This window comes from Buteo buteo, chromosome 16 (assembly GCF_964188355.1).
Source record: "Buteo buteo chromosome 16, bButBut1.hap1.1, whole genome shotgun sequence".
In the NCBI taxonomy this organism is placed as follows: Eukaryota; Metazoa; Chordata; class Aves; order Accipitriformes; family Accipitridae; genus Buteo; species Buteo buteo.
In genome coordinates this window covers 438,204-564,386 of record NC_134186.1, presented here as the reverse complement: position 1 = coordinate 564,386, position 126,183 = coordinate 438,204, and the positions used below count along the sequence as shown (strand labels likewise).

Sequence of the window (126,183 nt, the reverse complement as noted above, 5' to 3'; positions counted from 1 at the left end):
GCGGACGAGACACTGCAAAGAGGAAGTGAAAGGAGAACAGTCTGAAATATCTGCTGTGAATGCTAGCCCTCTATTCTTCAAAGAAATGTGGTGCTGGGCGGTATTTCTGAGATAGAAAACCCCTGCGTTTCATCCTGCTTTCACTTGCTAGGGATATGCTGACATCGCGGCCTGAAACAAACCCATGCCCCAAACCCCGTTGCTGCAGTTTCCATGCACCAGAACAGCAGGCTGGCTGAGGCTGCCCTGCAACGTGGAAGGGGCTGGCTATCTTTTCAGTGAGGCTTTTTTCATCCAGCCCCACATCCGCTGTACGACGGCTTCGCAGCCTGCGACACCTCGCAAGGGCTGGCAGAGCGAAGCCTTTCTGCTGGTGAAGGCACAAGGCTTCCGTGGGCCGGCCAGCGCTGTGCCTCAAACCAGCACACCCAGGCTCTCCCTCCACTTCCCACGAGTCGCGTCACATTCAGCCATGCTCAAAATACCATCACTGACCAGGAAACCAACACACAGATTTTTCTATTTTTGCAATCTTTTTTTTAGGGAGACAACAGCGGCAGAGGACAGCAGCATCTTTGCATGATCGACAGCGCATTGACACTGGTGAATTCTGCCCAACAAGCTACGCACCAGCTCCACATGATGCGATAACAAGCTGGGGGGAGCACCGGGTGGGTGGTTCACGTTGCAGGCTAATAGTGCTCACGTCTCCTCTACCTTTAGCAGTAGAGAATCACAGATGTGAAACAGGATCATCTAAAGCATGAGACACTTTTAGATTCATCCCATTTTCCTGCCTAAGAATCGGAGGTGAAACATGGAGTTACTAATTTTACCTACCCAGACAAGAGATATTTCAATACCAGAGCAGCTTTAAGCTAACAAGTAAGAGTATGCCCAGAAAGGCTGCGCTGCAAGCAGACTATTAACTTGAACAAACCCTGTGCCTTCAGTCAAGGCAGAATTTTCCAGTTTTTAAGCAGGCTTAACACCCTCTCCTGAGGTCACTCATTCTAGCATCTGCAGTCCCAGCAGCACAGAGGCACACACTGCAGCAGCTCTCACAAACAGTAATTTGCTTGCAAGTCTCACAGGCCTACAGGTTTTTGGCAGGGCAGGGAAGAATACCTCTTTGTGCATAGATTAAGTCTATGCACAAAGATTATGCCTTAGTGCATAGACAAAGTGCTTTTCCTGTGGATACACTGGGGGAGTCTCGGTTACAAGTATTTAAAATTCACTGAACTGTAAGACACCAAACCGGAGCCAGGACTCAGCAGTCCCAGGAAGGTGCAGGACTTACAGTGGGAGCTTAGGAACAAGGGGTGGGATTTGGGATCAGCAGCAGGGTCCTGTGCAGGGCAGCTACTAAGCCAGGCGTAGTGAACTCCAAGCAAGCGTAGCTGCCCAGGAGCAGACACGGAGGGCCAGCCAGAGGAGCAGTGGTGGTGGCCCTCTGCTAGTTGCGCAAGAGCAGCAGTCGTGCTACCACGCTGCACGAGCAGCCTCCAGGGGAAAGAAGTTTTCCTTGTGTAGGCTTCAGGAACAGCTTCAAGCAGCTCAGCCAGCCATCGGTAACCTGTACCCTGCCAGCTGGGCCAGGAGGGCCCCAGCCCTTCGGGCAGCTGCATGAGCTGCTGTCCGAAAGATGGGGGAAAACTACTGCTGCTTAAGTGTGCTAACAAAAGGGCTTTCGTGCTGAAATAGGCACCCAGGAAAGGGGCACAAGAGGAGACCTGGCTTTCGCCTCATGCTTCAGTTTCCCTCGCACACAACATTGGCTTAGGTACCAAGGGCGGCTCACAAAGCACGAGCGAGGCAGTTACAAGGCCCTGGGGCACCTGGAATGCATCCTCTCCCATTGTAACCCAGAAGAAGCTTGAACTGAGACGGGGAAGCAGGTGGAAAGGGTGGTGTAACAGTGGAAAGGGGAGAGCATCCCGCGGAGGAGGGCATCCCACAGGGCAGCGGCTCAGATCCCCCCTGCTCTGCAGGAGCTCGGGCAGGGAACCGCTGTCATCGCTGTGACCGGCCAGAGGTATGAAGCAGAGCGCCGGCTCGCCACGCCAAGCGGGAGCCCCGCATCCACCCGTGGTCAGGACCTGCCATTCACTGAGCAGCTCAAACACGGGAGGAGTCCCCGGGCAGAGCGCCGAGCAGATGCCTGCAGCCTCTTCTCGAAGCAGAGTGCGCAGGAACGTTGTGCTGCAGGACAACATGGACAGAGACTGGAGCCCATGAGCAACCTGCGGCCGCTGCCACCGCGTTTCGGCCAGAGCCGGGGGTCGCCCCGTGGGCGGGAGGCACCTGCACAGGGGGAGAAGCAGCCGTCTGCAACTGGGCCACCTTGTTCCTGGGACAGGGACGTAATAGAGGGCGTTTGATCGCGGCCTTGACTGAAGTCAGAGAGCAACAGGGATCCTAACGAGCGCTGCGGAGCTCCGCAGCAGGAGAGCAGGCTGCGGAGCACCCGGACTGCTGCTTACACCCAGAGGGAAGCGAAGACCCTGTAATTCAGGAGAGGGACCACCCCACATGCCATGAGCTTCATGAGCGGGGCCAGAGTCACCTGCCCAGCACTATTGACATGAACTTTGCCGTCCAGTTTCAGACAGCTAGCTTGCAGGGTAGCTGGGCAGCACTCCTGGTAACAGGCAGCCTTCATCCCACCAGCACAGACCGGTTTGGCAGCCTTGCAGGCTTTGCTACATCCCGCCACGTAATTCAAGCCTGTCTTCTTCATCTGGAAGGAGGAGAGAGACATTAGCCTGGGGGTCCTGCCGAGCCCTTAGTATTCGCATTACAGGAACCATGCAGGCTCCTGGGCACATCCCTGCATCTGGGCTGTCCTGCTCTTTCGCCCTAAAGCCATACCTCACAGAAGTCATGCCCGACAATGCATCTAGCAACAGTCTTCTTGCCTTTGAAACACCCGTCCCCGTGACAGGAGAATGCTGTGCACACTTTCCCCTACAAGAGATGGCCAGAGGAGAGACTGTATATTCATCAGTCTGGAGAGCAGGACTCCCAGGACGAGAACTGAAATTCAGACAGCGCTTCTTTCATGAGGGCTCCTTTCCAACCCCCCCTCTGTTCTGCGGTTTTTGGCCAGTGCTGTCTCAGGCATTTTAGATACGGAGATAAAAAGATTAACTGCGCCCCATCTGAAACTGCAGGAGACTTTAGTGAAACACCAGCGTAGCAAACAAGTTTCAAAGCCTCCTTTTCCTTCCTCTTAAGAGGGCTCTGCAAAGATAAGCACCTTCCCCTCCACATAGGCTCAGGAAAAGGCTGCAGTGCCCCATCGGTCCCCACACCCTCCCTGCGGCTGCGAGGAAGGCTCACCACGCAGACCGTTCAAACTCTTTGAACCGACGTAAGTGCTGGGCTCGGGAGCAGGCCTGTTTGACAGGGCTCCTTACGGACTCTCTTCTTTCAAAGCTCATTAAGGATTTGTTCCCCTTCCAGGGCAGCTTTTCACCCTGTAAAGCAGGTGCAGGAGGGACCTCTCCCTCTCCCCCCGCTCAGGTGGGAGCTCAGCCGTCCCAGTGGCTGCAGACCCCCGGAGAGCCCGTGGCTGCAGCAGCATCTGCCCAGCCGGTACCTACATTTCGGGGGGGAGGCCGGGGGGTGGTGGTGGTGGTCGTAGGCGGCGCAGTGGCAGCTGGCAGGTCACCTGCAGACACACGAGGAGCCCGGTGAGACTGTGCCCAGCACACAGCCTGCGCGGAGGCCTCCACAGCCGCACACGGGACAGATCACCAGCACGGCTCACGCTGCGGCCGGAGCTGCTGGGCCACCCTGTCCCCTCGCCCGGCTCCGAAGGAGAGAGAGCCCCAGGGCAGAGGAGACGCAGCGACGCAGCCGCAGCCAGCCCTCTGCAATGGGTTTTGCCCATCTGTCTCCCTCCTGTGCAGCAGGATTAACCTCAGACCGCTGCCGGGGACCCCATGGGCTGTTACCGTAGGAGCTGGCATTGAGCTGCAGGCAGAGGGGAGAGTCACAGCAGTCCAGGGCACACTGCTGCATCTTCACGCTGCTGTTGGTCCTGCACATCTCTCTGCCACACGCGCTGCTGCAGCTGGCTGTGTAGTTCGTGCTGGAGAAACGATAAAGCTGCAATAGCAGAGCCAAAGGAAAAAATGCTAGGAGTGTGAAGAGATGCCATTAGAAGGAGCAAAAATAACTGACAGACTGCCACAGAGAGAGAAGGGAAACAGGAGATTGACACAGACTTAATAGAGTACTGTGGATCCCTGATGTACAGAAAGGGAAAACAGACTTTCCCTATCACAGCCCCCTGCAACCCCATCTCAGCAAGCTCCGTACCTCACAGTAAGTCTCATTATGGCAGGTCACTGTTTTGTTGGCGTGGGCTTCATCCTGGTAACACTTCTCCCCAGAGCACTGAAAGCTCTGGCAGGTGAGCTGGAGGGAGAACACATGAGGGTGTCACCGTGCAGCAAAGCCTCCTCGCACGGCACCGTGGTGCTGTCCCCAACCACAGCCTCGCTGTCTGGAGGGGCTGCCTCCACACGTCCACCCACCATGCCCGAAGCACTCCCTTCCACCCCAGGAGATGCTCTCATGGGACTCCTGGCTCTTGCGAGAGACCAGTTGGACTAGAGACCCTGTCAGTGGGGCTGCAACAGCCCGGCCAACAGCCCTCTTTCCATTCCTTTCCTTACCAGTGTTTCTTCGGTACCATTCACAGAGGCGTTGGCGGCCACCGAGGCGTTGGCGGCCACCGAGGCGTTGGCGGCCACCGAGGCGTTGGCGGCCACCGAGGCGTTGGCGGCCACCGAGGCGTTGGCGGCCACGTTGTGCTCTGGAAGACACAAAGTTCCCCCTTGGTGAAGGAAACACCAACCTCGTGCTCAGCAAGCTCTGCATCCCTTCCCGAGCCATGACACAGCCCAAAGGGATCTGTGGGAAGCATCAGTCACATTGTGGTTGGGCTGTGGATGGCAGTCAGCGACAGGATGTCCCAAACAAGTTCCATTTGCAGCCCAACAAGCAGGTCAGAGACAACAGGCCACCACAGCAGCACTATGGAGAGATGTTACAACAGCTTCTCCCTCCCCCTTCCAGCCACATTGCATGTGAAGAACAGGCTTTTCTGGGGTCAAAACCTTGAGAAAAGGTTCCTCAGTGCAGCTCCATCCTACAGAATACAGCCTGGAGGGGACAGGGACAGAGTCCCTCTTGCATCACACTGCCTTTGCCCCGCTTCCCACAGGACCCCCAGGTTTCCCTTGGGGTGCAGAGCTCACCTGCTGTGGCAAGAGGGTCCTGGACGCAGAGGTGCAGAGCCAAGATGCAGAGCAGCAGGCCTGGAACACAGCGGGGACGACTGAAACCACCACATCTGCTGCCTGCCTTACCCACAGCCCAAAGAGCTTCCCCAGCAGTACAGGCAGGTCACCCTCAAAACACCAAATCCAGCCCCCGCCAGCCTCCCTGGAGCAGGGTGGTGGCCGGTTCCCCTCAGGGAGGTTGTGGGGAGCCCCGCAGACACACCTGAGGTCAGGGACCCATACTGGCTGCAGGGGGCCAGCCCTGCTGCGAAAAGACCCCCCCACCCGCCCAGAGCCACAGGTGACTGGTGGCCATCCCTCGCCCCAGGGAGCCTCTGGCACAGCCTCCGACAGCTGGGACAGGGATGGACAACCTGGGCACGCCGGGACAGACGCCGCTCTCCATGCTGCGGCAGACCCCCCGTTACCTTGAATGGGGGGGACGAGCCATCGGCAACCTGCCATCTTCATCCACCAGCAGCTTCACCCGGGACCTGGCAGGAAGAGGGACGGTCAGAGCTGGGGAGCAGGAGGGGACGGTCCAGCGGTCGCTGCCGCAGTTACTGTGGCACGTGGTCCCTGCGTCTGCCTGGCGCGTGGGTTGGGACGAGGTGGCAGAAACAACATCAGGACAACTTACATAAGAGATTTTTCCTGTTGAGGCTTTTTTTTTTTTAAGAAACCTTTCTCCTAAGAAATTCTACAGCCTTTATTCTGGACACCATGGGACACCAGAGGAATCCAGGTTGTTCGGCACTTCATTTTTGGTCCCCGCAGTGGCAGGACACGCTTTTCAGGTGGGATTAAGTGCCTAGCAGTAACAACACCCACCAACAGCACATCTGAAAACTGCAGTCCAGGTTTTCTCCACAGGCTCTCAATGCAGAAATCATCTAACATATAAATAACCAGATAATTCAGCACCCTCCCTTGTCACTGTGCTTGCCTAGACTGTAGGGAGCAACAGGCAGGCCCTTTCAGCGGCAACAGGGGGCCGCTGAACAAGTGCAGAAGGGGCCTGGGAGCTGCCTACCCCAGACTGAACCTCCCGAGCCACCAGCACGGTGCTGGTCAGCACAGCCCCACACCCCAGCAGCGCCGGGTGCCCACTCCCCAGGGGCAGTCGCTTCTCCCCTGCAGCTCAGCGCAGCACAACCTCTGGCTCCAGCTCTTGCGCCAGCAGCAGCGCTCCCCGCGCAGGGCACAGCCGCTCCGCCGAGCGGGAGCGGGCGCTCTCCCGGGGGTGTTTGTGCCTGGGCTGTGCAGGAGGCCCGGAGCACCCCTGGGGCACCGGCTGCAACCACCTTTGGGGAAGAGAAGGCACCTGCTGGGGGTCTCCTGGCTCCTGCCTGTGCTGCTGCTGGGTGCCGCGGTCGGCTGCTGGAGGCTGCAGGGAGCTGCCCCCCCAGAGGCACGGGGCAGACACCCCAATCCAGGTCTGCGCTCTACCTCCAGTATGAGCCCCAGGGCTGCAGCACTAGCGGCCACATGCTTGCAGGAGCGATGCTCAGCCCTGTAGGCTCAGCCCCTGGACATCCACAGTCGCTCCCTCCCAAGAGGCTCTCCAAAACCACCGAGGCTGCCACAGCCACCTGCCGCAGACGGGGCCCAGGGGTACAGCACAGCTGCTGGGGAGCAGGAGCCCCTCGGGGAGCCACCTGCTCCCGTTGGTGTGGTAACCCTTCACTGGTGCTCACAGGCAATACGCAGAGCTGCAGGCAGCTGCCAGCAGCACGAAGGCAGGGTAGTTACACGTGACAGTTCTTTGCTGATGCTGTTGCAAATGAAGATGTGACCCACCACCTGCAGCACCCATCACAGGAGAACCCAAGCCCACCAGCCCTCAGAAGTCAGGGCAGCCAGAGAACCCTCCATAGCAGTTCTTGCTGTGGATAGACAAATTCTGGTGTGAAAAATGCCTGTTTCCAGACATGCCTCTGCAACAGGCCCTCAGGACCTGGCAAAGAGCAAAACACAGACCTGTTAGTTCTGGCACACAACCCGAGGAACATAAACAGGAACACTTACAGCTAAAGTAGCTTTCACTAGCAAGACGTGGAAATGCTCTGGATCATAAAGAGCCATTGCGCTGCCAACACTCAAATATTTCTGGTTAACTTACAATAAACAGTCACATCCTTCCCACCTGTCCATCTGTGTGCGTGTATCCCCTCCCCGTCAGCCCAAACCGCAGCCCCCCAGCCCAGGACAGTGGCACAAACATCCCTTTCACACAGAATTTCCCACCTGCCTGGTCTGGGCACCACGGCCCTCAGGCTGCGAGCAGCTTGCTGCCTGGATTGAGTGAGGAAACCAGGCAGCACCGCTGCAAAAGCAACACAGGCCGGCCAGACGGGGTGGGAGGCAGGTCTGCCGTGACAAGAGAGCTGCCTGACAAAGCTGCTGCAGCAGCTTGCTCCTGAGGGTGGGCACTGCTTCATGGCAGGGAGAGCGGAGTTCTGCCAACAGTGGCTAGGCTTCATGACGGAGCACGTTCAATGGACAGAGGTTTTCTGCTGTACAGCTCCTGGTTACATCCTTGCATGTGCCTCCACACTGCTGTCAAGTCCTGACTACAAAGAGGCGTTTGCAGTTTCTCACGGCCCAGTCCCTTGTCCTGCTGCTCACCCCCATGGTTTGGGAAGTTCTACTGGCTTTGGTGCTGCTTCCCATGACGCCCAGCTCTCCGCTGTAGGAGTATCTCTGCTTTCCACTCAAAATTTTCACAAGCTTAGCTAGGCAAACAGTGGAGACGTGACTCCATACAGGCTCCAAGGCCAAGTTCTCCAAAGAGCACTGTAACACTCCCCTCCTGTCTTATGATTTAGGTCCAGTTAGCATTGCCCAAGGACCTGCAGTGGCTGAAGCTTGCATAGTGACCGCTGAGGCTGTTCAGAGTGGAAGAGAAGACAAGGCAGGCTGGCATCTCCCTCACCTTCCAAACCAGAGCAGCCACCACCCAGACCAGGTTAGGACAACCTCACTGAGCAGGGTGCCACTCCAGCACAACCCAACCCAGCTCCAGGGCAGGCTAGGAACAAATGTCCACCAGACACAGCCTCATCCCAAGGAGAGCAACTTTCCCCCAGAGCAGGGAAAGGAAAGAGCCCACAGCATTGACTCACCCTGTCCGTCTGCTTCCCGAAGCCCCAGCACACCAGCGAAAGCCTGTAGCCGCTGCTAGTGGTGGAGTGCCTCCGAGCACCAACAGCAGCTGTGGTACCTGCCGCACAGGCTCACACCCTGGTGCCAGCAACCAGCCCCATCCCTGCCAACCACCGGCCGCACAAACCATCACTCGGGGGAAGTGTTTGTTACCTGCTGCTCCATGGCATCTGGCGATGCAAACAGCTCTGCAGAGTGACAACAGAGAAAGGGGTTTTTTTGAGGATAGAGATGTCACAAAAGCCAGCTCTATGCCAAAATGAAACCCCACCTGAGGGGCTGGAGGGGGCACAGGGACTGCCACACACAATGCACATGGCCTCCACACAACGCCTCTTTTCTCCTCACTGGACTTGCAATTCATGTGACAGCATGAATATCATGGGGTTATGTACAGACATCTTTAAGCATGGCACTGAGGAGCGCAGAGAATGCTCCTGAAGTCACAACGGTCACATCTAAACACATCATGTGTTCCCATCCCAATCCTCCTGCATCACAGCTCAAGAGTCACCAAAGAAAGGATCTGCACTAGAATCTACCGCGTCTTTCAAGTCAACAACAGTGCTGGAGAAATTACCACAAACTGCCCACACAGCCCAACATAAATCAAGCTCAATTACTAATTTCCTGAAAAAAATCCCAGTGGCCAAAGCTCCACAGGGAGACAGACCTGAGGTAAAAGCAGCAATGTAAGCCAAATAAATTTGTTTCGCAAAGGAACCCAAAGAAAACCATACACTTACAGCATAGTATAGGACTGTTACTCATTGTCACCATGCAATGTTCATGTGTGATTTACAGAAAGCCAATCTGCATCATAAAAATTTCCATCAGAACAGGAATAAGAGAGAAGCAATTGTTTCTGACAATTCAAACTGCGTAAAGAGCATTTTAAAAATACCGTAATCAAATCTCTTCCTTCCAGCATATGAAAGGAGACAAGTTTCTCAGCGCTTCCTAAATTAAAATTGGTTTATTTTTCAAGGGTTTTTTTTTAATATAAAATAATGTCACAAGTCTGCTTTTCACAAGGGGCTTACTAGAAAGTGAATCTATAAAGTATCCTTGAAATCTATACTCATGCACATAGAAAATCCAGAAACTGAAGAAGAGTCAGAGCTGCTGATGCTTCTCCACTTGCTTTTCAGATGTGAAATCCTCCACTTGGGAAAAGCTACAGCAACCCTTGACGTTTCAAGTCTTCATAGGTCTTTTTATTCACCACGTTCCCACTGGAATCCTCGTATTCCTCCTAGAATGGAACAAACAGTTTAGAGACACCTCGACACAGCCTGACTCAGGTTGTACTACAGCATTTGAATTTTGGCTCCAGCAGCACCTACTGAACATGACCACCCTGCCAAGAACCTCTCCACGTGAGAGTATGCAGTGGATCTGCCAGCAGGCTCCATGAGAAGAGCATATTCAGAGTCAGAACAATTACATGCTGTACTACTGTATTTCCCACAGTTGCCCTGCATGCTGTTGAAAAATGGTTTGAGACAGAAGCTTAAGAAAAGACACTAGTAAAAGTGAACACACTGCTCACAACAGTTCCTTTTTCTTCTCACAAAACAAAGGTGACATTGGTACTGTAAAGCAGTGTATTAAAAGATTCTTACACAAGGGGCTGAGTCTGTCCTATCAGAACTCCTTTCCAATACAGCACAAGAAGTGCTTTTCATACATCACCACTAACAGGAGCTGTGCAACCAGCAACGTAGGTTCCTGCTCATCTCTCCAGCATGCAGGGGACTCTCTGATAAATACTTTTGACAGAGCCAGACAGTTCATGCAAGGTAAATCGGGGGTTCCCAGGTACACAGGACTAGACATGCAAATGCCTCTGTAATATCTCGCCTCTGTAATATCTCACCTCTGTATCAGGCTGCCATCTCTCTGAAGCCTTCTGTTGTTTCAGCTTTGCCCACACTGCAAATACAAAGTCATACAGGATCTAATGCCATTTCCCTTGAGATACTAGTTTTTCACCCAGTAAAACATACATGAGGTGTTTTGGTTTTTTGTTTTTTTTAAAAGACTGTCACTTCAACTGTCCAGCAATGTATCTACTATACATTACAAATTTATTGTTCCCCTGTACGGTTTACTGAAAGGCACAGAACAAAAGCAAACAAGGCTTTAAAATGACGATTCAGGATTGGACACAAAAGACAAAGGTCCAAAAACACTACTTCAGAGATACGGCTCCAATGGTAGTAATAGCTTGTTTGGGAAATCAAGGCTTTACCTGTTTGGTTTCTTCTAGGCAAGAATTAATTTACCTCCAGGAACCATAACCTGTATCTGTTAACCTAAGCAGGGCAGATTCAAGAAACAACCTCTGCATGAGGTAGCCTCCTCAAAACATCAGCACAGATTAGCCGCGTTAAATTACAATCACTGTAAGTCCTAAATACTGTAGGCTTTCAAAATCTGCCTATAGGCTCCACCGTTTCTGAAGTTTTTTCTGGCTTCCTCATAAAGATGTTGACGAACATCAATTAAGTAAGAGTTATACGGAATGATGTACCCACACTCTGCCTAAAGAAATGGTGGCCCATTGCACTTGGCTGAGATTTCATACACAAAGCATCACAGACAAAACAGCTGGCAACAAATGAATGCTTCACTGGGAATCTCAGCAAGCATCTACTCCTGCAGGTATCCAACAAAGAAAAAAAGCCACTCTCATTTTAAAAGCTGGGATTGATGGTCCAAGGAAGGATCACCCCACATGCACCTGTTTCTTACCCTCTTTCCTAAAAATAGTCTCTGGTCATAGGGTAAGACAAATTTTTGGCAAGAGCTAACATGAGCGTTCTTATGCCACATGTCCCCTGTTCTGCCATCACTACTTACATGAGACTGCATCCTCAATCTGCGTGACATTGGCAAAATGTGCCGTGTTGGGAATGCCCAGGCATCTCATCCCATGAGCATGTCGCCACTCCTGGGGACAAGAGGCAAGAGGTCAGTGTATGAGAGGGAATGCCACTTCATCTGCAATGCCAAAGACTAAAAAGATATATTAACATCTGGACAGGGTGAAACAAATACTATCAAAAAACAAATCTACCAGTCCTAAAAACCTCTATAAAAATATTTTTTCTGTATTTCAGATAGTAACAATACACTGGCAGTCAATAGGCACTCCGCACCAATCAGATCTGGGTACTGGAATTAAGTATTCTAACAAGAAGGGACCGTACAGAGCATGGCCCTGCAGCATCAGCCCAGACCCACATTTTAAAAGTGGAAGAAGTGCCACTCAGGCACTCCAGTGATTTACTAGTTACTTATTATAAAGATTATCTGAACGTAGTACTGATGTTTTTGTAGCAACACGTTACTTACTGCAAAGTGACGCTGAAAAGCTTTGGGCCCTCGGTAGGTGTAGTTACCACAAATCTCACAATTGTAGTTGATGTTTAAACCATGTAATTTATATAACCAGTATGGGATTGGCTGACAAGCGAAGAGAAACAAAGATTAGGCCAAATGGTAAGGCAGGTTCAAACAGAAGAGTAGTGTGGAGTCAGTGACACCTCCCACTTTTCCAGACCTGACAATCTCAGTTACCTTGCCATCCCAACCAAGAGGCAGATTTTTAGGATTATAAATAATTTCATTTTCTTCATCTTCACTCTCACTCTCACTGATCTGCTCTTCCTCCTCCTCCTCCCTCTCCTCCCCTGTCCGTGCTTGCTTACGCTGCACATTCTCGTGAGTGAGGTGTCTCTGTTCCTAGGGTGTGAGAAAAGAGAAGAAATTGTTCACACAACACGACAGCAACAGAATAAGGGCAAACTCTTGCAGTGTGAAACAATTCCTCAATGTACAGAGACAGGGTAATGGAAGACCAGTACAGAACAGAGAACTCCAATTTTGCTTAGCCTTAAGTTTTTAGTATAACTTAAGTTTTTAGTATAACATTTTGTGCTTCCAAAGCAGAATATTCTACTTACTGACAGAAAAAGCTACCTGCTAACATGCACTTTAAAACCTTATGACTCTGGACATGCAAATAACTCTTCTGGGCATGCTGCCTATGAAAGCACTGGGTAAAGATGTGGATGACCTTCCAATCACTATTTGACAGCTCTGAACTAAAAAGCTCAAAGACAAAATTAAATCCTTACCCCAAGAACTTCTACATATTCATAAATCTGAGCTTCCAGGAATGCAAGATCTTTATTTCTTTCAGTGTCTCTGGAAATAGATCAAGAAACTTTATGAAGTCCGTTCAAGAACTGCAAATATCATGCGTACACTGAACTCCTAAAGACACACTTGACTTGTATACAGCAAGAAAACAGAAACAAGTACCAAACAGCTCATGTAACCTAAACTGCACACAAACACACAAATTTAGCTCTGGTATCTTCCAGTTCATTCAGGACTATTTGGTGCAACATGAAAAGCTTCTAACACTCCAAGAATCTCTGTCACAACTATACAAGAGTAATTTCTATAGAATACTTCTCATCCAAGTGAAGAGAACACCACCAACCTCAGAATGACCTTTAGGAACTCACCTTTTGCTGCCTTTTGTCTTTGGATTCTTAGCAAACAAGGAAGGATCAAGTGCTTCTAGGGATTTGCCTTTAGTGCTAAAAAGTCTCTGAGCACGCTCTTCCAGAGTCCTATGGAGAAGCAGGGAGGAGATGAGTCCAAACCATAGTTTTACACTTCCCGAGAACTATTTGAATTCATGCAACAAAATTCTAAATTTAGCTTTTAAGAGATCATGAGATTTCCTATTATCTTTGTCTTCATTCCTTAAGCCAAATTCTTCTGTACAAAAGACTTGAGTACAGGACACTTTTCAAAACAGTATATCGCAGTATCCCCTGACTGGTTCTCAATGTTTTGTCTTTCAAACATCATTAAGGTAATTCTTGCACAATGGAGATGACAAAACAAGTATGCCATAAAGGAATGCAAAACAGGAAGACCCCAAAAACTGAAAAGGAACTATAAAAAGACTGCACCTTACCCGCCACATTTTAGTCCCAGGGCCAGTAAAGCTGATTTTAACCTGTCCAGTCCCAGGGAGGCCAATTCCTGTTCAATTAAATTAAATCACAATAAGAAAGGAGCTATTAAACAAATACAATATGGATGTATGTGTGTTTTAACTCATAAAAAAAAACAAAAACAAAAAACAAAGCACAAACAATGTACAGCACTCAAGAAAGGACTGTCAAGGGTGCACCACTCCTCACTGAAAAATGAGGAATGTGACAAATCCAACCTTTCAAGTTAATTTCTCCTATTAGGGGGATGTAAGTCATCAGCATAATCAAAGTTTTATCCACAAAGCATAGAGCCAGAGACGAAAGCTCAGCAAGTAAAATTATGAAAAGAAACAAAATTACTGAGCTTCCACACGCTCAAAATTTAGCACTAACTGCAGAGCACTGAAAACATACCTCCCAAGAGGAAAATGCTGAGAGGTCCAGGTGGGCTCCAGCATGAGTGAGTGCACTGCTGGTCTCTTTCTGCCAAGAAAAACCACATGCAAGATCTTTGTGACATCCTACAACACTTCATGCAATATAATAGTCTAACCTCAAGAAAAGCAGTTCATTAAACAGAGAAAAAAATCTCTCGCTAAACTGAGCAATGGAAAAATAGAAAAGATACAAAATAAGCAAACCTTAAAAAAAGGTTAGTTTCAAACCAGTTACATTGGTTTTCAAGTTAGCATTAAATTGCATCTTCCTGATTTTCATGGTTTAACTCCAGCCAGCAACCAAGCACCACGCAGCCATTCACTCACTCCGCCCCCCACCCAGTGGGATGCGGGAGAAAATCGGGAAAAGTAAAACTCGTGGGTTGAGATAAGAACGGTTTAATAGAATAGAAAAGAAGAAACTAATAATGATAATAATAACACTAATAAAATGGCAATAGTAATAATAAAAGGATTGGACTATACAAGTGATGCACAATGCAATTGCTCACCACCCACCGACTGACGCCCAGTTAGTCCCCAAGCAGCAACACACCCCCCCTCCCAATTTATATACTAGACATGACGTCACACAGTACGGAATATCCCTTTGGCCAGTTGGGGTCAGCTGTCCTGGCTGTGTCCCCTCCCAGCTTCTTGTGCCCCTCCAGCCTTCTTGCTGGTGGGGCATCAGAAGCTGAAAAATCCTTGACTTTAGACTAAACATTACTTAGCAACAACTGAAAACATCAGTGTTATCAACATTCTTTGCATACTGAACTCAAAAACATAGCACTGTACCAGCTACTAGGAAGACAATTAACTCTATCCCAGCCAAAACCAAGACACTGATACGCAACTGCACACCTTGCTATTAGACTTCACAACTGTACACCTTGCTATTAGACTTAACCTCAGTGATGACTTTACACATATGATTCACAGAAAACCTATCACAAATACAGAAGCATTCACACAGGCTTAACGACTGCTCACCGGCCAGCCAGGGAATGTTCCATTTTCCCACTTCTTCTCAAACTCGGTCTGAATTTTCCCAAAAAGTTCATTCTGGTCCAGTAACGGTTTCACTCGATCTGTGTAATCCTGTAGGTACTCGAGAAGCATTTCAAGGTACCTGGCAGAGTAATCATGAGCACAGGTAATTCAGTATCAATGTATTTCTCTAACCACATCTTTGGAAAGTAATTACCCTCTAGTACTTCATAGGAAAATCATCAGGATTATGAGTTTTCAACACATGTTTTCTAGATGCAGCAGTTACAAGGATGAAGTAAGATCCTTCCACAGAGTAGAATGTGGCCTTCCACATTTTTGCTGCACTGCATGTTTTCTCAGGGCTCAGACACATGACTGAGTTACTATAGCTCAGTGACCCAATTTACATGAGTTAAGTTTGACTGTTAACTATATTCTTAGCAGCTGTACACTTAAAAAGCAAATTCCTTCTCATCAACTGTCATAAAAGAAGCTGGTAGACAAAAATGCTCACCTCTTATATTCAGCATTTTTTCTCTCCTTGGGAATATCGAAGAGCTGGTCAAATGTGGATAAGTAAGTGATATAATCCAGTTTCTAAGAACAAAAAAGTTTGAGTCAGATTTTATACACATGCAGCCAAATGAACATCCAGTTTCCAGTTAGCAGACCAGAAGAAAGGCACTAGTTCATGCCATTACTCTGGACTGCAGAGGCCCGGTGTTCTCTGTGCACTAACACATTGCCTTAAACACCTATTGGTACTTGGTAGCAGAAAACAGAGGCTTTTTACAAGGCCATCATTACATAGACAATAGAGAGGTCTCAGTTGAAGACGACAAAAGAGGAGAGTCATGAAGCAGCACTCAGAATTCAGATGCTGTCAAGCTATATGTGCAACAAAGTGACTTTGAAATAGGTATTTGGAAATAAGTGTACGTATTTAAGAAAAAAAACAAATAACCATGAACCAACCAAAGAAAAACCCCTAGGCTTTAAGCACTGCAGATGCCCAGACACATGCAGCCACTTACCTCTGATGATTTTAGATTAATGTACTTGAGATAACAATCATGCAGATCTAAGTATCGTCCATACCCTTCTTCATCTGTGAACTCCACCAGATCTGTAGGAAAGATCATGTAGAGCTTTATTATGACCTTAATCTTTCCTACTTATTATACATATGTTTCAGAACTTGAAAAGGATTAACTGTGGACTAATTTATGCTTAAGGAAGATGTTTACAATGCAAGTAAGATACTCATTGATCAGACACCTGACTGCTTCTCTGTGTACCCACACTAGAACACTCCTCAAGTGAAGCACCACTACTGTGGAATATTCCAGCGGGCTGCAGTTCAGAAGAATTTAAATGACAAAAGAACAATTTTCAGAAGTCATTTAGTAAAAGGGAGTTGGAACTCTGAAACATGCAGAACAGATCAAACAACTCATTAAATAATGCCTCTCAAGCAAGCACCACATTTTCACTTAAACTGGCCTCAGAGAAAAACTACAAACTTACTTTGAGCTTCTTCACTTGGGTTGTCTCTGGCCTTCAACAGTTCCTCAAACTCCACTGACATCGGAACACAGATCTTCAAGAACAGACAGAAGTTACACAAAACCTTATGACTTCAGTTAATGTCCAAGAACAATTAATATAAAATCACAACAGGTTGTAAATAAAACTGCTAACTGAAAAGGTATCCAAAGTATATCTTCACCATTACTTTTGCACAAAGAAAAGAAGTCTGACTTCAGCCAGCATGAGAAAGGCAAGACCAAACACCAGCTCAGCAGCAGAACGTTCCTGAGCTAACACACAGCATACAGAGAACAGAGTTAGCATCTTGCATCTTCTCCTATTCATATGCTCTCACAGGAGCTTACAGACTGCCTCTGAAGCCTTACCTAACCTTGAACAACTTCTTTTCTCAAGTGACATTTTAGTGTACTTAATACTTGTGTATTAAGGGACTTAAACTGAAAAAAAAGTCTGCTTATTGCAGGGATGAGGTTCAACAGACCACAAATCACCAATTCTTACGAAGGAGATAACTACTTACCTCATTTGGGTGCTTCCGGTGAAATTCCTTAATTTGTTTCAGCCTGTTGTAGAATTCTGCAAATTCATTTGGCCCTGAAATGGCACTGAGTTCTTCTTTCCGCAAGCTGAGCTCACAAAAAAAGTCAGATTACAAGTGGAAAGGAAAACACGTTGACACTGATAGAACCTTTTTCCACATCTAGCGCTGCATTTTGATCACACAAAGCTCCAGCAAGACTGACTGCAAACCCCCAGAAAGTCACATCAGATCTCACAGTCCACCAGGCTTACAGTTTGAAGTTCCGGGTCACATCTCCCACTGAACATGCTGTAATCTCCACTGAGAAACCTTCAAGGCAACTCAGGGCCTCCCTCCCCCGACTTAAACCAAGAAAAGAACAAAATGTGTATATCCAGCATGTACATATCCAATGTGCAACCTGGGTCCTGCTCTAGCAGGTTTAGTCTCCAAAACCTGATTCCTGGTCTCACACGCCAGCACTCCTTCTCATGTATTTACGATTGAGTTAAAAGAGCCCCCAGGTTCTTTGTCTGGAAAACACGTACAGCAGACATCCAGGTGGCCACGCACCAGATGAGGTGTTTGTACAAGCACTTACCCGTCCTTGTCGTCGTACAAGTCTCTCAGGTTGCCGCTCACTTCCATGTACCTCTAAAAAAACAAAAGAAAGCCCCAGATGCCACCGAGGACGTTACCGGGGAGAAGACCGGCTCGTTCCCGGGCGCTCTGGCAGCACCAGGCAGAGGCCAGGCCCGGCCTGCGCCACGCTGCTCCCGGGGCCGCCGGCAGAGCCCGCCCCAGGCCTGCCGGGGCCCCCGGTCCCGGTCCCTCCGCACTCACGTCCTGCATGGCCCGCGTCCGGTGGTCCGAGTTGATCTGGTCGCGGAGCTGCGGGGAGAGGCGCAGCGTTAGCGCGGGCGGGCCCGGGCCGCGGCGGCCGCCCCCCCTCCCCGCGGCCCCGGACGCACCGTGGACTTCTTGGTGAGCATCTCCTTCACCATCACGTCCATGAGCCGCTCCCGCTCCTCATGGTAGCGCCGCTGCTGCTCCAGGATGGTCTCCATCCTCCCGCGCCCGCCCGGAAGCCGCCGCTCTGCCCTTCCGGTCCCGCCTCCGCCCCCGCCGGAAGCTTCCGGCCCGGCCCGTGTCCCGCCGGAAGGCTCCGGTCGCGCCCGCGCCCGGCGCGGAGGTTCCGGCCCCCCGGCGGCGCTCGGCCGCGGTGCTAGCGGGGCGGAGGGGCAGCCCCGGGGCCCGGGGCCGGGGGCAGAGGGGCCGGGGTCGGGGCCGGGGTCGGCCCGCAGCGGCGCGGCCTCGGCCGCCAGCAGAAGGCGGCTCCGGCCCGGCCGTGCCCCCCCACGCGGCCACCTCAGGCCGACGCGTCCCCGTCCCGCGGGCGGGACCGGGTCGGTTCCTCTCGGTTCCTCCGGGCACCCTCACGACGAGCCCCGGCCGTCACCGCCCGGCCCGGGCCCGGCTCGCTGCCGAGGCAGGGCTGCCTGCCGCCTGGGCCCTGCCGCTGTAGGCCCGGTGTGGGGTCCCTGCCAGCACGGTGGCTGCTGAGCGCACCCCTCCGGAGCAGGAGGCCTCGGGGGTGTCCACCTGAAAGGATTAAAGCTCCAAGGACGAGGGAGGTGTGAATTTTTTTGTTTCACGCCCTGCGTGTGAAAAACTGGCCCGGCGCCACGGGGAGCTGCCCGGGCAGAGCCGCGGTGCGGTGAGCGGGCGCTGGTGGCCCTGGCGTGGCTGTGGCGGGGACGTGTGCCACCTCTGCAGAGATGCCGCCGGGCTGCAGAGAGGCCCGCAGAGATCCGATAGCTGCCCCGGCGCTTCCTCTGCAGATGGGGAGCCGGCGGGAAGGGATTTCTGCCGTCAGCATTTCCTCCTCGCACAAGTAACCTGCGCTGCGGTTTTAGGCGCTGTGATCGGCACAGGAAGGCTGCTAACCTGACAGACACCCAAAGGAACAGCTTGCTGTTTTCTGTCCCATCTGCCCGCTCAAGAAAACAGTGGCAGGGTCTGAGGCCAGCGGGAGAGGTGGTTTGGTGCCAAGAGCAGCTGGTAGAGGAAATCACAGGCTTGAAGACCGCGGTGGTACCCACCCTGCACACTGCAGCCACGGTGGCGGGGTCAGAGGAGAGCGGGGAGGCAGAGCTTGCGCCGCAGCCCACATCAGAGGAGGCCTGAGGAGCTGGAGTCCCCTGGGAGCAGGTCCCGGGCATTTCTGTGGTCTCGGCTCCCCAGTGCCTCAGCTGCGAGCAGCTATTTAGCCGTTCTGTTGCCAGGGAGAGACGGATCATTGCGCAAGTGCCAGAAAAGCAACGACAAAACCAAAGGTGCCGACAGCATGACCTGGACAGAATCTGGGCACTGGAGCCTGCAGAAGGGCTTGCAAAGCTCCCCGGCAGCCCTTTTTCCTACCATTTCCACCAGTGCTGTTATTAACAGGCTTGACGTCCTGCTCTGGCACAGGCCTGGCGGCACACCGCGTGCCCCTCGCTGCTGAGGCCACGGGGACACGCTGGCCAGGACCCCGGAGCCCCAGCTGGGTGGGTGCATGCAGGCGGTGCCTCCGCTCCACCGCCGGACCCCTCTGCCGCAGAGCATGTGTCCCTGGGATGGTGGCTGGGGGCGAGGGTGTCTCACCGAGAGCTTGCGTGTGTCAGCCTGGGAGCAGGGGGACTAGTGGCAGACGTGGCAGCAGTGCTCAGGGCCCCCCCTCGCCTCCTGGGTGCCCCCCTGCGCTCCAGCCCAGGGCCAGGCCCTGGAGCTGCCCTCTCTGCAGGAGGGGACACAAGTCTGATGATTGAGAGAGAAAAGGGGCTGGAGTGGGAACCCCAGCAAGGGGCAGGCAGGCTCCCATGGCCAGGAGAGGGGCCCTCTGCAAACAGGTTTCAGCAGAGTGGCAACTGCTTATACTTCCTAGTCTAGTAAATCAGCATGAGAATGTTGTGTTGTATGAGGCCATTAGCTTAAATTATACTCAAATAGTTAGCAGTCACCCAGAAAATGCTGTTTTATGCAGAGCAGCTGGGCTCTGTGCTGTCCTGGCTGCACAGAGAGCCAGGGTGGGTGTGTGGCAGTCACTGCCGGGAGAGGAGGGAAAGCCTCATGCCCAGGAGAGCTGCAATGCTCCACAGCCCTGCCCATCTGCCAGGAGTCCTGCCTGTCCCTCTGTGGCAGCGGCTGGACCCCGGCACCGCAGCAGCCCAGCCCAGCCCCGCTGGGCGCAGGGCCCGGGGGGGTTCTGCAGGCAGGAGCCCTCCCGGCGGCTGCCTTGCAAGCCCCTCCAGGCCTGCCTGCAGCTCTCCCCAGCGCTGACCATATGTGGTGGCACAGACTGCCCCGAGGTGCTGGTGTTGGATTTGGGATCAGGACTGACCCCAGCCTTGGAGGCACAATGACCTTTCTCAAGAAGCATCAGCAAAGTGGAGAAGGCAAAGTTAAAAGCGGGAGATCCTTGGGAAACCATTCCCATCGCAGCAGGCAGCAGCCTCGGGGCAATCTTGAGAGGTGGGAAGGTGCTGGGCTGGTGTCAGAAGGTGGGAGAGAGGGGAATGGAGGAGGAGAAAGCTAAATAGATACCCAGAAGTCTTGTTCCAAACAGTGCTAGCACGGGTGCTTTCTGTAGTAGTATGCATGCACAAATGCAACTGCGTGCACTCTGAAACAGCCTTGGCACCTCCCGGAAACTCAGCACAGCATTCAGCCTGGTAGCACACATGCCTGAAGTCCTCCTAAACATGGACAACTGCTCCAAAACTCGCTCATATGCCCCATGCAAGCACAGGGCGTGCACACAACACACCCTCCCTGCAGCCACACAGCAACTCCACCCTGCTCAGCATCCTTCAGCCATGCACCCACACGCCACCCTCCGCATACACACGCTCTTCCTCTCTGCCACGGCATTGCTGCAGAACATGCACAATAAGGATAGAGAAAACAGGAAGAAGTACTTAGAAAATGTCATGGCTTTAATTACCCTTACCAAAATTATTGTGAGCTTGCTTAAGTAAACATTCACCCTGCCACGTTCCAGGACCCGTCTGGAAGCAGAAGGCAGCCTTCATGCAGCATTGGGGCCCCAGCCGACCTGCCTTTTGGGGAGCACTGCTCCTCAGGGCTTGCCTGGGGATGGGGTGGGCAGCACGGGCATCCAGCCTACACAGCACTGGGTGCTGAGAGCCAAGGCAGAGCGTGCAGGGACGCTGTGCTACCTGCAAGCCTGCCTCCACCTTGTCTTCCTGAGAAAACTCTTGAGCCCCAGGAAGCAGGACAGACTGGGTCACGCAGGCATGGTTGCTTAGCCCAGACGCAGTTGTTATACATAGCACTCGGCTTGTAAAATCACCTCCTGCAGCTGGGCTTGAGGTAAGGGCTGAATGCAGGGCAGGGAGGGAATGCCCAGGCTTGGCACTGCCAGGGATCCCTGCTGCCTGTGCTCATCACAGCCGCCCAGGCAGAACTCTTGGCTGCATGGCCAGCACCGTGCACCCACCCCAGTACAAGCCCCCGTGCCCCTGCAGCCAGGGGAGGAAACCCTCCCCATCCTACACAGGTGGGATGCCAGCGGCTGGCAGAGTTGACAGGCTCCAGCAGCATTACATGGTCATGAATCAGAGTCCAAACTGGAACATGCCTGAAAGAAATAAGCATGTAGGATCTGGTATGCAGCCCTCATTGTCTCTCATGGGTCAGAGCTGTTGCCCTTGGTACCTGGGAAGTGCAGACTTTTGTTGCCTGACAGGCTTTCGACAACATGACTGTGCTTGAGTGACACGATCCTGGTGGAAGTCCTCCCACAGAAACCATGGCTGCAACCTTCCACTTTCACTTGGATTTTAATTGCCTTCTTCAGATCCACCCTAAATGTCAGGGAGAGATCATGCTTTGCCCCCACTTTGCCAAATGCAAAGCTATAATTAAATTTTAACTCACAAATAAATTATTCATATTTTTCTACCATGCATGATAAATTACTTTCAGCCAAAAGCAACAACAAAAAAAATGGGCTCAATTATGGCAGACAAACATGATCCTGCCCTGGGAACAGCCAATTCATTGAGGAGAGAATGATACTGAAGGTAAGAATACTGTCTTTAATTACTCTCTTGCACTACAGGCTGCCTCAAAGTACGTCATTTCTTCTTCATGAATGCCTGTCTAAAAATAAAAATGGAGATAAGGTTCTGAACTTAGTGTTCTTCCATTTCCCTTTGCATGAAACTTCATCCCTGGAAAGGGAAGGAGCTGAAATCTAGCAATGTCCCATCCAGCCACATGGCCTCTTTATTTTGGGCTGCTGGCATTAGGAGGGTGGAGGTGGGACAAGACCAGCCCCTGTGTGGCCTCCCTCCTCCTCACCCCACGAACTGCAGCGCACCTGGGAGAAGGTTTGCTCCGGGGGTTGCCGTTCCATCCCCGGGCAGCAGCGCAGCCCCTGCAGCCCCTCGATGCCATTGTCGCAGCAGCAGCCTTTGTGCCTGTGACTGCAGGACAGACCGGGGAGGGACATCGCACAGTTTTCCTGGAAGGAAACGTGGGACGATGGGAGCAAACCTACTTGTATTGAGCTACCAGTCCTTCCCCACCTTCCCAGGACCTTCACTAGGCGCTGCCCTGGAAGGGTGGGGACAAAGCGACAATAAAAAAGACCTGGGGGAGTATTCACAGGATACCTGCAGGGTTCAGCCTGGCTATAACCACATCCCTACCTCCTAACACTAGAGACACAGGAGAGCTATTCACCCTTTAACACTGGCTCTCCCACCAGCCCTGCGACCTGCAGCGATTGCCCTGGAGACCTGCCTGTACCATTGTGGGGTCAAGCCCGAGCCTCCAGCTTCACCCAGCACCAGCGCAGCCTCCTCACCGGTCACCTGGAGGGACGCAGGAGCAGCTAAGGCAGGTCCGTGCTCGGTTTGGGGAGCTCAGACGAGGCATTACCGGCACAGTAATCTGACACGCTGTCTGAACCTGTGTGCAGCTACAGCTGGAAAAGGGGCAAACGCCGGCAGGCAGCTGGGAGCTGAAATTAGTCCTTCCCTCCTGCCCAACCGCAGGCAGGAGCAGGCAGAGCTCGCTCCCCAGCCATGCAGCTCTGGGACACCAGCACACGTCACTGCCGTGCAGACTGTATCCGACATGCCGGTGGCTCAGCTCTTCTCCGGGGGAAACTCTGGCTGGAAAGAGAACAAGCCTCTGGGAAGCGAAACCGCTGCCTGCAGCGAGCCCGAGCCCAGGGCAGCCGTGCCCGTCTCCAGGGGAGGAAAGCACACAGCCGGCACGTGCCCAGCGCGGGCACCACTGCGCAGGCAGCAGCGAGCAGCCATCGTCACCGTTGTGCTAAGCTGCTGCTGGTGCCTTGGGCCGTGACACAAGGCTGCTTCCAGGCACCGGGGAGCATCATGTCCCGGTCCACGTCCAAGCCCTGTGGCTGCACCAGCCAGCCCACGGCAGGGCTCTGCTCTCACCCCGACACGTGCCCTGGCCCAGAGCAAGCAGCCCTTTTGGGACACCTCGCTGGGGTCAGTGCGGGCAGCGGCTTGGACCTGGCTCTGCCCATCGGGGCTGCAGACGCGGTCCCCAGTCCCGTGCTGGCGGTGCAGGGGAGCACAGCTCGGGCACGTTTGGTTACTGCCGGGGCCTCTTTCTACACCCCCAGTGCTGCCCTGGACTCCCAGCGAGTTTCCCTTCTCCCACCTCACCCCACGCAGCAGCCCCAGCCCTGCCCCCCCGCCCCGCACTGTTCGCCTGTGCTTAATAACATTTTCACGACTGTTTTAGACCCGCACTCTGGGAGTCTCGGGGGATGTTTGTGCATGACATCACCCTCCCCCTCCCGTAAATCAGGCACTGGGCCGTGCACAGCCATGACCCATTCATGACAGGGATAAAATCCAGATGTTCCAGTGCTACGTGCAGCTGGGTCATTTCCTTTTTTGGCTGAAAACGTGAGGCTCTTGAGGCTGACTGAAAGAGGAGCCCGGGGGCCCTTTGTACAGAAACCTTTTGTGGTTAATCCCTGGAAACAGCGCTGCAGAAACAAGGGTTTGTGGTGCTCCTGTGGAGGACAGGCTCAGCTGGAAACCTCCAGGGCTGGAGCTGCTCGCTCACCCTTTGAGGCTGAGCAGCAGCAAAACCAGAGCCCGGCACAGGTCACAGGGCAGCAACAGCAACAAAAATCTTACTTGAAAAACCCCATTAGCCACCGGAGAAGGAGCCTTTGAAGGAGCCGAGAACGCGCACGCACGGAGCCAGCGCCGTGGTCCCCCACGGCCCCGCGGGCTGTGCCTGTCGTGCTGCCGGAGCAGCACCCGCAGAAGCCAAGCCACCGCGCAGGGGGAACGGAGCGGGGTGCTGGGGGCTGGGGCCGGCGAGCCCAGAGGAAGTCGTGGCAGCTGTTAGTAAATGTAAAGGAATCTGTGGAAAATAGTTTCAGATGTTAGGGGAATAAATGGCTCCCCGGCTGATAAAAGTGAGTAATGAGCATGCACCGCTTCGGGGAAGGCTGCCAGGAGACCACTGTTACCCCAACTGGAGACTACAGCAACTTCCCCACCAAACCTCCTCCCGAGAGCCTACGTGTGCAGACCGGGGAGTACATATCACAGGGGGAAGGAAGCTTTCCTGCACAGCGGGCTACGATTCGGTATCGCAGCGATCCAGGCCAGCTCCCGCAGCAGTGCAGCATCCTGGCTGCTGCTGAGCCTGACTCGACACCCAGCCCGGAGGCATCGTGCCCATGCAGAGTCCTGCTCGGGCCCGTCCTGCAGAACAGCCTGCCCGGACAGACGGCAGGCACAGACAGACAGGCAGCCCCGGCACCAGGAACCCACTGCTGCCCCACAGCAGGAGGAGGGAGCTGCCGTTCCTCCGCCATAACCCACGGGACTGGTACAGCTGATGCTGGGCCTGTGGTTTGGGGAGGGGGAAGCGTGAGCACTGGGGGGATCGGCCATCCCCAGTATGGGGTTGGGGGCAAGGACAAAGCTGAGCACAGAGCTGCAACGCTGCTCAGACCGTGCTCTGCCGTGTGCCTGCTGTTCAAGAAACACACGAGAGCAAGCATCACTAAAACGGTTTATTATATAAAGCTGTAGGAAATACACAGGAGGCTGAGGTTTAGGACACTTCCTTCTAGAGACTGCTCCAAGCTCCTCAAAATAGCAAACACACAAACTCTGATTTGCCTGCATCAAAGCTTTCAAACAAGGGTTCAACAAGGATGTGAATACAGAGTTAATAACACTTCAACATGCATAACATTTTCTGTTCCTAAGTGAAGCCTGGGGGTGGAGGGGGGCTAGCCCCTTCATCCTGCAGTTGGTTACAAAATGACAGATATTCATGACAAAAGAATACAAAAGGAAAAAAAAAACCACAAGAAGATGCTTTCAGAAAAGCACATGGCTAAGCAAGAAAGCAGGGTCAGCTAAGTGCCCCAGCAAGACAGAAGCAAAAGGGATGTAGAGACAAGGCAGGCATGAGCATCCCACTGCAGAGGGGCCTTAGTGGGGCCCAGGGCCAGCTCAGCCATTGGGCAAGGATGGCTCAAGCCCTCGTGCACGTCTGGAATGGCTCAGGATGTCCTATTTTGCACAGTTAGGGTCAACGCAGGGACTTGGGAGATGCAAAGCCCCTCCTCAGGGCAGCCCAGGTGCCACCTTTGCTTTGCTTCTCATTTGGGACACAGCGAGGGATGAGCGTGGCTGGGGGAGCTGCCGCTCTCTGCCCACCCCGGGGGGACACGCTCAGCCCTGGCAGGAGCAGGCTGTGGACACCCCGACCTCCGTGCTGGAGCCCTGCGCTCCCACAGACCCTCCCCTCCAGCGCTCCCACCAGCCAGCAAGTGCAGCCACAGCCTGTGGGCAATGGTCTCCTCCCCAAACAAACAGAAGGTCTTCAGTGTTAGCTGTGCCGCTGTTGGCCGGGCTCCATAAGGCAGTCCCCATCCCACGGCCCCCCATGAGAGGGATGGAGCAGGTGCTCCCAGCCTTCAGCACACCCTTCTCCGGGGCTCAGCCAGGCACGTCTCGGGGGGGGACCACCAGCGGGCCAAGACCCACCATCTCCAGCTCAGACACTGCAGAGGCAGCCGTGGGAGATCATGCCACAGATGGATGGGAAGGGGGCAGGGAGGTGGTGGGAGCAGAACGCCCCGTACCTGTGAGCAATTTGAGCTCCTCATCCACCTCTGAGTGACTGACAGCATCTCCACAGAGGTGTGCAGAGCAAAGGGTCTGGCCCGCAAACGGTGAGGTGGCTACAGAAATCCAGAGGTGGATCCCATCTGGCAGGACACGTGCTTTTCTGCGGGCCACACTCCAGCCTGGTGTCCCCAAACCTCCCAAACGGGGCAGAGCACGCCCTTCATGCCCGGGTTGCTGCAGGCCAGCCACACGTACGGAAAGGCTGTGCTGCAAAGCCATCCGCTACACAGGCCAGCACGGCCAAGCCGCATGGACCAGGAGCTGCTGCCTTGTATCACACAGAGCAAGGGAAGCACATGGGGAAAAGAGGAAAGTCAGCACTGTGCCAGGGGGAGCAAATACATGCTGCCAGCGTGCAGATCCAGCAGCCCAACGCTGAAGCTGCTGCTGCTGCCCTTTGCTCAGCTGGGGCCCTGGGCTCAGCTCGTGCCTGGTCAGACAAGAAGCAAAAGGAAAGAGTAAATAATGGGGGGCCTTGAAGCTCCTTTTTCAACTTTATTTAGCTTTGACTCTGCACAGAGCCATAGCGTAGCGTACTCTAGCCTTCAGGGAGAGGCACAGGAACCCCCTGAACACACCATGGTTTGGGGTCAGCCCCCATCTCCTGTGCCTTGTGCCCTGCCCCTGAAATGTTGTTGGGGTATCTGGCACAAAGGCCCTGAAGAATAGAGAATGCCCCTGCCCCACGGTGTCCTCGGAGGCTCATAGGTCGCTGCTGCAGTCGCGGCACAGGATCTCATCGTTGTCAGGGATGAAGCCTTTCCCAACCAGCGAGGTGTTGCAGCGGGCACAGTTAAAGCAATTATGGTGCCAGTGACGGTCCTCAAAGGAGACATATTTACCACCGCCAAAGCCTACGGAAGGGACAGAGTGCAGTATTAGAACCCCTGGGGAAACTGGGATGAACGTCCTGCACAGACCGAGTCGGCCTGTTCATCTCCGAGTCAGGTCTTCACACGCAGTGCTGCACTGTGGCACCCAAACACCCCCCAGTACCAAATACACGTGAAATACAAATCTCCACTCTTGGCGGAGGAAGAGGACCAAAACGATTTCACACCAGATTTTGCAGGGTTGAGATCCTCAGACCAGAATCACCATTTTCTCCCCAGAGAGAAGCAGGGAGCAGAGCTGCACCACCGCAGCAAACGAGGGGCTGTCAGGAGCTCCTGGCAGCACTGCCTGGAGCAGCTCCTTCCAAGGACAGTGCTCGTGAAATCCTGGGAAGCTCCCTCCTGCCACCAAGCCCAGACCTGGGCTCCTGCAGAGGCTCCCCGGGCAGCTTCCTTCCTCTGCCGGCAGTGGGTGGACTTGTGGGCTGTGACCCCCTTCTCCCCGGGACTGTGACAAACTGATAAGGACCAGACGGGAAGCAGGGTGCCCGGGAGCTGCCCTGTCCTCAGCCAGAGTCATCCTTTGAGTCACCAGCTGATTCATGGCTTTGCCTGCCTTCCCAGCAGCACGAGACACGAGCTGCAAAGGGAAAGGTCAAGTGGGGGAGGACAGGAAGGAGGCCAGACCCTCTCAGGGGTTTCTGCAGAAGACGACTCCCTGCTTCCCCTGTCTTAGGCAGGTGCGACAGGTCCAGACCCCCCTGCAGCAGTTCCTGCTCCAGCTATGGCTGGAAGTCTCTGGCTTTCCCTGTCTGTGAGCAATCTTTCCACAGGACGTGGCAACCAGCCTCAAACAAGGCAAGCTAGAGACACAAGATCACGCTGTGAGGGGTCATTTTGGGAGCCTTTACCCCTGGGCAGAGGGAATTCCTCCCAAAGGGCACAGTTCACTGCTTTGAAAGATGCAGATAAAGGGACACAAGCAGCCCTAGGACCACTGCAACAAAGAGATCCTCTCTCATGGGGCTCCTCGGAAAGCGGCTGCAGTTGTTTCTGGGGGGGACATGCCTGAGGACACCGTGCACTCCCCAGCATTTGTCCTCGGGAGGCCTGAAGTGCCTGGAGACACTTGAGCAAGCCTGCATGGTGGTGGAGACGTGTATGAGCATCGTATGGGCCTGGGTCACACGTGCACTCGAGAGGGCAGCTTCACCCAGAGAAGTCACCGCATGTCTGGAAACAGGGCAGGTAGGTCATGCCCTGCTCTGCAGAAGCGCCCTGTAACCAGGGCCGTTCTGCTCACCTGTGATGGGCTTTGTGCAGGCACTGCACTTCTTGGCATAGAGGTTCCCAAAGCACTTGATGCAGTACGGGTTGTCATCCTGGGAGGTGAACTGCTGGCCAGCCAAGGGGGTCTTGCAGCCTGTGCAGACGAAACACTCCTTGTGCCACGGCTCATCCCGGTAAGTCACTCCTCCCTTGGTCAGGGTCTGCAGGAAGAGAGCGCACACTGGTGACACGCGGGCGTGGGGAAACGGGCCGCAGTGCAGAACCAGCAGCTAGCCAGGGTGCTGGCACCTGAACCCTTTCCTGGTGGGGCTGAGACAGGGGTGGGGGATGTGCCCCTGGATCAGAGAACTCGGGGGCTTTGGGCTGTCAGGCCAGACATACCTTTTTGCAACGAGTGCAGCGAGGAGCGAACTTGCTCTCATAACAGGGGACACAGTAATAATCCTTCTTGTCTGGGATGAAGGATCGTGACCCGATGGGCTGCTGGCAGCTGCTGCATATGAAGCAATGTTCATGCCAGGTTTGTCCGTTGTACTCTAGCTTACGGGATCCTGCAGAGAGAGCCGTTCACAGTGACAGGAGGGAGCAGCACATGCACACATAGGGGACATAGGAGGCTATGCAGGATACACTGCAGTCCTGCACACCTGGCTCTGTGCCTGCCCTCTCCCAGCAGCGCAGGACCACAGGCAGCTGGGAACAGGAAGCCCCAGGCCCACCCCACAGCCGCAAGGGAAGGGCTGCGGGAACATGCCCCCAGCACTGGCACGCAGGCTGTGGCAGGGACGCCTGTTGTAACCTACATCTGAAGATGGTGCCAGAATGGCCAAGCAAGGACACTCCTTTGCCTGAGGCCGTCTCCAGAGACGCTCACACACCTTCAGTCATTCCTTCTCTTCTCGTCAGCACACATCAGAAAATGCCCAGGAAACCCTTTGTTATCTCCTCCCCAGCTCGCTTCCCCATGAAAAAGGGGAACAGACAGACAGGGCAGCTGTGGTGATCACACAGCTCAGGATCCTGCCCTCTCGCCAGGCAAGCTAAGTGCCCGGCCCACTCTATGCAGTGACAGTGGGACAGGAGAGGAGAAATTCAGCTCTCTTCCTTGCTGCCCTAGTGTTGGACCCTGCAGCCCCAGCTGATGCTGCTGGGATCAGGAGCCAACTGCAGTACTCAAGTCTGCCCGCTCCTACCTGGCATGACTGTCTTCTCGCAGGCAACGCATTTGGAGGAGAACTCGCTGCAGTAGCAGTCATTGCACAGCAGCTCCTCGCCTTGGCAGGTGAATGGCTCGTCGGCCAGAGAACGGTCACAGCGGAAGCAACGAAAGCAGTGCTCGTGGTAATGGCGATCCTCGTAGTACAGCTCCTGGGGAGGACAGCCGAGATGAGGAGGGGACTGATGGCCTCAGGGAACTGCCCTGCCCAGCTGTGGGGTCCCATACTCACTCTGCAGTCGTGGCCGATCAGCTCTTTGCATTCGTCACAGGTGTTGGCAAAGTGGGCATCGTAGCAGGGGATGCAGTACGGGCCATTGTCCATCTGGATGTACTTGCGTCCATACAAGGACTCCTTGCAGTTGTCGCAGTCAAAGCACTCTGTCATGGTGCCAGTCTGGGGGCCTCCTTCACCTGCTAAGAGATCAGCGGAGATGCTGGGTCAGTATCAGCTTACACTGCCTGAGATGTCCCTGCACAGCCCTGCCATGTCCGAAGGGCAAGGACCACGAATCCTGCACTGAGCCAACAACAGCCGCTATCAGGACAGGACACAGACCTGAGCTACTGTATCTGCTCTGTAGCTGTACACACTTCCAGAAAAGCCTGCACATATTCAGGGCCTGGGATGAACCTTGCTTCAGGTTTATACTCAAGTTCAACAGCTGGAGCTCTTAGGCACCACTGAGAGAAACCTAGACATGTAAGCGTGCAGTTGAGCTTCTCACTGTCTGCCTCCTTGCTGGGAAGCAAAGTGTAAATGACGACCAAAAGAGACAATTTTTTTGCATGAAAAGTTTTGATTTGGCACTGAAAACAGGACCATGCACACACTGCGTGGGTGCACATCTGCTGTCACATCAGAGAGCCAGCCACCTTGAGGCTGATCTGTCTACCAAGCAGCCCTTCAGAGACCCACGCTCAGCCACCGGCATGGCCCTGGACCAACAGCAAGATTCCTCCTGACAGCCTGTGAGCTGATGCTCTGCCTGATGGGGCTGTCAGCATTTCAAATTCTGGACCTTCTCCAGAATGTTAAAGCAGCTGCTCCACAGGGAAGCAGAAATCAGGCACCTCACGCTGTGCCCAGCTATCAAGCCACATCCCAGCAAACCATTTTGCACATGTTGCTCCAACTACAAACACTCTTCAGGGAGAAAGTGTTGGGGAGGGTGGGTGTTTTACAAGCCATAGAGGTGTTGGGGTTCTGCACACAGGAGATCAGACACCTCTCGTTGCCCCTCGTCTCCCTCTCAGACAAGAAAGACGTTTGTGGAAGTATTTTGATTTCTTTGGAGCACTAACTCCAGAACAAGAGTATCTTCCGTTTGGTTTAACATGGTTATTCCTAAATATGGAGTTTTCCACTTGCAAAATCACACCCTTCTGTAATACAGGTTGCTATCAAGTGTAGACAAGCCCATGGAATTACATCTGAGCAGTCAGCTGCAGAGTGCCGCACACTGCAGTTTTCTTCATGAACCCACCCACTTCAGAATGAGCTATTCTGGCTCAATCTACACTTTAGCATTTAATGGGGCAGGGAGCTCACCGCCAGCCCCTGCACCTCCCTCCTCATGGGCTCCCCGGCTGCAGTGGCAGCCTCCAGGGCAGGAGCCGATCCAGACAGCTCTGACTCACGGCAGTAAGCTCCCCAGGGCTATTCTTGGTCAAGCCACACAGCTCCCAGCTGTTGTCAAGCCTGGTATGTGCCGATAGGACTGCGGGTGAATAAATCTAGTGTTCCCACATGGCTACGTGACCAACAGAAAGGGAACAAAGTCCCTTTTCAGACGCTCTCGTTGCCCAGCTGCTGCCCCGGCCGTTGCCTGCTCCGCTGACCGCTCCGTGCCCTCCAGCGTGGCAGGCTGCTGCGCGTGGCTGCGGCTGCGGGAGCAGCTCCACAGCATGCCCCTGCGAGCGGCTGCGGGCTTGGGGCCACCGCTCCACCGAGCCCGTCCTCAAGAGCCCCAAGTGGCAGCCCCAGACTCGCTGCCCATGGAACGAGGTGGCCCAGGCCAGGCAATTTCCAGTCTGTTACCGGAGACGGGGCAGCTCGGGGTGGTTTGCACAGGGGAGCTGGATGGGTGCCAGGGTGCCGAACTGGAGCTGCTGCCCCAGCTGTGCCCCCAGCCTGGGCTGGCCCCCCGGCACCCCCTCCCGCTGGGGCACCCCATGAGGTGGGTGCTCACCCTGCCTGCTGCGGGCAGCAGCTCCGCACCCCCCAGCACCCCGCATGGCTCCTGGCTGCTTCTCACTCACTGCTCCTCCTCTGCCGCCTCACTTGCCTTCGCTCCCTGAAGCCACAGGGGACCCTTCTCTCTGGCAAAGAATGAAAATCAAATTAATTACCCTCCTCCTCCCAGCGCTGTTGAAGGTAACTTTCCAAGGTGTGTCTGTAATAAAAGGGCCGCTAATGAGCACTCCTACCCTGGGAGCCATGGTACCGCCAGAGCGGGGAGCTGCCACGCTTGCTCAATGGGCTGCGCTTTATCTCTGTGGTCCTGCAATACCAGGTCAGAGGACAGCAGAAAATGCGAGGGAAGGAAAACCAACTTGAATGGAGAAGCCTTGGGTTTTACCGGTGACGTGGACTCAGCCTCCTGAGCACTGTTGCACTGACGCTGTCCCTCCAGGAGCCCTGGTCCCCAAACTCAAAACAAGGGACAGCATTTCCCTGTGCTGCAGGGGTAGGAGGTGGGCAGGATAAACCCGCCAAGGACTGCTGGGGCTCTCGCACCCCTGAACCACAAACCACCATGATGAGGCGGGTGCTGCTGCCCCAAGCACGCGCCGTCCCCCGGCCCCACAAGCACCCTTGGGACCCAGTGCCAGCCAGCAAACCACAGGAGAGCTACAGCAAGTACAGCAAGTGCTCAGGGCTCTGCTCGGGGACCCCTGCTCCCCTGGGGCAGCTGAGCTATCACCATGATCAACACAGGGATTAAAAAAAAAAAAGGTCACAGGTCAGGAACATTTCAATCCCAAATGCTGTTTGTCACCCAGGCCCCTGGCAGTGCCAGTCCTCCTCTCCTCCACCACTGAGGGCAGCTGGCACTCCTGAGCCCACCAGGACCCCCAGCGAGCCTTCTGCGGGCTGAAGCTCTCCGCTGACCGCAGGCAGCGCCGGTGGGTGCCCTGCAGCGCTGCTTTCATCGCAGGGTGTGCAACACAGAGCAACCGCAGAAGAGGAAGTGAAAACCATGTAAACCCTCTGAAGACAATATACTGAGGAAGACCCTAAAGCAGCTTGCCGTGCTTGCCTCCACTTTGAGCAGTTTCTCCCCAAAGTCTACCTAGGTCTGTAGCACGCTGTGTGAGCCAACCTCCTGCTCTCCAGGCTGCAGGGTCCGAGCGGGCTGGCAGATGCACGGACTGCCAGCAGAGCACGTCCCAAGAGCGTCACGTGGCCGAGACTGCTACGAGACCGTACAGGATCAGACTCTGCACTGCCTTTTCCACAGAAGAAAGAACAGGCCCAGGAAGTTTGCTCAGGGTTATTTGTATTAGATAAGCTGTTTGCTCTCTTTGTTCCGGTCTCACATGCAGTGCTGGGCAGGGGTGTCAAAGCCCTATGCAACGCCAAAGCAAATTCTGCATCTTCACCCCTGAGGACATGGCACTGCCAGAGACCAACTTCATGGAGAAGAGGAAGGTGGGACAAAAGAAATAGAGTAAAAGAAATAGCACAAAAGCCCACAATTTTTACTGTGATTGTAATGAGGAACCTGGAAATTGTCTGCATTCATGATGAAAAGAGGTGGAGTTTTAAAATGCATTAAAAAAACCACTTTAATTGAGGCTCAGATTTAGAAGGCACAATATAGGCAGTCACCATGCGTGCTAATTAGCATGCGCTCATACTCTGCAGTCCGCACCACCCTGTAAACATTAGCTGTGTGCTAGGCTGATGTAAGTAACACCCTCAAATGCTAACCAAGGTGTTGCCCTAAAATGACGGGATTCCAGTTGCAAAATGTTTGCTTGCCCATTACCAGATGGCTGTGGTCCCTGAGGGACAAGGTCTACTGAAGCAGGTCCCTTGTATGTGGGGGACGGTGGAGCTGGATGTAGGGTATTCTCTCAGCTGTCACGCTAGCTGTCTGAGGGCAAAAATAAACAACAGATATATGCCTGCCAGCTGCCTACCCTTTCCCGTTGACAGATATAGTTGTGCTCATGGAGGAAAGGAAGTTCAGTTCCTCTCCTGTGCCCATGAACAAACAGCCTTGGGAACAAGAGCTCCTCTCACAAACAACATTTAAAGTGCTCCGGGATGCAAATGTGATCAGTCTGGAACAGAGCTCAGAATAGCTTCACGTATGAGAAAGGTCAGCAATTTGTCAAGGACACACAGCAGAGTCCACTTTCTAATTAGAGAGTAACATGCACCTAACACCACCCCAGTGACATTGTCCACAGCAACACAGCAGATGGCTTAGCAACAGCCCCAGGAGATTATTACATTAATTTTAGTGTCCATAAACTGGGGACCTATTATGCAAAGGAGACTACAGACTGTCCAGGGCCAGGCTTCTGCTGCATGCAATCCCTTAAGAGTTTAACCAGCCTTTTGAGACGATTCCTGCTACAATGAACTCCCTCAGCGAGAGGTCCCACATATGTGGTGAACCTACGACCCTGTGTAACTTCACACCAGTTTGTTGTTTGTTGTCAGGTCACAACCAGCTGCTCCACGAAGTGATCCTGGAGCAACCCATAAGGCTATTCCTAGGGAAACACTTAATCTTTCCGGGACACAGGAACAGACCTGCCTTTGACAGTCTGTCAGGTTCCTGCCTATTCTCATCTTCCCTGGTCTGCTCTGAGCACACCTTGTGCAGTTGCAGTTCCCACCTAAACAGGCACGCAGAAGAGAAAGCACAGCCTCTCTGGGACAGGCGAGCATTCCCCATGTAGGGATGAAACCATCCAGGGACAAGGCTTTGGAAGACGGTCCTCAACGCGCTCCAAGGTCAGAAGAGGAGAAGAACGCTTTTTGTTCCTGTTGGCTTTCCAGAACCATTATGGGTCCTGGAATCTGCGTGAAATTGTTTCTGCCTGCCACCGACCCTAAAAGGGAAACCAGCTGCTTGCTCTGAGGAGCAGCTCCAGCCCCTCCGTTAGGCTGGGAACGTTTTCAGTCCACAATTCCTGACACCGCTTCTGCGGATCTGCTCAGGGTCACTGTGCGCCCCAGCCAGGGGCTGGCACGGCCAGCCCAGGCTGTCCGGGGGTGCGGGGGCTGGCTCCCCGGGGTGCTGCGCAGCTCTCTCCGCACTTCCACACGCTGCTACCTCTGCCTGTACCCTCTTGCTCTGCTCCCAAACCCACCGGCACGGCTGTAGACCTGGCGCAGTGAGAACAACATCCCCCATCTGCTGTTACAGGAGATCCTGCTTTCGGGTGAGAGGCTGGAGGCAGCGTGCCAGAAAGGTGCCGAGTGTTTCATCAGGGTAACCCGGCCGGACCCAGCCTGCTCGGAGCACCCTTCGGAGCGGCGTTGCGTCAAGCTTTCACCCGCCTGCTCGCAGCACCACCGAGTCACTTGCTGCCCTCAGATCTCACCTCCGAGCTGCATTCCAGCCTGAGCCTCCCCACGGACAGCTCGGAAATCTCAAGGATGAAGGGCTGCCCCGGGGGGGCTCTGGCACGGCAAGGAGCAGAGTCCTCGCCGCGGACCTCACCTGGCAGTTCCCCCATCACCAGCACAACGTCATTTCTCCAACATGGAGGGAAAATTCAGTTCTTACAGTTGGCCTCAGAGGAGGAGGCAGGAGACAAATGAATCAGCTGGGTGTAAGGCCACGCAGCCCCCACCTGCACCGCTGGGACGCGGTGCTTACGCACGTGCACACACTGAGCTCTGCTGAGCAAGCTGCACCACAGTCGCTTCCCCCAGCTCGGGCAGAGCGACCTCCTGCCCAGAGCAGCCCATGACTGCTCCGGGCTCTGCAACAGATTTAGCAAAGTGGCTGGCACAGTTGTAAGGAAACACCCTGCATTTCAAATGAAATAAGTGCTGTTAGAAATCACCCTTGCTCAGCAAGGTGGGCGGCTTCCTGAAAATGCCCACGACTTTGAGAGGAAGAAGTAGCAGAAACTGTTCAAGCACCTGACAAGTCACAACGTAGACCCAGATTGTCGCACGATTTTAATGCAGTCTTAGAATGGCAAATTGAGGGTTTCCTAATGTTCAGAAGAGAACTCTGAGGTGCCCTCCATGCAAAGAGCAAAAACACATCCCATGGACTCCTCCCGACAGTTCTGCGTATAGAACCAAGTAAGTGCTAAAAGCACAACTGTCCCACAAATGTCTGATCTTACCCTTAAACCGAGGGAATCTCACCTGACGTCAGCCCACAGCCTGCCCAGAGGCGCCCTGCAGGAAGCACTGTGCTGTTTGCAGTCGTGACCGAGACATCCCACCCGCCCCAAGGCGAGCAGCGGCGAAGGGCTGCGGTGCAGGGCATGGCCGCCACCGCTGTGCTGGACCCGCATGAGGTTGCGGCAGTGCAGGCAGAGGTGTGGGCACGCCAAAGCTGAGCGGTGCCTTCGCACGCAGCGCTGCCTGCATGGAGCAAGAGGGTTCCAGGAGGGTGCTGCTAAGGGCAGATACACAGAGCCCAGTCCTACCCAAAAGCAGCCTCCTGCAGAGAGGAGAGGCTAAAGAGTGAGGTTACAAGTGCAATGAGAGCGCACAGAGACAAAGCCTGGCTCTGGCAGGTGCAAGAAGAGGTGCCCTCTGCCTCAAACAACAGGCAGAGACACAGGAAGCACCTTTATCACTTTATACATTAGTGACATGCCACAATATGTATGCTAATATTTATTTTCTATATCAGCATTATTCTACAGAGGAGGAGGTGATGGGATACATCTCCAGGAGGCACCATCTCCAGGAGGCCAGGCTCACTTTCATGCTTTCTTGTAACACCAGCAACACTGATTCTGGGAGGAAGAGGACCACTGACACCTGGTCCAAGTACCTGCTGAATTCTGCCAGACCAGATATACTCAAAAGATCTGGAAAGCAGCAATGATTTTTTTAAAGTTTAAATTAAATTTTTGAATTACCATAAACGTTTGGCCAGGTCTCTCAGGAAGGCCAATAAACCTTAGAGAGACCATACGCAGAGTCAGCTATCCGCACATGGAAATAGTTTTGGCCTTGATGTGCTTACAGACTCTCCAGTAGGCACGGCTGGGTCTGCAAGAAATCTCAACACCCTGAGGCCGTGAGCTGTTGTGCCTGCAGAGTGGGGACCGGGGCTGTCAGGAAGTTCAGGGTCCTAAGGAACTCCAAAACTCTGCTCTGGTTTCATAACACCAATGAGTTCATAGACCTTTTTCCCCCAGTACTAAATTTCTCATTCTTTCTCCTAAGATAAGGAAACTTAAAACAAAACTTTTCCTATGCGAAAGGAAAACCTGCTGCTAACAAGTCAGGCTCTCACAAGGCAGCATCCCCATACAAGGTAATGGGACAAAGTTCTAAGCCAGTATTTGTGCACTCTGGGACTTTTGCTCCTTCTCTACCCTTTAAAGAATCTCTTTTTAATGAGGCCGCAGTTGCAGGGGGATCCAATTTTCCATGCTACAGTGGAAAACCAGGCGGGTTTGCCCATCTGAGATTCAAATTGTAATTTCTTGTGGCCAAGACCTTGCTTTGCATTTGGTTTTCAGCTCCTTCTGTCCCTTTCCTCCCCACATCCTTCCTACCCAAGCAGGTCCCCTGAATCCAGCTGTGAGCTGAAGCATCCACACGGTGAGCATGAAGATACATGGTTTGGAGGAAGAGAAAGAAAGGATCTATTTGAACAACACCAGTGAGAAACGCCAAGCTTCCTGTGGGTGCCCATCTTCACTGTGTCCAGCCACATTCCAAAAACTCAACAGAGGGACAGCAGAGTGCAGGCTAACAAGGAGAAAGGCAACAGACAATTCAGCCCTTGCTCTAGACTTATTTTCTTTAAGGAAAGTTAATTCTACCAGGGTCAGAGTAAGAAGCTTAAGAGTCCCTACTATGCAACCATAAAATGAAAAACTGCCCAGAAAGAAAGAAAGGAACAATTTCAGAGTTAAAAATTTATTACTAAACACCTGTAAGGGTTAATTAACTATTTCAGGTTCTGAACAAAATCCTTCCCCTTTATCGAGGGCACAGCTAACAGCAGCAGAGCTGTTAAGACACATTCAGAACAAGCAGCCTATGTCATTCTGCTGACATTAAAACCCAGTGTTTGCTCAAGAGATCAGCTGTTAATCTTATTGAAAATCTATGCAAAGTAAGCAAATTCTGTACACTCAACAGATCAGGAATTGAAACCATTTGGGCAGTTTGGACCTGTTATGATTCAAAGAGACCACTTAACTGAAGGAGGAAGTCCAAGAACAGAGGAGTAAGATATGAACACATCAGAAACTCCTCCCCAGCCAAATGAAGTCCCTTTTACCAGACGGTTAAGAAACCTGTGGCTTAAAAACATGCCAGAAGAGATTCTGGCTGGTCTCTGAAGAGGCTTGGGAGAACGGAGCGCCAGCCTGGCCCAAGCTCCACATCGCAGGTACCTTCTCCTGCCATGTGCAACACTGACCAAGCAGGAGCCTGCTGGCAGCAATAGCTCGCACCAAGCCAGTCTGCTACTGAAGCTCGTAACTGGCTGTAGGGCAGCAGCTGCAGACATGGCCAGGTTGACCATAATAGGAAGAAAGATGCTGGAGCCAAGTTTCGGGAGCACGACTGATCATAGGAGCTTCGGTGTGATCAGAGGAGCGGGAGTCACAGTCCAGGGAAATGGTTGCTCTTATCAATTCTTAAAAAGAAGCAAGGCACAGGTGTGCAATTGCTTTCTGAACTCCTGCTCCCTTCTCCTCTCAAGCACATTAGTCATCTCATTTAAGAGAGAAGGATACACTCCCATTCAATTACAGTAACAGTGACATCAAAAACATTGGAGTGCACACAATCTTCAGGCTTTCCTCATTTGTGACAGTCAGTGGGCATAACACCAGCCCAGCAGCAGCACTTCCAGTGTCACTGCAAGGAGTCTGCCAGTGTTGGACTGCACCACCAGCTCACACAACATCCCCACCATGGGAACACACATAATTCCCATCTGCCTGTCATGTCTCAGCCTCAACAGCCCTGGCAAAAATGCCATCAGCTAGTGGGTGCTTGACAAATCACATCATGAGAGTCTGCCAATGTCAAATCCAGAAATTCCCTTAGTTTTCCTCTTTCAACTTGAAAATCGGGCAAGAACGAGGAACTTGTTGCTCATAAGCTTGTGCTTATGCCTTTCAGACATATTGAGGAGACCGTACATTAACCATCATCCTACTGGCAACAAACAGTAATGCAAGAACACAAAACAAACCCTAAAGATAGTCATCAACCATATAAAACAAATTAATGGGCAGTGGCTGGCCTCCAGGCCCCAGGTTTCACACCAGGTCTAGGCAGAAGCTAATGTGGACTGTGAAATGCCCATTGCTTAGAAGTGATATAATTTATCTGTGAACCTTCTTTGCCCATGTCATTATGAAGTGATGGACAAGAAAAGCTGGTGGGAAGGGATCACAACTGGATTAGGTTTCTTCAAGAAAGTCATGAAGAGAGTATATATAAATGTACATGAAACTATGAATTGGTAGATAAGGTGCTTCATGTCACCTACCTGTTGTGCCATATGTTTTCTTGTTCCGTGTGCTACAGCCTCATAACACCACACATCATTGCAATTACAATCTTGCACGAGGTACAGGGCCCCTGCATGAAGTCCGTATTCTCCAGAAACAAACATATGACCACAAAGATCAAACGGGAAAATGCATCCATGCCCCAAACTCAAAAGACAGAACTCTGTTGCACAGAGCCTAGGATGTCCTAAACCTTCCAAGTGCAGAGACCCAGTGAGATCTTTATAATGCCCTGGCTATTACAGAAAGAAAAAGGGAGTCCCAAACAATAAGCATGTTGTGAGGATTATAATCTAGCAATAAAAGTTTAATTTTGGACTGAATTGATTTATGCCCGTGTAACCCAGCAAAGTTGGCCCATAGCCATATAAATGCCTAACTGCTTATCCAACTACACAAACCCAGGACTCCAGCAGTAGTGTTTCAAAATCTCTTTGCCCCATGAAATAAAGGTCATATCCAGTACACTACAATTCAAACATGAAAGCATGACAGGAAATGACTAACTGCACACTGAGGCCAATTTACCTTCATCTTAGATCTGCTCAGCACACAAGAATCTTGCAATTCAAACAGACATCACAGCCTATATGCAGAAAAAATAATCTGACTGTTCTAGTTGCTAGCTCTTGGGGTCTGTGCATCTCAGTACAGATAGCACTGCAAAATAATGGAATTCCGCCCTATTTCCCTAAAGTTCTCTTACAATTCTAACCTTATGCTGTAGTTTTCACTTTTCTTTCCCTTAGAGGCAGCTGTTTTTTAAATTGAGGATGAAGACATTCTTATTTCTGAGGTGATACATAATTTAAGTTATTGTTTACAAAGCGTTTTATAGTCCCTGAATAAAAGGTACTTATGAGATTATACCTCTCTCTTGCACATAAAGGTAATCAGGGGGCTGCTTCTGAACAAGCATGCACATAAGCTTGCGGACAGGCTGCAGGGGACGAATGCAGTCACAGTGTGCATGTTTTGTGCTCATATGCTGAAAAGCAAACCTGCGTGGTCTGAGCCCAATCCCTTATTAACTGTCTTCTCCAGAAAGCCTGGCAGCTCTTTTGCTGATTAAGGCTCTCCTCAACTTCAGGTTTTTTTTAAATAAACAAAGCAACTTTGACTTACAGTAGCAGGAAAAGACGTATAAACCAGACATGTTTTATTTAATGCATGCCTATTACTTAAAGGGCAAAGTGAATTTTTTCACCAAATTTGGTCAAAATATTCCCTTTTCCGATTTGATTCTTTGTCTCCCAAACATGAACATTTGTAGTTGGTTTCTTGCATATAAGCAGACATACTGACTGAGAAAGGTAAGCTGCATTGTAACCCTGGAAGTTTTGTGCCTTTTAGGGCTCTCCACCTGCATGCAAAATCAGCAGAGCGAAGAGAAAGCCAGAAGGTGACAGGGGAGACGCTGCAATGACACTCGTGTGCCACCCAAGCTCTTGCCCAGCAGCCTCTCTCCCACCATCCCAATCACTAACCATGGGCCTCTCCACCTGTGCTGGCTATTTGCACAAGAAGTAAGGACAGTCTCCCTCTAAAGTACTTTTTACAGCTGCTGGTGTCCCTTGCAAGCAAAGGCAATCACAGCTCTGTAGCCTGCAGCATGTGAGCAGCTTCTAAATCTGGGGAAGGACTGAACCCTGGCAATGACAATTTGTCTCAGGTTACCATCCCGAGAACTGCTTGCCTGTGATCTGAAACAAAACTAAGATCATCTGTTGCCTGGGAGATGCTGTGTGTGCCAGCTGCACCCCCCCTGAAAAAAGGTAGGGCTCTGCAAGGACAGCACAGCTGAGCCCTCGAGAGTTCAAGAAAGTACCGAGTGGGGACAGACAGGGCATCGGTGGGAGAGGAAGACCACCTCTTCTCTTAGCCGCTGCCTTGCCAACGTCGAAGGGAAACAAGTTTCCTTCTCCTGTGGCTGCAGATTTCTCTGCTAGGTGATCTGGTCATCAGGTGTCATTTACTTTTACGATACAGAGCTGGTTATCTTCAAATCAGTCGCCTCCCTAACGCATTTCTCACTGGCCCCTTTAAAAATTACTCTTAAGTACTCTACACTTTAAACAATAGAAGCCATCAATTGTAATTGTCACGTATTTTACATAAAATCTCTAAGAAATAACTCTTTGCAAGCACTAAAAAGAAATTTGCAAGATGCAAAGTACTTTCCAATTTCTGCCATGCTGTGCTGCCACACTGAGATAAAGAGTCTTTGGTGGTACCCATGAAAGGGAAAATGGGTGCCACATCCAAAAGACTAAGTGGAAACAGCTATTTTAAGGGGCACAAATGCTCACAAAAATTCATGAATGCCTTTATATCATGCAGCTACACATTAAGTTTCCACCACCTATGCCCCTGCCCGCTGGATGTGTCTGTCTGTGAACTAGTGCTGCTGCTCACCACGCTGGCAGCACTTCAGTCTGGGCAACATGGAGCACTGCTGCTGGCAGGCGGCACGGTAAAGCACATGTGCTGACTGTGCCTAAAAACTCATAAAGAGAGGAAAACTGCTCCTTTACAGGAAAAAAACCCCACATGAACAGAAAATAAGTAACAATATTAGAGAGCCCCTGATCCAGGTCTGTGGCTCATTTACAGAACCTCATTCTCTCATTCAAATCTGAGATTTACAAGGAAACCTACATGAAACATGTTTGTTACAGAATAAAAAGGAACCAAAAGGTCCGAGTTTTAACTGAGGCTCCTCCCATGACAACCTTCAGGTAAAGACCAAGAAGAGTTGATGTTTCAGCCCCTGAAGCCACAGATATGAAGCAAAGCTCCCTTTTTTTGCTGCAGAGAAGATGCTCCGCACTCATTCACTGAAGGAAGCAACAGCAACCTGCTCTCTGACTAGATCGAAAGATTTTCCAAAGCTTTTTGCATGCTCAGGCAGTTTGAGGACCATGAGCTTCACTGCAACAAGATACCACCAACATCCTAATAACCCTCCCTCTGTTCTCCTAACCAACCAGAACAAAAATGCTCTATTTACAAGCTATTTGTCCCAAACTGGCAAACCCCTGGAAACAAAAACTCAGGTCAGTTCTCTGTTACCTTGCATTGCAGAACGGGATGGACCAGCGTCAAACCCAACAGCCTCAGCGGCAGCAGCACTGTGAGAAGCAGCGCGAGGGTGGCTCTCCCAATGACTCACACCGCAGACAGTTAGAGCAGGTGCGACCAGCAAGGGACTCTCACTAGTAAATCATCACTTCACTAGCAAAACACTCAAGTGCTTGCCCAGAAACAAAAAGCAGGCACATCATAAACCAGAGGGTGACATCAGCACAGGGATTGCATTTCCTACAGAGGTTTAAATGTCATTACTTGTGACTAGAAACTGGACACTTACAATTCAAGTTACTCTAAATTTTCATAAGAGACATAAGAATTCAGATTCCAATTTTGTGTAGATATAGTTCACTTCCAAACCCTTTCTATTTCTCAATGTCACGATGACAGGAAAAAAAAAAAAAGAGAACAAGCAAAACTCCTAACAGAAAGTGAAAAGCTAATGAACATTATTATTAGCCTGACTTACCAAGTCAGGTGCTAACCAGGTGAGCCGCAGAACTCATTGATTTCCACTGGAAAGGGTCTGTGTTATTCAAACAGCATGATCTACTTGGGACTCAGTTACTCAAAATCTCTGGATTGCCCTCTTCCACTCTTATTCAAAGTTCTGCTCTGTGGCTTTTTCTAAAGTTAAAACTCAAAGCTATCAAGGATCTGAAAGCACTTACTTCATCTACTTCATCATTCCTTAGTTGAGTCATTGTTTCACAGAGCATGAAGCATGATATAGTCTGCGCATATGGTCTAACACCTTCACCAACCTGAAGTGCATTTCTGATTTTCCACATATAGCTCTTCAGGCTCTCCAAAAGCAACACATCCAAGACTTCTATACAAGCACAATGGGCCAGATTTAATCTTCCTGCGAGTTACATGATGTTTGCATAGGGTTGAGAAATGCTAGAAATAAAACTTCTTTTGGCTGAGTTCCATGCAACACACTGTACTTTTTGCTATTAATGACTCTTTAGTAAGCACCACTACTACTCTACATATTCCAGAACCCTCTGAGTTAGGCATCACAGCAATTTTCTTGATACGAAGTGTGCACTGGGTTAAAGGTAGCCACTGAAATGCCTTAAAATTTAAAAGCTGACTTTTCTATTTGAAAATTTCCATGTGCTGAGAAAAGAGGCAGATGAGAATAACTAATCCACATTTAAGGACCCAAGCTAAAGGATTAGTTTCTTTACTTGGAAAGTAGTTTAGCTCCCTGACTCCCTACTGCAAATAACAGAAATATTTATGACAATCCAGTGCAAGACCATAAATGCAAGAGCGCTCAGTTTCCACAGATCTGGCACCCCTGTACCTCTGTTGCTTCCTCAATTCTGTAACAGCTGTCACCAGCAAAAACATTATTTACCCTTATAATACCTGCAGGGCAGGGTGTTATTTTATCTCCCTACTGGGATTTGCACCTCAGAGGGTTTTGGCACAAGGCAAGCCTGGTAGAACTAAAAATGGAACCAAGATCCAAGTCCCTGTCCATCTTTCTTCTCCTTCTGAGATGCAGCACATATCCCCATCAGCCTGGGAACCGTGACACTAATGCATGTTATAGATGTATGTCCAAATAGATTCCACAAACTGAACTCTTTGTGAGAAGCAGGGGAAAAAGGAAGGAAGAAAAAGGCATGATCTTTAAAGTCTCTTCCAACTCAAACCATTCTATGACAGACAGACACAGTGCTGTGCAAAGTACAGTTAATCCAGACTCCAGATCTTTTGACCAAGTAACACCATGCCTTTGCTAGTTGCTCCTACTATTTAAACGTTGGGCTTTAAACGTGAGCATGCTGAGCTGAAAGAAGGCACTGGAGTAGTGCAGCACCAGGAGTTACACACCAGTTCAAACTGTTAGTTCTTGAGACTACAAAAAGCCATGTTTTCTTTAAATGAGGGTAGCGGAATTCCAAGGTGAGGTCAAAAGCCCGGCAAAAGTCAGCAGCCTAGGCTAGTATGCAATGCTGTCAGCATGATGCTGACAAAAGTAGTCCTTGCAGTCAGAGACAGTTCTGGACCCACTTTTTTTGTTGCTGTTCTTTCTTCACCATCTTCACATCCTAAGCAATATCTAGGAATACTGCCATCAGTTGTGGACCTCAGAGAGGAATTTTTGTCTTCAACCATGCTGAAGTTAGGCCTTTCAGATAGACATATTACTCAATTTCTTTTGTTTCATCAGAAGAGCCTTAAAAAGCAGACATTTTTCACCAGCAGTACTGAGTTACTATACACGCGGTTTTAGCGGAAAACGGCATGATCTGCAGCCACACATATCTGAACTACAACAGAAATTACCTAACCTCTGATACACTCACATGAGGGAAATCCTGTGGGCTTGGATCATTCAAGAAATAAGGTTGCTTTACAGTTACAAAACCAACACATGTCTAGAATGGGCTCTAAACTGGTAAGATACAGTCTGAGAAATCAACTGCTAATTGTTTTTACAATTTGCATTTTATATTAAAAAACCTCCCAAAGACCTCAGGAGGCAGAGCTCAGCCTGGAAAGGATTTTTATGGTTACACTATAAACCCACAGAAAGCAGGGATCTAGAACGGAAACAGTTCATTACAGCTAAAGTACTGATCCTGGGTTCTGCCTGAAACGGCTGGGATTATTTCTCCAGTTAAGCAAATTCCTGTTACTGAAACCCACTCCGACATTTAAAGAAACTTGGAGAAGATGCTGAGTAGTCACTCTTCTTCCCAGATAACGAGATCGGAACCACATGAATTGATGAATTTCTAAGTGAACACTTGAAATTTGGGTAAACAAATTCATAATATCAAGGCCATATTTATATTCTGGGGTAATAATTAAATATTTAATATCTTGTGGTTCCAGTATTCTAGGTTTTTCTATGCACCAAAATATTTAGTCATGTAAAAACCATCTGTAGCAGCTGGAAGCCATTCATTTGGTCCGCTAAGATTCATTAGTTTAAAAATACATAAATAAAGTGTTCATTTTATTTCCAAAAAGCCAACACTGCTGCTTTCAGCTCTGTTAGGGTGCTTGGTGAATAATGCTTATGCAGTATTCTCAGCAGGAGGTATCAGATGCCACAGTTTCACAAATGCATACAAATATCTGTTAACTAAAACAAGTCTTGTATTTAGGTTAGTGCTCTTCTGTACTAACTCAAGTCACTATTCACAGCAATATGAAAACCAGCTTGCAAATAGTTCAATCCCTATTTTTATTCTTTCTCCTATGCTCCCAAATCCCCAGTGCCGAAATCGCCTTTTAAAAATTACTGATGAAATTTCTCTTCAGAACTGGTACTCAGATACCTGTGTTAAAGCATTACAAAACATAAGCCTCCATGCATGCCTTTTCTCTCCAAGAAGTTCCTGCATAATCTTCATACAGCTTTTTAAAAATCAAGTAAACAAGAGGCACAGCTGAGATTGTAAAAAAGAGTTGAATTTGGCTTAGTATCCATAGGGATCACTTTTCTGGCCAACAGTTTGCAAAGGGTTATTTATTGGATAGCCATTTTTCTTTTGCTGGAAGATGCTGAGGGTTTAGCAAAGTTTCTGCAAAGTATGCAACAGTATTCAGCATTTGCTCAGCTAACGAGTTAAATCCCTGCAGCTCTCCGTTGACTTGAAGATTATGGGTGTAGGAAAAGGGAATGCTCGGAGAGGGGAACTTTCAGCAGTCACCACCAAACTGCGGTTAAAACAGACACCAATGACTCTATTCAGCTCCCAAACCTCAGACAGTTTCCATTTTCTCAATAACAAAGCATTTTTGTGGAATGAGGTAACAGCCTCCATCTGCCAGGTCTAACTCTCCACGAAGATTTCTCAAGAGCCTGGCTGAAGGAGGGCTGGCCAGCTGAGCCGGAGAGGGCTGCAAAAGGCAGGAGTCCCTTACGCCTGGGAAACAAAGGACAAAGCTGCAACAGGACAGGCATGGAGAGGAGACTCTTTGGGACCGCCACACAAATTCTCCCGGAGTTTGTATCAAAAGTAGCCTCAAGTGAGCTCCAACTGGTGCACGGCTGGAGAGTGCAAAAGGTTGAGGAAAGAGTGAGACTTTTCACTAAGGATGGACTGGGGCAAGCAGGAGGGAGCAGAAGACAAACGGGTGCCACAGGTTCAGTGTTCAGCAATCCATCATAAATGTGTCACGAGTACAGAGCTCTGCGATTGAGATGTGAACACAGGTCTGTGAGCACATGTTGCGAGATGCACAGTGCCAACAGGAACACAGACACCCTGCTCTCCAGAGGACAGCACAGCTCCTGGGACCAGCTGCTCAAGCTGGGAGATACCCTTCCACACCTGAAATGTTGTGTATCTGAGCCAGAGCTGGTACAGCCTCAGAACAGAGGCTGGGAGAGTTTTTTGTTTTGTTCTTGCCTTGTTTTTGTGTTTGGCAGCCTGTATCTTAGCCTCTCAATTCCAGGGATGCTGACCACCTATCCAACCTTTTGATTTAAGGCAAAGTCAGCTCAGTTCTTCGGAAAAGCAGACTGTTCATTTAGATTCAGATGAAGATTCTGCCCCCCCCCCACTTACTCTTGCCTCCCTCTGTAAGCAGCCACTTGTTAGTCAGCTCCCTTGCAGTTCTGAGACTCCCAGCTCCAGGTTCAACACATCTCAACTGCCTGCTCTACCAAAGGATGAGCAAAAGAGAACACCACAACCCCAGGCTCACTCACACAAATAAAGGTAAAAACCTTGGAAGAGCATGGAGAGATGAGGCCAGCTGGAAAGAGCTTGGAGGAAGAGGTGGCTACACAGCACGTAACATCAGGAAAGGATCATCGTGGTATATGAGAGTCTTCTGATCTACTCCTTGTCCCTGCATATATAAATGTTTAAAAAGCAATGCAGGAAATTCTCTGGGACACTGCAGCAGCTGGTGCAAATGGATGACCTGTGACTCGGGCAGGTCAGAACATACAGGATCCAACTTAGCTACTACTTTGGTAAATAGTGCTGCCAAGAGCAGTTATTCACAGCATTTGGAGCCCTCATTCTGCCTGTGTGGCAGAAGACATTTGAATATAAATTTTAAGAATCACAATTCAGAGGGATTAGAAAACATTTCTAGAAAATCCATTCTGATTGCATTATTTTAGTCCGGTGCATCAGGTTTTCTATTTACAAGGACAACAACAAAGATTCCCAAGCAGAAACTGCCCCAAAGCCATTTTGCACAAATTTAATTGAAATTTGCAACCTCCAGATCTATGATACTACTGCAGTACAAAGGAAGAATCAATGAGGATAGAAATGTAAGTGCAGATAGTCTCATTTAACATTCAACAGAGCATCAGCTTTACACACTTCCGCTACTCTGCCACAAAACTTTGTAGCTGAAGACTCAACAAAAGCAAATACATTTAACCCTGATACTATTTAGTCCTAGGGAGATGCTGAAATCTGTACACTCATATATAGTCATGTGCACTAACAAGCAACAAACTCATAAAAACATGTGGAGCAATAGGAACTCAACTTACCTGCAACCCAAATTGAGCAATGTGCTAATTAGGAGAGAAATTTCACTTCCAAAGACGCCAATTCTCTAACCATTAATCTTTATTTCTGCAGATCAGGCACAGCCTCCCAGACACACGCTGATGCAAACCAAGGAGGAGCTTTTTAACATCAGAAGATAAGGGGTATACTCCCACCACTGCTGCTAATTTCCTGAATAGCCTCATACAACTTCCTTCTCACCTCTACATCTAGTTCTCCCATCTAAAGCAAAGGCAATTTTTCAGTTGGTTTTCTAAAGGCCTTTGCATTCCCATAGCACTTTCTCCTGAAGTTTTGAAAATGTTAATATTGACCTCCTCACTCTCTAGTTTAATACCACATACCCAGCTGGATACCTGGAGAACGCAACTAGAAAGTGGCATACCTTCTTTCCCAGCCAGGACAAAACATTTCCCAAGCCAGTTTTCTTCCTATAAAGAATGCTGCTGTCAAATCTCAAAAATCCATGCTGCTAATACTAGCCTCAGTGCAAGGTCAGCCAAAGAGGACTTCCATCAGAGATGAGCTCTGCTAGAGAAGGTTCCCTGGAGATTATAAGAATAGTACAGTCAAGCCCAGATGGCAACAATGTGCAAAGCACATTTCCAGCAAACACAGTGACTGGGCAGAGGACTACGCAAACTAAAGTCCACCCTGATTTCTGCCATCTGCTAGCTAAACCCTGAAGTCTAGGCTGAGGCCTTTGGGAAAGGTCAGGATAGTCTTACAGGCTCTCAAGATACTGCTTTTGTTCTCACTATTTGCTTCTCAATTCCTTCTTTAAAAGATACTAATCTCTCTGTAAGGCAGTTATTTGGAGCCAAGAGTTTAGATATTATTGCAAAACATATGCTTAAAAGAGACTGGAAATGATGTTGGCACTGTTACAGAGGGGAGCGAAGCGCAGCTTTGGGTCAAAACAAAAAAAAAATAAATCTAAGCTAGTAAGCAATTCCCATGTGATAGTTTAGGAGAGCCAGCAAAATCTTCTTCTAGAAAGAAAACAATACTGTGAGAACGAAGCTAACAAGAGCTGGCTCTTGGAAAAATAAAACGGCCAGTAATGAGCCAGAGTATTGCCAACAGCACATATCCAAGGGAATCTTTCTGGGAAACCGACCCAAGTCGTTACACTGGAAAGCCCTGAGGGACTAGGGAGCTTGAGGCTAAAAGCTGGCAAATTGCTTCATCAGTTAAGGTTGGTCCCAATGTTTTCTACTGCGTAAGAATAATTTGTTTTAGCCTACAGGTCTCTACAGAGCAACGGGTAAATTCAGGCTGCTTCCTCTGGGAAGGGAAACGGAGTGCTCGGCAAAGCCCTGCCCAATGGGACGTTTTTTAGGTTTCCCACCACTGCTGACATCCCTTCAGCCCAACACCCAGCCCAGCGCGCTCAGGCTGTTGGCTTTGCTTTCCTCCCTGCACACCCCTAGTGCTCCTTGGTGCTGCTGCTGCTGCACACCAGGCACCGCCTGCCCATTACCTGGTGGGAAAATCATGCAAGCTATTTCAGCCAGCACTCCACCAGTGAGGGGTTGCCACAAAAATGTGATGACTGTGCCTCCTCAAAAGCATCTTCTGGAGACTCATTCACCCAAAATGGATGCAGTTAGAGCAATTATTCTGATGTATCTTGTTTTCCAGAGGGATAAAGAGAGGACCTTGCTCGCTCTCTCTGTTTCAGAGACATTAGTTAATACACCAGGAAATAGGTACACTGATGTGGAGTGATAAAGGCAAGGCTTTTGTTTGCAGCCTTCTCTTTCATTTCCAGTCCAGCTACTCAAAGTTACAGGAGTGTATGGGGAGCACAGAAGACAACAAATATGATCTCTAACTGTGCTTCTGTGCTGGCAGAGAAAAATCCTGCATTGGCAGGGGATGTCAAGGTGCTGTCTAATGACTTTCCTCCTCTTCCAACTTCTTTTCTGATTCATGCTGCCATCTTCCTTGCAATTGACCTAAATAACATGTTCAGGCAGCTCTGGAAGTATTTCTGCCTCAAACTTCAATAGCAGCAAGATGTCCACATCTGGAAAGCGTATTTCTCAGGAAAGTCACAGCACAGGTGGCTTAGGAGCATCTTTCCCAAGAAAGGATGAGAAGCACCCTGCCTTGTCTCATTTCACCAGTAAATAAGACTTCCTGGCTGCAGGAGAACAAAGGTTGCCCAGGAGCAAAGAAAACACATCCTACGTCTGTGCCCAAGCCCCAGCAAATCTGAACAATGTGGGCAGAGTATGCAGTTACCTCATTTCCAGGTGTGCTGTCAGCATGAGCCATGACTGGCTTGGGATGAAAGAGGAAAAACTGTTCCTAGATCTGGACTTGTCTGCATCGTTTATGGTAATTATTGCCCAGCAGCCTTTAATCCTTTAATGTCATATCACACTCTCAGCCCTCAGTTTCTCTATAACCTTTTGATCACTGCTTGCCATTCCACTACAGAAGACACTGGAGGACAGAGTGCAAGACCATGCTATCCCACCAGAGCCAAAGGCATGCCAACCCAGGCCTCAGGAAGGGGAAAGCAAAGAAAGCCACTGCAAAAGGACTTTGGCAGGTCAGCCATCTTCAGACACACAGTGATTACGTATGCTAGCAACATACAAGCACTTAAAACAGTTATAGTACCTTTCCAGCAATTCACTTCAGCACCTTTTATAACATAACACAGTACCCAAAAGCACTGCATCACAGGAATACATGGACAATCCAGCCCCCACCACTTCACAGTGGCTTCACACACGGAAAGATTTTTGATCCTCTCCTGATCTCATTCTTTCCTTTACCATAAGTTTAGGCACTCCTGATAGCCACGTAGCTATCTCACCTCCTTACAACCCCCCACAGACTACTGATCTCAATGTTATCTTAGAGCAATGGCCTTCACAGGCTGCGTACTGTGTAAATGAAAAAGTAAAAAGTCAATTGAAAATGCATCTATTGCCAACAAGGAAATGGACTGTGGGGAAATACAGGAAAGTATTCCAAAACTGCATGGACTGCCACCACACTTCCAGCTCTCAAGTGAGGAAGTGCTAGCCTGGGGTTTGCGCACTATACCTTGGAAGGCAGGCACTAGATCCTGAGCAGCCTAACAGATCCCTTTCTGATTCAAAGGATACACATAAATACAGTTCCCCTATCACAACAGAAAGGAAGTTATACTTGATCTGTACCACCTCTTTTTCAGCTAATTGAGCTTCAAAACTAAAGCAGAAAAGATGCAAGCAAAACTCACACATCTTTGTGCTACAGCATGCCTGTTTAGTCCGCAACAGCTAGTCTGTATCTGTTATCTCTACATTTTTTTATTAGCTCATGTTTACTTTGGCTGCACATCCAAGCAGTCATTTAAACAGGGTGAGAGAGGAAAATCTTGGACTCTCAACAATGGCCAAGCAGTTTAATCTGCCACTGGGGACAATGACTTGACTCCTATTGGCGTTTAGTGCTGGCAAGGTCAAGTGTAACATGTGCTGAAGGAAGCACTAGGGAAGCAGATCCACAGCCGTTCCAACAACACTGAGCATTTCCTTGAGCTATTCAGAGGTCCCTTTCCCCCTGGTGTGTAGAGAAAACAGCTCCAGCTGTCCAGTCACCTGCACTGGCTTCTCCACTCACTGGATTTATGACATTGGAGGCCGCTAACAGCTCCAGGTTAGATACAGCACATTCCTCTGGCTTACAGCTCAGACATTCAAAACTAAGTTAGGAAGCAGTTAAGATTATGTCCTTGGCATCAGCCACCAGGTTGGTGCTGGAAGATAATTTATATTCCTGAAGAGAACTGGCACTGGGCAGGTTGGGCATAAACATCAACAAACTTTTGTCCAGCGATGACACCAATGGGAAGGGTCTAGAGTTAATATTTATCCATGGTGCTGATTTAAGAAATTTTTTTTTGTATTTGAGAAGTTCAAAATACTTTACACAAAAGCACTCTGCAACTTGCAAGGCTAGGACAATCTACAGTAACATATTCAGAGGCAAATAAAAAATGGTATGAGTTAACGTTAACAGTCAGATGACCACAGGCCAAATAAAGCCAAAGGGAGACTGCACTAAGAACAAGAACATGAATTTCAGGATTTTTATTCCATTGCTATTTGGATTCTGTGTTAACATATTTCTAAATAACTCTTGATTAACTTAGCCCTAATGGACATGTCTTTCTGATTCCTTCCACAGTAATATTATCCTTTTGGTGGACTCCTGTTGAGTAAGGGCAGAATCATTTGTTAAAACTGTTCTCCATTTAGCAAATATCAACAGACACAAAGTGAGTCACTCAGCAGAGGCAATTCTGCTAGGATGAAATACAGGAAGGTGGAAGCCATGTGGCATTCTTCAATTTCCCCTTTCCCTTCACAATCAGACCCTTGATATTTTCTTCCACAGGAAAACTGACACTCCTCCTCCCTGTAAACTGCTGACAATTGTGTTTTACACCTGGCAAAACCAGTGCAAAACGGAAGGAAGAGAAGAAACAAAGACCAAGGACTTTTCTCAGCAACTACATCTCCTCAGAATGCAGCATTTTTCTTTCCAACTGTAGCTAAAGACCCACCACTTCTTAATGGACAAAGTCTAGTAACTACATATCAGCCGTCATGGGAAATGCCACCTCCTCTGTGGAATGGCTGCAGAACGGAGAGCGCTGCAGCAGCTTCATGGCAGCTGCTTCACAGAGAGCAGTCAGAGCTGTCAAGTCTGGCTGTGGGACCCAAGTCCCACTGAAACCAACAAAGCACGTGCAGCTGAACCCCTTTGCTTGCAAACTCTCAGCCCTTGTACTTGAACGACCTATCCTTTAAAAGTGATCCTAAACTCTTGGTAGCAATCTGAAGATTAAATAATACTGGTAAAGTTTCTCTGCCCCCTAACAACTGGTCTTTTCCCTTTCCTAGATGCAGCTGGTTTCTACTGTTATAGCTGTCTTTTTTTTTTTTTTTTTTTTTAATTTAAACAGAGTAAACCATTTACATTTGTTTTCATGACATCACCAGGCAAAACACTGTCAAGTTCTTTCTGAATTTTTCCAGTTTGGCCATCGAAATTGCACCTGTTTCAGCAGAAATAGTCAAAGTCCTCTGAGGAACGAGGTGTAGCAGCTTGCGCTCTGGTGTCAAATGCTGAGCAAAACTGCAAATGTCATTTGCACCACCTTCTTGCCAGACCAAGCTGGGTGCTCCACAGTGGGCACAGGCAATCCAAGAACAGCAGATGTCGACCAGGGATACTGAACACCAGAGGAGAAATGCTTCCCTTACTTGAGCAATTAGAAGAAATTATGAAGCTGTTTGCCCAGTTAAAAAGTTTGGCTTTTATTCAGAGGAGCCAGCCAGTCAGCCCCCACTTTTCTGTAAGCACCTTCATTGTCTATGGAAACTTTCTCACACAAAAGGTGAAGCAGAGACAGAAAGGTTTACACTCGCGTCTCTCTCCCAAGGCTACAGCTGCAATTAGGGCTCTTGAAGCATGACCTCATGCAAGCTACGGACAGTGAAAATCCTACAGACATGAACGAGGACCCCAGAGGGCCACCATGAAAATCTTGTGTATCAGTGCCGTGACTACCATAGAAGTCCTTTTCCAGGGAGAGAGGGTAGGAATCACTTGAGCACTAAAAGTAATCAGTTTATTCCATTTTCCGCTGGCATTTCAAAAAACAGCAGGCCATGGAACAGCATCAGCTCAGCCACAGTTAGGAACACAGTAGAAAGCATCTTACCTCATAGAGCAAGCAATAGAGCAAGTGGGTCCTGGCTGTGAACAGCACCAAGTGCTTCCAAAGTTGGTGCACTGGGAATTTCAGTAACCTGCCCGCAGAGAAGTTTTTCCTGGCTCTATCAGTTAAGGGTTCACCTCTGTCTTAAAGCTGGTAGGTCCAAAACTCAGAAGAACATCACTGAGCTGATACCTCTCAAATGTATTGACCAGTGAACACTACCTATAGCCACACAAGGCTGGCACTCTACAGGAAAAAAAAAAAGCATATGTCATCAGGGCAACCACAATGACACGGGCCAAGAAAGAGACTCCTGCCTTTCCTCCCCATAATGATGTCGGAGAGCTGAGCCACCCAGCTGCCAGCTGTGTCCTCAGACAGCATGGCTGTTTCAGAGTCCGCTCCAAAACGAACTGCAGTGTAAACAGGAAGCAGAGCTGACAGCAGACATGCTGCAGATGGCTGCAAATCCTGCAGAGGGAATGGCAGGGACCTACTGTCCTCCCAGACACCAAGGAGCCAGCCTGATCTTCAGCACACTAGTCACCACTCAGCTCTTCAGGTGCTATTCTGCAGGCAGGGGAGATGTGCAGATTTTCCCCCAAGAGGCACCTCAAAAACATCCAAGATGGAAAGACAGTGGTGGTCCAGAAGCTGAGACCATGGAACTGTTCACAGGGCTTCCTGCTAGGGAATTCTGGATATTTCCAAACACCACCCTGCCTTCGGTGTGTCCCCACCACTCCCTATGTACAGGTTTAAGGAGTTCTCATTCCAAACCATACTTTTTGCTGTAGAGCATCCACTACAATTAGTGCCCACAACTAACTATATTTTTGTCTCCTATGCTCTGCCACCAGTATACAAAATTACAGACCTAGCTGGGTAACAAAGTAATGCTCACAACTCTGTGCGTGTAAGGAAGGAGCCGGCAAGAGAAGCAAAAGAACCATACGGTCTCCATCCTAGGAAAAGGAACAAAAATGGCACGAAAGAAAGACAGAAGAAATGTCAGACTTCCCCTTTCCTGCTGCCCTGCTGATGGCCTGCCTATCAGGAAGTTAAACCATACTTTGACAAAGCGAATTAGGGAAATGTGACAGCTTCAACACCTTTGTGAACAACAGAAAATATTACTCATGCCAAAGGCAGATATTTAAATACGAGAGACTCCTAAGGAAATGGCCAAGAAAATGCTTCTCAAAAATTAACAGTAAAGGAATATTTGACAACCACACATTCACAGCAGCTGGAAGAGCCACAGATTTCTAATGATTTCATAGGAGAGTCAGAAAAGTAAAAGAAATCTCCCCGCACTCTTCCCTAGCTGTTCGCTAGTGGCCTGTGCTGCCACCAGGATACTGCGTTCATCAGACCTTCGGCCTGGTCTAGGGTGGCTTTCCCTGTGCTCCTATGACGGGTTTTCCACTTTGGAAAGATTTCTTTGTGATTTCCAAAACTGGGAAACAGTGAAGGTACTAAATTCAAATCTAAGTATAGAAACTTCAGTATCAAAGCCTGCACTGTGAAGATAAGTAACCACCATCATATGCCATCCATTTGAGCTTTGAGTCACTAGAGAGTAATTCCTACTAACATGCTTCACCCAGGCTAACTATAAAGTATATCCAACATTTCCATTAATCCTCATGAAAGAGTCAAAGCAGTTAATGGAACAGCAAGTACTAAATACCAACAACACTGGAAACCAGGAAATAAAACATTACCTGTAAGAAAACGTAACAATCTGAAACAAAACTGTGCTCAGTAAAAAGACATTTTGAAAAGAAGCTGAGCTATTTTTTAATAGCAAGGTTCAAACTGTGACTTTTGAGTCTTTGTTTAACATTCACAAAAAAAAAAAAAAAAAGCAAGGCTTTGGGTAGTCTTTCCCCGTACCTACCCTGGGATTCTCTGGAAAGATAATGACCGTTTAGGATGTGTTGAAAATTTCTCTATGCTACGTTTGAACATTTGGTTTAAGTTTACTTCCGAGTTTTATTGGTTAAGTTTTGGAGCTTTCTTAATAAAATACCAGTTAAGCATTGCAACTACACAGTCTGAGAGAGAGAGACACGGCCGAAAGATTTGGGTTTTTCTTTCAGAAAACGGTGCAAGCTCTGCTTCCCAGAACGCACCGAAGCGGAGCTCTGAGGGTGAGCCACATCCCGGGTAACGACAGACCGAGCCCAGCCGGGATGCCCGTCCCCGCAGAGCGCCGGGGACACCGGCCGTGGAGGCACTTTCCCTTCCGCCCCCCCCACCCGGCCCGCCGCTGCCCCGACCCGCCCGGGGCCGCGGGGGCCAGAGCGGGCGGCAGCGGCGGCTCCCGCCATCGGCCCGAGCTCCCGCCGCCGTCCCCCCCACCGGTGCCGCCCGTCCCGTCCCGACCCACCTGGTCGGTGTCCCGGTGCCGCGCCCCCCCCTCGCTGCTCGCCCGGCGATGGGCAGGCTCGGCGCGGCGCGGCTCGGCACTGCTCCCCGGCCCCGCGGCGCGGAGCCCGGCCCGGGGCGGGGCCGAGGGGCGGCGGGCTGGGCTGGGCTGGGCCGGCGGGCTCGGCCGTCCGGTGCCCGCCCCGTACAGGCACTCGCCCCGAGAACCGGGAGCTGTTACGCCGCCGCCGCCTGCGAGCGGGACGCTCCCGGCAGCGGGGCCGCCTATCCCCGACCCCCGCGGGAGGAACCCCCCCCTCCCCGTCCCGAGGCCGCCGGCCCGGCGTTAATCCCCTCGCCTCCCCCGTTCGCTTCCGAGCGGCCACCCCGGAGCCCGCCCGCCCCCCCAACCCGGCCGCGCTTCCCCGCTACTCAGCTCGGCGAGGCGCGGGGCCGTCCGCAGGACGGGGGGGAGCGGCGGTGGCGGGCGCCGGGAGAGCCGGCCGACCGCGGGCTCGTCTGTCGCCGAAGGGGCAGCGCGGAAAGACGCCGGCTCCCGCCCCGTAGGGGAGCCCCCGTCTACGGCTCCCGGCGCCGGGCACAAGGCAGCCCCGCGGAGCCTCCCCGCCGCCGCAGCCCGTCGCCTGCCCTGCGGCTCCCCCTCCCGGGCGCGGCGCGGCTCTTCCCCCGCCCAGCCGCGGGCTCGCAACCGGCCCCACGGCTAAAACGCACGGCGGGGGGTGGGGGGGCACGGCCGCGCCGGCCCCCGGGGCTGCGGTTCAGATCCCGGCCTGCGCGCCCCAGAGGGCGCGGACAGGTCCCACCCGGGCCGGGTGGGGGCCCCCAGCGGCGGCAGGGACCCCTGCCCAGGAGCCGAGCCACCCGCAGCCGCGGGCCCGCGCCCTCCAAGCGCCCGGCGCCGCTCCCGCCCGGGCCCGACGGATGGGGCCCAGCCTCCCGAGCGGGCTCGGCCGCCGATCGGCAGCAGTCCGCGGCGGCAGAGCAGCGCCCGGGGCGCGGCCGAGAAGGGCCGCGGGGTCCCCGCGCTCCTGGCCGGACCCTCGGGGCCGTGCGCCGGCTCCCCCGGGGGAAGGTCGGCTCGGTCCGAGCCTCCCGCCCGCGCAGCACCGCCGCGGCTTAACGGGGCTGCGCTCGGCCTCCCGCCGCGGCTTTGAAAGGGCGAAGGGGGCGGCGGGGCCCGGCAGGGCCCAGCCGGGCAGGAGCCGCGCGCCGGGCCGCGCCGTCGCCGGGGAGACGGCGCCACCGCCCGGCGAGCCGCGCGCTCGACCTCTGACCCCCCGAAGCCCCGCCCTTTCCGGCCTGTGCACGGCGCCCGGCGTTTCACAGCGGGGGGGCTGCAGCGGCGGCAGCGGGGGGACCGGGCGAGGGGCTCGGCGGGGCGGGGCCGGGACAGAGCGGGGGCACCGCGGGGCCGGAGGGCCGAGGGTCGGGGCCCGTGTCAGGCGAGCGGGACCGCCACCATGTCGGCCGCCTTCAGGAAAGCCGCCAAGTCGGGGCAGCGCCCGCACCGCGAGCGGGCCCAGGTCAGTGCACTAGGCCGGGCCGCCGTCCCCCTCGGCCGGGCCGGGCCGGGCCCGGCCCGTCCCCGCCGCCGGTGGCGGCGGCCGCCGACGCCGTTCCCTGCCTTTCCTCCTAGCCCGCCTGCCGGAAGAAGCTGGGCCTGCTGGAGAAGAAGAAGGACTACCGGCTCCGCGCCGAGTGAGTGGGACCGCGGCGAGGGGAGGGCGGCCTCGGGGACGGGGGCGAGGCAGGCGGCCGCGGCGGGCGGGGGCGGCCGGCGGCGCTCGCGGGTGCCCCCGGGCTCTGGAGCGTTGGCCTCCGGCCGGGCTGGTCCCTGCACCGCGGTGGCAGAGACGACGGGAAGAGCCAGCGCGCTCGGCGGCACGGGAACCGGTGTACCCGCTCCCAGGTAGCGGGCGCGTCCGTGGAAGCAAGGGAGACGTGCACGGACAGTTAAGTATCCCTGCGGTTGAGTCGGAGAGAGAGGGAACGTGGAGGTCGAAGGCCCCACAAAAATCGTTCTTACTGTGATTAATACAAAACCCGTAAGCATTATCTTCCATCTTTAATGGCTGATTCTGGGAGTCCTAAGCAGCTCAGTAAGCTTTGCAGAACGGGTGAACGTGTTTCCGTTACTCCTCTAACACTTACTGTTGGACGCTGTTCCTTTCCAGCTTTGTTAAGGCATAAACCGTAAAGCTAAAGTCACTAGTTGGTGTCCAGCTCTGTATGTGGAGCCTGGTCTGCTACTCAAAGCTCTGAGCATCACTTTGAAGGACTCGGCATCTCATCAGGGAGTGTGAATGTGGAGAAACTGCTGAACAACTTCTGTATGGGTTTGTTTTGTTTTGGTTTTTTTTCCCCCTAGTGACTATCACAAGAAACAGAATGCCCTCAGAGCACTTCAAAAGAAAGCTCTGGACAAGAATCCTGATGAGTTCTACTTTAAAATGATACGTGCAGAGCTCCAGGTGAGAATCTAGATTGCCTTCAAGCAGGGTTACACTCTGTTGCTCTAAGTAACATGATTTGTTTTTTCTACCTGGTTTTTAATTTATGAATTAGTAAATAAATTAGCAGACTTGGCTTGGTGCCTTTGGAAAGCTTTGAAGAAATTGAGAGGCAAAGGACAAAAAAGGTTCTTTTGCTTTGATTATTAGGACCCATAGTACACTATAGCTGGAATGGTATCTGTCTGTAAGTGCTATGTTCCATCTGGTTTTAGGATGGAGTTCATACAATAAAGCAGCCAAAGGATGAAGTGACCCCCGAACAGGTGAAACTGATGAGGACACAGGATATTAAATATGTGGAAATGAAAAGAGTGGCAGAAGCCAAGGTAATGCTTCTCTTTTTCAGTGTTTTCTAGTTTGCTCAGAATTGTTCTTTTTATTGTGGTTTTTTTTTTGTTTTGGCTATTATGTTTATTTTTAGTGAAATCTGATTTGTGCAATACTGGAAATGATAGATGGGAATGTCAGTGGAGCTCTGTATATAGAACCTAAAGGTATACTGAATAATAAAAACTGTACTGTGCATTATTATAAAACATGGCGATTTCTTATGTAAATTTCAGACATTAAACATGTACTCTTTCTTCTCATATTCATAAAGAATTGAGGATTATTGTTCCTGAAGTGGGTTGTTTGAATTTGGTAGGCAGGCAATCAACAGAAATATGACCCACTTCTGAAAATGTTTTATGCTCTGATGTTGATCCACACACCGTCACTGTAGATAAAAAATTAAAGTCAGCTTTGAATTTTCATCCACGCTTTTGCTAGTGATTTCATGGTAATCATTCCTACTTTGTCTGCTGTACAGATAACTTACTGTTCTGAAAATTGATTTGTATGTGTTTGGCTGAGTAATACAGGAAATTACTGTTAACCTCTACGCAAAAAGGTTATGAAGACATGACATAAGTATAGACTAGATGTATTTTCAAAGATTTTAAAAAAAAAAGGAAGAGTTCAGATGCTTGAGAAACAAACAGGAGTTTACTTCAGGGAGACATTACTGACAGATGTTTGCCAAAACAGATTTAACTTTTCTTTCCTGCAGAAAATCGAGAGGCTGAAGTCGGAGCTCCATCTGCTGGATGCTGAGGGGAAGAAACCCAACAAGCACATGTTCTTTTTCGATACCAAAAAAGAAGGTAAACTTTAAATAGGTTTTATCAAAAAACTTGTTCCATGATGTTTTATTGTAGGCTGTTTAAAATAGTATGGTGCTTTCTTTATGCTGTTATCATTAAAAAAAGGTGGGGTTTTTTTTCAGGAATAATAATTCAGGTGCTCTAGAAATCTCTTTTGATTACTAGATTAAGACCTCAGTTCTGCAGAAGCTATGTTGCTGGGGCTTCCATCGTTGACTGTACTTAAGCTACATGTTTGGAAGGTTTGCTGAGCATTAGTCCAAGAAGTCCATATAAGTTTATTCCTAAATTTCTTTTTATTTGTAGTTCAGGAGTTTGATATTGCAACTCATCTGGATACTGTTCCAGAGCTTGTAGACAGAGTGTACAACCGACCGACCATTGCAACATTGGAGAAAGAGACACTGAAAGGAGCTACTGATCCTGTCCACTTAAAGGTAGTTTGTCCTGCGACTATTGGTATTGTAGTTTTCCTAATGTTTTACATCTTTCATATAATAAGCACTAAAGAGGATTCGTTGGACCATTTGTAGCATTCGCTACATATCAAGGTGCCACGCTTAGATCACTGGTCGGCCCGGACCAGGGAAAGAGACAGATAACACACACAGTGTGAGCGCCAACTTCCGCCTTTTATTGCGCAGTTAATTCCTTTTATACTAACAAGGGGAGGTGGGGTTACAGGTACATCACAAGGCTGCGACTAACCCTCTAACTTTCCGTGACAACGCGAGATCTTCCGAACGCCGACCCCTACAATTGTGGAGGAGAACAAAGTTGTTTTGTTGTCTTAGAATTTTTATTGGTGACACAAGGCTGTAGTGGATGTCACTTAATCATCAAGTGCCTGGAGCCTATAGTCAAATCTTCTCCTGGATCGACATGGAGAACTTGTTCTGTTGTATCCCAGTCCACTGTGGATTATAAATCAAGAGTTGTGATGTATGGGCCAGAAAGGAATGCTGTAGATATGACTAGGCAGTTTTCTTGGCAAAATTGATATATTTTTTCTCCATTACGTGACATACATCTATGGGACTATCTTTTCAATAGATTGCTGCAGTTTTAAGTGTGATTTTTTGCAGCATCCACTGTTAAGTCTCCCTTCACACCTCCCCCAAAACCCTTGCGTACCTGAATAGCGATGTGAAGAAGCTTATTCCAACATAGATATTTGTGTTGTTGGGTTTCTGATCTTCTGAAGTTGCTTGAGATTCAGGATTTGTCATCCCTTTTTTCTTCTTAAAGGCATTTAAGCTATAGTCTCATTTCCTGACTTTCCGAATTTAAAGTGTTTCGTGATCCTTCAGGATGAATTGCTTACACAATCAACTTTGATTCTGATGTTTTAGTATCACAGCACTTATGTGCTAGAAGTAGCTACACATGGCTTTAACACTGTAAATAGCACTTAATTAGTTTAGATATATTGGGCAGTCTTATAACCTTGAGTTAGTATGTGTAAGGTAAAAACAAAGTTGTCTAAAATTGCCGATTGGTAAATTTGTAACCTGTTGTTTTCTGAATCAGATGTCAGATAACAAACACCCTGTGGTCCCTTTCTTCTTGCCAGCTTTCTCAGTTTGGCTTGTCAGTAAAGCAGTTGGACAAGTTGTAGACTGACAAGTTTTCTCCTCTAAATCTCTGAGTCATATTTTAAGCCTGTTGGGATCTGTTCTCCTTAATTTAATTACTTAAATCACACCTGCAGTAATACCATTTTTGTGGTGGGAAAGCCATCCATGCTTAGTAAGTAAACGTGACCAAACAAGTTGCATTTTGGGAGGCTTCTGTGCAATTTCTAAGCACTTCAGGAATTGGTCTCTGGTCTCTTTTTTTTTTTTTTTTTTCCTTCCGCCCCCCAGATAAATTGGGTTTTTGTTAGGGAGTTAAATGTTATCTTGCACTCAACATTGAAATTAAGAGGATTTGGAAAAATGAAACTCCAGGCGCGTACTGAACAAGGTTACGCAGCATCTAAACTAGGTTAGAAGAGGTTTGGTTTTTTATGTTTGGATTTAGGAGATTAAAACAAGCACAAAGAATTAAGTCCTAACTAGAAAACCTCTAGTATGAGAATCAAGATGTTAAAACGGTTCTCTGGAATCTAGCCACAGAATTGAAGCACCATTCTTTAGTATGATTATGACTTTAAAATGTAAAAAATGTTTGTGAGGTCCAAGTGCCTCAGAATAGGTCAGTTGTAGGCCATAGTGTCTTGTTCCTCTCTCTGTCTTAAAAAAACTTTTTTTTTTTTTCCTCCTCCAGAAATTAGCCCAGCAAAGGAAGAATCAATATGACCTCCTGAAGCAGCGCATTGAAAGAGAAAAGGCCATGTTTGTTATTGCACAGAAAATCCAGACACGTAAAGATCTTTTGGTGAGGGATTTAGTTCTGGTTCTTTGAATCTGTTCTGTTAAGGTCATTAGGTCTAGTTTTGTATGCATGCATTTCTTCACTCTGATTTTATACCGACACTTCCCAATAACTCCTAAATGTAAGTAATCCTCTTTTAGTATGGAAAAAGCAAGGAGATGAAGCATTCCAGTTGTGCCATGGCTGGTAAATCATACCTGCTAGTCCAACTCTTACCATGTCAGCAAGGACAAAGACTCAACTTTGAAGCGGTGCTCACAAGTCTGTTCTAAAATACTGTTACCAGCTTTCAAGTACTGAATTAATACTTTCAAGTAGCAGAGACAAGGAACTGTTTCTGTAGGTTACAAGATCTTAAAAATCCCAATGATCAAAAAATTATTTGTCTCAATGGGACTCGCCATTCACTGGTGCTTGTGAACAAAACAGATTGTACCTGACAACCTAAAGGTGGAAAGACCAGACAGAAATATAATTCCCACCTAAACAGTGGAAAGTGACCATTTTTCACTAATGCCTTATCAGTCCTAGCCAGGGACTTTCTTATTTATATGAGGGTGGGTTGGTTTGGTTTTTTTTTTCCTTCATAGATGCCAGCAACTATTTCTTGTTCTTTTTTCTAGGACAAAACTCATAAAGTAAAGGTGAAGAAAGAGACAACAAATGGTCCAGCTATTTACAAATTCAAATTTCAACGGAAACGTTAGCTGTTCCATTAGGTAATTGTTACCATCCTTGCTTAGAAAGAAACAGGGTTGTCCTTATGAAGAAGGAGTGATACACCATATCAGTTTGTTTTTCACTGCAGCCTAGCACTTTGTTAAAACAAATTACTGTGGGCCTGTGGTAGCCATAAATATATTGTATCTAATTAATTGATTAATAAATCAGAGAGTTTGTTCTCTTGGTATTTACAGTGGGAAGCCACAAGAGGTGCCTGAATGTCCTAGTAATATGCACCATAAACAATCCTTGAAAAGTCAAGGTCAAAATCCAGCGGCTGGGTGCTGGGTTGCACACAGCACATGGACAGACAAGGTGCTCTGGGATTGTTAGTTCAGCTCTGTGACCAGTGACCGTGACACATCCAAAACTGTAAGAGATTTCAAGTCATCTTTTTTAGGTATCTTTTCAAGCAGGTTAAAGTTGAAATATTATCTTTCTAATCACACACACACACACCCCAATCCCTCTTTAATTTTCCCATTCTGCTTTATCTGCACAAAGTATTTCACTTCAAAATGTAAGAGGTGAAAGGCATTGCTAAGGGCGCATTGCTAAATTGAGGCACCATATTAGCCAAAGACTATCCTGTCTTCTCCTGCACAATGGGGTAGTGCCTGGGCCGTGACGAATTTCCAGTGTTGCCTCCCAGGTTCCAACAGAGGCCATACTGAAGTTTACACATAGGGAGAAACAATCCAGAAGCCAACTGTGGGACAAAAGCTTGTCCTCTTTGTTTAGACCGTGCTGGTTGCAATGTTGGTAGTTGGAAGGGGGAACAATGAAGACACATCCTTGAGTGTCCTGGAGCAGTTCGGGCAAGTTAAGAGAGCCTGGGCGTAAACATTCCTTTTCTTATCTCTCTCACTTGTGCTATGTCTGCCAACAAGCAGCACATGCCCATGCAAGATGGTGGGGAAAAAAAAAAGATGCTCTTCTCAAGCTCTTCCCACTTTGGGAGTTTTCCTGGCTTCTCTTGGATGAAACATGACATTTTACATGCTCAAATGCAGCTTCAGCCATTGTTTCTGCCATTGCAGAGATTCCCAGCTTGGCAACAGTTGCGGGGTGAATTTTTTTCTGGGAAGCATTAAGGGAGGCCGCACGCTTCGCTCTTAAAAGCAGCTGAGATGCTCTCTGGTGCAGTTTGGCCGTTTCGGCGTTCAGGGCACGCCGTGAACCGCCGGGCGCCCGGGAGTGGAAATGAAACGCGCCGCCCGGGAGGGCGTTTCTCCTTCTCCTTCCTCACCGGAGAACAGCGGCACGACGGAAGGTCGCACCGCCTTTTTTCCCCCATGAAAGCGGCTTCCCCGCCGCCGGCAGGAGCGGCGAGGAGCGGCGGTGAGCGCCCCGGTCCTCCGCGGAGGCCGCTGGCCGGGCCCGGCCGGCAGGGGGCAGCAGCGCCCCGCGGCGGGGCGGGGGCCGGGGCCGGGCTGCCGCGCCGTCCGCCCGGTTTCTGTCAGCCCCGCGGGGCCGTCGCCGCCTTCGCGCCCCGCTCCGCCGGGGAGGGGGTTTCGGCGGCCGGGCGGTACCGAGAGCGTTGGCCGCCTCTCGGTTCGTCGCGGCCTTGAGGCCCCGGAGCCCGCGCCCGGAGAGCGGGCGGCGTTTCCTCCGCCGCTGGTTCGAACAGAGCCTGGAGACGCGATAGGCGAGACTCGCTGGCTCGGAAAGCTGGAGCGGGCAATGCTCAGAGAAATACGAAAAGCGAGAGGCGTGAAAAGCAAGCGAGATCGTAAGAAAACCGTCAAGTTCACCTGCGTTTTGGGGGGTCCTTTTGATTGTTTTTCAAACGTACATCGAGGTCCCCGCTACACTGGCCGGGTGTCCTTGCAGCAAAATCTCCTTTAGATTGAGATTTAAATGGATAAATATTTGATCCTTATCCCTGATTAATTTTACCTGCATCCAGAGAGTTACTGGAAGGGATGGGAAAGAAAAACAGCAATTCCACTGGAAGACCCTGAAGGAATTACTGTCTGGCAGGAGCTGAAAAGTAACAACCTGACCAAGAACAGCTAATTAATTAGCCTGGTGCTCGAAATGCCTGGTGCGCCTCCGATCCCATTGGTAGATCAAGTGTCACAATGGGCACAAATGACCTAATCCCTGGAAGAGAGCCATCTCTTCCCAGGAAAGGAGCAAGATATTATGGGATGCAGTGGGTGGCTGCAAGGCTTTGAGCGGTCAGTGCTCTCACCAAGGAAAATTATAGGTTCATAGCGCTTATTCTTCTGGTGGCAGTTCTCATCTGTCCACTGACATGCCAGAGCTGCAAGCTTTCAGTGAAGACACGACAGTTTCACGTTTGCTGCACAGGATATGAGGAGCAAAAGCAGTGCGTGTTCTGAGTTACTTTTGCCTGGGAAACCGTGAAGGTCTTTCTTAACAAAAGGAAACCGGAGCACAGCTATGTCCATGGTGTTACACCAAGCAGAGTTCTTGCTGGACCCTGACCACGAATCCAGTCGGACATGGAGTGGTTTATCATCTTGTGGCCACAACAGACTGAAAGGAAGTGCCAGCTCTCGTGCACAAACACGTTTCACCTCCTCCTGCCTGCAACAATCAAGGATTTGGTGGGTGCTGATCACTGAACTGCCACCTTAGCAGACAGGGCTGACTCACACCTACTGGCCTGCAGAGCTCCCAACACCTACCAGCAAAAAACCTGCACCATCTCAAAGAGCAAAGCCAAACAAAGTTCTTTTATCTATCTATCATCTGACCAACATCATTGTTGTGTTTCACAGTATTACCATGGCTCAGTGTCCAGAGAAACATTCAGGCAGTTAATGCTGAAAATGCCATCACAGGTTAAATACTTTGGTGCCAAGACCCAGCTCCCTACAGTGCAGATGAATGGGAAATGGGCTGCCTGCTGGAAGGGAGAATCATTTTGATTTTCCTGTGCAGACAAGCCTGTGCATTTTTGAAAGTCCGGGGAGCAAAAATGGTGCCCAGGTTCTGTTTGGCCATTTCTCAGGAAGATGCCCAGTCCCATTTCACATCTTGAAATAAACTGGACACGAGCTATCTGAAAACAGCTTCCCACATCCAACATCACACTCCAAAACAATTGACGATTTGTGGCAATAAACAGGGACAAGGAGGGGTTTATGGAAAGCATTGGATTCTCCCCTCAGCTTCACAATTAACCTTTAATAGAGAAGCTGGGTGCTTATTCATATGGCAGCTATCTGCGTGCATTTGCACAAATACTTGTTAATGCTAATTCCACATTAAAAAAAAAAAAAAAAAAAAAGGCAAAATTTGTGGGTGCAATCACAGAATGACTTCAGGCTGCCAGAGGAAAAAAGCCAATATATCAGGGAGGCAATACTGGAAGTATCTTACAGGACTGTCACGTGAGAATTTATCTGGAACACCACGTGCAGGTTACCAAGATTCAAGAAAGATTAGTTGACAATGGAACAGATGAAAGAGCCTCTAAGCTGCAGAAGAGAGTTGAGAGTCTTACAAACAGGACTAGGTCTTGGCTCCTTCAGCCTAGCAAGATAAAGGCTGTACAACTGCCTTAAAAAGATTACAGACCAGCAATGGCATGAACAAACTTATGGCAGAGAAAAGCACTGGCAGAGACACAACTGTGTATGAACTGCCCAGGAACAAATTTGGGCTGGAAATGATGTTTGCCAGGAGGTTCTGGAAAAGCCTCTATCTCTAAGAGGTACTTAAGAAAGAACATTGTTTGTGTCTAGGGATATAGGATACGGCTGTAAACGGTTCTGGTGCAGGGCGGTGTCCCTGTGGGTCAGTCACCAGACCTAACAGTTCCCCCCAGGGCACATCACAAGGGGCCAAACCCTTCCCTTCAGTTCATCTGTCAGACCTTGCTCTTGGTTTGGCTAACAAAGCCCTCAGCTTAGTTTCCTCATCCTAAAGCACTGACATGTTTCTTGCACGGGTCTGGGAAGAATCAATACCTTGTAACTGAACAAAACACCCAGCCCATTTGACCGCAGTGTGAGATTTGAAGCAAGACATTGGTGGGATCTGCCATCCTCTAGCTGGGCCCTTGTGGGGAAGGACAGAGAGAAACAGCCCACAGCTATTTTCTGCTTGTGGTAATTATAGTATCAAAGGCTGAACCAACAGGTTCTTTAGCAAGGAGATTCCCTGCAGCTTGCAAGATACAGATATCAAAATACCCCACAGATTCACAGCTCAGGTTTCAGGTGACTCAGAATAATATTGTGCCATATAATAATTTCACGTAATTCCTTGTTCAAGCTGAAGAACTCAATTGATAATGACTGTCTATAAAAGTTAATAGTAAGCTACATTAAAACGCTTGCAGGATTATCTCTAGGCAACTGCAACAATATATTACTAGCAGGAGAACCATCACCAGCCCTTAGGCTTCACGGGTGGTTTCCTGTAGGCCCCATTTTCCAAACCTGAACCAGACTGGAGACCAGCACAGTGGGATCTCTCGCCCTGTCCCTGGGGCACGGCAACAGAAGCCGGCATGCCACGGGAGGCACCGGAGCCTCCCATGGGCAGCAACTGCTAGGTCTGCACCAGCAGCTCTGTGCTGCAGCAGCCAGAGGGACATTCGGAAACCCCAGTGCCCTCCCCACTGTTTCTTTCAGCAGAGCAGAGCAGGGAGGCTTTGATCCCACCCATCCCACCACCCGTGCCCGTAGGTGCTGTACCGCGTGTTATGAGTCCACTCACCGTGAGCCCAGCAGTCAGACAGCCCAGAGTCCCAGCAGCTCCCACTTGCCGTCCAGATGCTGCTGTCCCGGGGTCACCAGCAGGATGGTGGTCTGGGCGTGGGATCGCATGTGTCTCCAGCTGGCAGGACCGGCTGCCCTGGCTCTGACTGTCATTAAGACCCTGCTGTCCCTACAGCGAGGTTCAGCTAAGGTGACTTGCCCAAGGGCACCAAGGAGAAAAGGGTGGTGGAGTTCCTTCACTCAAGCCCGAGCAGCTTCACAGCAGGGAGTTGAAAGAGCAGGATGTAAATCAGGAATGACTAATTGCTGCTCAACATGGTCGCCCTAAACCTGTCTTTTCCACGGGCTCCTTGGCCACCCCAACCTTTCCCCACCTGGCTGGGAGCAGCACAGGGGCTGCTAACAGCCAGGAACAGCCTGGGCACAGGGTATTGCCCCCATTCCTGCTGCTGCACAGTTGGACACAGCCCCCCATTTCCCTCCAAACAGAATGTTCCTGCCCAAATTCCATTACAGAGGGTTTCAAATAAATAAATACCTGCTGCTACCGCTGTTGGGAGAAGCCAGGCATCAGAGCAGACCCAGGGCTGTGCAAGGTGAAAGCAGCAAATATTTGCTTTGCCATCTCTACAGTTATATACCCGAAGCTTTCAGTGCCTTGAGAGAACCAAGGTGAACAGCATTGCTTTGAGCAGGTAGGAGCCTATTATTTAGTGAGAACATATTCCCAGGATGTCCCTGGCTTGGCAGACCTAAAGACTGAAATAGTAAGTTAGTGCATATAGATCATCATTTACTGAAGCACAAGCCCTGATGCACCTTTCTAGGGAAGCTCTAATTTATTATGCATTGTCATTAGCTGCAGCAGGCAGCAGGGCCTTCATTAGAGCTAGAGTTAAGGTCTGTTTTGGCTGCCTCATCAGCATCAGTGAACTGCGTCCCTGCGAGGTTTGATACAATTTAATTAACCTAATTAAAAGCTCTGATTGCAGAGATGATTGGGGTAGAGCCAGCAGCAACTGCATATTTATAACGAGCTGGAAGGTGTGGGACTGGAGCCAAATGATATGCATCTCTAATGAGCTGGTGCTATTGAAGTGTGGATTTGGAACACTAACATTTATTTTTGGCAACAATGGCCAGTTTATCTTCATGATAGAAACGATCACTGCTTGATCGTATGTAGCAGGGAGCTCAGCACTGCGCTCCCTGGGCTTCTCCAGCCCAGTGGCAGCCCCAGACAAGCACCCCACAGCCCAGCTGCTCCCCACCAATCCCCCCAACACACCACCAACACCTCCACGTGCAGGCAGACACAGCACACACCAACTCACGCCCCTGCATCCCTCACATGCCTACCTGCGAGACACAGCACACACAGTGTGTATGAACCCCAGCCACATGCTGGCAGTCCCAGATAAACCAGGCGGAAGATGCCAGCAGGCTTCCCTTCCCTAGCCACCACCTCCTCCAGCCCTCCCATACCACCTCTGCCCTCTCCTGACCCTCCTGTCCCACAGCCAGGCTGGGCTCCTGGGACAAGGAACCTGCCTCCGTTGCCCCTCCAGGCATCAAATACTCCATGCCCTAATCTTCCACTGAGCACCTAGGCACCAGTACCCAAATAACACTAAGCAGCCTGAAATGGAAAGCTCTCCACCCACACCCCAGCAGCCATGGCAGGGGCTTTAAGGCTTCTGCTGCCTTGGCTGATTGCGCTGGCTAGAGGCTGGGTGAGTACCAGCACCTGCCCCTGGTCCACCTACTACAGCAAGAAGCTTTTCTCTCCCTGTTTAAAAACAGAGAGGCTGTCAGCCCCTTGCAGTTCTGTGCTCTGCAGGAGTGCTGTGTCAGAATGTGGGAGTTCCTGGCAGCCCGGGTCAGGAAACCCTTGTTTCTGAGCTGCAGCAGCTGCAGCTCTGCTTGGCAGAGGAGATGGCAGTGACCTTTCTCTCTCCATGTTTAAAGGCTACAAACCCTGTTCAGACCTAAGGCAAGACATGCCACCAGCTCTCCTCCCCCAGGACCCACAGGGATGTCCTGGCACAGGGCCCAGAACTGTGCCCACATCAGCTCTCCTGTGGCTGGTGTTCGCAGCTCTGCTGCTGAAGCCTGTGCTGGGTCACCCGGAGCAGCGAGGGGGCTGCACACAGGCAGCCGGGCAGGCAGGGCACAGCCCTCTGTGCAGCCACCACAGCTGCCTGGCTTTGGGACTGTGGGCGCAGGATGCGGGCACCTGGCTACCTGCGGCCAGTGCAAGCAGGGCTGCTGCATCCTTCCCCGGGAGCTGTCGCTGCCAGGCTGCTTGTCTTCGCTGGGCAGGGCAGAGGGGACCACTCGCCATTAACCACCCTGACCTGCCTTGCTGCCCTTCCGATGAGGACGTGTGTCCTGGAGCAGTGAGCGAGCAAGGCAGCAGCACGGGTCGGGGGGCTGCTCCCCTCCACCCTGGTTGGGTGCCCCCAGCCCTGGCTCTCCTCTCAGTGCAGGGTCAGGGCGCTGGGGGGAGTCGGGGTCCAGAGCGCCCAGCGGCAGCAGTGGGATGTCCCAGGCGTCCTGGGCAGCCAAGGTGCAGCAGCAAGTCTGCCGAGCCACTTGGAAAATTTGATCCATGCTAATTATGCTGAAAAAAAGCCCTTCTGATAACGAGTATGAAATGGAAGCGTAGATAATACTCATCTCTGAGTGCCATTAATCTTTAAAACTGGAACAATAAGTGAAAACACTGCAGGGCATATGAAGCAAGGTGTGATTCACATCTGCTCTTCCGTGGCTGCTGCCTGATTTATTGGCACAAGGCAACTTTCCTGCACTGTTTCAACAGAGCTGCGTTACATAACACCATGGACTGTTTTGCTTGCCTTTATCAATCAAAGTATCTCCTCGGTGTTTTTAATGATCTGCTGTCCTTCTTCTCTGGTACAGCTCGGGAGCACAGGAGACGAGTCCCCCCAGACCCATGACTCTCTCTCAGTTCTCAGCCTCTTTCAGCCTGGCTGTGATACCAGCCTGTGACAGCAGGAACGGGGTTCCTCAGCCCGAGTGCACTGGTGGGGCAGGGCAGGAGGGTCTCCCAGGGCCCAGGCTGCTCTGCACCCTATGGACAGGGGGATGGAGGCTCCCTTTCCATTGCTACAGGGCAGGCGCTCACTGATGCACCACTTGGAAGCACTCGGTGTACCTGTCCTCTCCCTGCACCGCACAGACACTCACTCTCTAAACCAGAGCTCTCCAGGTCCTCTGCCACCCAGATGTACCGCATCTATCTTCACATTTGATGCCTTTCATTTTCAAATGGCTCTCTTTGGGATTCACTTTCTTTTATTTAAATTGTGGATTTGCTGAAGTGACCTTTTAGCTGACTCCGAGGAGAGGTGGGCAGCTGCTTCCCATTGCAGTCCCAGAAAGACTGCTGACCTGTGGCTTTGAACAAGTTCAAAGCATTGCTTGCCTTTTGGCCATTCCCCTCAATAGAGCCTTTGGATGGATTTTTCTCCCACACTCCTGAAAAGACATCATCAGAGACGTTTCCCCTCGCAGGCTCTTTAATATTTACACTGACTTTGTGAACAGATAATATATTCCACCTTTTTTTTAGCCTTTTAAAAGCACATGCTCCTTCTCATAGTGCAGTTGGAGGAAGCAGTGGCTGCTACGTGGAGGCTGCCTTGGAAGGCTAGGAGGACAAACCGATCTCGGGGAGGGGGGGGAAATGCAGATTGCTCTGAACTGCTCTCGCTTGCTTGCCTGCAGCTCACAGCACCATCCGGCAGCATCCCAGGGCAGCCGCAGGCCTGGAGTGGCCCTGCTGAGTCCCACATCTCCTGCTTCAAAAGAGAGACAGTCCTTAAAACCTTCCTCCTAGTACTTACTAAGCCCAAAGCTGATCATCTTGTTAGTTGGAAGACAATCCAAATACAAAACAAAATGCATCTAAAAACAGTCCCATAGATTGCCAAGCATCTTAAAAAGCCTGGCCATGGGCTTAACTATATCAAAATCACATGGACGCTTTTTGTCAAAATCATTCTAAACCAGGAAGGCAGCAAGCAGCTTACAACCCAGAAGTGTCATAGATGTACTTGCAAATGTTTGTCGATAATTTTGTTGATTCCAGACTGCAAGTCCAGGAGGGACTGTCAGATCTTGTGTTCCGATTGCCTGCATGCTGCCATCCACTGCATTTCACTCAGAGAGCCAAAACTGAGTCCAGCAGCTCCAGCTGGGTTTTGGCATTTCAGTCCTGAGGAGGCTGAGCCACAGCAGCCTCAAGCAGGAGGTTCACCCCCGCCCAGGGCTTTGGTGACAGCAGAGAAGTGCTGAGGGGAAGGATGCCTGGGTGTTCCCGAGAGCAAAATCGTGACCCCTGGGGCAGAGGAGGGGAAGACCTCTATAGTCCTTGGCATTTTCACTTGGATGTAAACTTCTTCTTCGCCTCAAACCTGGTGAACATATAAACCATACATGTATGTGAGCAGAGCATAGCCAGAAATGTTGACGGAGGCTTCAGGGTACTGCTCCATTGCACATGTCCTGTGCCTCACACCATGTAGTGTGAAAAGCTTCTGGGTAAGGTGCAACCTCCTGCCCCAACAAAATACATCAGGCCAACTGTTCATTGGGGCAAAAATCCTTCTTCACCTTTGGAGATGACAGGGGACAGCCCCAAAGCAGGAGCTCTGATTATAAGCCTGTATAAGCTGCAGGCATTACATGCCTGCTGAGGGCAATGCAAACCTCCCTGGTCCCTTCTCACACTGCAAAGGTGGTGGACGACCGGGGTCCCTGGCCAGGTGGGACCACTTCGAGGCCGGTCAGCCTTCCCATTGCATCTCTCCCAGAAGCAGGTGTCAGACCTGTTTCAGGAGGACTCCAAGGAAGGACAAGCTTCGTCTCTCCTGCAAGCTGCTCCGGTGGTTGGTGTCCCTCTGGTCCAGGGTGCTGCTCCTCGCTGACGGTCGCTCTGGCTTCCCACAGCGCAGAGCACCAGCTGCTCAGCTGCCTGTGCCAGCGGGACTGCACGGCCCCTTGGGGCTCTCCGTGGAGCTGAGCTAGAGCAGTCCCATGACAGAGACAGGTCGGTGAAGAGGAGCCTGGGGTAGGAAGGCCGGGAGGTGCATGGCCAGCAGGACTCGCGCTGAGGGCTGGGACAGCGAGGGCGCAAGGGCTGTCTGCGGGCTGGAGGGGGGCTGGCCTGAGGTAGCCCCTTAGGTGGGCCAGTGATGACAAGAGCAGTGAGGCACACAGCTGCGCAGAAGGTCACATTTTTTCAGTCCGTGTTGCCCTAACAAACAAATGTCCCAGGATGCAGACAATAATGTTTTTATGAGACTCTAAATTCTAAACTCAAATGCTCTTTGTAGTGGACTAATAGCCAACACGTGGCCCTTCGTCTCATGCTGAACTTTTGTGGTCCTACAGAGGAAAAAAAGGCCCTGGTGAGCATTTACACTGAGCACTTTGTTCTCACAGATTTGTAGAGCAAAGAGAATAATGTATTGAGACTCTCAGCCCGTGCCAGTTTGGCTTCATTTGTCCTTCTGAACTTGCCATGAGAGATAATGTTTCCTTCTAATCTGCTGCTGTCCACCTACAGCGGGGATCCAGTGAATAATTCTCCCAAACAAGCCTTTATTCTTAAGGCTCTATCTGGCCCTAACCCTTTCTCCCTCCTTACAGAGTAATTGTTGTGTTCATTACATGATAATAGCCCGAGCTGTATTCCAGCCCACACTTGCCATGGCCACACAAACAAGGTTCAGGCTGCACTGCTTTCAGGATAATGCTGCTCATTTGGCATTATTTGAAAGAATGTGCCAGGCATCTGAGCACTAGGCACGCTCACTTCGCCAGCCTGCCTCCATCAGATCACAAGTCAGATACAGTGGCTTTGCTCTCCTGCAAGAAACCAGCACATCCTCCAAAGAGCTAAGGCTTTTTTTCTACATGAGATAATAAATGACTGTTATACTCCTATGGGAAGAAGACGCAAGGAAGAGGAAACAAGACTTATAGGTCTCTGGTTAGCGTGACAAATCTTTTTTATTCTTTCTGTTCAGGTACTTATGTCACCCTTTCACAATGATATTTTAATAAGCCTGTGTAAGCTTCACAAATTGCCCTTTATATCTGTGGGAGACGGGAAGCTCCAGGGGATGAGCAATGTACACATTGAATGCACGAGAAACCCATTATCTAGTCTGCTCCTGAAAGTAACTCTCTAGGGATATCTGAAATGGGTGCCACTCTGAAAATACCCAAGGGAGCTCCCTCTGCTGTAGAGAGATATTAGTAATATCAGCGCTGGCTTCATGGTGCCTTTCAATGGGATAAAGCTAAGCCAAGGTCAGTTACTGTGGTCAGGCACTGACAGGGGGCTTTGTTCCTAACTCTGCTCCTGAGCTTAAGAAACGGCTAAGGGTCACTCTCTGATACCTCCCAGGAAGGCTGGAGAAATGAAAGCCTTCAGACTGTCCTGGCCTAAACCTTGGAGCTGGCTGACAAAGCGTTCCTTTGCTAAGGGGAGACTGTCTGAGTGTCGTGGTGCTTTGTTGCCGGCTGGGCTTAAACCACGATACTGAGTCAAGTAATGACTATTATTTACTGCTAAGTAATGGGTTAGCTCAGACTGACATTTGCATTGCATGCAAGTGTCACACAGCATATGCCAGCTGCTCAGTCTGTAAGGACATGGTGGTGCAGGGTGAACATCTGCATGTGTACATGAGCACATATGCGTGCATGCAAGTGTATTTAGGAGCACACGTGCAGTGGTATGTATGCAGACTGCAATCCGTGCGGGCTGTTCCCAAACTAGTCTGTGCATGGCAGGGGGGTTTCTCTCTAGGAAACATAAGAAAAAAACCTCTCACATGCAGGTTCACACATGAGCATGTATATGCAAAAATATGCAGCAAGCATCCACCATACACATTCACACTCACTATGGGTACAAGATTGCTTACATCTCAAAGCAGTGGTGAAAAAAACCAAGAAGGCACTGAGAGAGGCTTGGCTTCCCCAGTCTGTGCTTAGTGCAGTGTCCTGCAGCCCCTGCAAACCCCTGCCTGCCCAAAACATTTGCACATGCATGGACATCCCCCACCATCCCCATGGCTCAGACTCTGCCCTGTTCTCAGGGCTGCTCCTGAGCTCACAGAGCTATCCAGCAAGTGCGAAATATCCCCACACAGGACAGCTTGTTCCAAGAGAGCAGGAGCTCAGAAAACCTGAGCAGGAACGGCAGTGTCCTTTGTGTATCATGAGGCTGGACTCCTGCCAAATTCCTCTGCACCCACTGCCTCTATTAAATGCGTCAATCATTTCTTGGCAATCCAAGCCCCAGAGAAGAGTTGAGAGGCAACTTCAGACAGTTCAGTTGCTTTCATTAAAAGGTGAAAAATACATGCCGAGCAGGAGCTGAGAGCAGGGCTGAGCTCTGTCTGCACGGAGCGCAGGGCTGCTGAACCCTTCCTGCTGGGGAAGGGAAAGTGGCAGCAAAAGACAGACCTTCAGGTGGTCACGGACTCTGTCAGCCTGCGAAATACCCCCTGGTGCCTACTGTTCAAGGACAGCCTGCGGACCCTCGCATGTGGGCCTTCGTCTTGTTGGGTGACTGGGAAAGCTGAGGGGGAGCATCAAGGTGAAGGGGATGCAGGAGTGCCAATGCACCATGATCCTGGCGTAGGTGAGCAGGGGGCTGGACCGGGCAGCGGGACAGCTGTGATCTGCCTGGGACCAGACCACTCGGACAGCGTCTGATAGCCCAGAAGGTGTTGCCAGCTATTGCCAATCAGCATACAGGGCTGGAAGGGAATCAGCTCCCATTTCTGGAGCTGAACCCAGGGGAAAAGGCTGGGGTGTTTTGTTCCCCACCCTCGACACCAGCTGCAGTGTCTGGGATGCTGGGTGGGAAGGTGCCCTCGCTGCGGGGTGGCACCTGGGCTGCCGCGGCAGGGCCAGCAGCGCTGGCACCCAGGGAGCAGCGGGACTCTTGGGAACAGAACAGGAAAGTCCGGGTGACTCAAAGATTCCTGGCACGGGGCACAGCTGGTGCCAGCTGATAACAGCATGAGAGAGGAGGACAAGTGAGCAGGGATCAGCAACTGAATGGCTCCTGGGATGCCACGCTCTGCCCTGGGGTCAGGGACCTTCCTGCTGGCAGATGCTCCCCACTGCCCTGGGAAATGCCAGGGCCCAGCGGGGCACTGACGGCTAGCTCCAGCCCCGATTCCTTCTGTCCCCCAGCCAGCGCGTCTTCCACCAACAGGGAAGTTGATGCGTGTGCAATTACTGTACTCTCGTCGAGCCCAGAAAACCACCTCCCTGCATGTGGACACCAGTGTCCCGAGAGGTTCACACCCTGCCAGGAGCTGCTCTGCGTGGGGCACTGTGCCCCAGGCAGCGTGTGAGCCCGTCCCTGCTCAGCCCCACTCCAGGGGCTCCTGCGAAGCCCCCGCACGCCCGCGCCGCTCCCACCCAGGCAGCTCTCATCTCCTCATCTGCCGCTCCGCTTCTTCCCTTTGCCTTTGCCTCCTCACGTAATTGCTTTGATCTTCACTCCAGGGGCTCACTGTTAAAAATTAATGTTTCATGGATGTTGCTGCCCATGGCTTGAAAAATGGCTTTTCTCCCCCAGGTAGTGGCTCGCACCAACTCCTGAAGGACTGTTCTGCTCAGAGTTGAACAGATGGGGACAAAACCTCTTGGGCTCCTCGTGCCTCAGTTCAGGGCAGGATGGGACCTGCTCCTGCCCCGCGGAGCTGCGCCGAAGTGGGGAGAAGCCGTGACCGTGCCACAGTGCCCAGGCTGTCCCGGCAGGCTCTGCCAGTCCCCAGAGCAGCCCTGCCCTCCCTGCCCGGGCTGCAGCGCTCGGTGGCTCCCGCCAGCCGTGCCCACATCCCCAGGGCTCGCCTCCGCTGCCGCCTTCGCACCGGCGAGAAAGGGGCCGCGGACGGGCCGCTGGGGCTCATTCCCCTGTAATTAGCAGAAGGGCCAGCGCAGGGTGGGGTGTGCCGTGCCCTCCGTGCCCTCTCGACGGGGCTTTCTCCCCGCATTCCTCTGCACCCGGGTGCCAGCAACCGGCGGAGAGCACCAGTTCTCTGAGCTTGTAACAGAGAGCTGTGAACAGCGGCGACTTCCCCAGCAGCCCCAGCATCTTTGTCTCCCCTCGTGGGCCACCTTGTCCAGACTTCGCTGGCAGTGCCAGCGGCCCGCAGCGGGTCCTGCCCCATCTCTCGAGCTCTTCTCTGCTGGGGGAGGCTGCTCGGTGCACAGCCTTGGCTGGGAGCTGAGTTGAAGGCAGGTCTGCAGCCCCGGGCGAGCACAGCCTGGGAACGGTCCTCTCTCCTGTCCTGCCGGGTGTTTTGGGAGGGAAGGGATGCAGTGCCCGGGGCAGCGGGGTGGGTGCAGCAGGAAGTCGGGCTTGCCGAGCTGGGTGTGTAGCATGTGGGGATGCTTGTCTAGGCTCCCAAAGCATTTTCCAAACACTTTAATTATAGTGATTTATATGGCAAAAGTGTGGGGGCGAGAGCTTGGGAAAGGCATTAGCAGGTTTGTTCTGAGGGCTCTAATCAGAGGTAGGTGGTGGGGGGGAGGGAGGGTACAGCACTGGAGCTGTACCTTGAACTGTGGTGTCAGGACAGGTTTGGAGGATGCAGAACCTCCCAGCCATGCCAGGGATGTGCTGACGGCATCCCTGAGGCCTTGGTGCATTATGTGCTCCTGTGGGAACAGCCCCGGCACAAGGAGTACCGCCAGATGTCCTGCGCCTGTCCCCTGCGCTGCTCCCGCGCCAAGGTCAGCAGCACCGGGCCTCCCGGGGGTCCTTCCCCACCACCAGCAGGGCTTAACCCAGCTGTATTCAGCGGGGCTGTAGTCAGCCCCACGCACAGCACCGGCACAGCCCACACATCCCCTGCCGCGGCAGAGGAGAGACATGAGGCCACGTGGCGCACCAGAGTCTTTACTAGACAGCCACCAGAAAACCATCAACAATTCAACAGCAACTCAGTATTCTCCTCTTGTTGGTGTTATCTTGGAAATTAATAACCTCTTCTATCCTTGTTTTGTACAACGTTGCTCTCTTAAACCTCCACCATGTTACACACGCGCACGCTCCCATGCATGCGCCCACAAATGGTTTTCTGCAGCTCCCCAGCAGCCGAAGAGCCCCTGGTCTCTGCACAGAAACAACAGCTCCCCCAAGCCCAGGGAGCCCAGCAGTCAGGAGAGCGCTGCGGGGCAGCAGAGCTCGCTCTGAAACCTCAGTCCCCTCCAAGCCTGACTTGCTCCGAGGAGACTGTCACTCCTACAGAGTCCTAATTACACTGGAGGAAGCGAGAGAAATATTGGGCTGCTGTCATGGCTGGTGGCAACAGCCTGGCCCCGGGCACAGCACGGGGGCTGTAGGGCCAAGCCACGGTTATCAGCTGGTGTGGAGAAGCAAGCAGCGCTGGAGTGGTGGCTCTGACCCCTCTGAGCCACCACAGGATGCAGCCCTGGCAGCACGGCCGGAGCACATGTCACCCCTGCTGCAATCCTACCTCTTGGCCTGTTTTCTGATAAATAACCTTTTCCTGTCCTTTTTGACACTGATGTTTATTGATGTCTGAAATCCCTTACAGCCAGGTCTGGCCTCAGATAGCCGAGGTGCCCTGCGCATCCCATGGCCGTGGAGCAGGAGCGGGGAGAGGGGCAGAGCCAGCTCCGCTTCACCAAGATGCCCACAGCCTCCCTAACACACTTGCTCCCAGACGTGTCAGGGTGGATGGTGGCAGTGTTCCCAGTGGAAACATGGCATTGAGGACAGAGTAAAAAAAGAGAGTGCTTTAAATAAACGTACCTCTGCTTCCCAAGGCGGCTGCTCCTGTCTGTGCAGGCAGTGCTGAGCATCCCCAGCCTTGGCTCTGTGCTGCTGGTCCTCTCTCCCGGGAGCGTGGGGCAGCAACCCCAATGGCAAAGGGTTCACCCTCAGCCTTGGGGCCCAGCACTAGTGTCCTCTGAGGGCAAAGGCAGCCAAGCCCGTGGCAGCAGGATGCCCCCTGTTCACGCCACCGGCTCAGCTGAGGGCAGGAGGCACCAGCTAGAGGTCAGGGCTCCAGGGGGCTGAGCCAGGAGCTCTCACCCCCAGCTGCCATCCAGAGGACGTCTGCACTAAAACTGCATGGACACTGGGTGGCAAACCACTCACTCTGCCCTACCTGGGGAGAATTTGCTGATCAAGGGATAAGCAATCACTTCTCCACCCACAGGCTCACGTTATCACTTAATTGAATCCAATTGATTGAGAAGCTAAAAGCAGCCCTGGCTTAGAGCATTGCAGATGGTGCCTGGGAGCAGGGCAGCATGCTGAACCCTTAAAAGCATTGGCATCAAGGGCAGACAGAGTCTTGCTCTCCTAAAGTGTCTCACACATCATTATTATGAACAGGAACCAGCAGCAGGGCCTAATATTCTAGGGGGATATTACTTCTCATACTTCAAGTCTGCACAAACAACCTCTTATTCTTGCTCCCCCTGCCCTCAGTGGGCAGACTCTGCTCCCACAGAGATTTCAAGGGAAGGAAGTGTGCATCTGCAGGGCGATGTGGGGGCAGCCTGGCTCTTAAGTGGTCTAACCACTAGCCCACACTGCTGGGAACGGAGCCCAGAAGACCTGCTGTCCAAACACAAGCTTGTGTGTACGAGCGGCTGCATCCAGGGTTGCTTGTGAACCTGCATCCCCCAAGCAGTGCTGGAGAGAGGGAGATCAAGGAGCAGCCCTACCACAACTGTCCCCTTTGAGGGAAGGGGGGCAGATGCTGAGGTCCCTCCAGGCATGGGGAAAAAATGGGGAGGGAAGCAATGGGCACCTGAACAGCCTCGGTAGCAGCCTTCACTTTGCATAGTCATGCCTGAGACAAGAGAGCCGGGCAGGGGAGCCAGCGCTCTCTCAGCAGCCAGTTGAAAAGTCCCTGAGTGCAGCTGATGCACAGCACCCTGACCAGGGCTGCAGAGTTGGGGCATCTCCACCCCAAGTAACAGCATGTGCTGCGCAAACTGCTTCTTTGCAGTGAGCCTGACTGTGGGACATCACAGGGGCTGGGGAAATTTATCCTGGTACTCCGTTTACAATGCCACTGCCCAGGCATGGTCAGCCTTTGCTCACTTTGCGCTGCTCGTCTTTCTGATTTGGTTGCATTTTTCAGGCATCAGCACTGGCATCCCTGCAAAAGCCAGTGCATACTTTATTAGCTCTGCTACTTTCTTCTCCACTAATTAAAATCAAATTATATATGATGCACACTGCATACTTTGCAGTGAAAGCAACCTGCTTTCCCCTTCTGCTCTCCGGAGCCTTTGACGCTGGAGCAATTTATTTAGCCTGCTGAGCTGAAAAGAGTGCAGCCCTGCAGAGACCACGGGGGTGCCCAAGGACCCAGCTGGCTGGAGCCTCTCCTGGGCTTCACTTCTCACATTCATGCCAGGCTGGGGCCAGAGTCCCCCAGGGCTGAGGGGAAGAGCATCAGTGCAGCATCCAACAGCCTCCAAGCTGGCAGTGAGGGGAAGCTGCCCAGCAGCTGGGGAAGGTAATGATTGGTGTTAGCAGAGGCTATGAAGGGCCGTCAGTGCCCATGCAGATCTCCAGCCATGCCTTGCCACCCGTGGAGTGCCAATGCTGACCTACCAGCTGTCCCACAGCCCCAGGAGGTGCCTGCCCCATGGGACCTGGAGGCACAGCAGAGAGAGGAGAGTGGATACTCATGAGCCTCAGTCTGCTGTGTCAGGGGCCTCCCTGCACCACGCTCTGGCACCGAGCAGTTCATTAATTCTTCTCTGCTCCATGCTTCGAATGGGACACGGCCTTGTGAGTGCAAAGTGCTGCTTGCTAGGCAGGGTGGTGCGTGTTGCTGCACGCAGCAGACAGCTGCTGCCGGTGTCACAGCCCTCGCAACTTTGCCATCAGCTCCTTCCTCCAGCAGGTGACAAACCCATGCCCGGGGAGGACTGCAAACGGCACTCTGGCTGCAGCTCACGTCCCTCTTGCCTTGGGCCAGCAAATGGTAACATCTGCCTGCGTCCTGTACCCAGGGAGAGACCTGGCCCAGCAAGGTGCAGTTCACCCAGCGGCATGTGCACGGGAAGAGTGATCCCAAGGGAACTGAGCCCAGCTGACAGCAAGCAATGAGGCTCGTGGGAAGGTGAGCAGCAGCGGTCACCCATGCCCTGGGCTCCGTTTTGGGTCCATCTGTCTCCTCCACCATAGGCCTGGGCACCAGCACATGCCACCAGCACGTTTGGCCACCTGGGGGGGACCAGGAGAGGATGAGCTGCTTTGGACCGTGCTCCAGCCCCGTGCAGATCTGGTCCCTGCACGAGAATGCAGTGTGAAGAACGTGGGGAGCACAGGACCCAGAGCAGCCCCGTCACCGGAGGGTCTCAGCAGGCGTTGCAGCCGACAGCACTCCATGCTGCGCTGGAGGAGGCACCCACTAATGCCTCAGCTCAGCTGTAGCTCAGCACAGGGCCCGGGCAGATCTCATCCCTCTGCCTGGCCGTCACAGGCAGGTGCTTTTGCCCGGGTGCACTAAAATGCAGGTACCGGGTCCCCAGGCAACACAGCAAGTGGCTCAGCATGGAGCGAGCGTCACCATAAAGGGCCTCGGGAGAGAGGAAGACGTGCCCCAGGCCAGTCCCTGCCCTGTATCCCCTTAATGAAGCCATTACACTTGGATTTTTTTCCTTAGGGAAGGGGTAGAGTTTCTGCAAAAAGACAAGACTTCCCCTGTGGCCCTTGTGCTGGTGCTGGCAGGAGCCATGTTTGGAGTAATACATCATCAATGGAAGGTATCTAATGATATATTGCCCTAATACATCACCATAGCAACAGTGCTCTAATAATGTATTATTCTAATGTGTTACCCAAGCACACGTTCTTGCCGATGATGTATGGCTGGGATCGCTGTGCTCTGCCAAGCCCAGATGCAACAAAACTCTCCTGACTGCCAAGCACCCTCCTTGGAGCGGTGCCTGCCACCGCACGGGATGCACTGGCCAGCTACAGGTGGGCTCACCCCTCCTCCTGCCGCGAAGGACACCTCTTGTCAGACGGGGGACTTCCTGGCACAGATGGTCATCTCGCACAGTGAAAACTGTGTTTGGGAGTGTGCAATGTATTTGAAAATAATGATCGTGGTCAACGTGCTATTTCTGAGGTGGCTGCTCAGACACCAGGGAAACAGGCTCTGCCACGGCAGTTGTGAAGGTGTGTCTCAGCTCCCCACACAGTCCTGCCAGCACACGCCATTCTCCCTCTTCTCCTTCCCCCCCAGCCCTGGACTCCCCACTCCCCCGTACCTTAACTCCAGCACCAGTCAGTAGGGGACATGCAGGCAGGAGTGTGAGACTGGGCAAAGGGTGACAGTGCTGCAGAGTTTGCTCCCACCTTCATGGGCATCCTCAGTCAGAGGTGCTACCTTGGCACCCAAGGGTAGAGGAACTCCTGAACTTGGCGTACATCCGTGCTCATCGCGCTGCACAGTGCTCAGGCAGCACACACCTGGGCAGCCACCACCACTGTCCTCCCCCTTCCCTTCTCGCAGCTGAGGTATAGTGTCTCACGTGTGGAGCTCTAAAAGACAATTTGAAAAGCATTCCTTTCCTGGCATTTGAAAAGTTCAGAAGGGGAAGTGACGGGCTGGTTTGTGCATTTCTCCAGCCCCTTCCAAGGTAGCGAGGCCACACAGCGCCCTGGGTTTGCTCATTAACAATGAAAATACCAGCTGGAATTCTCCTGCCGCCCGTTACAGGGACAGCATTGTTTCCAATTCACACTATCTTTTTGACCATTCAAATGCCATTAATTCAGTCACCCCAATGCGTAGGACAGTTATCTGAAATGTTTTCCCAAACAGCTTAGTGACTATAGAGCAACAATTCATGGAATTGCTCGGGGACATCTGTGCAAAGCAACGCGCAGCAAAGAGCTCGCGGCCAGCTGAATGCTCTCTGTGTGGACCCCAGATTCCACAGAGGAGCAGGGAAGCCGGCAGACAGAAAGACTGAATGAATGGCAGGAGAAATCATTTCATCTATGCAAATCCATGCCAAGCTCTCCGCGCAGCTGTTGTCAGCGGGGAGCTCTGCCCCTCTGGACTGACATGTAAGAAGATTTTATTGTGCGCTGAGACGCTCCCTCTGCCAGACCAGCAGCCGCTCACTGCACAGGGATCGCAGCCACTGGTGTCCCCCATGGCCTGCATCTGCCGTCCACAGGCGTCTGGGGCGAATTCTCTCTGGCAGCACTGCACGAGGAGCAGGGCTCGGGAGGGGGGGTCCTGCAGGATGGCACTCACTGCCTCTCTGCTCTGAGATGCCCAGGCCTTAGAAGCCCCTAGAGAGTGAAAGCTTAGTTAAGTAGTTACCAGCTTAAAGCTAATGACACCTACGGCTTATTCCTTCATTGACCATAAGAGGAGCAGCAGCACTGCCCGTATCACTAGTTGTCTGTAGTCGTTACAGCAGCAGTGAACAGGAACCCTCTGGGGACCTGGAGCAAACCCCCAGGGTGACCTCGCAGCACCCACCTGAAGGGAGCCCTGGGCTCCAGGGCAGGAGCAAAGTGGGACAGTGACCCCTCCAAGCCAACCCTGCCAGCATCAGGCTGATGGAAGTCAGAAAGCAAAGTACTACCTGAGAAAAGGGGCCTCTGCAGTCTCAGATCTATCACAAGCGGCTGCTAAGATGCAATGTCAGCCCAGCTGGAGGCTTTCCCAGTGAAGGGACTCTCCTGCAGCAATTCTGTGAGGGCTGCATCACGCCGGGCACCACACAGACCCTCCCAGTGAGGGAGTACAACAGGAGCGGCATGGAGGGGCATTTGGTCCCAGGGCAGAACGAAGTGGACACAGCAGAGCCTGACCCTGTTCTCTGCACTCTCAGCACATGGAGCTCACTTGCTCCAGAGAAGCCCTAGGAGAGGACTAGTTGCATTAGGAGAAGTAGGAAGAGCTCTGCAGGCAGACCTCTCCCTTTCCTTCCTAATGTGCTGGTGGCTTTACCAGCAACCCTGCACAGCCAGCCCATCTAAGAGGCGCAGGGCAGCAGCTCTGCAGCAGGCAGACCTGTGCACCAGGGCTGCAGGGTCCGGTGCTTGTCCCACCTGAAACGATCCAGCAGCCCTGTGGCTGGCAGCCAGCAGCCTACTGCTCAGCCACAAGAAAACAGGTTCAGCTCTTCCGCGCTGGCCAAAACCCGGGCTGGGACAAGGGCCCAGCGCTGCCCTCCTCAATGCCAGCTGGACCTCTGCGGGCTTGGGCTTCTTCTACAGCAGCCCCGTTGCCAGGGTCAGCAGACATACCTGGGTACCCACGTATCATCCAGGTCCCCATGAAACACCCAGAGCTGAGGGGACGAGGCACTTCAGAGACCCAAACCTGTAACACCCCAGAGTGGGGTCCCGCTGGCACAGAACAACCAGAGCCCCAGCCTGGCCGGTGTGTAGAGGCTGCTCAGTCTCCCCAGGGCCATATCAGACTGTCTGTCCCCCAGCTGTACTTAGAGCATGCTGCAGCCCCAGCTGTATGTGTGGGTGGTGAGAGATGCAGGAGACCTCCCTGTGCTGCATTTGCAATGCTCCCATGCTGCACCTGGGCAGATTCCAATCTCTCGACTTTTCAGGGGGACAGCAGTGACAAATTACAGCATCTGCAGCAGAGAAAAAGGGAAACAGAGGGACCAAAGGAGGAATGATTGTATTATCAATAATGTTTCCAATAGCTGATGGATGAGGACACCCAAATGATTTTTAAGGTTTCAGTAGAAACCCTCCAAATGGCAGCACAAAGGCAAAGCATGTATTAATCCAGGGTCTCCTAAGGAAGTCCTCCAGGGAAGTGCATGGCAATGCCAGGCGCAGGCAGAGTATGTGCTCAGCATCATGCTGTGGACAGTCCATTTAATAGCAGACAAGAAGGGACCTTTTCCTTGTCCCCATGGAGACACGAGTAATCCTGAGAGCTTTCTGAGAGGGATGAACACACAGACACGCTGCTCAATGGGACTATTCCAAATTGCCGTGATTTTTCCCCACCTTCCCTATCCAGAGCTCAGTGTGAATGCTTACTAAACAGCTCTGGAAACAAATAGTTTTTTGAAAGCTGCTGAAGAAGCCCACTGCTTCCACCAAAACTAAGAGTAGGCAACATCAACGAAAAGATCACCTCCCAAATCTTTGGGGAGCTGAATTGGCAGAACAGTCATCCTGTTTCAGTGAAATACATTCCCTTCAAAAGGCAGGGTGCAGCCCCTCGCCCTGTACATGGCAGGATGTACAGCTTATAGCTCTCTGATGCCGTATGTCAGACACAGCCTTGGAAATGCTACCATGCTGGAAACGTAACAGACAACATTGTTTTGTGTTGAAAACTGGCAAATCTCCAGGCTGGGGTTTCAAGGGATAATTTGTAGATTGAATGTTAATGAAAATTATTGTTGTTATCTGGAAAGGCTGTGCTGACTTCACTCTGCTGCCAATTGCACATCTTTTTTCTTCTTTTTTTACCCCTGTACCAAACAGAAAGGGCAATTCCAGCACAGCTGATGATTCAGGAAGCCAACTGAAGGCATATGGGAAAAGGTGATCCTTTCTATGCCTGGCCTATGTCACTCCCTCCTCAAACTCTGCTGCTTCGAGTACTTGCTCAGATATGGGATCATTGTTTCACCTAGGTCCTGTCTGCCCTTCCTCCTGCCAACTCACCACGCTTCAGTAACCATCCCCCAGCCATGGTATCTGGAGGTCAGGAGCAGGCATCAATGGGATCTTTAGCAGCATAAATCTTTTTTTAGCTCTTTGGGGAAAGAGGCAGGCAGGGGAAATACTGTCATTTATGCAGCCCTGCCACTACATGCAGAGTTGTGACATGGCTTTGCTCTTGGGAGCCTTTCTGTGTGAAATATCAGTTCACAGAGCAGCGGCTTACCTGAGAAAACTGGCGGAGGGTGCTCCAGCAGCACAGCACAGGCCAGTGCCCCCCTGCAGCTCCAGAGAGGACCCTCGCCCTCCCCGCCGAGCAGGCTGGCTCCTGGGCCACTCGGCAATGCACTGCAACCCACCATGATTTATGTGGCACTTGTACAATTGATGCGCTTTGTGCCTGGGGACAGTTAAATGGTAGCTCTGTCATTAGTTTAAGCAGAGGTTAAAGGTGATCAATAACAAGGGTTTCATGCCCAATTGATCACCCCTTGCTATTTATTTCTGCCTTTTGCTTTCCATCCCGTGGTGCTTTTAGAAATAGTAATTAAAGACATAACAAGTGTTCCACTAAGCAGAATATCAAACACTCCAGATATCGATTCAATACTCTCCCTCTTAATGATGCTGACCTGCGCCTGTCCCCAACACCAGCAAGGCTGGGCCAGCCTGTGAGGCTGCTCTCCCCCCCGAGCCAGGGCTGGGGAGGCGAGCCCCCTCCCTGGGGGGCACAGCCAGCCCCTGCCCTGGGCAGACATGGGGAGCACGGCCGAAGTGCGGTGCAGGGAGGGCTCTGGGGTGGAAAGCTTTTACCCACCGAGTCCAACGCTTTCCCTCCCAAGAAGCTGACCGAAGCTAGTTCAGCACGCAGAGACGGCCACCCATTTAAGCCACACGCTGTGGGCAGCAGCCTGGCCAGCCAGTCCCAGGACAGGCAATTTGGCTCTGTCCTGCTGCTAGCTGCGGGCTCCCGCCTCTGCCCTGCGTTGCCGCCTGTCACAGGCTGCTTGGGGACAGAGCCAGGCTGACCCCCCACCTCCTGGGGAGGATCCAAACGGGCCGGCAGCAACATCGGACCAGGCAAATGCCCTGACACAGGCACATGCCTGTGCCAACTGCTCCTTGCCCCGCTCAGCTCTGCCAGCCCTCGCTGTGCCCCAGCACTCCTAGCTCCCCCCAGACCTCGCACTGGAGGTGACCTACAGAGAGGGAGCACGCTGGATGACAAATACGTTCAGCAAAGTATCACCGAGTGCTTTGTTTTTGCCATCTACACTAGAAAGAAACGGCTGAAAATGAATAGCGACAGGAAAGCAAATGCAAGGCAAGTGTCAGGGTGCATATACCAATTGTGCAACCCATTAGCCTGTCGTGCTGCAGAACCCTGGCTCACAAACCCCACAAAGATCTGCCTATTTGTCTTTCACTTTAAAAGCATATTTAGGGCAAACACACCCTGAGACAAGCAAAAGCATCTCAGTGACTTTGGGGACAGTTTCAGGTTTTTCATTTCTGGTGAGTGTAGCCATTTTCTGGGTTGCAGCAGCAGATATCACTGGCTGCACCTTTAGCAGAGGCAAGGAGATGGGGACGCTGCTCAGCAGGTGAGACAGCACTGCTGCTTGGCCCTGCACTGATCTTCACCACCCAGGGGCTGAAAAGTCCCTGGTGCCATTCAAGCAGCAGAACAATCCAGCAACCAGTAAGGCTAAGGAAGTGAGAGCCAATAGTGGGATGCTTCCAAAGCTGAGAAAGCTCTTTTCTTCGATACACCAGTAAGAGGCTTGTTGAAGAAAGACTGTCACAGACTTGCTGCAGTCAGAAGTGGCAAGCTCTGCTACTGATGAGCTAAGTTGTTATATATTCTCATTTGAAAATAAAATTGCATGTTGCTGCTGAGAGTAAATGAAGTAATTTCAGGAAAACAAAGAGCTAAGAATCGTCCTATCAGGAGCAAATACCCTTTGTGTCACAACCATCTTATGAGCGAGAGCGTGATTTTCACACATACCTGAGAGAACTACAGGACAGAATGAATCCAGCACTGCAACTGCCTGCTGCTTTTTGCTTGCCCATATTTGCTGAAGAGTCAGCATCCTTCATGCCGAAGTTTGGCTGACAAGCATGCTGCTCAGCCTGCTTCTCATGGGGCTCAGCAAACCCCTCGTTTCCTCCAACTAGACGGCTGCAGATGACTCCAGGTCCATTCTCTGAAGTGATAATGTTTAAAGAAAGAAAAAAAAAAAACCCAGGCCCTGTGGTGATTTGTAGCCTGAACCACAAGATACAAGGCTTTTCTGTGATGATGGGTTTGTTAGATCGCTCCCACGCCTGTTGCAATTCTGCACCTTTTAACAGGTCCATCAGGCTTCTCCCTCACTGCTGCAGGGGCTGGCAGCTGCAGGGGCTGAGGCACAGCGGATCAGACCCCTGAACCTCACCGCTCGAGCAGATCCTGCGACTCTCTGCTGCGCGAGTACATGGACTCATTCAGGAGAACACTGTGGGGGATGACAAGGGAAGCAACATGCGAGGTCAGGTTTGGCAACAGTTTTCATCCCTTTGCTCCTGAATAATGCTCTGACACCATGCTAAGGCATGAGAAAAGACGTGTGATTAAAACTGTTCTGAGCACTAAGCATTCGCCAGCTCCTGGCACTTCGAGCTCTGCAGAGGACAAGAAGGCATAAGGGGGCACAGACCTTGGTCCTGAAGAAGAGAAATTCAAAGTTGCAACCCGACGCTCACCTGGCTGGGAGAGAGGGTAGGGGACGAAGGGCCAGCCACCACGGCACGTCGGTGCTCCTCCAGACAGCTTAGCCAGATACAGGCCACAGGCAATATAAGTAAAAATAACACTGTGCTGATGCAAGTTGGCTGGGACCTGGAGAGACGGCACTCAGCTGTGCTTGTCATCACGATCTGGAGCTCCACGGGGCTCCTGGGCTGACGGACACCATTTCAGCAGTGGGTGATGCCCTTCCACAGCACTTATCCTCAAAACACACAGCCAGCCTGTCCTGCTCTCCACAGCCCTGGGGCAGCAGGGTCAGGAACACTTTGCCCAGACCAGGAAAATACCCATATACAGACTAGTGAGAGAGGGGGAAGCAGGAGAGCAGCTCTACAGTACAGCTCTGCCCGCACTGCACCTCAGAGTCCAGCACATGGAAATCTTCTTTCCACTGGAGCTACCGAGTAAGCTGCCTTCAAACCCACACTATTCACACACCTCACCAGGGAGCTTCTTACACTGCTGTAGCTCTTTTTGCTGAGGTCCTCTCAGCACTCCATAGAAATTAATCCTTGCAACTTAAGGAAAGATTTATTACATCACTTCATGAGAAGTAAAAACACTGGGAAAAAAACCCCCAAAACATTTCTCATAGTCCTCAGGGAAAATAACAGGAGATCTGCGAGTAAAATCCAGGAGCTCCGATACTGTTTTAGAGGAAGGTCTCCATTGCAGCAAATCTGATAACTGCCCTTCTGTACTACAGTTCTCTCACTGCTCACACTTCTGTTGGTTTATTTGAAAAGCCACCACTTCTTTTGTCTGTAACCGGGTTAGTCTTAAACATGACTGAAAAAACTTCTCCAATTTAAAACTAATTATATATTTTTTAAAAAATAATACATAAACACATCTGATGCAACAGCCTGACTCTTTAAAAACCAATCCTGCAAATGACTGCAAAAAGATGCAAACATGTAAATCAAATTCATTACCCAGAGTTTTGGCTAGCTACAAATTTAAGATCCAGCATAATCTCAAAGTCACACAGCCTCCAGGGTGAGTGAGAGGTACTAATACACACTGAGCTCCAGGTAATGAAAAACCACAGGACAAATTTCCACAGGAAAAAACCCCAAACCTACAGTGAAATGAAAAAATGCCCATTGGTTTTCTCATACCTTGTATTGATCCCCTAGTGAGGAACAGGCACTTCCACGGAGCATCTGACAACTCTGGTGCATATACGTGACATCTGCAAGAAGACTTTTGTGCATTTGTTCATTCATTTAGTTTCAAGGCACTCAGCTGTTATGGGTACAGCTCCTGAGACAGGGAGCTGAGCAGCTTAAGCTAGCCATCCGCCTTTCTTAAACATGTTGACAGAAAAGCCAGCTTGGAAACATTACGAAAGAAATACTGTTCTTTGGTTGTGGTGAGTGCTGTCCATTTTGGCCCTAGAGCAGCTGTTGCAAGAATTAAAAAGCAGGAAGACTTGGAAGAATGATAATCTGGCAAAATGATCAAAAGCGGATTGCCCTCTGTGGAGCTGCAAGAAGTCAATGTGCCCACAAGGAAACACAACTGGGTGCTGGAGGTGTTGCACAGATGTTTTTATCGGGCAGAACACTCCAAAAGAAAGGTGGCAAAGAGGAAAATAAATAAAAAACATCTTTAAAGTTTGGGACTGACAGCATTCTCCTCTGCAGCAAGCGCTTTCAGCAGTGCATGAGCCAGGGCACCTCTGTAACTAAAACAGCTTTGCAAGGCTTGCAAGAAATAACACTCATTTTGACCAACACCAAAAATAATGTGGTATCAGGGAACATGAAATATTCATAAAGTCTGATCTAACATGAACATTGTATCTTCTATACAGTATCATATGCTTTAACGCTGCCTTTGCAACCTTTTAATTCCCATGCACAGCATGGTAGGTTACACGGAGAAGCCTGGTCTTACTAGTTCAAATTGAAACTAGGGGGAACTTTCATGGGTAGAGTTTACATGAATCACAAAGGAAAACACCTGATTAAGTGCAGTTGGCTGCATTTCTACTTCTGTGCTCAGGTGAGAGCTGTGTGTGCACACATGCACAGTTACACTCATCAACAAATAACAAGTGGGAGAGATGCTGAATGCCCATAAATCAGCTCTGCAAAGCGCAGTGGGAGTTCACATGAAAGACTTAACGAGCTCCTTCTCTGTGTTTTTCCTATATATGCACCTACATATAAAACAGAGGGATGACGCTGATCAGAGCCCACATCATATTCACTGGTGTAAGCCTGGAGAAATCCTGCTCTTTGGAGTTGCCCATTTCAGGAGGGTCTGTTGGGCCAGGTCTCTCTAAGCAGCGATACAAATCTTAGCGAGACCAGACACTTTCTTTCGTCTATGGACATCTAGCATTTTAAAACAAAACCACAACAGCCCCCACCACATCTCAGCTTTCTCCTGCCCCTGCCTGGAGCCGATCTGCTCCCAGAGCAGCAGGAGGGCAGCCCGTCCGCCTGCATCCCCGCTGCAGGCAGGGCACGCCGGCAAGAGCCACGGCAGGCTGCGCTCCTGGCCTGAACACATGCGACAAGCTACAAGCACCGGCTTGGAGTATGTTGGCCAGGATATGCTGGCTGTAAACAACCCAACTGTAAGAAACAATACAAGGCAGCGAGGGAGAAGCAATTCCACAGCTGTGGGCTTCTGCCCTGCGGGCACAACCCAAGCCTGTTTCCAATACCTGTGAAATAATGCTGAACTTTCCCCGGGCTGATCCAGCTCCAACCAAACAACGGTAGCATTAGCATAAAATTAAAATATATGCAAACAACATTAGCACAGAATTAAAATAGATGCTCAACCAGACGGTGCTGAAATCTTTCCTTGTGGGAGAGAGACGGAGCAGGGATGGGCAGAATTAAGAACAAGATTCCAAGGTGTTAACACTGATGCTCCAAATTTACATTAAAAGAGATTACAGCGTTTCTGCTGCTGCTTTAGCTAGTTAGGGGACGGTTTGCATTGCCGGTGCTTTGCTGGGATCAGGCTCCGAGTGGACAACAGTTAGCAGAAGAGACCAGATTCTGCTGAAAGCGTTAAGATGAATACGGCATCAATAATTATGTGTGACTGTGCCTAGCAAGGCAAACTGCTGTGCTGTACTCACTTCTGCAGTTGTTATAGAGCAAGTGCTCCCTGCTCTTGCAAGTGGCAGGAGTAATATTCTAAGACAAGAAATCTGGAAAGAAAGTTGGATACTGGGACACCACAACCTTTCCCTAAGCACACAGGAAAGCAACCATCTACCTTTTTAAAAATAAACGGAAGAAAAAAGTAAGCGAAACTCTGCTGAATATAGTCTGCCTTACAGAAAACAGCAATTTCCTAGGATTGCTGATAACCGATAAGACAACAGCATTTGGAAAGCGCAGCTGCCCTCCCGAGTACCTGGAGAGCACAGGCAGGCTGCTCTGCTCCCAGCAAGGATGCAGCACAGAGAAGGCACAGCCCAGCCTTGTGCCTTTCTGCGAGCACGAGGGTAGGGCTCAGCTCTCGTCAGGGACACGTTTCCCTCATGCCAACTGCCCCAGCTGGCCAGAGACCCCATCGCCACTATGTCACCTCACCTGACCTGCCCGAGATGTGACTCCATGCTTCACCGGCCGGGGCCAGCCTCTCTGGACCGCGCACACGGGACCTGGTGTGCGCAAGGCAAACAGGTCAGCCCCAGCCGCTCTGACGGCGGGTGGCACGCTGGAGGAGGGTGCCTGTCCCAAGCGTGGCGAGCGCAGCCCGATGCTATCAAGGGACTAACCACAGCCCAAATGCAAGTGCAAAAGTGACGATGCGCTGAAGAGCATCTGCTTGGGCCGCGCGCTGCCCAACAGCAGAGAGCCCCTGCAGCTCCCTCTGTCCTTGGGTTACAAGGAAGGATTTTGCATCAGCGCAGACCTAAACCTCTCTAATACTGGTAATGCGCATAACTCCTTCTCCTTATCTACACTTCCTACTTTGCATATTCTACTATTTACTGTGTGCATTGTTCAATAACTATTTGTACATCTTCTGTTCTTTACCAACATCACAGTCCTACCTTTGTGTGCTTTACTCCTGATGTAGCAGTATGAGCTCATACTTTCACTTTAGTGAGAAACCACCACCACCAAAAAGGAAAAAAAAATAAATAATCAAGTCTCCCTCTGGTAATTGCTATTTAATCCTTGACCAAGAAAACTAACAAGTTCTAAGAGAGGCGAACCTTTGGGCCATTTGATTTTTAGAACAGCTGAGCACTGCGGCACTGCAGAAATAAGAAATATAAAGTGTATTTTATTATTGCTGCTCAACATCATGAAAGAGCTAATGCAGTGGGGCTGCCAGCGCCTTATACAATCTGACAAACCGAACAACCCAAGGGTGCTCGTCCTCCCCAGCACTCACAGCACATCTCATCCATTATGAGAACGCAATGTGAAAACTGACCCTTCCCTTCTAAGTATCAATATAAATACTGTTTGCCAGCCAGGTTAGTTCAGAATGAAGAGGCTACTGAAATCACTCCTGGTATAGAAAAGCAGTACAATTAATCATTCAATGCAAACAAGAGTTTGTTTTCTTTAATAAATAAAAAATAAACCCTCTTTTGTTCACTTCTGATTTTTTTTCTTCTTCCCTTAAAGCCTGGCTATGACACGGAAATTCTTAAGTAACGGCTGCAGAGTTACAGCATTACCAAACATTAAACACAATGGTACATGTGTGTGAAACACAAAAGAATAGCCAAGGAAAGATTTTCAGAGTTGAAAATCAATTTAAATGCTTTCATGATACATGGACTCAAACCCTTGAATCATCATACTCCTTTACTTTTTTACTGGAGTGTATCACCTAAGCTACTGCATATGCTCAGCTATTTAGAAATCAGTAAATATTCAGTAAATACAGCAAAACTTTTGGAATTCAGGATCTCAACAACAGCCCTACAATTCTGTGCCTTTCTATAAAAACCAGTCTCACTATAAAAAAGGAAGCTAAGTCTGTAACAAAAGCTGACAAAACATACAATGCACATGGAATTCTTTAAGTGAGACTTCTTATTATGCTCTGCATGCCAAGGAAAGTTATTAATACACTAAACTGCACTATTTACTAGCTTTTTTGTACCACAAAGTGAACCATTTCTTTACATACTTATGAGCATCAAACATAGTATTTAGTGAACTAACTGCTCAAAGTGACTTTATTTTAAATTCTCAAAAACCAGTTTACTAGAATTTTGAATGAGAACTTAATAGTTTTGTATTAGCTGATGTAGAACAGCTACAGTTTACGAGACATTGCGAATGTAATTTATATTATCTATTGCAAATGCATTGTTGCTTAGACAAGTACTACACACACCCCCACAGGCACAAATTGCAACAAAATCAAACCACAGTGACGAATTTTCATGTATAAATTTTCAAGTGAAAGTTACATTTAATATGTTAAAGATTTATATATAGATAGATATATATAAAAAAATTATTATATACGAATTCCTATGCAGGATGCAGTGCTATCACTAGAAAATTCCTTTTAAGCCTGCTGTTTTCACAGCATGTAATTTGTAGCAAGAGTCAAGTAGGGGAACTAGCAAGTGCCAGATGTTCCAGAACACTGGCAAGTTCTCTGCCAAATAAAAAGAAAGAATTTGGTGCTTTACCGCCAGATTTTGACCAAGTATTTCATCAGTGCAAGAGCTCTGTATAGGTAGGTACATGTTTCAAAAGTTCTCCCAACACACTACCGCAGGAATCAAAGGACCTGCAAAGGCAAACACAATCCTCGCGTGCGACTTTTCTTGATATTTGCTGAAAGAGAAGAGGTTTAAAGTGAAGACGCGAGCTGATTTTTTTCTAGGAGTAGAGAACGCAATAACTAAGTTTTCAGCCTTTCGTGGCATGACCACAAAACATTAGGGCACGAAACCACGAAAGGGAAAACTGGTGAGATCAGAAAAACCGAGCGTGGTTCGAGTGGAAAGAAGGGATCTTCTGAGCTACCCTAGCCGTACTCTATCGCCTCTGCGGTAAGCGGGAAGTTAAAGTCACGTTTGGAACGGCTTCTGCTCGCCCCGCAGAAAGTTACGCCGAGCTCGGCAAAGCACCGGAGCACCGCAGACCCCGAGCCCCCCCGCTTCGCCAGCGCTCCGCGTGCCGAAGCGCGGTGCCCGGCCACCCCCACGCGTGCCGCCCGGCCACGAGTGCCTCAGCGCGGCCAAGTTCAGCCCAAGCGCAGCTAACGGGACGGGCGGGCAGGCGCCGCCGAGCCCCGCTCCCGCCAACCGCGCGGCTACCGGGGAAGGGGGCGGCGGCGGGAGGGCGAGGTCCGGCAGGGGCACGGCGGTCTCGCCGGGGGGACGGACGGACGGACGGACGGACGGACGGGACTCGGCGGGGCCCCGGGAACGAAGCGCCGCGGCCAAGCGAGCCCCGGCCCCGGCCCCGGGGCTCCTCCGGCCGCCGGGCTCCCCCGGCCCGGCCCGCGCCCGGCGGCCCGCAAAGACGACACGAGACCGGTTCCTGGGTAAATGGTTTATGTAAGTAATAAAATATTTACTATAACATAAATAGAAACGTACCCTCGCAGTCTACATTGGTTTTGCAATAAAGATACAAACAAAAACCGAAACCCAAGGGGATGGACCGGACCGAACCCACCAACGGGAGGGAGAGAGCTCCGCGCGCGGTTAGCAAATAAATAGAAACGGGCCGGGAAATGGCATCGAAGCGTCCGCCGGGCCGGGCCGGGCCGGGCCGGGCCGGGGGCGCGAGGAAGGGAATAAATTAGAGATCGCAAACCTTTGGCTACTGCTGCTGCGGCCGCGAGCGGCTCCGGCGCGCAGGGCGCCCGTGGCGGGCGAATAAATACAGCGCGGGGCGCGGAGCGGGCGCGGAGCGGGCGCGGCCGGGCCAGTCTGAGGAATAAATTAAAGCGCGTCTCCCGCCGCCCGCGCCCGCTCCGCCGCCGCCGGGGCCGCGGCGGCGGGGCCGGGCAGTCACTGCACGGCGCCGGGCAGCGCGTGGTGCAGCGGCGACGTGTCCGCCTGTGCGTAAACGTCCTCCATGGGCGGGTGCGGGACCCCGGCCGGCGTCATGCGCTTCTCCTTCTGCCGCCGGTTGCAGAACCAGACCCGCACCACCTCCTTCTCCAGCTGCAGGGAGTCCGCCAGGGAGGTGATCTCGTGCGCCGAGGGCTTGGGGCACTTGAGGAAGTGGTTCTCCAGGGCGCCCTTGACGCCCACCTCGATGGAGGTGCGCTTCTTGCGCTTCCGGCCCTGCGCCGCGATCTTGTCCAGGTTGGTGGGGCTGCCCGTGCTGGAGTCCGTCTCCTCCAGCCACTTGTTGAGCAGCGGCTTCAGCTTGCACATGTTCTTGAAGCTCAGCTGCAGCGCCTCGAACCGGCAGATGGTCGTCTGCGAGAAGACGTTCCCGTAGAGGGTGCCCAGCGCCAGCCCCACGTCGGCCTGCGTGAAGCCCAGCTTGATCCGCCGCTGCTTGAACTGCTTGGCGAACTGCTCCAGGTCGTCGGAGCTGGGCGCGTCCTCGTCCGACGGCTCGGGCGGCCCCAGCGGCGGCGGCGAGGCCGCCAGCTCGTGGGCGCCCGCCTCCTCGGCGCCCAGCGGGTCGCGCAGCCCGTGGTGCAGCGCGGGCGCCGGCGGGCCCAGCATCCCGTTGAGGCCCGCGTAGGGCTGCGCGTAGAGCAGCGGCTGCCCCGACGGCGGCGACATGGGCGGCAGGTGGTGCGCGCCGCCCTGCGCCCAGCCGCCCGCCGCGCCGCCCGCCGCCGGCTGGTGCACCAGGTGCGGGCGGTGGTGGAAGGCGGCGGCGGCGGCGGCGGACAGCTCCTCGCGGGGCCCCGGCGGGCCGCCCTTGGCGTGCTCGGCGGGCGGGAGGTGCGCGCCCCCGCCGCCCCCGCCGCTGCCCCAGTCCGTGCCGGCGCTGGGCAGCCACTGGTGGTGCGCCAGCCCGACGGCGTGCCCGGCGGCGGGGGCCAGCCCCTGCAGGTACTCGTGGTGCATCATCTTCTGCACCTCGCGGTACGTGGTGCCCTGGTGCAGCCGGTCCCCGTCGGGGTGCATCAGCGCGGCGCTGCGCGGCAGGTACTGCGCCGTGGCGGCCATGGCCGTCTGCGCCGCGCCGCGCCGCGCCGCGCTTTAGAGCCGCGCGCCGGGGCGCCGGGCCGCCGCGCGGCCGGCCCCGCCCCCGCGCCCCATTGGCCCGCCCGCCGCCGCCGGCGGCCCGCGCCGCTCCGCCATAGGGCGCCGCCGGCGCGGGGCGCCGCCCCGCCGCTCCCCGCCGCCATTGGCCGGCGGCGGCCGGCCGCCGCCGACGGATTGGCCGGCGGAGGCGCTCGGCGGGGGAGCCCGCGTTGCGCCCGCCGCCGGGGCGGCCGCCGATTGGAGGAGCCCCGTTCATTCATGCCGAGCTGCGAGCGGCCACATGGGCCGGCCGCGAGCGCGGAGGCGCGGGGCCGGGGCGCCGGCGGGCTCGGGGGCACGTGCCTCGGCGCGGCGGGCGGCCCCGACGGCCCGGCCCGGCCCGGCCCGGCCCGCTGCCGTGCAGCACCGGCGGCGCGGCCCCACGGTGCCGCGCCGGCACGGCACGGCACGGCACGGCACGGCACGGCCGGGCACGGCAGCGGTGGCGCCGACGGCAGGGCGCGGAGCCTAGCAGTGCCGGTGGCACGGCACGGCAGCGCCCGGCACTGGCGGCCCGGCACGATCCAGACCGCGGTGCTCAGGAGCCTGCCCAACGGTGCCGGGCTCTGCCCCGCGGTGTTGGCGCCTGGCAGACCCGCCCGGCACCGGGCAGGTCTCTGTCCCCTCTGCCCTGTGGTTCTGGGCTGCTGCAAAGCAGGTGGGGATCGCGGCCTCCTGCAGCTGCTGTGCAGGGGTAGCCCCTGGCCCTTAGCCAGTGAACCCTGTAGTAATCAAGAGCTTCTCAGACACTGAAAGCCCTGATTTTCCTTTCCGTTAAAACTCGGCCCCTGACTCGGCCCCTGGGCCCTGGAAAGGTGGGAGCCCCTTCCTGACTACCCCGTAGGATAAAGCACCGAGGGCCAAGAAACGAGGATCTGAGATCGTTTGGGCGTCACGGGAAATGTGGGTCTTGGAAGCAGCCTCAGAGGCAAGTCTCTGAGCCGGTTTGAGGGTTGGCACAGGATAAAGGGTGGAGGAGTTTGTGGGAAAAGACAATGGCAACAAGCAACGGACGTGTCTGGCAGTGCTGGGAGAGGGGCAAGGGACACCTTAATTAACCCAGCTCCAGACTTCATTTGGGGCTTGAGGCCCAAGGTGAATCAGGATGGGCACCAGGAACATTAATCACTTCTGAAAATTAATCTTCGCCTCTGTGCTCCCATTTGTAAAATGGGAGCAGAGACAGTGACCTTTGCCAAGGGCTTGGGTGAACAATGAACCATCGGATCAATATGTGTACGAGTGTAACATGTCAATGGCCGCGCACAGATGCCCTGCTCTCTCCCAGTAGAGAGGAGACGCCTGGGCAGGGCGGCCGTCCGCTGTTAAGGACATTAACTGCTGCCTCCCAAAAGGCTTTTCCTGAGAAGGTGTGCCACATCCCTTCCCTCTGTGTTGAAGGCACTTTGCCATTTCAGTGCACCAAAGCACCGATTTGGACTTGGGTGACTCCAGCCCTACCTGCTGCCACTACGGCACCAACAGACAGAAAAGCCAAGGTTGGCTTCTGGGCTTGGGGGGACCGAGCAGGGCTGCTGCAACACCCGATGCCAGGGAGTTTTCAGGACAGTGCGCTGGCCAGTGTGGACCCCTCCTTGCACCGCCCATCTCGTGCCGGTGTGGTGACGGCCCTGCAGGTTGTGACGAACCAAGCCCCTGGTGCCGCGGGGTGGCAGGGCGAAGGTGCTGCCTGTGCCCACCGAGGTGCCCGCCCTGTGATCACTCCAATCTGGTGCACACCCGACCCCTCTCCTGGTTCTCCCAGCCCCTGGAGCTGCTGGTTGGGTGGGATCACGCCAGGCTGGAACGGTCCCTCTCCTCCTCCAGGCTTGCAGCGGGCCAGGTGACAACACCCAACCCAGCAGGAAGAGCTCCTGCCCTGTAACAGCCGAGGGCCAAACCCTCAGCAACAGGATCAGCGCCTGCCCATTGCAAGGGCTCAGGCATCACGGCAGGGGACTGGGGAGCTGCCGGCCCTTGTTTTGCTGAATCACAGAACGAACAGCTGCACGAGTGACATACCTTGCTGCTGGCAGGCTCAGTTCTGCACTGTCCTTGCCAAAACTGACAAGTTTAGGATTGAATGTGTGCATTTTTGGCTGTGGAATGATGTGTAATTGGTTCCTTTCACTGAACCCAGTATCTCTTTTCAGGTATACAGCCCTAGAAAGAGGCTGGACTTTGCAGGAGAGATGGGTTTCATAGATCATGGAGCGTATTTCATTAGGAGAATAATGGTCTCCTTTTTTTTTCCTGAGGAATCCTTTGCAAACACTGCATACTTTGTAATGAATATAACCCTTTCAGATGATTCAGTGACATGCTGTAAAATATCATACTTGGTTAAGCATCTTCTGTTTGTTTTTTTTTTTTTCCCTGACCTAGACTTGCATTCATGTCAAGTCTCCATGATACAGTGCCATAATATTCAAATTTTTGGTAGCCAATTGCTTTTGATATTTATATCCATTTTTAAGGGAATCACAATGAATAAATGTGCCCAGCTCTAACTTTATGCAAAATAAGCTGTGTGTAAATCAGTAAATCATTAATAGAAATGAATAATTGCCAAAGGCTGAGGACTGGATCACATTTCAAACTTTTATCTGTTTATGTATTTCAGAAGTCACCGAAGGAGAAAACACAGTGTATGTGATAACTTAGGTCCCCATCACACACCATTTATGCCGTAGTATTGGTTTATACTTGATCAAATGATCTTTTCAAACCAAGGCATTGTGCACAGATTGTGCTCTGGGCTTGTTTTGCTTAATAAAACTTTATTTTAAAGACTGGAAACAGCAAAGAATAGAGGAAGATCAGAAGTTCCCGTTTAACACCCTCCTCAGCAACTCCAACTCCAGAAGTGAGAGCCAGGTGGCAAAGTATCTCTTTTGTAAAACAACATGAAGGAAGTAAAAGCAAAGGACAGTGCTGACCCTAAGTAAGGTGGACAGGAAGGGTTAGGATATGTCCCTATAAGCATTAACTTCAAGAGTCGGACGTGCATATTTGTGTTGCTGGTGTCCCTGTCTCCATTGAGGTGTGCTACTGAGGAAGTGTGCTGTTTGAAAGACACTGTCAATATTTTAGTATGTTGAAAATTACTTTTCTTTTTTTTAAATTATTTTTATTATATGTATTATTATTATTACATAGCTTTTCCAGAGCCATATCATTCAGCAAATCCCTGTAGGAGGGCATCCAGTTTTCCTAGCAAAAGCTAGTTCCTTCATTATGCCTTACCAGGAATATTGGCATGCAGTCCACTCCATCTTCAAGGAATAAACAACCCCATGGGCAATGTTCGATATGATTCATTCTCTGTGTGGCTGTGACAGCATCAAAACCTGCCTAATGCAGCTGGATCTGAGACTGATGGGAGGACTGAAATAACGAGGCAAGCTCAGCACGTAGGAAAGCGGAGCCTGAACCGCTGTGCACGGCGAGGGGGATGCTGGCTATGCAGCGCATGCTGTGCTCCCCTGACCGGGTCCAGGTAACAGGGATGCTCAGGCTTGCTGTTGCTTGGCAATGATCCGTGACAAGGGGCCATGTCATGTCAGGACATCACGGCTGGAAGCCTGTCTCAAAGGAGCTGGAGGAATCCTCCCCATCAGTTTTGTGCTGGACGTACAGGCATGCCACTTCTCCCTCCCCTTCCCTCCCAGTTTAGGTTCAGCTCCTATGTGTAATGCCAAAAGGATCTGCAACGCTTGACATTGCCGTGCCATCAGGTGTAGCAGGAGAATCCACGCACTGGAGCAGGAGGGGCTCGGAGGCAGGGAATCCCTCCAATCTCCAGTTTTATGGGGGTTGAGCCGCACCAGCTTTCTCTTCCACACTGGTACAGACTGGAAGGCTGTTCTGGAGTTAACACTGCAGAATGACATATCTACTAACACCCCGTGAAGCGAGCACACAATGTCATGTCCTCACTTTCCGGACAAATCCTGTCTGACCCAGTGAATTCAAATGTGTTACAGGAGCTTTAACCTGGCCGAGAGTTAGGACTGCTTTCTTTTCTAAGGCAAAACAACAAAGACATTGCTGCTTCTACCTCCAGGTCAACAAGACTCCCACACAGAAGACAAAAATCAATTTGAGAAAACAAAATGAGCCGGATTCCGTGAGCTTTGGGTCCGGGAGATACGGCAAGTGCCAAACAGCAGAATTATGGGAGAGTCTCTCCCCCTGCAACTGCATGTCCTGGAAGTCACCCATTTGGGAAAACATGGTCATGGTTGCCCCAACAATCTTCAATCAAGAGAGAAAGTCCTTTTGGGTTGTAGTCTCACTTTGAACAGGATTAGGCTCACTTCTTCAGGAGTCACTCAGTTCCAAGCACACTGTGGGTACTCTTGGGAAGGGAAGCTGCTATTTCCTCTGCAGCGTTTACACCGTAAGCTACATTAACACCCGGGGGTCACCGGCGGGGGAACAGCCACGGCATACTGCAGCTCCTCTGCTCATGGTGGAAGTGTGCCTTGGATCCGGGTCTCCCGCAGCTCAGCACGGAGTGAAGCCAGCTGCTGTTAGTGTCCGGGCCTCATCTCAGACAGCAGTTGAAAGAACTTGATCGACCATTGGATCAGTGGGTTTGCACCATTTCTGCAGCAAGGAAAGATACCAGCATTATCTGTCAGCTGAGAGAGAGGAGTCCAAAAGTCAAGTCTTCTCAGAGTAAACTCTGTAAGCGTGAAACTCCCTTGAGGGAAGGCAGCATTTGCCAAAATTTTTAGCATTTTTGTCTAAATGTCCTTCATCTAGGACTAGAGCACAGATAATAAATTTTTACAACATTTTGGATGGCTACATCTTTTGGCAAAATATTCTTTTTGCTTTGCTCATCTAAACTTGCAGAACTCTTAATTTAATGAGTGACAAGTAACAAGTTAGTGGCTGTGACAACATTGATTTTAATCATAAAACTAGAGAGGAAGAGAAATAGAGTGAATCGCAGAGAACAGTTAATACAGATGTGTGAGGTATGCTCACTATGATTAGCTTTAGTTGTATACGGTCCTGTAATTATTTGAAAATTGTCCAGAAATATGTTCTCACAAGGCCAAAATGAATGCAAAAAATGCTGTTGTGATCTTTTATTGAATCAATGAAATTTTTAGATTAGGCAGTCACTAAATTCCTATTTACACAACAGACCTTAATGGCTCCAAAGGAAGCAGTCAAATGTATTCGACAAATAATCCCTATTTATGAAAGCCCCATAATATGCATTTACATAATCCCCACTTTAAAAAGCTATATCAGCTCTAAAGTTCTTCAGCTCAGAGATATGCCCCAGGGGATTAAAAGTACCAAACAAAACAAAGAGAAGTAAAATGTACACATGCACACACATCCACAGACACGAATCACAATCTTTAAGATTAGCACACACAGAAGGAAGTAGGAATGACATACTAGCTTTCCTCACCCCCACCTTCCACCTCCGACAGTGTTTGTGCATGTGCACAAGCATGAACACATGCAGAACTCTACAAGTGGCTCAGCGTGACTTTGAGCACGTGCATGATACTGCAGTGTCCCTGTGCATCAAGTCCCTCTCAGCCTTCCTACCCTTTTTTCACAAATGTAATATTGGTTAATCATGTATACCCATTTCCATAATGAAACAAATAGTCTGTACTAATGTTTTGGGATGTATGTAGCAGCTTTAGAAAGCAGCTGACTTGGCATGAAGCCAGTGGGTCATGCGTTTTATTCATACTCAAGATGACTGGACACTTGCTAATATTCCCATGTGATGGATGTGGCATTTTGCTGTCGGAGGTGCTGTCCTTGAGATAAGAAGTATGACAGGGTATAGATCTGCACCAAGCATGTTAATGTTGCTGAAGGGTTTGAATTAAAAAAAGCTGTTCCTTACTGTGGAAAACAAGCTGTCCCTGAAAAGCTGATTCTCCAGAAGAAATGCAAATTTTGGATACTGATTTGTTACCTTCTTTAATTTTACCCTGTTTAGCAACTGTCCATTGTTTAGGAACAAAATGCTGTGACTCCTGTCTTCTGAAGCACCAGTTTCGCAATTTTGATGGCTGGGTAAACTATATATTGGCTTCAGCGAAACCAGGAAAGGGAAAATACTGCAGAATTAATTTCCAGCTTCAGAGAAATGCCTTCACTGCCTGTACATTCTTAACCATGTGTGTGTGTGTTTTGTTTCAAACTCTTTCATTAGCATTTATAATATAAATGAGAACATGGAAGCACAGAAATGTTGTTATTTACCCTCAGTGCATGCCAGCATTCAAGTGATGTGGAGTTTTGCCTGCAAAATCTCATCCTCTCCCAAAGCTCCCGGGTTGTCAGCCAGCTCCGAAGGTCCTGCAGGCACCACGTGCTGAGCAACAATGGGAGGAATAGCTGGTGCGCAGCTGCACGCCCAAGCCATCTTCCCAGCTGGCCCAGTCCTTCTCCAGAAGCCAAAGGGGATTTTTCTGGTTTGCTGGCGTAGGGCAGGGTCCAGTGTCCCCTCAGCTTCTCTTTCAACAGGGGCTGAGGCAGCCGCCTGCAGTGCTGCCAGGCGTCTCTGAAGAGGTCTGCTCTCCTCAGTCCTAAGGAACTCTTTCCTGCGTAATGGCCAGTAAAACTCTTCACCTTAAAGCCAGACTTGTTCCCTGAGTGAGGTTAGGGGTAACAGAAGGGCTCAGCACCGGCCTGTGTCAGGTGCCTGAGGCACTAAGCATTTCTTCCCAAAATAACACAAAAGATTGGTAATTTCACCCTGTGCGTTCTGAGCTCTGTTCCACCTTAATAATGAAGCTTTTGAGTTAAGGTTTCCATTTAATGAGGCTCTTTGCAGTTTACATAAAACAACCACATGAATAAATACTCAGTTTAGAAAAGATAAGACCTAGGGATGAGTTTGGCGGGGGTTCAGCAAGAAAGATTATGCATACAGCAGATAAAGGTGTCTACAGTTGTGCCGTCACTTGATCTTGTCAATCTAATATCAACTCGAACATGGAGGAGAAGCAGCCGTTATTTTACTGGAGTGGAGTGAGTAACGGGGTCTCAGGAATCACCACACCTGGAGCTGGTCAAGCTCAGGAGCTCTCGCGTGCTTGTCCCTCAAAGTCAGCCAGTATTGATTACAGTCAGCGTAGCAACCTGCAATGTCTGATTGCTGAGGAAGGGGAATTGCACAGAGAATGGTTCATTTTTTCATATTCCAAACAGATGTGGTGTAGGACATGTGTGTTCCTTTATTCTCCCCACTCCACATTGATTACCCTAATGCTGCACAGTTCCAGAGCTGGTCTTTCAGTATTGACAGGCCACACTTCCCAGGCTGGCTACCCAAAATGGGGTGTTTTGAAAAATGTACAGATGTAGAAGAATGGGGAGGCAGAAATTTTCTCTGTGGGAAGGTTGAGGTGCGAGGCTCGGGAGATGAAGGGCTGAATCCCTGTAATTTTGTTGTTACTACAAATTATGCCTTGTTTAAACTCTCCACCTCAGGTTTTGATCTGTTATACTGGTGCTAATCCACATATTTATGCTTTGCTAGTCTGGATTCAAAGTGGTGTAATTTAGCTCATCGTGAAGGCCAAGAGTCCTCCCTATCTTCTGCCTGCGCTGTCACTCTATCATAATTTTTGCACTTTTTGTGACTTGTTATCGTCCCTATTGTGGTAACTGAGGCAGAGGACAAGAGTTCAGAAGGAAAACATCCGTTTTTTTAATGAAATTCACTTCTCGGGTGATCATGTGCTTCTGGAGAACAGCAATCAGGCACCAGCCTTCAGACTACCCATCTCTGCTTCTCCCTGCCTGCACCCCAAGCCCCCTGCTCACTGTGCTCTTCTCACGTCGGGAACAGGGGCCTGGCAGTACAGGCTGAAACTCAGCAGCAGGGAGAGGTGACGCTGCTGCTGGCTTTTTGCTGGTCTCATTCTCTCCAGAGAGAGGGAAGTGGTGAGCAATTGGGGTAGAGGATCATGCCTGGGACGGCATGTCACTAGGTGTGGGCTGTTTTGTAAGGATGATGCCACCAACAAACTTCATTTCTCTACTCCTCTTTTTGAGCCAAGCTCAATGATGAAAATACCAAACTTGGTCAGTTCCAAGATTCATCTTTGACCATTTCACCTAGTAACTTCTCCTCGTGTCTTGCTTCCCAGCAGTCTACCTGCTTCTGTCCTCCCTTTGGCCATTTCCTTACACATTTAAATTATTCTGTTAACCTCTGCTTCCTTTAGGCCTGTAGAGAGCCCTTACAAGATTACCGGAGGGGGTCTGCACCATAGAAACAACATAATACAGGTAGATGCGTAAGGACTTACCTGGCAGACAATGATTTCTTGTGCAAACAAATAGTATTGAACTGAGTGGGAAGAGCAGGTGCTGTAAGGGACAAACCTTTCCAGCCACGACACAGGACCAATTCGCACTATTACTGTTGGGACAGGAGGAGCTGAGGATGAGGAGCCTGCTTGGTGCTTTGGCAGGATGTTCCATCTGTGAGTCACAGCTCTACTGGAGCCGTACCAGCCCCTTGGCCAGACAAGCTTTGCCTTCATTAACTCTTTCCTGCAGGAGAAGCAGAAGCCAATTAATTACAACTTAGATTTTATTCCATTAAACTCCTCTAAGCTCCAGGGGAAGAGCCTTAAGACTCTACTCTGATCCTGTTGCCACTGACGCCAGTAAAAAGCTCTCCACAGACTTGGATGGGAGGAGGCATTAATTCCACGTCTGCTTTCAGCCCGGAGCATGGCCACACTCAGGGCCACTGCCAGGAGGGCTGTCCCTCTGAACGCAGTCCCTCTTGCCCATCAGCACCTGCCTTAGGGAGATGCATTGTCTGCGGAGAATGATTTCTGCTGGTCCCAGTGACAATGGACCAAGCGGCCATACTCCCAGTGGCCATACATTGTAGTTACCATCAAAACCTTGCTCCCATATCTTATCTTAAATATTCATTCTGCTGTTCCCTACAAAGAAAAAACCTGAGCCTTTCACCTTCCAAGCTGAACGGACTTTAATTAATTGGATTTTCAAAGAGTGATCATCACATCTGAAATGACAGACTTCAGATCATTCCCAACACTTACAGCTTTGCTGCCAGAAGAGAAATCTTCACAAGCAGGGACTAAGTCATAGCTCCACAAGGTTGGTTTTAAGTGGGCAAATCTTAGAAAAGAACTGTTCCTCAATCTCCTTTTCATAAACTATTACTGTTTCAAAGAAGTCAGAGGACTGAATGCAGGCTGTGTCATACTGGACTGCACAGGTGACAAGGCAGGAGTGGATCCTGCTTTGTTACAAGAACAAGTTAAATACCGTCACCTGGTGCAACACTACAGACATGTCTTTGCATGGGGTCTGATGCCATAATGCCACATACTCTACAATGCATAAGCAGCTGTTTTTTTTTATTCACAGGCAAATTGCTTAGGTATTTGGTGTGGAATAGGTACAAGGTGATAAAAGAAAGGTATTATTTATACAGCATACAAAAATGCAACTGGTCTTCTGGTTATAGGACAGCATAGTTCAAAGTCAAATTTCTCTTTGTTCCTTGTGTGTTGCAAGTAGCTCACTGGCAAGGGCCCAGTACTTCTCAGACTGGTTACAGGACTGTCTCACCTGAGCTCTGATCTGTACCATAGCTTGTATTTCTTGTATTTTTGTTTAGCTGCACTGTGGGCCAACAAACTCCCACTGCAGTCAACAGGCCCTCGGCATCTGGGCTTTCTCCTGAGTCATGGTGCAATGATGTGTCACCTCTTCACTCTTACTACTGTTCTGAACACTTTTCTTCCCAGTCCTACTTATGTGGGTCAACGCTTCCTAGAACCTCATCAACAAAATTCTCAGCAGCAGCGCAGGAGACTTGCTTTCCTTTTGCTCCAGTCTGCAGAGGTGGTAACGCTCTGGTGGTCTGCAGAGGTGGTCACGTCACGGACATGGTCAGATGCAGGTCTGTCTGCTGATGCACACATCTGTCCTTCCCAGGGAAAGGGCAGTGGACTGGGGAAGGGGAGAGCCTGCAAGCCTCTGGCAGACAGTGTTTCAGTCATTCACGGTGGATATAAAAATAGAGAAGAGTTCTCAATAAGAGAGTGGTTAAAGGAGTCGGAATACATAACAAAGTATGGAAGTAAGAAAAATAGGTTAAACGATCACATTTCATCTTGATTTCTTTTACTGTCAATCCCTTTTCTATTGTCTAGTAAATTCTCTTTCGGGGCACTGTGGTTTGGCAATTCAGAATTGTTTAAATCCCCTAGATGAAGACTACCTCACAGGAGGGTTGTTTAATATCCAGGGTCAGATTTTCAATGGCTGCAGTGCCTCACCTCAGCTTCAGTTGTTTCTGCACAGCTATAAGCTCACAGAAAAAAATTTAACACACACCGCCCTCTGCCCCCAATCTGTGCTCAATTTGTAGTTTTGCCATTTGTAGGTGCTAGTAGAAAAGCAGACCATTTTTGCACAGAAGTTTTTGTGTGCAGATTTCTGTATGAACAAAGAGAAACCACACTTTGCAAACATGTCTCTGCGGAGCAGATTCTTAAAGAATGGAATTGATACCTGCGTAAACTCGAGTGGCCTATGTGCATTATTTCCTCCCTCTTTCATTCAGTCTCACAGCATATCACAACCCATTTGTCTACAACTACATGTTCAGAAGTGCCATATTTCTTCAGTTCGGCTGTTACAAACAGGTGCTCTATGCTTCAGAACAAAGAATGTCCGTGAAGGTTGCCTGTTTTTTCTAGATGCGCGTGTCACTTCATACGTATACACAGCAGAGAAAACACATCATCTCATTTAAACTGGACAAAATATAAGGTTAAGATTCATTGAAACTAACAAGAAAAATACATGTAAGTTTAAATAACTGAAGGAAATCTACAGCTGAACAGCATTTTCCCTCTGTCCTCGTTTAATTAATGTGATCATAAGCTATTATTTTAAACTCTTAATGCACGAGAAGGGCAGAAGGAGAACTTTTTAGGTGGCAGCATAAAAACAATAGCAACCTGACGAGCTTACGGATGGCCAGCAAACGTAAAGCCTTTAGGATCTTTCTGGACTCTCACTTAATTGAAAGTAAAATACGTGGCTGTCATGTTGCTCTTTTCTCCCTTTCTCTCTGGGAGAGGGCAACATGTGCCGTGAGCCCCCAGCCTGGTGCTGCTGCACAGGCTCCGTTGCTTTCGCTCAGGAGGACCCATGCCCACACAACTCAGTGGCAGCGAGGCTGGGGTATGTCGTGCGTGCAAACATGCATAGGCATTGCTGGGCACCTACATCGCCCTGCAGCCCTACAAAGGCTGAGAGTCTCTGGCTGAGCGTGGTGCCAGGGGGACCGCAGCGAGGAAGAGGAGCTGGGCTCTTGCCTGTCAGAGAGGAGCCCACAAGCGCTCACCACTGGAATGTGGAGCAGGAGCCTCCTCATGCCCATCCATATGTTAGTGGGACCAATTCTGCTGAAACTGACTGGTAGAAATGAGGGGGGGAGAGAGTCCCGGCAATAAAAAAAGGGCAGAATCCTAATTTTGGGGGTGCTGCCTGCACTCCCTCAGTTACAAAGCTTCCAAGGCAGTGACTGGTTGGCCACACAGGTGTGCACTTTCACTCCCTGCACATCAGTGATCGCTTGGGAAGACTCAGCCCTATCCGCAATGCATGTGTGCACACACGCAAGAAGCCAATTAAAGCAGTCAAGGCCGACGTTCCCTCCTGACTCCCCCATGGGTGCACGCGGCTTGAACAGCTTAATGAGGTGGGACAGCCAGAAACGCATCGCTAGGCAACGTGGCACTGCTGGCCAGTCTGGCCCCGAAACAGAGGGGGCTGGCAAGCCAGTAAGAGGAGCAGCACCCGTGGCTGGCATCAGGCACCGGGCTGCAGTGGTGGAGATGCAGACAAAGCTATCAGAAAAAAATCAAGACAGAAGACTGTCATGGAATGTGCTAAACCGAAATGGGCAGGAACCTGGAGTGAGCACTGCCAGCACAGAGAGGAGTGGTCCTGCCCGGAGCCTCGTGTCCCTCCTTGGGGACTGCACGGCTCCACCTGGGAGCAACTACCTCCAAGCATGCGGGAAAGGTCTCTGCATGCAGATAAGTTCCTGACAACTGTTAGGAGTACCTGGGTTCCAATAATAATAAAATTATTCAGCTCCTCTGTCTTCTCAGGACTGGAGCATGCATGTGTCCCATCCTGTGACTGTTCAGTAAGCCCACGCGCTGGCTCCTGGTGATAGCAACATGGCCTTCCCGGTGGGAGTGATTCTCCACTTGCTTTTCAGACACCTGTATATCACAAGAATCATAGGTTCAGGGGCTCTGCCTGTCCCCAAGAACACAGTAAGCTCCCTTCCCACAAGCGCGCAGCGTGCGCGCTTTCCAGTTGTTAAGAGCTGCACATTCACTGTTAGCTACATGCACACAGAACAACTGGCAGGTTTTAGGCATCTGTTACAGTTTTTACCTAGCTGAAGCAAGGCTAACAAAATGGTAACACTTAAGAGCCATCAACTGCCTCAGACAAAACGCAGCTGTTTGTTCCTATGTTAGTACCGTGGGTGCGTGAAGCACTGATGACATTTCTAGGAGAATTTTCTTTTCACACCAGGCAGTGAAGCAAACTTTTGCTAGAATGTGTTCTTTTCACAAGTGATTCCCCCCCCCTCCCAATTCCTATCCTAAGATCTTACTTAAAGTCATGTATAGAAATAAGGCAGAAGAGCATTAGAAACTGCACCGGATTGGAAGCTTGTATCCACCCTCTGCTTGCACTGCTTCAGAGCTACAACCTCTCTCCCCCACATTAGGTAGTATTTTCATTAGATACCCGACCTCTGGTTCTGATTAAATAACTTGTATAATTAGATTGAGACATCTGCTTATCCCTGGGGGAAGAAATCCTTTTCAGCACCGGACTAAGTCTGATTTGGTTAATTACCTTAGCAGCACTGTATTAATACATAGTTTCTTGATGGCAAGAAGCTGTGGTATTAGGTTTATTCCTCCTGGCTTTCACAATACTATAGTAAGACAGTTTAGGGATTAGGAATCAGGCATTGAGCCCAGTATTTCCCTCCTCCCTTCACTCATCTCAACACTCTCCCCTCGTTTTGCTGATTAAAATATTCCCTGTTTCACTTGCCTGTTGAATACAGTTTCCAGGTTCTTTGTTTCACAAGTAAGGATAATATATTCCCAGTGACTGCTACAAAGCAATGCATTCTGGGATACTTCGGAGTAATTAAAGTTCTCAGGGTTCTTTGGAGATGCGAATTTGTGTCAACAAACAAATGCATTACTATTGGCACTGCTAGTTTCTCAGTTCATCCTCCAGAAGTAGAGCAGTCCACATACAGACTGGTGAAGTGGAATGGACACAAAAGGAGAGCAACACGAAGTGCACTCAGGTTTGCACACGCGGTCCTTTTCATCTGGTGGCTCCAAGTCTGAACATCTGCAGGCAACTGGACTGCAAAGTTCCCCTGCAACTGCAATAAAGACAGATTCTGTCCTTTGGACAAGCTTGACCAAAAGTGAACAAATTTACATAACGCTGAAAAAGAAGAGACTTGAGATTTGCATCCAAGCTTGGAAAAATACATTCTCAGAAGTGGGTGGCAGTAAGCCCAGTGGGCACCGAGCCCCGAGGTAGGTGCTCCGGAGGTGCATCAGCAGGCAGCGGGCAGAGCCGTAGGCAGAAGCTGGCCTTAGGGCATGCAGCCGGGTGCCTGCTGGCAGCGGCCCACAGGCAGGCGGCTCTGCCAAGGCCCTCGCCGCTGGCCCTCCCTGCTCGCCCACCAGGCTGAGCACCCCAAAGTGCCACTGGCTCCGAGCTGATTATTTAAACAGGCTGGTCTGGGGGCCCAAAAGCACTTCTGGCAATGGTGAGAACTGAATTGGGAGCAAAAGGACTATTATGCAATAGAGCATTTTTCTATCAACAGATGGAAATACCTAATAAGATGTAAATCACCTGTTTGATAACCAAGCCGTTACAGAACTAGAGATTCAGGCTTCCCAGGGAAACTTCAATTCTCAGAACCACGTATTTACTATTTATATGACTTGCCAGCTTATCTAAAGGCTCGTCCTTTTCAGAATGCTATACAGGCAGCCAGAAGGCGCTTTCACAAAGAATTGTTTGGACGCTTCTCAAAGCAAAAATATATTCAGTGCAGAACTTAATTGTAACACTAAATCTGTGAGTTTTAGAAAAAAGGTGATGGGGGTGGAAATCACGGGGGAGGAGAGGCATAGGAACATAACATCAAATGCCTATAGGAGGTCAGAGCAAAGATACCCTGTCCAGTAACAGAGGCATAGGGAAGACTGTCAGAACAGCACAAAGCTTGCAGCAATGCCTCTCCAGAATACTGTCCCAGAGTCTGACAGCTTGCAGAGATTTCCCATGACAGAAGTGAGGTTTGTTATTCAATAGCTGTTAGGTTTTTTTTTTCCTTCCACGACTTCATCCAATTTATTTTTCTAAATTTATGTAAACCTTCAGCATCCACAACATTCTGCACCAAAGATTTCTGCAGATTAATGACACACTGTGCAAAGAACCACCTTCTTCTGTTTGAAGAACCAGAGCCAGTGAGCAAATCACCTCTGGGTGACTTCTTCATGCTACTCACGATTTCAGAGACTGCTATCATTTTGTCCCACAGTCACCTCTTTCCAGGCTGAGGAATCACAGTCTATGGAGCTGTGCCTCCTATGGATGCTATTCTATACCCTTGATCAGCCTTGTTGCACATTTCTGAATATTTTCCAGGTATATAAATGCTTCGACAACTGGGATAGAAAGAGAACTAAATGATTTCACCTGATTTCTGTGGCCTGTGTTCCCAAGAATACTGGGCCACTGAAAGCAGCAATCAGGAGAGAAGTGCCTCCCAAGAGCCAAGACTGCTGTGAGGCGAATACATTCAGTTTAGAAAGATTTAAAGGTAGTACAACTTAGTAACAGTTTGGTTTTTGTTAACATCTAAAGTAGCCCTTTGCTGGGCAAATGGTGTAAATAAGCTTTCAACCACTGCAAAGGAGGCAGAAGCAGCAGCAGTGTTTCTTCCAGCAGCCCTGAGCACAGAGCAAAGTCCAGGGGGGTGGCTTCCTCACAGACCAGTTCCACTTCCAGCCAAGAAACATTTCCCCTCCTCTCTTTTTTAGGTCAGAAGGTGAGTAAAGGTTGGATTTTGTCCTGGGTACTTTTCTTTCCTTGTAACTTTCACACAGAAGCATGAAATATAACCGGATACATTTCAAGCAAGACAATGGATTACCTTGTACCGACGTGCAGGCCCAAGGTGTCTATTATTTATAGACCTCATTTTCTTGTAGCAAATTTGCATAGATGAACTCCTGGTGGCTGACAGGCCTAAAGCTGTGAGGCTCACAAGTCAGCGCAGATACTGGAGAGTAGGATAATTCAGCAGCCAGGTATCACTTCGTGTTATGTTGCATCACGACCTCTGCATCGCTGGACCGAACCAACCTGGCCCCAGACTGCGAAAGCGAGTCTGGAAAAAAGGGGCAGAGGAGAATTTTGCCAGAAAACTGAGACTGCTCGGTCCTGGAGGGCATATTTCATTATTCCTCACATCACTTTGGCACTATGACTGCTTAGCAGGTACAGTGGAAGCATCCAGATCTGCCCATGCTGTGCAGCCACAGCGTGTTTCAGGGGATTCAGACTCCCATCAGGGACCTGACAGAGCTCCCATGCACACGTTGTCCCTAGGAGTAACTTTCAGCCTGAGAGAAAGCAAACTGCTTTGGCAAAAAGCTAAACAAACACTCCTACACCTGGTTTGAAACAGAGATGCTGCCTGGTGTCAGCTGGGCAGATTGCTCCTGTTGTCATCAAATGAATTCAAGTATTGATCTGCCAGGAGCCAGAGTGTGCTTTTAAGGGAGACTCACCATTTGCCTCACTGGTGGCATCTCAAAAGCGGTCCTCTGAGGATGAGGCTTACCAGTGCATGTGGCAGGAGAAGGGTACATCTGCTCCCAGGCTTCTGCTCAGCCCTGAACACCCACACCCAGGAGCCACTACGGTAAGAGAAAAGGGGAAGTGCAACATATACCTGTTCCTTGGAAGGTGTCACAGAAGCCACAGGAAGCTGGTAGATAGTGAGAAGGGGTCAGTGGCTTACCTTCGGAGAGCTTCTGCAAGGAGAAATGCTGAATTAAGAGAAGATGCCAGTGGGAGGGAAGGGACTGGCTTGCATGAGCAGTGCCACGCTGCGGCTCTGGCATCCCTCCCAAGCAGCTTACGCCTGTGGTGATGGGACCCCCCCTCCTCCAGGGCTTCTCCCGCTCCTCCTCAGGCTGCTGCCATTCCTCCACAAGGCTCCGAGGCTGCAGGAGGCACACCAGCCAGCCCAGTCGCAGAGGAGGGCCTAAGCAAAGTTAGATCCAATTGCACAAAGCTGGATCATGTATCATAAAACCAGCTTTGCTTAGTTAATCCTCTGATTGATTTTAAGGCCTTGCAGAGACTGAAAGGCTATTAAGAGATTTGTGCTGGCAGCGCTTCCCACCGCAGGCACTATCTCCTCTGCCACTCACCTGATGTTTAGGCAGTTGTGGCCTGAGCCCCCTCCCGGTACAGGGCGGCCCTTAAACCCTTCATTTAAGTTGTATCAACCTTCTCTTTGCTGAAACTCCTGGAGGATTAACACTCACACACAAGCAAAGGCCTGGCAGGGTGCTAACCGTGGTGCCAGCTCTCCAGGCACCAGCTGCAGCTGGGCATCCCACAGGGACACCCCGTCTGGTGTGGGGTGCTCCCCCCTTGGCATGCCTGCCCACGTTGGCTGGATCCCCTGCTGCCTTCCCTGCTGGCACGCTCCTGTGACGCTTAGCACTCAGGTTTGGTTTTTTTCTCTCCCGGGCAGGGTGGCATGGCAGCGGGTCTGCTCTGCGGCTGGGCTGGCACCAGCCCCGGGGGGCAGCAGGCAGCTGTGAGCCCACGGAGGACGTGGGGGCCCGTGAGGAGCATTTTCCAGCAGCCGCTGACCCACAGAAGGGGTGGGCATCTCTCCCTGTGGCCGCCGTGGGTCCTGCTAAACTGCACCAAAGGAGGGGAGCCAAGGCAGCTCTTGGTATCAGCATGCCCGGCACTGCCGGCCTCCAGCTCTGTGCTTTGCCCTACACATTCCCGTAAAGCGGATGAGTTAGAGCAACAACAATCACAAAAGCAACCCTCGTGAGGGACTGCCCTGAATGCCCTGCCCTGCCTAACCTCCCCGGCAGCGCCTCCCGCAGACACCCGCTCCAGGCGTGACCATCCTCTCTCATGCCTGTCCATTGAGACTCGTGAGTCTCCAGCAATGGTGCGAACATGTGGAGGGGCCAGAGGGTCTCTCATCACAGCCCTCAGAAACTGCAGCCCAGTATGCTTTGGTTTTTTCCACTATAATTTTCCTCTCGATCCTTGAATCTCACCTTAAGAAGCAGTTCCCTTCCCCTGTCTCACAGAGCACTGATGTTGCCTTACTCCCAGCGCTCAGTCTGGCAAAAGCCCTGCAACACATCCCTGGTTGTTCCCTGTCTCACTTCTTCAACATCCCCAGCTCTGCTTGGATGGGATGCAATGTGCTGACTGTGCAGACCTGAAACGCTTGCTCTTGCCTTTGACTGCTCATGTGCCTGCCTGTTTTCTCCAGCACCTGCCTCCTCATGTCCAGATTCAAACTCCAGATAATGTAACCCTGCTAGCCTCCTGGGCAGGGTTGTGTATGCTGGGAGAAATGCTGGCCTTGAAAATTGGGTGTGAGTCTGTGGGATTCTTCAGATACTTTCTGCTACTGGGATTGTCTGGAAGAGGCTGAAGCCTGACCCTCAGCTCCAGCCATCTCAAGTTCATGCCAGAAATTACGCCCAGGTAATTGTCTGGCAGGCCACTGTCCTACACTATGGCAAACCAAGACACAAGCAATGATGTTTTCTCCTGTTGGTTAGGCACCTTCTTTGTTGCAGCAGGTACAAGCTTTCCAAGGAGACGTTTTTAAGCAGCAGCTCAAATCGTTGCTTCACTCTTCACGGCACCCTGCTCAGCTGAACGCCCCAGGCACCCTCAAGCAGGAAGAGCCACTCAGCAGAGACCATCATCAGCACAGACTGGTGCAGACCACAGATGCCACTGAGTAGGGATCTGGACGTGCTCAGCTGTGGTGGACTAATCCCAGGGCACACAGAAAAAGCAGATACCAGCCTCCTCCCTGGTGCTGGCAGACTGCTGCTCTGTGGCTCCAGCCCCAGACTGGCATCTGAGACCAGGCTGTAAGTGGTGCTGTTGTTCAGGGAGATGCTGTCTCCTGGACTTCCTCCCTTGGTTATGCTACAGCTAGAGATGTGGAAGTCTTGGACTGCACCCAGTCTATGATGCGCACGATGTAAAATGCACTCCTGAGCCTTACTGCAGAGCCTGCTTTACTGGAGACAAATGCTAGGTGCTGCATAGACCCGTAACTCCAGCAGAGCAGGGTGCATAGCAGGTTGCATATGTGACACGAAGCTTTCAGTCATTCAGCTGCTGCTGCCAGATCCACTCAACTCCCCAGCGCGCTGTGGGCCAGCAGCTTCTCTGCAGTGTGTGCATGAGACGAGTCTGGTGATGCTCAGTCCAGGTCTCAGGGCACGCATGTGCACAACACAAGAGACCCACCACAGACTACTAGCTGAGCCAACTGAAAAAAGGTTTGTTACAGCAGCTTGAAAGACGATGAAAAACTCAGGGGAGGGCTCTTAATGTGCCAGAGGCCTTCAAATGGAAAGATCCCAAATCAACAAGACCTGGTTCTAAAGCACCCAACTTTTCATCTGGCTCCGATACTGCTACCTGTCCCCGCTACAGGGCTGAGAAGCATCACAGATCTGGTGTCTTTTGTCAATGTGACTTAAAAGAGCAGTCTATGTACCAAAAAGGAGAGCATAGGATGAGGATGAAGCTCTGGCAGGATTCCCAGCACTGAGAACAGTCCAGCATGAGTTTTGGAGGGTTTGCAGTGAGCACATGAAGCAACTTTGCTGCTTGTCAGGATGACCAGGAAAGGGAGAAGCAAGAAATTGTGAACCATCCAGCCTGGTATCAGCTCCACACAACACAGTGAACAGCGTGAAACACCTGGGAATAAGGTCTAACAACTAGCGTGTAACAGGGGCTTATTAAAAATAGATTGTGCCAAGCAAGTCCAAAAGACTTCTTCACTCCAGACACTGATTTTGCAGAGGATAGAATTCATTTCTATTCCAATAAAACAGTTGATATACTGCTGCATAATGAACTTAAAGCAGGTAACACTAAACAAAAAAGTCTCCATAGGGCAGAGCAGGGGTGGAGGATGGCAGGCTGGCTGGCAAGCAGGCAGGGAGGGGTCTGGTCACACAGCAAAGATTCCCTGATGGGCATGGGTGTCAATGGGGTGCCTGCCCCTTGGAGTCGGCTTTGCCAAGCCAGTAGCGGGGTGCAAGCTGACCCCACAGAGGATCTAGTTCCCAGAGGACCTGTTCCTCTTGGGGAACAGAGATGTGCAGCAGGATTTTGTGAGCCTCTAACTTCAAAAGATCAGCAGCCATGCCAGGATGAGGATCTGGTGGGACCATGTAAGCTGCCTTGTTCCTGCTTTTTTAAATAGTATGAGAATTTTGAAGCTGCAAGACAGGAATGTGGGCAGAGACCTGATGGTTCCATGTTGCTCAGCTGAGCAAAGCTCTGTTAATAACCCACAACCCCCAGAGGGAGGGAGGGAGGGAGGGCCGGTTCTGGTTTTGCTTAACCAGGGTCTCCTGCCATTACAACATTATAATATCAAAGAACTTTGTGCTGAGAACTAGATACAACAGCAAGAGCAGCCCCAAGCCCCAAAAGGACCAAACCTGAGGATCTCAGTGGGGTTTGCTGCAGGAGGGTAGGATTTAAGCTATAGTCTGGAGAAACAAAGACTCGGGGGACAGGATCAGTCTCTAATTATCTTGCAGTTAATGTGAATGAGCAGCAGGATGAGGAGAGGGAGGGGCAGGAGACACCAGCATGAGAAGCACTGACCCGGAGCTAGGGAAGGAAAAGTTTCGGCTAGATGCAAAAAAACCCCCCAAAACCCCCCAACAAAAACCAAACCAAAAGAACCCCGACTGGCATAAACCAGACTCCTACAGGAAGAGGCTAAAATCTTAGTCACAGGAAATACTTACAAGGAAATCAGATGCAAGTTGCAATGAATGACTGCGGCAAAGGGCCTGGTTCGGACCCTTTGGCAGGACTGAGTGGTCTTTCCCAGCCTTCCCTGCTGGTTAGTCATCTGCTAGTGGTTTCCAAATGGCGCTGGGTACCTAGTACCTCTACCTGGAAAATGAGTGGGCACTGGTAATTTAACAGAGGCATCACTTTCAGCAAGAACTTGGATATTTAACATACTAATATTTCAAAAAGAACAGAGGTGTGTTATTTAGAAAACACTCTAAAGGGGTAATGAGGGCTCTTTCTAACTATCTCTTTTTCCAGGAAACTTGTATTTGCAGCAAGCACCAGGTGCTGTTGTATTTTAATCTAAGTTAAGTGACTCCTGTTCCTACTCCAGTACTGAATACTCAGTTACTCTCAATAAATCATGCTCAGTCCCACATCTCCTCAATCATATTAAGGCACCCCTCTGTGAACACATCCAGTTAGACTTCCACTTAATTGATCATGTTCACTCAGACGATCTCAAGCAGCAAGGCTTTAGCTGCATTATTCCTCACTGTTCACAATATTTTCCAATTCCTGTTCCCCATAACCTCAAATTGCAAGCAGAAGGCGGTTCCTGGATAGGAAGGATTTGTCCAAAAGGGTTTTTCAGAGCAGTGCTTCTCTGTCTCTAACATTTCCTTTTTCATCCATTTCTTTAATTTACTATGTGCCATTTCTCCCCAGAGTGCAAGACCCTGCTCAGGTGGAAGCCATGCAGGAGTCAGTGGTAAGACGGCGCATGGAGCAGCACACCCGTACGCAGACCAACAGTGAGAATGGGCCCATTTATCAGGTTTTCTCTGAAGCTCATGCTTGGCCCTGTGGCTCTACCCGAGCCCATTCCAGGGGGATCCCCCCTTGCTGCGGAACCCCCACCCAACCCCGACACCTTTGGGCTGTGCAGCCCCTGGCACATGCATGCCCCCACTGCTGGAGTGGGGCTGCTGCATGGCTTTCAGCACCCACGCTGTGTTCAGCACCCCCAGGATGGTCCTGAGCATCTCAGCTGTCTTCAAGTGCTGCCATGGCCCACAGTCTAAGTACTAGCTAGAGCTGGATGGGAACACTGGAAATGGGCATTTTCAGACAAATCCTTCTGAGGGAAAAGAATGGTTTCAATATTTTTTTTCAGATTGTCATTCTGAGGGCTCAGAATTTTTCCAAAAATATTCTGACACAACCAAAGGAATATCAGTTCTTTGGCATAGCAACTGATTGTATAGTAGTTTTAATAGTTCATATTTATTCTGACAACAGAAATCCAATCATGTAGAAAAACAATTCATATGACCTAAAACCCAAGTAACAAAAAATGTGTTGAAACAGAAATGTTAATATAGATCCTTCTGTGCAATTAGAATTAACCTCACTAATACTTTGAATATTGTCCAATGAATTGTCTGGCATATCTCTCATGAGACTGAATAACTTCAAACAGTTGAGAATTAGAGCTTGGCTGCACTTGTTATGGATGGAGCCAGGCAGCAAAAACAAGTAAACCAAATGGTAACATAAACTTCAATGAAAATCTATTTCTATTCTGTTAGTTGGCTGAAAATGTACATTTACCAAACTGCCCCTTTGTATTGTAATAAGTCAAATCCAGTTTCCTATCATCAAACTTGTAGATGGCAGCCAAGAAAATTATGTTTAATTGAGTTGAAATATAACACTGAATTTGTATCTTTGCCAAGTGTGGCTTGTCTCACTGTCCAGGTTTCTCACTCAGTTTGAGGTTTTACTTCTGCATTTCAGGAATTAAGAGGCACATCTAGCAAACAGGTTCTTTCAAAGGAGACTAAACAGAAATAATTAAAAGAACTTTGACCTGGCCTAAAATTTCTATGAGACTAGAGCCTCCTGCTCCTGATGTGATCCAGGAAGCAGTACTTCCACATTTATTTAACAGTGAGAATGTATCAGTTTGTTAAAAAATATGGAAGCCCTCATAATTCCTAGGTTACACTTACAGTTGTGGTAGACCTTACTATGAAGCACTGTCTCCCATGGGAGATGAACTGGTGGTTCCAGCCACAGCAGCCTAACAAAAATTCCCACTAGCATAAACATCTTATCTTCCCACCTGACCTTGTACTTGGCTATTTCCTAAAAGAACTATCTAAGGTCAGGAGAAGAATTCCTGCTTTGGACTTGCAACTCAACCTTTTGAGTTTCAGGAGTGGGCCTGTCCACAGCTGAGGAGAGTCTTCTGGTTTCTTTGCACCAAGAACTTGTTTATTGTAGCCTCAGATGAATCTTTCCTATAACTGTGGTTAACCTCTTCCTATGGTTAGGCTCCTTATGATTCACCTACGCTAAGTATTTTGCAATTAAAACTCCCCCATAGAGCAAAACAAGCCTTTATTATAGCTGCAGAAGGCCTCTTTGTCTGGCTGAACCGGGTCTTCTACTTTTGTTCCCATGACTTTTTCATAACAGGTTTGTGAGTTCTCATCCTTGGGTTGCATACTGCTGTGACCATAAGCTTTTTATGAGATGGTTTTAAAATACAGACAGAAAAAGTGGTGGTGTTGGCGGGGGGTGTGTGTGTGTGTGTGTGTGTCTTTCAGTCTACTTCATATAGACCTCTATTCTTTGAGGCTAATCCTTTGTTCCTTGATGGAAAGCAACATTTTTATGAGACAGGTGAATCATACATTCCCCTCCAGCAAAATGAATCCCCGAAAGAGAGCAATGTACGTTATCTTGGGACATTCCTAAAATCACAAACATAAGCAACTGGCAAAAAAGGGCATCTATCACAGTGAAAAAAATCTGCACCATGTAAACAGCTCTAAAAGCAAATGCACAAAAACAAGGTCTAAAAATTTACATCACAGTGAAAGACACTTTTGAGTAAAGAACAGTATTGGCAATATCTAATTATTGGTGAAATCTGTTAGGAAAATCTTTCATGTTCTGAAAGACTACTCACAGTTCAGTAACAATCCTTCAGGATTTCTGTATGAGGGTTTGAAAGCTTTTCAATTAATTCAGGGGAAGAAAAGAAAGGTTTAGTTCCAAGTCTGAGATGAAGTTTGCTGTGTAGTTAAAAAGAGTAAATGAACTTGTGGATTTGACTCCTCTGTTTCTTTTTCACACAGTGTCTTCTACACTTGAACGACAGAGCACAGAGCCTGAACACGAAGGCTTCATGTTTTATTAATGGTGTCCAATTCATTTCCTGTTTTCATGCTGATAACCTACCAAGGGAGAGGAAGGGAATTCAGGTGGCAAGACCTCAGATCCATTTTTCTTATATCCATGAACAGTTCACAAGTGGGTATTTCACTAGCAAAATCTCTTTATTGCATGTATTACTGCATTCTCTGGGAAGCTTAGCTGGGACAGCTAGCTTCACTGCTGCTGGCATACACCTCTGAAAGCCTCAATGTTTTCAAGGCAAGTTCTTTTCAAGGTGATAGCTTTTAGTTTTTGATTCAGTCAATGCTCAGTAGCTATTTTCACTATTGTCCTTTCTACAGGACTAACCTCATAATACACCAAATTACTATCTAGTCAAGCAAAATTTGCATTAGCAATACCATTCACTGTTTGTAGAAATGCCTATTTACTCCCTGTTAAAGACAAACCAATGTAGTGTTCAGCCGAGTAAATATTCCCAGACATTTTATTTTTTGACTGAAATAATGTTACCAGTCCTGCAAAATGGAGCATTTTTTAAAAAGCCTCATGCTTTCTGCGAATTTCCCCCCCCCTTTTTTAAAAAGCATAATTTCCTCTGTGTGTGTAATATTTACCATGAGTGAGCACATCCTTTATAAAAGACCTTTTTCAATACAGTGTTGAGAGTGAGTTCCTAGAAAAGACTGGATTTTAAGTATCTGTATTTATGAGCTGGAGAAGAACAAGAACATCACCTTACTACTTCAGACCAAAATCCTTTGCAGAAATTATTTCAGCAGTTGATGGAAACATTCACAATGCATCCCTGTATTCAAGACCTACTTACAATAAAGGGATCCTTCCAGGCTCTTCCTTCACCATCTGGGAGGCTGATCAGATGGGAACTTGCTGAAGAAAGATCAGTCTTGTCCAGTACTAAGCACCCAGTGTAGAAAATCATTCCTCACTGCTGCTGTGCAGAAGAAGAAAGCATCCCCTTCTAGACAGTAACCTCTTGTCCCATTCCAGGTCAATCTATCTATACTTAGAGTATTCTACAAGACAGAGGTACAGCAAGGTGGCTCTTACTGGGGGGGTACTGCCCATGTGGAAGGTGAAATGTATTGGCAAATAAAGGTAAACTGTACCCTGGCACCTGGCGAAGCTTTAGCTTGTTAAGTACCTGCCAAAGCTTGTCAGTCATATGTGTTACAGCTGTTTGAAACACAGACCTTGCTGGGCCAGTTGTTGGAAAAGTGGACTGAACTTCTGGTTTGACTCAGTAGCAGTTCTGAACACCTTATTAGCTACTTTCTTCTAGAGACATCAAACAGAAAAGATGGATAAGCTAAAAACTGACATCCCGCTCAGAGCAGCAAGCTCTCACAGAAAGAACAGAAGGGCTAGAGCACCTGGGTGGACATCTGGCTATCAGCACATACCATAAGGTGATGCTGGGTTTGTCCTGTGCTTGGTCACATCAGTGTTCAAGAAAGAATCCCCATGTTCCTATTCTTCAAGCTGGTAATACAACAAAGGCCTGCGTCTTATAAAACACTCCTGCAAATAACATAAAATAACTTTTGAGAGAAAAGTAAGAAAAATGAAATTCCCCCTGTGATTCTTGTAACTGGCCAGAGATGCCCCAGTTTGTTTCAATGCTTCACATTCCCTTAAAGCAGCAAACACTTTTAACAACAATGACTTGCCTCTAGCTGCTTCTTCCTCTAAAACCCCTTGGCCGCTTTCCCAACACAAAGAAAAGCACTTCTTTCCACAGCCTATGTGCAGCTCAGTGCGGCCATGCTCCGTGGCAGGGGGTGGGGTTGCACCACCGAGCTCTTGGGGTTTCTTTTAGGACATTTTTCTTTGAAAGATAACCAGAACTGTGATGAGATCGGTAACCTCCTCTGTGTTGGCAGGCAGACATGCATGCCTGGAGGTGTAAGTGCAAGTGTGTGGTCTTGGGTGTGGGGAAGAAAGGAGAAGGGTGGTGACCTGAATGTTGGAACGGAGTTCAGAGTAGACTTTTTTGTTTTGCCTTTCCTTGCATTGGGAACCCCAAGCATGAAAATGCAGGAGTTCCCTGCCCCACCACTGATATAATGAAAGCGTATCATAGTGTGCTGCCTTCTGCTTTCTGAGCCTCCTGGCTGTAGACAGCCACACTTTTAGCCCTTCCTCTGAAACCATAAGGACTAGAAATAGTATTATTTTTATCAATGAGAGTGGGGATTCTCAGGTAAGTAAGGACCTGTGGAGCCAGGACATACAGGAATATGCAAATTTTGTGATAGTAGTTATAAAATATGAAAACTGGCAACCTCACTCCCCCTAATGTTTCACACAAACATTGAGCTTGGACCCGATATACACAGACCCATATGTCCTGCTTGAGACTCAGTGCTCAGGTTCTTTGTGTCTCAATTATTTAGCCCCGGACTACCAGGGCTGGAAGAGAGACAGGACTGAGGTACTCTTAAAATTCATCCCCTATAGACAATATTTGTTTGACATATTGTTAGTCTCCAGTGACAGAGATTCCACAGCCCCTCCCCCAGCAATCTGCTCTAACAGTGACCTATCTCTACCATCAGAAACGTCCCCCCCTGAGCCCAGTTTAAGCCATTATAAGAAACATATGGGAGAGCAGAGTACTCCCTCCTCTTTGCTGCAACTTTTTACATATATGATGGCTGCTCTACTGTTTCCCATTTGTCTTCTTTGGACTGGACAAAACATACTTTTGTCAGTCCCTCTTTGCAAATCATGTTTTCTATTTAGTCATTCTTACTGTTCACTTCCAGATGCACATCAGCTGGAAAAAGTCTCATTGATTCCACTTAGAGCCTTACTGCTGTTCAATAGAGTGTAAGAATTACTGCATGTCTTCAAATGACACTCATGCTTGTCCACCTTAGTACAGTATTTGATTTTTTTTGTAAAATCCAAATGAGAGCTTGGATTGCATTTTCAAGCAATGAAAGTAAAGTGTGATGCAGTGCTAGGTGTTAAAGTAGCTGCCATTACTGAAGGTCTGACTGGGGACAAAGACCATGTTCCCATCCCTAGCACTGATTAAAATATGTATTTGCAAGTAACACTTTAGGAATCATTTGATCATGTGGCCCAGCTGGCATTGCTGATAGATCCTAGCATCTGCTTTGTTTTTCTTCTCCTTTGAAAAGTTTTATCTAATGATTACTGCCCCATAGGGGTGTATGGCACCTTATTTAAATACATTGCAGCCCTGAAGCTGACGACTCCCCACATATATTGCCAGTGTATTTTCTTATCCTTTGCTTTAACACCAGAAATCTGTGAAGTCCTGTGTGGAGGCAGCAATTTTTTTTTTACTGTCAATGCAATGATCAGTGCAAGAAGTTTTCTGACTGCAGGGGAAAATGAATCAATTTGAAATCACTGACCTTTCTTTATGGTCATCTGCCACTTTGAACGCTGGTTATTCTGATGTTGGGCTATAAGAGGAGGGATATTTACCATGGAAAAGTGAATAGCTGCCAACTATCAAGGCATCACCAAGCTCTGCAGACATGTATTGTCATAGGGTGGCATGTTATGTAAGCACTCCTTAAATGCAAGTTACTTTACATTCTTGGCAGCAGACCACATGAAATTTCCCTTCAGATGTTGACGGGATTAAAAAAAAAAATTATATATATGAAAATCACCTTATCATTTACAATGCAAATCTTGGAAGGAAAGTTAGTAAATTAAGTTAGAGATTCGCCTAAATTAAGCTGGCATTCTATTCTGGTGCTTCAAACTCTGAAAACATTGCTGGCTGACAAAACAAGCCCTGGAATGATTAGCAAAAACCCTCCTTCAGAGGCAGCAGACGAGCAATCCCTTTGAACCTTCACAGCACATCATAAACGCTCAGCAGACTTACAGTGTGGCAGTCCCAGTGCTATCAATTATTTACCCTTTTTCTGTTTACCTTCAGGCAGCAAGTAATTATTTTTAAATATTAATTTAGTTGTGTCATGTACAGTTTGTGGTTTAGCCCCGAGATCTGAGATATAGAAAAGCAAACTGCATCTCAAATCACATTTAGCTAGTGACGCATTGATAGTCGGATCCCCACTCCAGCTACTCAGCAGCTACACTCAACTTCTTCCATCATTAGAAACAGAACTCTGTTCATTGTAGGAAAGTGAAAGCAATTTTCTTTATAGGAAAAGGCACTTCTTTTTAGCCTAGAAGTCCCAGAAATTGAAAAATCTAAATAGGACAATATTATTTTATTCTAAAACCTTTCATGTTTTTTCAGATGAAAATTTTTTCTTCCCCCCTTTTTGTTTCCCTCAGAATTTTTCCCAGAGTGATTAATTTTCATTATCCTCAGCTAATTTAGGCTAAAAAGAAGATGGCTGTTGTTTCTGCAGCCCCAAGAGAAAGAGATCCTAGGAGACAAGAATCGCCCTCCTGCACTGAAAACACCACTTCTTAGAACCTGAAAAGAGAGGATGGCTCTTGTCAGCTCACATGTCCTTCCACAAGGGACGGGTTCTTTCTTTTTAGCAGTTTATACTAGAAAAACAAATACTCATTTTGATATATCTGCACGAAGATTTAGATGTGTGCCCACAGAGAGGTCAATGAAGTATCAAGTTCAGGGCAAACTGTTGGTTCCACCAATGGCAGCAAGATCGGTATCTTCCTGAGGAAAAACATCTTTGAATTTTGCAGTCTTTTGGTGTTCGTTGTTTTGCACTGTTGCACTTCAGCTTTTTCTTAGCATAAGCTCTTGAAAGAAGCCTTGATTTTAGCTGTTTCTGAGACAGAATCAAGGAGAAACGGAACTCTGACAATGAAACTTGGGTAATGTCACTGGTATTCTGGTGGCACTTGTAGGCCCCAGGCATTCGGTTCCTACCCTGCTAGTCTCTGCACAGTTCTATAAACACCAGAAGCATCTCCTGACAAAGAACATGTAGCCACAGTTTGAACTGCGATGCTGCACTGGAAAAGAAATATGAGAAAAAACAAAGGAAGTATCATATGGTCACAGGATCAAGCTAAGGTGCAACACCATTCAGTGAAGGAATGTTTGTAAAATGACCGAGTGAACATCAGTGTTTCATGAAGAGAAAATCCAAGAACTCCATTTGGTCAATTCATATTCTTCCCCTGCCTTTGCCTCATGGGTCATGTCTACTCCCTCCCCATCAATCCTGTCCCATTATTGTGCTACAACCTTGATAATGTGCATTCATGTTTTCAGAGAGAGAGGGGCCACGTTACGCATCTTGTTTCAACCTAAGGAGGAAATAGCAACCTCTGATTCACCTCCAGTCCACCTCATCTCACCCCCCTGCCACTGTAAAGGCAGACTGCAAAGCTGAGTACCAGTAGCCTAGTTATGTGTATTGTGTGACTGGAGACCCAGTACAACACATGAACTTGACTTTATGCAGCCTGAATGAAATCTGCTATCCAACAGGATAGGTCCTTGGGAAGAGCCAGAAACTTTGCTTTAGCTCTAATCCCTAATATCATGCAGCCTAGTTTAGTTTAGACCTTTAGTGTTATCTGTATGTACTTTACAAAAATTCTATTACAAAGGATTTTTCTTGAACCAAAGCAATCGGAAGCTTCTCTCTCTCCTAATTCCCGTTCTGAACTCCTATTCAACTCTACGGTCAGACACTGGGATGTGAATTTACATATTATGCATTATGAAGCCATAATTCCCCCTTGTTCTGGAATTCCCATGGTACCTGGTTACCTCTGACTCTAACATGGGAAGAAAGGACGACGACATCTAAGAGGGGGTCAAGCAAAATGTCCAAAAGCAAAGGAAAAGCAGCACGGAACAGCAGCACAAAAGCAAAGCTTTATTATGGCAACAATACTCTATCTTACTGCAACAGGAACGAAAGCATCTATTCTCTTAAAAAAAAGAAAAGGAAGCAGACAAAACTAGTTCTGTGATGAAGGACCTTCTGAGTAGCAGGTACCTGAACTGGTCTCTTCCTCTGCATCACTGTTATTGGGGGCTCCGTTGAAACAGAAGCGTCATAAAACGACCATCAAACCTGCAGCAAAATGTGGAAAACAGAATCAGAAATTCAATGCTAGCCATTTAGGCAAATACGTTTGAAACTGTTAGAAGATCAACTGTAGAATTCAGCTTTTCAGACACGAGTGGTATAGCAGTGTGGGCTTGTTTTGACCTGTACTTTATTTTGCCTCTCTGTAGATGCTTCCCCAACAACATGACACAAACTGGAGCAACAGAGTGGGCTTCCTGCCCATCATCAAAATTAACGAACTTCTAAAACTTCTATCTGATCCATGGGCATTGTGTCAGTGTTAACAAACATCTCTGAGCTGGGGAAATAACCTCAATTTTGTTGGCTTTGCTCCAATTTACCTCAGTAGCAACACTGACCAAACGCTGCCTGGACAGATGCCAAGTTTCTCTTAATCTTGGTGAGCAGATTTAGATCACATCGTTTCACTAAGTCATTTTTTCCAAGGTGAATGAGGATAACGGCTGAAGAACCAATTTGTGTGTTAAGGGTAACGACGGTGACTCCACACTTCTCACCAGGTGCTGGTCTGGTACATGCTGTTCCTGAAGCAGGTAGGCAGAAAGCCACAGGCCCAAAAGTGAATCAGTTCTTTCAGAAGTGTAAA

General features: G+C 50.2%; 4 protein-coding genes across 8 annotated transcripts; 1 reads left to right on the top strand and 3 right to left on the bottom strand.

Annotated features, from left to right (window-relative positions):
* Positions 1-9,419: 9,419 nt before the first annotated feature.
* SF3A3 (splicing factor 3a subunit 3) lies at positions 9,420-18,132 on the bottom strand. Its single transcript, XM_075047194.1, has 17 exons — positions 17,962-18,132; positions 17,834-17,881; positions 17,592-17,644; positions 16,991-17,096; positions 16,447-16,519; positions 15,954-16,045; positions 15,434-15,516; positions 14,920-15,058; positions 13,901-13,969; positions 13,465-13,532; positions 13,004-13,111; positions 12,608-12,677; positions 12,048-12,212; positions 11,823-11,933; positions 11,328-11,418; positions 10,342-10,397; positions 9,420-9,717 (listed from the first exon to the last, which is right to left on the bottom strand). Exons 1-17 carry the CDS (start codon positions 18,055-18,057, stop codon positions 9,640-9,642), a joined length of 1,506 nt encoding a protein of 501 aa, XP_074903295.1. The 5' UTR covers positions 18,058-18,132; the 3' UTR covers positions 9,420-9,639.
* A 6,929-nt stretch (positions 18,133-25,061) lies between these two features.
* FHL3 (four and a half LIM domains 3) lies at positions 25,062-56,535 on the bottom strand. 5 transcript variants are annotated; one of them, XM_075047190.1, is made up of 6 exons: positions 56,394-56,535; positions 29,777-29,958; positions 29,522-29,696; positions 28,710-28,879; positions 28,342-28,528; positions 25,062-27,059 (listed from the first exon to the last, which is right to left on the bottom strand). In XM_075047190.1, exons 2-6 carry the CDS (start codon positions 29,930-29,932, stop codon positions 26,908-26,910), a joined length of 840 nt encoding a protein of 279 aa, XP_074903291.1. In that variant the 5' UTR covers positions 29,933-29,958; positions 56,394-56,535; the 3' UTR covers positions 25,062-26,907. The 5 variants fall into 5 exon arrangements, with proteins under 5 accessions (XP_074903291.1, XP_074903292.1, XP_074903290.1 ...); XM_075047191.1 differs by lacking the exon at positions 56,394-56,535 and adding an exon at positions 55,979-56,129 and having other exon boundaries at positions 29,777-29,961; XM_075047189.1 differs by lacking the exon at positions 56,394-56,535 and adding an exon at positions 55,979-56,099.
* Positions 56,536-57,370: 835 nt separating this feature from the next.
* Positions 57,371-62,927, top strand: UTP11 (UTP11 small subunit processome component). The gene is made up of 8 exons (XM_075047193.1): positions 57,371-57,500; positions 57,614-57,675; positions 58,346-58,448; positions 58,703-58,816; positions 59,542-59,635; positions 59,942-60,072; positions 61,904-62,014; positions 62,635-62,927. Exons 1-8 carry the CDS (start codon positions 57,438-57,440, stop codon positions 62,716-62,718), a joined length of 762 nt encoding a protein of 253 aa, XP_074903294.1. The 5' UTR covers positions 57,371-57,437; the 3' UTR covers positions 62,719-62,927.
* A 31,545-nt stretch (positions 62,928-94,472) lies between these two features.
* Positions 94,473-96,069, bottom strand: POU3F1 (POU class 3 homeobox 1). Its single transcript, XM_075048689.1, has one exon. It carries the CDS (start codon positions 96,067-96,069, stop codon positions 94,945-94,947), a length of 1,125 nt encoding a protein of 374 aa, XP_074904790.1. The 3' UTR covers positions 94,473-94,944.
* Between the last annotated feature and the right edge of the window lie 30,114 nt (positions 96,070-126,183).

Coding starts and splice junctions, on each gene's coding strand:
- SF3A3 (XM_075047194.1), bottom strand. CDS start 18,057: ATGGAGACCATCCTGGAGCAGCAGCGGCGCTACCATGAGGAGCGGGAG. Junction 15,059..15,433: donor AAAAATGCTGAATATAAGAG/GTGAGCATTTTT, acceptor TTACTCTGCCAG/GTACCTTGAAATGCTTCTCG. Junction 13,533..13,900: donor CAGCATTTTCCTCTTGGGAG/GTATGTTTTCAG, acceptor TTAATTGAACAG/GAATTGGCCTCCCTGGGACT.
- FHL3 (XM_075047187.1), bottom strand. Junction 29,697..29,776: donor TGATCGGCCACGACTGCAGA/GTGAGTATGGGA, acceptor TGTCCTCCCCAG/GAGCTGTACTACGAGGATCG. Junction 27,060..28,341: donor CTGCACAAAGCCCATCACAG/GTGAGCAGAACG, acceptor TCCCTTCCGTAG/GCTTTGGCGGTGGTAAATAT.
- UTP11 (XM_075047193.1), top strand. CDS start 57,438: ATGTCGGCCGCCTTCAGGAAAGCCGCCAAGTCGGGGCAGCGCCCGCAC. Junction 58,817..59,541: donor AAAGAGTGGCAGAAGCCAAG/GTAATGCTTCTC, acceptor TCTTTCCTGCAG/AAAATCGAGAGGCTGAAGTC. Junction 59,636..59,941: donor TTTCGATACCAAAAAAGAAG/GTAAACTTTAAA, acceptor TTTTATTTGTAG/TTCAGGAGTTTGATATTGCA.
- POU3F1 (XM_075048689.1), bottom strand. CDS start 96,069: ATGGCCGCCACGGCGCAGTACCTGCCGCGCAGCGCCGCGCTGATGCAC.